Genomic DNA, 144,179 nt, shown 5'->3' on the forward strand with positions numbered 1-144,179 from the left:
CTGTCCCACCCGCTTTATATATGACAATAAAACCATATTGACTACGATATGATTAAATATAAGATTACTTTCAAAATCTTACATGTAACACAAATTTAAAAAACCCTTTAAGAACCTCTTGTTCCCATGACCAACAAAAGTGTGAACCTGCATCTGACCTAGATCTTGCAGTTCACTGAACTTGCTGTTTAAAATCAATAATTTGTATTTACCCTCTGCTATTTTTGGCATGGTTATTGAATCTGATGTTATTTTAGGAACTCAACTCGACCAATGCAATACAACAGCTATTACAGTGGTTTAGGCATCTACATCTTACTGCAACAGCCTTGTACAGTAAAAAAAAATCAATGCAAAGTAGAACTTTTCATGTTACAGGGTCAGAATTAACATGAGCAATATATTTTTACAGCATTTATTAATATTTGTTATTTTCAATTCAGTTTATTATTTGTTCATAGAACTTCTGCTGAAATGCAATAATAAATGCAGAAATTAATGTTAAGATTTAGTCCTGTATAAGTATTATTCATTGTTAGTCCACATTACCAAATTAAACAGTTCAGCTTCAACAAGTATATTTAAATATGTATTAAAGGGCACCTATGATGAAAATCCACTTTTGTAAGCTGTTTGAACAGAACTGTGTGTAGGTAGTGTGTCCACTGTCATATTGGAGTGATATAAACACAATAAGTCTCTTTTTAAAAATATCCTGAAGTTAAAATAGGATGACTTTGAGGCCCACCCCAACGCATCATAGGTGCGCGGTTTTCCCCGCTTAACAATTGATTGACAGGTGCCATGTTTCTATAATAACATGTATATACAGTACATGTCCACAGAACATTTTCTTTTGCTAATAAACTAGCATTAAAATATCTGTTCCAACTCTGTGAGTTTTAGAAATTTAAAACGTTTTTAAATCGTGGCATGTTTGTAAAGACAGTAAAATTGCTATGTAACTCTTAACCGATATAATCAACAGCCGCATGGTGTCAGTAAATGCTAGTGTGTGTGTGTGTGTGTGTGTGTGTACTGTAAACGGCATTTGTGTGATTCATCATTTCAGAAAGGCTTGAATAAACTCCAACACAAATACATGGAATACACTTACTTAATATTTTTTGTTTGTATTTCAGCTTCATCCGTGTCGGTCTCTATCACTGACCGCTAAGAAGAGAGAGACACACGTGGGAACGGTGGGTGGGGAGAAGCAGCTCATTTGCATTTAAAGCCACAGACTATGAAAACAGCTGCACTAAAGTCAGACACCAAAATGGGCAGATTCTGGAGGCTATAATAAATAATCTGATGGGTGTTTTGAGCTGAAACTTTACAGACACATTCTGGAGACATGTTGTATGGAGACGTACATCTTGTAAAATAGGTGTCCGTTAAGTATGTTATTTGCTGTTTTGACATTTGGGATATGTCTGTATATGAATTAAAATGTAGATTTTATTTTATAAAAATAAACTTTGATTCAAAATGTAATAAGCACTTATTTCATCAATAATTAATATAATTTATGTCTAATTCATAATAATGATAATGAAATTAAAATAAACTGCATTATCCATAAAATTATAAGTAATAAGTTTGTAAATTTTAGATTTAGTTTTATTAAAAATGGCTCTCTAGCATGCTATAAGCCTATACATGTTTCATTCTATGCATATAATAGCTAATAACATCATCGGTTTCTGTTCAAAGAGTGCAAACTATGTTTTATTCATTATTTAATTACTAATGTGAATGTTCAAATGATCAATAATTTGACTCTAACCGTCCACTAAAATGAAGGATCTGATAGCATGCTTTGGTAGTTGTGATGCTCACTGAATGATTCAGCAAAAGAGGTGAAGTGTTGAAACTGTTTGGTAGCTCAATCTGCTCTGTGTTTGCTGAAGGCCCCAGTTAATCTCTGTCTGTTACCAAAGAAACCGCATTAGCCGAGCGCCTGAGCCACATCTTAATCTTTCAACAATTTTTCAGCCCATAAACCTTTGCTGCTGTATTACAAATGCTTTTATGCTGTTTATTATCTTACCATTGCAGGCCTGATCTCATCTGGACTCTGACTGATCTTGTCAACTCTGTCCTGCTGAAAGCAGATAAGGCTGTACTTCAGTATTTCTCTCTCTTTTTTTTAACTACGGAAGTTTACATACTGAACTCTTTTTGATCTATTGTTTGGCCCGTGATTGTTTTAAGGTGTTTCTTCTGGTTGGAATGAATCCAAACAAGCTGCTAGGAGAGACTGGAGAGCTAAGGGGCCGAACGAGGCTTAGGCATTAATTATTTAGCCGTAAAAGGGGAGGGAAAAGCATGCACCGAACTGCTTAGTGGAACACAACCTCCAAAGAAAACTTGTCTCAGTCACACCAGAATCACTCCTGAGGAACTGGGAGGTCAAACAAATTAAGGGGAACGCATCTAAATCTGACTATTCGTTTAGTCTGACCTGCATTAGGGAGCCAAAATGTTCGCGGTTCATTTGTTGTCCTTTTACTTCTCAAAGCTGCAGGAGGATCAGATCAAGAAGGTAAGTGTTAATAAAGCACTACTGACTTGTTCAAACATTTGTTTTTGGTCAAACATTCTCTCGGTAAAAATGCTGGGTTGGGACAATTCAATTCACCTGTATTTCTATGGGGCTTTTGTAGATTTGTGTCAAAGCAGCTTCACATCGAAGATCATAGTAAATTGAAACAGTGTAGTTCATTTTTCAGTGTTTAAGTTCAGTTCAGTTTAGCTCAGTTCAGTGTGGTTTAATATTCACTACTGAGAGTCCAAACACTGAAGAGGAAATTCATTGATGCGCAGCTCTACAGATCCTGAACCATGCAAGCCAGTGGCGACAGCCAACATGAAGGAATTAAGTTAACTTATTAGTTTTTTTACAAATGTAAGTGAATTGAACATAAAAAGATAAATGGTTACACCCAAAACTCAAGAATTGTGTTGTTTTGGCTCATTTTAAATAAGTAATTGAAACAAGCATAACTTTTTGAGTGCAAGTCATTTATTTTAGATAAACGTTTTTAACTAAGCTGCTAGATCATCCATATTTAACTAGAATTTAGGTTAAAATAAGCCAGGGTTTATTTAGAGTGTATAGTATCTGACAGAAATCTCCTGTATGTCTTTGATGAATTAAACTTCATGTCAAAAAAGTCAAGACAAGAATTAATTTTTTGTTGCTTTAACATATTTTAATGAGTTTATCAGGTTTCGACTAAATGATTTAAGTTATACAGTTTAACTTAATATTTTTAGTCAGGTCGATTAAAGTGAGTTGAGATTACTAGACAAGTTTATTTGATTCAAGTCAAAAACTTAAAGCAGCAAGATTTAGTTTACAGTGTATCTTATTGACTTCTATCTGCTTCGTTTTCTGAGCGAACAGAAAGGCTTTGTTTAAGTCTATCAGTGTATTTTGGATTGTTCTTGATGAATGTGATTCACTGTGATTTGCCTGTGGAATCATTAACTCCTTCACACACGCTTTCGGTGAGCAGATTACTGACAGCGAGGGGAGAGGACCTTGACCTCCTCACCTGCATTCATGGATCTCTTATATTTTCCATGAAAGTTTCTTGTGTTGGCTTCAAGGTTTCAACAATGTCATTTTGTTGTTGATTATTTGTCATTGCAGGGCTCTTTTTTGAATGATTCATCTTGTATTTAATCCATCTTATCTTTACTATGACATTTTCTGTTATACATTACCAGTTACAGGTTGGACACACCTGCTCATATTTTATAATAATAGTTATGTCTTTAAAGTGATACAAGATCACAAATTGAAGGATGGGAATAATGTAGGGAGCAAAGGTGGAATGCTTTCTAGACTTCTGCTGGATAATGATTTGACCTGTTTTCAGTCAAACACAACCTAAAATGTTGAAGTTCCAGTTTGGGCTCCTAAAGTACCTTTCAGAGTACAAATCTTTATTTTTTTATCGTTGTTGATGTAAGGAATACTTTAATAATCTAAAAATCCTTGTTTATGCGCCTAGGCTTTTGGATCAAACATATGTCCACATATTGGACTGATAAACGAGACTGCTTAACTTTACAGCAGTATAGCTTTTATCTCCAGAAACACGCCTATATTATCTATCACTATGTCATATAATTGCATGTGTCACTGCTAGTATTAATATTACTTTTCTCTTGGTCATTTTTAATGAACCTACCCATATACCACATCCCTGACAGTGACCATAATCCCACCTCAGTACAAGTCATAAAAGTATTTTTAATGCAAGTACACAGGAGTTAAAATAAATTGTTTACACAAACATAACCATTATTTAATTAAGACATTATTTAATTTTCCAAAGCCCTTCTTTCTTTTTCAGACAACAAAAAGCAGAATTAAAAAAAAGAAAATAGAAAAAAAAAGCAGATTGTGCTACTGTATAAAATGCTACTGAATAGCAACCAGAATGTAACTTTTAAAAAGTCCCTCAGAATGTTCTCATGCAACATAACGCCATAAATTTCAAGCGAAATTTACCGCCAACTTATCCAGCATATGTTTTACACAGCGGACACCCTTCCAGCTGCAACCCAGTACTGGGAAACAGCCATACACTCTCACATTCACACACATACACTAAGGCCAATTTATAGTTTATTCAATTCACCTATACCGCATGTCTTTGGACAGTGGGGGAACCTGGAGCACCCGGAGGAAACTCACAAGAACACAGGGAGAACATGCAAACTCCACACAGATAATCCAACTGACCCAGCCAGGATTTGAACCAGCGACCTTCTTGCTGTGAGGCGACAGTGCTACCCACTGAGCCACCATGCCACCACAAAAAAATAAATAAAAGTGTAACTTTTTAATGAATTAATTGAATGAACATTGTCACCTTCACCAATTTTGCACACAACTTCATGTTTTAGTTCACACTAGCCGGGTCTCAATTCTTCTCAAGAAGCTTGCCAAAAAAAGGTTAAATCCAAAATACAGCTGAGGGTAGTATTGGTAATCTAGAAACCAACAGTAAACAAGCCAAGCATAATGACAACAGCTGACTGATAGCATGGGTTTAATGTCTGCTAAATCAGAGTTTATTCTGCAAATGCATTTCCATCTCTCATTATTTGCATTATTCTTCGCACAAGTCCAAAACCATGTCAAGCAAGTGTAAAAACCTTTTTGCAAGTTAAGGGATATTAAAAGATAATTTTTTTCTGTCCAATATTATCTATTTGGTGCATTAGTGTGAGGCTTTAAAATGCACACTAACACAGGGTGATGGAAACCCAGCTAATGATTCGTCACAAAAAAAACACAGAACTGTACTGTATGCCTAGATATTAAAAAAAGTTTCAATTGGTGAGCTGAACATCTCCAAACACAAGCTCCAGTTGTCAGATGTTAGTATGTTTACTTTAGGGAAGAAAGTACAAGGATGTTTCTATCTATCTTGAGTGTTTTTTACATTTATATTGTTCAGAATTTTGTCTTTTTGTATTGTTTTCAGCCAGGGAATTTAGTTTCTTTCAGAATATAAGAAAGAAGGAAGCATAAAGCCAGACGATGCAAGAGAGGACAAAGCATGTAGTGTCTTTAATAAATGTGTTTCTCGTCGGCGCCAGTGGTGTAGTGCAGTGTTTCCCAATCCTGTTCCTGGAGGCACACCAACAGTTCATGTTTTGGATGTCACCCTCATCTGACCCATTAACTTCAGGTTTTGTAGTCTCTTCTAATGCAGAGTTTCCCAACCCTGTTCCTGAAGGCACGCCAACAGTACACATTTTCATCCTCTCCCTAATCAAACACACCTGAAACAACTCATCAGAACATCAGAAGAGACTCCAACACCTGAAGTTAATGGGTCAGATGAGGGTGACATCCAAAACATGAACTGTTGGTGTGCCTCCAGGAACAGGGTTGGGAAACACTGGTGTAGTGGTTAGTGTGTCGACACATGCACTCCGGTGCTCACGGCGACCCGAGTTCGATTCCCGCCTCGCGGTCCTATGCTGATCCTTCCCCTCTCTCTGCTCCCTATGCTTTCCTGTCAATAATCTCTACTGTCCTATACATTAAAGGTGAAAACCTCATAAAAAACAAAAAATAATCATAAAAAAAAAATAAATGTGTTTCTCAACAGGTAGACAGATTTCTGTATGCGATGCGCCTATCAGAAGACCAGCTGAAGGACATATCAGCTCGCTTTCGGCTTGAGATGGAGAAGGGACTGTCAAGCGAGAGCAATGCTGCAGCTGCCGTGAAGATGCTCCCGACTCATGTTTATTCAACACCCGATGGCTCAGGTACAATGCCTACTCCATGCTTGTTGTGACCGTTTTTGCACCAGGCAAAGCTGCTGCCAATCAATATCTGTATTACTAAAATACTTTTTTTTAAATATATAATCTGGTTCAACCTTCAGAGAAGGGTGAGTTCCTGGCACTGGATCTGGGGGGCTCAAAATTTAAGGTACTCCAGGTGAAGGTTTCAGAAGATGGGAAGGGAAAAGTGGAGATGGAGAGTGAAACCTTTCCCATCCCTGAAGAGATTGCCAATGGCAGAGGAACAGAGGTGATTACTGGTTAAGATTTTGGTTTGCACTGTATTGTGATTGTGATGTTAATAAATTTTGAGGAACATTTATGTTAGTTCTTATATGAAATAAAGTTTGGAATTCTTACAAATGCAAACATTGTTTCTTAAATGCTTCTATTGTCATCATATTTAAGTCGCTTTAGATAAAAGCATCATTTAAATGAATAAATTGTAAATATAGACAATTTCAGCTGACCTTCCATATATATTTTAGTTAAATGACGACTACTTTTTGTTGCAGCTTTTTGAGCATGTGGCAGAATCTTTGAAGGCCTTTCTACAGAAACACCACATTAATCACACAAGAAAACCTCTCGGCTTCACTTTCTCCTTCCCATGTGCACAGTCCAAAATAGATGAGGTAGAGTTGAACCCTGACTTATATAAAATTTCACAAGAACTCAAGTCTGATTTTAATTCTATCAAGGTGCTCAAATCACTGAAATAACTGGATTTCCTTATCAATACGACAGTGAGATGGAAGAATAGACATTCATATCAGTTAATCTCCTCACTGACCCTTTTGGTTTGTGTTGACACAGGGTGTCCTGCTGTCATGGTCGAAGAATTTCAAGGTTAGAGGTGTTCAAGGGACCAATGTGGTGCAGTCATTGCGGAAGGCTATTCGTAAAGTTGGGGTATGTATTTCTTTTACTTTTTTTTAAAGTAGAAAGCAGCTGGTGCTACTCCAGGTGGGCGGACATCAGTATTGTGACTGATGTTCAGTACTGTTGATTGATCATGCTTTAAACAGCATTTACTACTGCACAAGTGTTACTGTTGCCATAAATAAGTGTTATGCAACCCACAGTGCTTCCTGCTGCCCTCACCTCCCCACATAATGGTGCACAAGTACATAGTATATTTGAGCAGATTCTTAAATGCTGCTGATTGGCCATTGTGTTCGCATGCTCAACAAATTTGGCTGTGATTGGGTGATCATCGCTTCATCACTTATCATCAAGAGCTTACGATGATAGATACAATGGAGCATTTGAAAGTCATGTCTATCAGAGGTTTGCAGATATATGAACCATCCACTGTGTTTAAACACTCCAGTGTCCATGTATCAGTGTAAAGTGATGACCATTGAAGCCAATCAGTGTCATATCTGTTGAGCATGCGAAAACAACACCAATCAGCGGTGTTTAGAAATGTAGTAATCAAATGTTGGTAATGGATGTTTTTAAAATTTTAGTAACTATTGGTGCCAAGTCGGTACATTTGTCAACATTATTACATTATCTTCTGCTGTAATACAAAGTAGGATTTTGTTAGAACGGAGTGATCTTATTCCAATGTTTCAAGATCCTGTTCTGATGCTTAGGTGCTTATTGTAAGCATATTCAATGGTTGATAAAAGATCGATATTGGCATATAGGCTATGCATCCATTATGCATCCTTTCAGTGGAGGCCAATGCACTGTGTGTTTTGACACGTTCCTCCCAAAATCCTTACAATTTGGTGTCTTGTGTTGAAGTAGACGCTCTGTTGGCTCAAACTAGAGAGGATAGCCTTAGTTGCCCTTGCGCACTGATGAGTATTGTTGGTATCAGTTGGTAAATTCCCCATTAGCAACCTAAGCCTTGTCATTTTAGGAAAACTCTGACCAGTTGTCTTGCTATAACTATCTAGCCTTGTCTAGTCACCCATAGCTATTATATTCTTATATATTCCTGCCCATTTCCTCCAAAATCACATTGAAACAATTGGTTTGCCTATGTCTATTCTATCCAAGTGTTAATATATGTCCTCCTTAGAAGATGAGCAATGTTATTGACTTTCTTTGTGAGTGGTCATAATGTATTGCCAAACTTTTCTGCTGTGTGTGTATGTGTGTGAAGGATGTTGATGTGGATGTCCTGGCGATGGTCAATGACACAGTGGGGGCCATGATGACCTGTGGATACGATGATCAGAACTGTGAAGTAGGGGTTATTGTAGGTACGATTTTTAGGCTGAACAATTTTACCTATACCTTCAATTAAATGTAATCATTAACAATGCATTACCTCTAATAGGAGAAGACATCTCAAAAATTAAAGGTTCTCTGTTTCCTCAGGTACTGGCACTAATGCGTGTTACATGGAGGAAATGAGGCACATTGACATGGTGGAGGGAGATGAAGGAAGAATGTGTATCAATACTGAATGGGGGGCATTTGGAGATGATGGTGTTCTTGATGATTTCATTACAAGCTTTGACCGTGAAATTGACGCCGCCTCTATTAATCCAGGAAAACAGCTGTAAGTCCTAAAACAAGGCCTGTGGGTCAAAGTTGATAACCTCTGATTAGGCCTGTAATACCAAATCACCAAAAGAGGAAAAATACGGAGCTCCAAGAAGTATGTCTTAATTTATCTTTCCAACTCTGGTTCCAGTTTTGAAAAGATGGTGAGTGGGATGTACATGGGAGAGCTTGTGAGACTCATCCTTCTAAGGATGGCCAAGAAGGGTCTACTCTTTCGTGGGCAAATCTCTGATGCTCTCCGAACCAAGGGAACTTTTCAGACCAACCATATCTGCTTGATTGAACAGTAAGTTTGCATGTTCAAAATTATAAACTGAAATTTCTATGAAAATAGTCAATTGTTTTTTAGCTCTGAGCTACAGTATGCCAGTGTATTACTGTTCCTATTACTCTTTAGGCATTGCATATTGATGTGTTGGGGATTATTTGAGATGGCTGAAATGATGTGCTAGGACCATTGTAAATTTCCACCTTGGTCAAGTCTGGTTTTCAATGAGTAACGCTGATTTAGATTAAGTTTAAGGGCTCTATTTTAACGATCCAGGTGCAAAGTCTAAAGCACATGGTGCAAAAGCATTAAGGGCGTGTCCTTAATGATTAATACGAAAAATTCGTTTGCACCCTGGTGCATGGTCAAACAGGGTTGTGCTTATTCTCTTAATGAGTTATGGATGTGTTTTGAGCACAACATGCATTAAACCAATCAGAGTCTTGTCTCCCATTCTTTTTAAGAGTCAGTTGCATCGCACCATGGTGCATTTGCTATTTATATGGCTGATTTTGTAAGTGGAACAATTGAATGCAGGACAACAGACCATCTACACAAGGATAAAGAATGAGTCTCCTCCATTCATCCTCTTTACTTTCTCCTTACTTTACTTTTACTCTTTACTTTACTCCTTTACTTTCGTGACTTGAGAAAACGGTGGAAACTCATTTCAATAAAGACATCCATTAGCCTACATATTTAATTTCATTTGTCTTTCTAAATTCAGTTCTAATTTCCAGCAAACAAATAAATGAACAATAATAACGAAGTGTGGACAAGAAACTGAGCAATATCCAAACACACGTCCTACTCTTATGCCCCATATGGTGATGCATACGTTTCCGATAACTGACAGATGGACAAATCCAAACTTGTTTTTATTAAAACAAATATAAATATAAATACTGCTAATAATAACATTATACAAATACTAATTGTCATAAATAAACTGAACAAAGCCCCCCGGACATGAAGAGGGCATGGAGGTAGTGGTTTTTAGATTATCCTTTATTTATTTTTTCCTATGTAAAAATATTAGTGTATTGCTGTGTGTTTTAAGCGTTTGAACCTGCAAAGGCGCATAACTAACACACTCTGCGCTGGACTTTAGACCAGCTTTTAGATGGTCAATGGAGCGGTCTATTTCAGTTTCTCAGACTATCAATGCACCAACAATGCACCTTAACACACCTCTTTTATAGACTGGAACACCTATGAGTCCACAAAGTAGCACAAATAGATTTGCTATTTAAACAACATGGCGCAAAACATGAAAATTAGGTTTACGCTGGTCTGAAAACTGCAACAAATTACGCAAAACACATCTTGGGCCTTTTTGAGCTGGGTGTATGATTCATTCATTCATTCATTTTCTTTTCAGCTTAGTCCCTTTATTAATCCAGCACATGTTTTACGCAGCGGATGCCCCTTCAGCCGCAAGCCATCTCTGGGAAACATCCATACACACTCATTTACACTCATACACTATGGACAATTTAACTTACTCAATTCATGGGTAAGTACTGTACTGCATGTCTTCGGACTGTGGGGGAAACCGGAGCACCCGGAGGATACCTACGCGAACGCAAACTCCACACAGAAATGCCAACCGACCCAGTCGAGGCTCGAACCGGCGACCTTCTTTTTGCGAGGCGACAGCGATACCTACTGCTCCACTGTGTCGCCTGGGTGTATGATAGGACCCTAAATGTGCATATTCTAACTAAGCATATTTACAGGTATAAAAACGGTTTGGAAAACACCAAAGAGATCCTGGAGGACCTAGGACTAAATCCCAGTGACGATGACTGTATTGCTGTCCAGCATGTCTGCACCATCGTGTCCTTCAGGTCAGCTAATCTAGTGGCTGCCGCTTTGGCTGCCATCCTGACACGGATCAGAGAAAACAAAAAGCTGAAGACCCTTCGGACTACTGTAGGAGTGGACGGGACTGTCTACAGAACACATCCACAGTACGTCAGTTCACCTCATGTGTAAAATCCAAGAAGATTTAGTTTAAAATCAGATTGAAGAAGTGGCTTAATGCTTTTATCTGATAATTAAAGGTATCCCAAGAGGCTCCACAAGGTGGTCCGCCATCTGGTGCCAGACTGCCATGTGCGTTTTGTGCTGTCTGAAAGTGGCAGTGCCAAAGGTGCAGCTATGGTGACCGCCGTGGCTCAGCGATTAGCTTCCCAGCGGAAAGAGATTGATGATACCCTTGCAGCTTTTGCTTTGACTTCCACACAGCTCCATGAAGTGAAGCAGAAGATGCATGTGGAGTTGGAACGAGGACTGAAGAAAGAAACCCATCCCACTGCTTCAGTCAAAATGCTGCCGACATATGTTTACAGGACTCCAGATGGCACAGGTTAGGGAAACTACCTACTTATAATTGTTTACATATTATTTATTTTACCCATGTTTTTTATTTGATTAGACTGAAGTCTAAGCATGATGATTATTCAGTAATTAGGATGTACATTTTAATTTCACAGAAAGAGGAAAGTACCTTGCCTTGGATCTCGGTGGAACCAATTTCCGCGTATTGGTGGTTAAGATTCGTACAGGCATGCGAAATTCAGTCCGGATGTACAACAAAATTTATGCCATCCCACTGGAGATCATGCAGGGAACAGGAGAGGAGGTAAAATACTATAAACAAATAAATACTTGCATGATTTTTGTACAAATATCGTATTACCATAATATACTTATGTTCATTTTAATACAATATATAGGTCCCAAAAACCTTAGCACAGCAATAACAAGAAAATAATCTGACCTATTTATTTATTTCTGTTTAATTTCAGTTGTTTGACCACATCGTTCAGTGTATCTCAGATTTCTTGGACTACATGGGAATGAAGAACACTCGTCTGCCACTTGGCTTCACCTTCTCTTTCCCATGCAATCAGACAGGTATTGATAAGGTAAAAAAGCATCTATCTCCAATTATCAGTCTCTTTAATTGTCTATAATAATAAAGGAATGTATACTCTAAATCAACCTGTTAAAGCACACAGATGAATGCTGTACTCAAACGATTCTAAAAGTCATTTATATTGTCCACTTGTTCAGGGAGATCTGGTCTGCTGGACAAAAGGCTTCAAAGCGACAGACTGTGAAGGGTATGATGTTGTGGACATGCTGAGAGAGGCCATCAAAAGACGAAATGTGAGCAGAAAGCAATCATAGTAATATAGTTAAGCAGATGACACACTCATACACTTCAAGCGAAGCAGCATTATCATCAATGTTAATTAATTGGATTTCATTTCCAAGCATTCGGATATTTTATTTAAAACAATAATAATGATTTAGCATATTTCTATGAACACTCAAAATATTTAGTATTTTTTAGCGAATAACCAACGTTACGTTTCAGCATGCTGCTCGCTTGAATTAGCATGTCATCATGTTTAGTAATGTTAGCATGAATTGAGTTTGCCAAGAAGTTTAGCAACAAAGATTCACTAACCAGTTTTAAACATTGTTTCAACGCACTGCTAGCATGTTTATAGCTTACTTTAGCACATTGTTAGCATGTCCAAATTGTTTCTTTAAGTGTTAGCATATACTGCGCTAGTTGCTAATCTTTGCTTATGATAGATAGCTACAGTAGAACTGTTTAAATACTGTAAGATGGACTGTTTGAACGTTTGAACAGTAAGACAATACATAGCATACAGAGTTAGGACGTCCTGAGGGTCTTGATTTTCTCATACCAACAAAATTATAATGTAGCTTGTAGTAGTCTTATTTGATGTTTGTATTGGTGTCAAAAGCTGAACCTATACTACATGAGCACTGTGCTACATCCTAAGTATGTAATAGTATGTACTGACATAGTATTTGTGTCTTGCTTTCTGTTATATATTGCTTTTAAACTACAAATTTCAGAATTTTTATCATATAATACATTTTAAAATCTTATTTAATTTATGTATTCATTTGTTTGTGGTTTTTAATTGTGTATTTATTAATGAAATGTTCTTGCCATTAAAATAGCCATTGTTGCTGACATGGCATATAATAGAATAAAAATACAGGATATGATATTCCTTTAAACTTAAATGTTAATTCATTTATAATCTGTTTAATCACTTAAATTCTTTGTTGTTTTTATTTCTTATATTTTTGTGTGTGATTAATTTATGATTCTTTAATCTTTCTTGTTCATTTAAAGAATTTTGAATTACAATTGTGTATGAAATGTGCTATATACGGTAAATAAACTTGCCTTGCATTGATAACAACATATCTTGTTTTTACAGGAGTTTGACCTCGATATTGTAGCTATAGTCAATGACACAGTTGGCACAATGATGACCTGTGCCTATGAGGATCCTAAATGTCAGATTGGTCTTATTGCTGGTATGTATCAATGCATTTCTGTGGTATTTTAGGCTACCTTACTCCAGGTTACAAACCAAAATATGTATAGAAAGAAATATAATTTTCACACATGCATGATTCTTACTCCAAAGGAACGGGAAGCAATGTGTGTTACATGGAGGAGATGAAGAACATTGAGATTGTTGAGGGTGATGAAGGCCAGATGTGTGTAAACACTGAGTGGGGAGGATTTGGAGAAAATGATAATATTGAGGACATCCGGACCAGATATGACAGAGAGGTGGACAGCGGCTCACTCAATGCTGGGAAACAAAGGTAATGATTACCATGTTTAGATTATGTTATTTATTATAACATTTTTAATATTATGTATTTATACAGTATAGTTTATATAGTATTATTTTTTCATGGTTATCTAAACAGTTGTGCGAGATAAGTGCAATGCAAGGTTTCTGCATTTGTCCACATGGAGGCAGCATACTATCATGATTCCCTCAAAGCATAGGAATGGTGTTAGCAACCTGTTGTAATACACAAAGCCTTATATGGGCAAAAAATGCCTTTAAATAGCAAGAAATATATATAAATTTTATTTTATGCTTTTTTGTTTTGTTATTTTTTGTTATTAAATACAAAATGTAATTTTATTAATGCTGTTAAAATCGATTAATTAAAATGTACCAAACATTAAAATATACAACATTTACTATAATTCATTCATTCACTTCTTTTCGGCTTAGTCCCTTTAATAATCTGCAGTCGCCACAGTGGAATGAACCGCCAACTTATCCAGCATATGTTTTACGCAGTATATGCCCTTCTAGCTGCAACCCAACACTGGGAAACATTCACACACTCATACACTACGGACAATTTAGCTTACCCAATTCACCTATACTGCATGTCTTTGGACTGTGGGGGAAACCGGAGCACCTGGAGGAAACCCACGCGATCACGGGGAGAACATGCACAACACAGAAATGCCAACTGACCCAGCCGAGGCTCGAACCAGCAATTTTCTTGCTGTGAGGCGATCGTGCTACCCACTGCGCCACCATGACACCATATATACTATAATATCAAATTAAATGAAAATAAAATAAACAAAATCATTAGGCCCTAATAATTATGTGGTGAAGTTTTTCAAATATAATCCATTGTGCTACTCTTTAATTTCCAGGTTTGAAAAGATGACCAGTGGCATGTATTTGGGAGAGATTGTAAGGCAGATCCTCATCGATCTCACAAAGCGTGGCTTCCTGTTTCGCGGTCGCATCACAGAGAGACTGAAGACCAAAGGAATCTTTGAAACCAAGTTTCTCTCACAGATTGAGAGGTAACACAACACACAATATAGTCCTCATATAAGTGACCTCACTGATATTTTGGCATGTACCTTAAACGAATGAGTAAATTAAGAGGAAACTTACAGTAAAGAACCACTTTTAAATGCAGTAACTAAATCTAAGTAAATCAAAGTAACTAATGCATGTACATGAAAAAATTGTATGTACACATTTAATAATATATATAGAATTCTGTCTATTTGAATAACAAGCATTTAAAGTCACCTTCCTATAATATTGGGATTGTGTTGACCACTATATTATTTTCAGACTCAAATATCATAACAAAGTGAAGAGTTGGGTTAAACAAAAGACACATCTGTTATAGCATGTCAAACTCTGACTTGTTATCTCAGGGATTTGAGATAGCAAAAAGGCAGAGGTTATTTATAGGCGTTTTCTGGACTCTGAATAGCAGTAGAGTCAGGGTCGACTCCAAAATAGGAATCAACCCTTGTTGGCTCCATTGTGTCTGAAATCACTCACTTGTTCACTGATTCTCTACCCCTTTACACTTGAGTGCACTATATCAGTGTAGAGTGAGCAAAATGAGGCAAGGAATTCAGACATAGTGCCTGGTGTCAGATGCAGGGTTTTTACATCTTTTTCAAAGTCAGATTTAAGGGCTTTTCAAAGGATCAGCTTAGTGTGTCCCGGGTTTTAAGGCAGTACCCAAACTTTGTAAGACAACAGGAGGGTTAAACTTCTCACTTTCTAACCTCTATATCACTGGATCTCAATCATACTCCTTGCTTGACCCATTTTTCTAAATATTTTGCATGTCTCTCTTATTTTACCTACCTGATTCAAATAAGCAGCTCACTGTGTTCTGATTGACAGGATCTCCACACAGTGATCATTGCTCACTACTCCCTGAGCACAGGGCATCTTCATTCAGAATGTTCTTTAGCAGATTTATGCAGCACCATAGCCTACAACGTCTAACACTTAGTTTGAAGTGACAATGTATCTCTAAAAATAAATACCATAAATGGCACAGGTGATTGGTTGCTGTTGCCTCATCAGCCAATGAGCTTGCTTCTCAGCATTTTAAATGCCCCAGTGTTGTTTTACGCTAGCATGTGCAGTGTTTTTCAGAGACCCTCCTCTACACCAGCTCCACCTGTGTTTATATTTGCTACAGGGGTTACATATAACTATATATATTACAGATATATTATGCTTGCAGCAGTAGTGTGTTATGTTCTCAGACTACATGTCTGTGAATATACTAGCAGTACCAAGTGTCTGTACTTGGTCTGCCTTAATAATCAAAGCAGCAGCAGCGTAGCAGTTCTATGCTACCAAGACCAAACACATCAACATTGCCATACACTGTTAATGAACCAATTTGAGAGCGCACAACATAAACTGCACTTGAGCAGCGTATATTTGAGGGCGCGCAAGAAGTTTCATGCACGAACAGAGGAAATCGGTGTGCAAGCAAAGAGATTTGTATGCTCTTATTACATAAATGTGCTTTCGACTTCTAATACTGCGCTCACAACATCTGTTATTGAAATAACGCCACAGGTAGTAGATCTGTGTAAAAGACCCAACAGACTCTGCCACCACAGCTGGAAAAAATCCTAGAGGAAACACTGATACAAAATGTGCGGAATGGCCGAGTGCAAGGACTAGAATCAAGAAACACTGCTCTAAATAAATAAATGCAACAGTTTATTCATGACTTGCGCTTCCACTTTTCCCATTTCCCATCTGTAAATATACTGTACTAGCAGTACCAAGTGTCTATACTTGCTCTGCAAACATAATCAAAGCCGCAGCAGCGCAGCAGTTCTATGCCGCCAAGACCAAACACATCAACATTGCCATACACTGTACATATTCACTGCCATACTAAATCTCTCCATCAGCTGTCATGAGAGAATACAGTTTAAATTGAGATATTGCGCACTACAGTGTCATTTGAATGAAACACAATGAACTGGAAACATACAAAATATGCAGAGTGGTGGAGAGGAAGGACTAGAATGGATAAATACTGCTCTTAATAAATAAATGCAACAGTTTATTCATGATTTGCGCTTCGGCTTTTCCCATTTAACTAGTGACCGTTTGGCACTATTGCAAGTGAGGTGCATATTGCAGAGTCTGGGTCTGGACAGCACATGCGACGACAGTATTATTGTGAAGGAGGTTTGTGGAGCTGTTTCTCGTCGAGCAGCTCAGCTCTGTGGTGCAGGAATGGCTGCGATTGTGGATAAAATAAGAGAGAACCGTGGACTGGATCATCTGGACATCACTGTTGGAGTGGATGGAACCCTGTATAAGCTCCATCCGCAGTAAGTAAACACTGCAGAACGCATTTACATTAACACATGATCAGTGTTGGCTTTATATACTAAACTTGACATGTCGTTTTTCATTGCAGCTTCTCCACGATCTTAAAGGACACCGTCAGAGAGCTGGCGCCCAATTGTAAAGTGGATTTCATCCTTTCAGAGGATGGCAGTGGCAAAGGAGCGGCGCTGATCACGGCTGTGGCTCGACAGCATCACATACAGAAACAAGAACAGAACTAGGCTGACTCCTAGAAGAGTGCTTTTGTTCATTTGAAAAGAATAGTTCACCCAAAAAACAAAAATCTGCTGTTAATTTACTCAAATTCAGGCCGCCTAAGAGGTATATTTTTAGCTAAAGCTGTAGTTCAGATATTCAGTTCATTCCAAACAGGATATATTGCACTCTGAAGGGCACTTCATTGTGAAGAAATCATGGCCACCATATTGAAGTGTCATTCCAATCCAAAGTGTTCAAAACTGGCTACTTTGAAGGTCCCTTGAAGTGAAGGATTTTTGACAAATACAACTGATTGACACTTCAAGCCATCATCTTTTGAATAGAGAAGTTGTTTTGTGTCACACACTGTTCATCCCTATACTCTGATACCTTCAAAGGGACCCAGCAAAGGAATTAGGGCATAGGGAAGAACCCTTCCGAATGGAAACCAGTGTTTGAGTAAAAAAACATGTACTAGAAAAAGTAATACCTTTGGTTCCTTGCAGTACATTGAGTTCTTATACACTAGGCATTACTTACAACATTAATTACCTTACAGTCAAAACAAACACATTAGCATCAGTAAATTAATTGCAAATTTTTATTTTTGGGTGAATAATCCATTTTAGACAGGGTTTCTATGAAGTAATTATACAGACTTATTGAAAGACGACTATCATGAAATCATTCTTACTTTGCTGCTTCCATTATCTATTTTTTATATAAAAATAAGTCCTTCAGGTGACATGGAAAGTGGATGGAAACGTGTTCATTTCTTACTTTTATTAGTGTTTTTTGTAATGTGTTAATTAGTGCAATAAAGATTGTTTCGAGTTCCAGCATGGTTTCACTGTACACTGGCTCTTTGATGGCCTTTTTTTCTCCTTGCTGTGCTTTTGTTCAGACGCAGTGAGTGTTTGCATGGGCAGTCAGAGTGAAAGGCTCTCAGAGGCCAAACTAAAGGGGGTGGTGGACAAGTGCAGTGGAATGTCATGACAGTATGTTGTCAGTCTGTTGATGTCTGAGAAGACTAACAATCAAACACTCATGAAAACTCACTAATTTTTGCTTTAGATGGGTTTTTTCCTCTCATATTGAATTGTACAAACTCTGTAAAGATTTTTGCCCCTCGCCATGTGAACATGCGCGCACACACACATACGCAAAAATATTAAGATAAAACAAAAAGAATATACAGTGCATCCGGAGAGTATTCATATCGCTTCACTTTTTTCACATTTTTGGATTCAGTTAATTTATTTCCTCAAGGCATTTCACTAGGCTAATACCAACCCTACAGTGAAGCATGGTGGTGGCAGCCTCATGCTGTGGGGATGTTTTTTAACAGTAGTAACTGGAAGACTAGTCAGGATAGAGGGAAAGATGAATGCAGCAATGTACAGAGACATTCTGAATGAAAACCTGCTTCAGAGTGCTCTTGACCTCAGACTAGGGCAACGGTTCATCTTCCAGCAGGACAATGACCTAAAGCACACCACCAAAATATCAATGGAGTTGCTTCACAACAATTTGGTAAATGTCCTTGAGTGGCCCAGCCAGAGCCCAGACCTAAATCCTATTGAACATCACTGCAGAGATCAGAAAATGGCTGTATGCTGTCGCTTCTAACCTGATAGAGCTTGAGAGGTACTGCAAAGAAGAATGGGCGAAAATTCCCAGACAGGTGTGCCAAGCTTGTGGCATCGTATTCAAAAAGACTCGAGGCTGTATTTGCTGCCAAAGGTGCATCAACAAAGTATTAAGCAAAGACTGAATACTTATGTACATGTGACTTTTCAGGTTTTTTATTTTTAATAAATTTGCAACAATTTAAAAAGGTTTTTTTTCACATTGTCATTATGGGGTATTGTGTGTAGAATTGTGAGGAAATAAATTAATTTAATCTATTTTGCAATAAGGATGTAACATTAAAAATTTGGAAAAAGTAAAGCGATATGAATACTTTCCGAATGCACTGTAGTACGTCACGGTGGCGCAGTAGGTAGCACGATTGCCTCACAGCAAGAAGGTTGCTGGTTCAAGCCCTGGCTGGGTCAGTTGGCATTTCTGTTAGGAGTTTGCATGTTCTCTCTGTGTTCGCATGGGTTTCTTCTGGGTGCTCCGGTTTACCCCTGTCCAAAGGCATGCACCAGGTGAACTGAATAAACGAAATTGGCCATAGTGTATGTGAGTGTCTGCAAGAGTGGGTGGTGTATCCCAGTATTGGTTTGTGGCTGGAAGGGCATCCGCTGCGTAAAACATATGCTGGATAAGTTGGCGATTCATTGCGCTGTGACGACCCCTGATTAATAAAGAAACGAAACGAAAATGAATGAATGAAAAAGAATGCTATTTTTTTTTCGGACCATTTCTGAATCCAGAAAAACAAATAACTAGCTGATTTGTTTATAATGCTTCCAAACGAAATTTGGGGATATGACGCATATATTAAAACTTAAAACATGAAATTTGTGGCTTAAATTTTTGTTATTTATTTATTTATATTTGTGGTATTGATTTTTATATTTCTTTAAACGTATTGGGAAAATATTCAATATTTATATATATAAATTAGAATTTTTGTGCATTTTTCATAACACCAAACTTTTTTGTATTTCACTAATTAGTAATTGTCTGCCAAGGTTTTTTATAAAAAAAATTTTTTAAGTGACCAAACTGCTCCAATGCATTCATGATGGAGTTTTCGTCAGCATTGGAGAATCTTCTAAAAAAAAAAAAATCATGAAAAACATCTTACCGACTCATCCCAATAATTTCTCCTTTTCTGCTTTATGAATTATCTCAATTTATTTAAACAAACTTTCTGTATGTCTACCACTGCAAAGTTGCAAAATTACAACAAATTCAATGCTAACATTGTTTATGATTACTCATAATTACTTTCTTTTGAAACCTCTGGTATCTCAGTATTTCGCTTTCAAACATACGTGACAGCTTTTCAAAAGCTGATTTAATAGATCAATGGTGGATAAAGTTAACACATTTCCCTTTTGTCTTTGCTAATTTAAGCTTCTAAGGGATTTAACAAAGCAGTTAAACCAGGCCAGCTCCTGCTCACAAATCCTCATGGAGAAGGGAGGGAAAAGTTTACTCATCATAATCCTTCCCGCTAATGCTAACTAGCCTCAATGCTGAACAATAGTGCGCTGAAGCTAGTAGGCATGAACACCAGCACGTCACCGTACCTGGACATATTAGCACACGTGCGCTTGTTAGCTTAGAATAGCTAAGTAGGCTAACTCCGATCAAATAAGTGTAATAATCGAAAATAGACATTTGTGCGATAACTTTACTTGCAGAATTGATACAATTCTTTTGTTCTGTGACATTGTCTCCCAATAAAAATGCAAGATTGACTTCTGTCAGTTGACTGCATTGCTAAAATATACTTAGCATTGTTTGTTTGTTGTATACCAATTAAACGGAAGTTCAGTATCAGTTTTTTGATTCATTGCAGTGGCATTGTAGGGTTATGTAAGAGTACTTATTTAATCCGACTTGATCTCAAAGAGCCAACAAGGTCAGCTGACGGTGAGATTCTCAATCCAGTTTTTTAGGGTAACTTCCTGACTCTTGTGTACTTTTATAGAACAGCATGACCAATTCATATGGTTTGATTACTTAAAAATATTCTCCTCAGCCTTGTATATTTCAGTAAAAGCCCTGTGTTAATACAGGATTGAGTTATGCATAATATAAATTAGGTTTATTTGTCCTTTCTGCCATATATTTGTATGCAGTAAAATGACAAATCATTCAATCAGGTTCACAGTTTAAATTCCAGATGGATTAGGGATAATTATAGCAGGCCTAACACACTTTTTAGCTTGTGTAAATCATGAGCATTGAATTACTCTTGGCAGAGCATGTGTTTTGGTTTGCTTTAGCAAGCTACAGACTTGTTGGATCAAGTTTATTCCTGTTCTTCTACATTTTCTATTGAGGACAATGTATAACTGTCCTACTTATGAGAGCATTGTAACAGCAAGTGTTAAACAGAGATGATCTTTTTTTTTTAAATGATACATCTCACTTCAAGTCCACTGGACTGTCTAAATAACCTGATTATTTAAAGTCCCCTTCAACCGGAGGGTGCGATAATTTTTAATTTTTTTCATATTGTGACACAGTTCCTAGAGAAACGGAATTTTAAATGAGAAAACAGTGGGTGTGGCTTGTTTTTCTACCGCGAGCTGATTGGATGCAGTAAAGTAGGCATTTCATTCAGAAAGATCAGAAAAGGGGTTTTGGAAGAGTTATTACAACCCAACAGACACCTCCTCCTCACCATTTCTGTTTGTTGTCAAAACTGACAGTTGGAGGGGTGTGCTTAAATATGTTAGCCACGCCCAATCCCTAAGATATACGCAATATGACAATTTAACAAAAAAAAAAAACAAAACAGGAAGTGCATTTTGAGATTTCAATTAAAGATTAGACCGGCAAACTATTTTTTTCTTCTTAATGACATGCACAGATGAATTGTTCACCACAAAACTGGCAATGTGAGCTAAATTATCATATGGTAAGTTTTGATTTCTTGGGGACTTTTTAAAAAATTCACTGTACTGTAACTACTTTTAAATACTTCAATGTCATATCTTACAATATATAATGAAAAAATGATGTTGATGATAATTAAGAGTCATTGGTGTCACTACAACTAGGCTTTCTGAACTGTAAATGGCTCATTTAAATATATATATTTTTTTAATCTGGAAAATGAGCTGAACTGACTAACACAAGAAACACAACAAACTCACTGCTTTCACAGATCTGGACCAATCATTCCACCTTATGAGATACTCTTCTGATTGCTTTCTTCCTAAAATAAAAAGATCTAACATTGTATACAGTTGAAAACAAACTGATTAACCCTCTTGTAAAATTTGTAATTCCTTTTCAAATATTTCCCAAGTGTAGTGTAATGGAACAAAGTTTATTTTTCAACACATTTTTAAACACAGCAGTTTTAATAACTAATGCCTAACAACTCATTTATTGGGTCTTTGCCATGATAACAGTACATCATATGTACTAGATATTTTCCAAGATACTAGTACACTGTTTCCGTATTTTGTTATTCATAAGTGTTTTTCGCTTATTCAAGGTTGTGAATTGCATTATGGGACCTTGATCTCTGCAGGTTAATAAAGTGACTTTCATTGACATTTTAGTATAGTTTGAAAAATTGCAATGTATAAAAAATAAATTTAGATAAATAAGTCTATAAAATAACCGAAAATGTACTGGCAGTTTATTGCAAGGGGTCTGTACTGTAATATACAACACCAACCCACAATATATCAATTTAAACTATTAAAAATGTTAATAAAAGTCAAATTTTCAAGGTTAAAAGAAAGGTCAAGCTTCCATTATGCTTCCCATTATCCCATTAAAAGCATAAATAAACAGTTAAAAATAAAAACATGAATCACAAAATACAGAAAACTGCAAGTTTACAGAATTTTTTACACTTATTTTAGTTTAAAGTGCAATAAAAAGGCATATTTAGGTTAGTTAGGATACTAGGCAGGTTATTTTGCAGTAATTAGACAAGTCATTGGACAACAGTGGTTTGTCCTGTTACAAATTGAAATACAATCTTAATTGAAAAACATTAATTTAATTGAAAAAAAAAGAAAAAAAAAATTTGTTTATTTCAGCCAAACTAAAAGACATTCTTCAGAAGGAAAAAAAATACATACATACATATATATGTATATATATATATATACTGTGAAAAATGTCCTTCTTTGTTAACATTCACAGGAAATGTTTATTTTTTTTAATTCACATAAGTGCTTTTAATTTTGTCTTCAACTGTGATCGACAATTGGTTAAGAGCAGGCCCATGTCCTTGAAAAAACTGACCTCTGTCATGGTCTCTGTCGGTATGACTTTGCTCATTCATGCATGTAGATTCAAGATCCTCTAATGGCACATATAGTTCCATGAAAAACCTTTAACATCAATGTAAACTTTTCATTCTACAGAAGGATCTTTACAATGGAAAAAGTTTCTTTAGACTATGAAATTGTTCTTCAGACTAAGACAAAAAAAATCATTCTTTAAAAAACTGTTCAATAAAATGTTTAATACATTTTTTGAGGAACCAAATTGGGATTACTTTAATAACTATTATTCATTCATTCATTTTCTTTTCGACTTAGTCGCTTTATTAATCAGGGGTCGCCACTGCAGAATGAACCGCTAACTTATCCAGCATATGTTTTACGCAGCGGATGCCCTTCCAGCTGCAACCTATTCACTGGGAAAATAATAACTATTACTATAGGCTAAAACTATGGGATTACTGTAATATTGGGATCACCGTATAACCCATTTTGGTTTTTCCTGGTACCTTTATTTTGAAGATTGCTTTATTTTTTGTTGCACCTTCTCAAATGAGTTGGTCATTTGTGTGTATATTATATATTTCCGCTTTTACAGACAAAGTATACACAAACACTCCCAATGAGAAACTCTGCCAGGAAGTGATGTCACTACTCAGCTATGCAAAGTATAGTTGGACATTGTTCCATTGCAGGAATGTAGGATATTTGAACGTGTGCCATACGGTGCCATTGTTCTGCCTGTACAAGTGAATACAAACAGCTTCTCTCAGTTTGAGTCACCATCAAAAATCACAGTTATGAAGGACTTTGATGTCTTTCATGTGACGCAAATGTTTCTGCATTTCTACCTACATTCTAAAAAAAAAAAAATTAATTAATTAATTATAGGGAAATCAATTTAAATGATCCTCAAACAGAAATAAAACTACTGCTCTATAACACAATTAGATTTCAGCCGGCTAATGGATGAATGTGTGCTGTATGTGTGTTGTATTCTGTGAATGAATGAAATGAGGAGCATCTCGGTTGTGACGTGTCTGAGCTCAGGAAGAGGAAACTAAGCTCTGTGGTCATGTGCTTTAGAGAGGGGGAGGACGACCGCATGCCTCCAAGCACGACCCGCTGTAAGCTCATCTGACTGTTACCATCACCCGCTCGCTTACATGGATTTGTCAATTACTGTACCTCCTATGTTTTCCCTCCAGTGACGTTCCCCTAAGATTCTGGAAAATGAGCCATATATGTAGCAGTGTTTGCCAAGTTCACCAAAACATCACTTTTAAATCTAGTTCCCTACCACATTTACATTAACATCCATCCATCCTTTCATTCCTTCACATTTAATGGGTTAAATGTATAAATCAATGAGTATTTTCAGTTTTTAGTTTTTCATGCGCATTTAATTTCAAGCATCTAGCAATTTCTTATCATTTTATTTTATTGTTAATATTTTTTATGTACAGCAAACAAATGTTAAATACTTTATGTATGTGATCATTACTGTAGCATTTAAAGACACAGTTTTATTGTACATTAAAGGTGTTTTCAGTCTATACATGTAGGTTACCGCTTGTTTTATTTATTCATGTTTTAATACAAAGCATTTAATATAGAGCATATAGCAACCTTTATCAATTGTTTTATTATTGATACAAAAGAATTTCATATTCAGAGGAGCTAATTTGTAATTTATTTTAGTACTTAAAACATTTAATGTCCAGCACATGTCAAAATATATTATATTAGTATATACTTATTACATCAGAATTTAATGAGTCCATTTTGTATTAAGGGGCATATTTTCTATTTCTTCAATTTTTCTATTAAATTTTTCTATTATTTTATTAATATAATAATAGAATTTATTATGTCCAGTCCATTGGGTTGTATTTGTAGATATAAAATGTAAAAACAACTGTTTTAGTATTTTCTGAACATTTAATAAAATACTTCAACTTCAACTGGACTGACAGTTTCAATTTACTACACTGTAAATCATAAAAAGTTGAGTTAACTTAAAATTTTAAGGCAACCGGTTGCCTTAAAATTTTAAGTTAACTCACCTTTTTATTTTTGACAGTGTAGAGCCTCTATGTTAAGCTGCTTTGACACTAGGGCTGCACAATATTGGAAAAATCTAATATTGCATATTTTATTTTTCGGCGATAAATATTGCGATATACATACAGTTTCACAAGACCGTTTGAATAGTAAGTAAGTAAGTAATGTGTATTTATATAGCGCATTTATTGTGTATGGTCATACACCCACATCGCTTCACACTCATGAGGGGTGGGGAGTGTCTCTCCACACCACCACCAGTGTGCAGCATCCACTTGGATGACGCAGCGGCAGCCACAGGACAACGGCACCAGTGCGCTCACCCCACGCCAGCTATAGGGAGTGAGTCAAAAATGCAAGAGATGCTTTTCTTTGTTTGCTTTGTCTAGTTTCTAATCCAAATATCAAAACAATTCTTCGATCAAGTAAAAATATTGTTCTGTTTTCACCTTCAGATGAATTAAGATAAAAATGAAAAGTTTTTCTTTAAAACAAGCTAAATTATCTGCCAGTGGGTTAAGTTAAATAATTTTTTTTTGCCCTGAAATGGAGATATTTGGACTAGAAAGAAAAAACAAGGGAAAAAAAATCATTTTTGCATCAATCGTATACATTTAGTATACATTAATTAATAAAATTATGTGGCTCCTGCTCAACTCTAATCCAGACTCAACATTGCATATCTTGCGATGTAACTATTGCAGACGTGCACATTGTGATATCGAGGGTGAAACTATTTATTGTGCAGCCCTATTTGACACAATCTACATCGTAAAAGCGCTATATAAATAAACATGAATTGAAATGACTTGTATTCATAGAGAGTATGTAGATAAATATATATATAGAGAGAAAGAGCATCATCATTCAATAAGTTATTCAATATGCCAAACCATTCATTCATCCATTTTCTTTTCGGCTTAGTCCCTTTATTAATCTGGGGTTGCCACAACGGAATGAATCGCCAACTTATCCAGCATCTGTTTTATGCAGCGGATGCCCTTCTAGCTGCAACCCATCACTGGGAAACACATACACACCCATTCACACACACATACACTACGGACAATTTAGCCTACCCAATTCACCTGTACCGCATGACTTTGGACTGTGGGGGAAACCGGAGCACCTGGAGGAAACCCACGCAAACGCAGGGAGAACATGCAAACTCTACACAGAAGCGCCAACTGACCCAACCGAGGCTCGAACCAGCGACCTTCTTGCTGTGAGGCAACAGCACTTCCTACTGCGCCACTGCGTCGCCTATGCCAGACCATTTTTATTCATTTAATTTTGATTGAAACAATAATGTTTGCACCCAAAACCATTTTTTATTGTAAGTGTAAGTGTTCTTTTCAAGAAATGAACTAATAACTGCAAGACTTTGTGAAGAAAACTCATTCCTTACTCGTTCTAATTAGTATTTTAAACGACAATTACATCCCATAATGACATGGAAATGAACAAGGACTTCATTACCATTGCATTGTGTGTGTGGCTGTGAATTTTAACATCAACCCTCTCTGTCCTCATCAATACTCAATCATCCACAGCTGTTCGCCCATTTGTAGAGCAAACTCTTTTAGAGCAAACCTCCTGGTGTCTTTTTTTTGTTACCATCCTTTTGACCATTCCACCTTGCCGACAACCCCCGAAATGACACCAAAAACCTCCAGCATTACACACTGATAACGGTCCTGCCACTTCTAGTAAGAAAGCATACATCGCTTTGCTCAAACACCCTACCCTATACCATTACTCAGCACTTTTGCTTCTCCACCCAAATCCACCAACCCTGCTTTTAAAGAGCTCAGACAGTACAAAGCAAAGCATTGAGAACGTGCTCTACGTGCCTCTCAGGTGAAGAGTGCCAAAAATGAGGAAGAAGAATTACTGAAAAAAAGGACTGAAGGGTTAGAACTGAAGTAGGAGGGAGAAGAAGTGCCCTAGGAAGGGGCCGGTCGAACTGCTCTGCCTCACAAGCCTGCTCACAAAGCTCGGCCAATAGGAGGAGAGTGAGTGGGTGGGGCTTGAGCTCTTCCCCATCCTAGCCTCTGTGCTGCATCTCATGCAAGCGCATTATGTGCAGCTTGACTTCCTAGGCCGAGGAGAGACAGACATTGCCGTAGCATTGGGAGGGAACACCCCTAAGTGCCGGCTCGCCATTTTACAGTAACCCACGCTGCTTCTGGGGCCCAGACTGCTTTTTTCTGCCTCACCGGAAAGGATTGTAAGGCTTTGCTCTTCTTTTCTTCTCTTTGCTTTTTCACCAAAGAGGTGAAGCAGGATGATAGCGGCACAGCTTCTGGCCTACTACTTCACTGAACTGAAGGATGACCAGGTCAAAAAGGTGAGTGTTTCATTAATTCCTCTTCTCGTATTCGTCTTTAGCAGCATTTCCGACGCATGACAACAGGTGACACAGGCCTGCGTTTTAGAGGCGAGAGTCATGAGTCGTGAGATGCGCCTGGTATCACGTCTCACTCTGGCTGCAGCTTCTATACGTCACACAGAGCGCGACAGTCAGGATGAGAGGTTTACCCTTGCCAGTGACGACACACTGGCCGTCGGGTTTGTGCTGCAATGTCCTTGAAAGGAGGATGTGGGGCGTCAGGGAGCTGCCATGAAGAGAGGAACGTTTTTTTTTGTGTGTGCCTCTGTGTGAACGTGCTTATTGGAGAGTATAGCTCTGTGTGGGGGAAGGTGGTCGTGAGCATCTGAAAGCTCCCCTCCCCCGGAGAAAGAGGGTCGGGTTACAACAGCTGACTGACGACATGCTTTTGCCAGAGAGTTTTGACAGGGTTTGAACGTATTGTGGAGGGAGGAAGAGATGTGCAAACAGAGAAGGAATGCATGTGCGCACATGTCTGTGGGTCTGGGTTTGAAGACGTGCAGTGTTTATGTTAATGGCATGCTAGTAATAAAAAACAGAAAAACTTGAAGTATGTTTTACTGGATCTAAAAAATAAAGGTCTCAGCAGAATGTAAAGTTTCAAGAAGAACATCTTAGTCAATAATTCTTAAAAGAAACATTTTTTTAGATCTAAATAATCTTTTGTGGACTAAAAATGTTCTCTGGAGGTTAAAGGTTCTGCATGGATCAGTCAATGCCATTAAATAATGCTCTATTTTCATGACTGTCATTCTTTTACTGAACTTTACTGAAGAAATAAAATATATTCTAGTCAGAAATCAAAACATAGAATTGTATTTTAATACATGGCTACATAATACATTATATAAAGTATTAACATTTGCTGAAAATATTCAAATATCTCACTGTATTGGTACTGATACTATTTTTTTAAAGTAAGCCTTGCAATTTGTTATAAAAACAAGTGACCTATATTTAATAAAGGTATTACAATATTCTGTGCTGAATTTCTTATACGGTACAATTTTCAAGATACTGTACCCATTTTAACCCCTTAAAGTCAAGTGCTATTTTGGGGTTTTCGCCTGGATTTTGCCTACCCAAATTTAAAAGCATTAAAAGACCAAATTTAAAAGACCAAATCCACATGCAGAGCTGTAAATGCAAAGGTTTGGTATCATTTTAAAGAAATAAAAAAAAAAAACCCTTGATTTATCATAAAATATTGTTGAAAGTGATTAAAATAATTTTATATGTTGCCTGTTTTATAATAAACCCTTACAAAAAAGATGCCATTTTTTGTATACTCAAATTTGAAAGAGTACCTTTTAGGTTCTGTGTGGTCTAGGTTGCTGTAATTAATTTTGGTAGTTCCTGCACGTCAGTAATCATAGGAAAAAAGAAAAATGTCTCAATCATAATCTATGCAATTTTTTTTTATTCCAACTGATGAGAGAATGGAACCACTTATGGGGGTATTTGGGTCAGTACGTTAAAGGGAATTAATAGCATAATTCGCCCAATATGAATATTCTGTCATCATTTACTCACCCTTCATTTCATCCAAACCTGTTTGAGTTTCTTTCTTCTGTTGAACACAAATGAAAACATACTTAAGGACTCTGTAGCCATTGACTACCGTAGTATTTTTTTGTTCCTATATAGATGTCAATTGCTGCAATTGCTGAAGAATGAAATTCATGAAAGTTTTGAACATGAGTGGGAGAGAATCGTGAGGAAATTTTGAACTCTCCTGTTAACTATATTTCATGAAATGATCCTGGTTTGAATTAGATATGTCCTAGGCCTCCTTATGAACTTCCGTATCTGCATTATTACTATTAACATGCTACTGTAGGATGTTTTCAATATTTTGAATCACCTTTTATTTTTTTGTCAAAATTTGAAGTGGAGCAAAATCGTACATTAAAGTTGTCCTAAATCTACTGAATACCCATTCTGGTCTTAGAACAATTTTAACTATTTCCACTTTAAATGTTGACGATTGTGTATTTTAAATATATTTGATTAGCCTGTTTTAAACATCTCGATTTTAATCATCAGTACAGCTTGCTTTCATTGGTTTTCTGTTTTAAGTAAATTCTCATTTATGTTTTACTTCATAAACTACTAATAACATGCCTTCACATTTTTTAAATAATATGATAATTTAGAGCATTTATGCGCAAAAAAATGGCAATATGTCAATTTAAAGTACATGTTGAAGTATGATAGGGTTTCTGCAGGTTTCAACAAGTCAAATTTAAGACCTTTTAAAGACCATTATGAATGAAATTTTAGATTTATACAAAGCTAAATGCTAAGGACTTTTTTGAATATGCAAGTTGGAAAAGATTTTTACTTGCCCTATCAAAAAATTATTATAATTTAATACATGTAATAATACAATAATAATAGTTTAATAATAAAAAATATAGGTCAAGTCAGTATCCTCAGCAGTAATTAAATGGAGAACTTTTAAACAAATATTAGGTATTAACAAATAGTCAGGAAAGTAATTAAAACATTATGGTAAAAATGTTATTTTTAAATAAAATGTTTTATTATTGGTGATTGCATGAGTGTTAATGGCCATATTGAGTAGCAATACATGAACAATGGTAAATTAAGACCTGTTAAAAATAATTTAACACCTACAACACAATATTTCAGTAGATTTAAGACTATTTAAGGTCTAAAATTTAGCTTTTGAGATTTAAGACATTTTAAGACTTTAAGACCCCACAGATATCCTGGTATGAAGTTTGTCCCATTTTTTTCAAAGTTGTATTTTACTTTAAATTTATTTTTGATTTATTTCAATTAAGTAAAATGTTTTTAATATAGTTTCAGTCAACAATAACACAGAAGCACAAGAGGTGACAGTCGTGTTGTGTAACATGGTTACTATAACAACAAGTAAGGCATGACCAGCCAAAACGAAATCCATATCCTGTGACTCAGCTGTGCACCTGGGTCCTGCTCTCACTTGATAACACCTTTATGACCCTGGATGTCATACATTTAATTTGATTATAATGCCTATTCTTGTCACTAATGTGGTTACTAGGAAGTTGGTGAATAAACTCTTACAGTACAGATGAAGCCATCGTTCCCCTCACCCTCATTTAGACTGTTTGTTTTGGCAGCTTCACAACTACTCTGATGTTTTTATGAGGAAGCTGGATGTTACTTATGGCAGTTACGCAATGACCCATTTTACACACTCTACTAGAACTGTGGTAACAAACTAAATTCAAGAGAATGTGGTCATCTGACTGTAAATGTATTAACGTTATAAATAAGGGGATAAAATATAGGGATTGTTTACCCAAACATTACAATTTACTCACCATTTAATGGCACAATTAACACGAAAGACATTATAAAAAATGTAGAAAAACTAAATAATTGCCAGAAGACATTGACTAAAGCTGAATTTACACAAGTGCATTTTAATTTTGATACATATAAGTTTTGTTGCGGTTATGCCGGGCATATACTCCTGTATCTTCAACCCATGAAAAGGGAAAACTGAAAACACTAAAGACCTTGTTTTAGATTGGAAATTCAGGTGTTCAGTTTCAGTATAGACAGACTGAACAGCAAACTTTGTAATCTTTTGTGTTCAACAAAAAAAAAGCAATTGGGAAACAGGTCTGAAACAAGTGGAGGTTGAGTAAATAACAACAGAACTTAAACTTTTCCTTTAAATGTTAACATATCCCTTTAAATAAACATTTGCTTATAATTTGAAAGATTAAGTTAAACAATATATCCAACAAAAAATATTTAGCACTAAATTACATGAAATAAATATATACAATGAAATAAAATAAATTAAATGAATGAAATAAAAATGTAGACTTAAATGCTTAATTACACAAAATGGTAGGCTAGATTGTGTATAATCAATAATATCACACTATACTTATCATCAGCACCAGCAGTGTCAAAAGTACTAAAACTACTATTTAGGAAATTACATAGACAGGGCGTCACGGTGGGACAGTGGGTAGCACAATCGCCTCACAGCAAGAAAGTTGCTGATTCGAGCCTGGGCTGGGTCAGTTGGCATTTCTGTGCGGAGTTTGCATGTTCTCCCTGTGTTCGTGTGGGTGTGCTCCGGTTTAACTTTTTGATGTAGTGGCTAAATTGTATAAATTCATACAATGTTATTTGTACAATGTAGTGCGATTTGCTTATCCCCCAATGATGATTGGGTTTAGAGGCGGGGTTAGGTGCCACACCTCCTTTTTAAAATTGTACATTTTCGTACAGCAAAACTTGTGCAAATTTGTACGAATCAGCCACTAAACTGACAAAACATAAAGTAGTTAAGTTTTCTTGTGAGATCAGGCTTCCTATTAAAGTACAATCTCTTCCAGTAGGCTAGATTAATAATCAATATACAATACATCTTCATCATACCTAAAAGCAACAAATGCAGACCAATGAACAACATGTTGCATGCTTATGTAAATAAGTATTCCAGCAACTCAGTCAGACCCCAGACTCAACTGAACACACACGCTAAAAGACTTCACCATGAGTCAGCATATGCAGAAACAGGTGCATATGTTTACACATTTAATTCACTCTCGTTCCATTAGACTTGATTGAAACATCTTCCACTAACCGTTTTCTTGATGAATATTGTCTGTGTTTATAAGTGATGCTGCCCATAGGTTTCTGTCTGTATATTTACGGCCATATATTTCAAGGACTCACTGACCTAGCCAGCTTGACCACATTCATCACGTTCATCGATATTGATTACCCAAAATCACCTGGGAGCTTTGAGTGCAGAAAAGCAAAGGCCGAAGGTCATTTTCTACAATGCCATTCAAAAATGTGGGGTCAGTATAAATGAAAGAAGTCTTTCATTCTCACCAAGGCTTTATTTATTTTGATTAAAATGTGTAATGCTCCATCAGAAATCATTTTAATATGCTCATTTGCTGCTTAAGAAACATTTCTTATCATTGTTAAGCAAAATAAGTCACTTTTTATCAGTTGAATACATCTTTGAGAAATATCAACATTTACTGGCCCCAAAATGTTGAATGGTAGAATAAACAATGTCTTATAAAGTTACAGTGTTTATATCTGAAATTCAACAGCATTTTTCTGACTACAATGTCATTTTGTGTCCATTTGTGTAGATTGACAAATACTTGTACGCCATGCGGTTCTCTGATGAGACGCTGCGTGATATTATGGCTCGTTTCCGAAGGGAAATGGAGAACGGATTGGCACGAGACACCAACCCGACAGCCACTGTCAAGATGCTGCCCACCTTTGTAAGGTCCATTCCTGATGGATCAGGTAAGCTCTATTTCCACAAAGTGTACATAAATGCACACAAAGCACACTCATGTAGCAACAGTTTATAAAATAATTCCAAATGCTTGCTTTATAAGTCACTCTGACAGGAAAATGGCATCTATAGTATCAAATAACAGTAAATATATACTAAAATAATGATAACGAGCATGCACAATATTGATATCATGGGCACTTCAAAATACAACCAATCATTTTTTCCTTTTAAGAATGTTCAGATTGTTATATTTGCAGTGGTGTTCATCTTAAAAACCAATGCTTGAAGACCTGATAGGCATTTTATTTTTAAGCATTAACATTTTCATGTTTATCTGGCTTACAACACTGAAAATTCTGTACCTATTTAATAGGCCATTTGTTTGTTAGCTTTGTTCAGTAAACTTACATTCGTTAACATCAGTTAATGTATCGTTTTAACATCAAGAATTACAACTTTTGATTTTAATATAATATTAAGCATTAATTTCTTAGTTAAGGCCTAATATTGTATTAAAATCTAAAGTCATAATCATTTGAAGTGGAGATAATAACTAATAAAATTCAGCTGTATTTTTATTAACTGTGGATTTTACTAGTTAGAATTTATTGTAAAGTGTTACCTGTTGTTCTTTATCATCATTTAATTTGTTTAAAACATTTATTTACACTGAATGTGTATATCCAATAAAGCAATACACATTTATGGGTTATTTACTTGTTAAAATAATCTTTTTTGCAGCTTAGGTCTATATTGTGATAATGTATAGTGAGAAAAGCTTCAGCAATTAATCACAACAAGAAAATTTGATACAGACTGAAGCCTAAATAAGAGACTAATAAGAATCAGCCCGGGCTTCCCTCACAAGTTAATGTCAACCAAATAGTGGAGTCTGCAGTTCTGTCTGTCAGGGCGAATCAGTCTCAAAAAGAAATGTCAGCTTTCTTCATTGTGATTCTTTTAAATGCTTTCACAAAAAAAGGACAATAAGTTTGACCAACATGCTGGTTTTAAATCCTAAAAGGACACTAACATTTGAAATAAAGGTGTAAAGGTGTCACCCCCTTAAAATGTCTGTCATTTATTTAACCTCCACTTGTTCCAAACGTGTTTGAGTTTGTTTCGTCTGTTGATCACAAAATAAGGAGAATAGTAGAAATTAGTAGTACCCATTAACACACATTATATCATTTTTTCCTACCATGGATGTCAATTGCTGCTTTTTTCCAACATTCTTCAGAATATCTTGTTTAGTGATCAACAGAAACTCAAACAGGTTTGGAACCACTTGAGGGTGACTAAATGTTTAGTAAATACCTTTTTGGGGGGTGAACTATCCCTTTAATGCTTTAACTGAAATGAGTGTACTCTTTAAAGATCTCACAAGTGAATTTGGGGTAAATTACAACCTCAGAAGTTTTTTTTGACAAAGGCTATGCTGTATGCAAGCTGTTACAAAAAAAAAAAAAAACTTGTTTAACCAGTATTGCAACAAATGTAGTTTTTTTTCTTACTACAAAGAGCTGTAAGTTCAACAGTCATGTAACTGATTTTTAACAAAAAAAAAGAAAGAAAAACCTTTTAAAACAAACCTGTTGTGTTTCAAGGCTGATGGTCAACTTTTGTTGAAACTATCTTTGAAACAATTCAACTTGTTAAAAGGTTTTACATTTGTTTTCAAGAGTTTTTATTTGCAACAGAACATCTTCATGCACATGCAGCGTTTCTAAAAACAGAATAAACTAAATAAAAATAATAAACTAAATAGGTCTGCCCTAGATATTTTTCACTTAAGTTAGAAATAAAGACTACAAAACAAAAACACTGACTGAATTCTTTTTAAGAACTGGCATAGGCTGTTTTTTCAATCATATGTTGTTTTCTTCCATCAAATAAAAATAGCAGGCTTAAATCGATCGTTTGTTTGCAAAGCAGTGGACATTTCAGAAAGTTTGCAGCTTCCTTCTCCACTTGTGCAAAGACACAGCTGATCCAAGAAAGAGAGGCCATCAGCGCTGATTTGGCATCAACTCATGTGTCAAACTGTGACCAGCAATGGCTTTCTTTTTACTCCTTTTATTTTGCTTATTTGTCAAAATGCATCTGTAGTTGCATGTGTTAGTGCCCGGCGAGTTATCAAATGTGTTGCACATTTATACAACAAAACTTAAAAAAATTAAAAAATAATAATTTTAAAACGTTAAACTGATACCATTAATTAGTTAAAAATGCATGCTTTCTTTGGAGAGAGGTGCATGAACATCTTGTAAAGATATTGCAGACCCAGTATGACTTTTTCCCAAGCTTATACACACTTGGTGACCCCTGTCCCTTAAGCCACATGAATAAAGCTGAATCACAGTGGATACAGAGCTGTATAATGCTATAGGGTGATTGTTAAAAACTGAAAATCTTTCAGTAGACCTCCAATCTTCGAGTGGATCTCAGAATTAGGACGAGTTGCAGCTTTTGAAAGCCTCTCCTACAGTTTACGTGGAAAAATTGAAATTTATTTAGATAAATGGGGGAAATTTCTAAATTCCTGCGACCCACAATTTAACCAAACATGTAACGAGACAAAATAATAATTAAGGCCATGATATTAGCACCCCCCCCCCCCCTTTTTCCCCCTTGTATGTATTTTGGTTAGGTTTACTTACACAATTTATATGATGTTATTTATTAATAGTATTTATTTATTTTCTATTGTTCTGCTTTTATGTTAATGCGCTGTATTTGATATTCATGTGCATTACTTGAAATAAGAAAAATCAATAAATAGTTCAAATCATAACAAAATGCATCCTTACGGTTAACGGTTAATCTGTTAATGAGAGCATCCCTAGGCAAAGCACTTCCAAAACTAGAACTACTGAAAAGTGGACAGGCTATAATGACTCTTTCAAATAACATCTGAATGAATAATATATGGCCTCCTCCAAATGCATTTACAATGCAAACTGAAATATAGCATAGCACATGGAATCTATTGCCAAATGGCCCCAATATTGAACCGATTTCCCCCATGTCACAACACATTCAGAGCTGCATCGACATGTGCTCCTGCCTTTCTACGTGCCCCGCAGCATCCAACCAAAAGCATGTAGAGTTACATCACGGATTATATGAGCTGTAATCCCAGTCCGATTGGCATGTGAGAGTTGACTTCAGTGCAATTCCTCAGCAATCATACCATTTATTAAGGATGGAAGATTCTCTGCTGTATCAACTAATTAAAAGTGATTAAACAACACGACGTACAGTAATGGGTTTGATTGATTTTGCATCTGTATCAATAATACATCCATCACTGCTGTGTAGGATTTATTATTTTAAACAGCATACATATATCAAGGCTTGTCAAGAGCAGATCCTCAGTCCTAAGGTACTGGACACTCTAGTATAAGCAATGCTAAAAATAGATTCTGACCACTTAACATCACAATGATAAAATGCCAGAGTGTTTACAGCAGGTCTGCACACTCCTGTATATGAAAATGTTCACCAGTAAACAGTCACCTGAATTTAAAAGAAATGGCTTTGATTTTTTTGTGCCTTGCAACAATTATAAATGTCCTAAAACAAATCGTATCTGAGATTTTTAGTATTCTAGAAAAAATGCAATCTTATATTCTATTAAAGAATGCCAGCATTTTTCCAACTTAGTCTTTCTTGTGAAGCGACTAACGATGTATCTTTTTCATCAAGACTTGAGCCTGTATTCTGTTTTCTACTCTATATATAAAACTTGCTGTCTCTAATCATAATCTCTTTATACAGTTAAAGTCAAAATTATTAGCCCCCCTTTGAATTTTGTTTTCTTTTTAAATTATTTCCCAAATTATGTTTAACGGAGCAAGGAATTTTTCACAGTATGTCTGATAATATTTTTTCTTCCGGAGAAAGTCTTATTTGTTTTATTTCAGCTAGAATAAAAGTAGTTTTAATTTTTTAAAAACCATTTTAAGCTATATATATATTTTCGATAGTCTACAGAACAAACCATTGTATACAATAACTTGCCTATAACTACCCTAACCTGCCTCGTAACCTAATTAACTCAATTAAGCCTTTAAATGTCACTTTAAGCTGTATAGAAGTGTCTTGAAAAATATCTAGTCAAATATTATTTACTGTCATCATGGCAAAGATAAAATAAATCAGTTATTAGAAATGAGTTATTAAAACTATTATGTTTAGAAATGTGCTGAAAAAAATCTCTCTGTTAGACAGAAATTGGGGGAAAACCGAGAGGGGGCAAATAATTCTGACTTCAACTGTATATATTTAAATTTAAAAAATATGTTGCTCTTCTAACACAATCCCTTTTTTCTTTTTTATTTTGTTTTTCTTAAAAAATCTGTAACAAATAACAAAATAATAAATAAATTAATAAAAAACTTAATCTGACAGTCTAACAATGACACTCTCTAATTTGTTTTGTAAAATGCTTTAGATTAAATGCCAGATAATTAAATGTTTAGTGTAGTGCATCTTTAATATCTGTAATTATCTGTCATTTAAACAACAAAGCTTTCCAGGATGGTTAAATATTATTATTATTTTAAATGTGATAACATTTAAATACAGATATTTTACTGCTTTTTAACCATTTATCTGGCTTCATTGGAAATAATTTCAATACTTTTTTAAGCCATAAAAGTTTGATAGCCCTCAGTAACACTCCAGGGTTTTTTCCTATAAAACTTTGCCTTATTAAAAGTTAATACCTAGTAACATAGTTTTGGGGGTTAATTTTAGGTATGGGATATGATTAACGTAGAATAGACTCATGCACAATAAGACATTAATACATGCTTTACAAGGACTAATACAGCAAGTAAACAACTAGTTAAAAGCAGGAAATGGTCTCCTTATGAAAGTGTGACCTTAAATGACATATTAATGTATCACAAAAGTAGAATAAACTTAGTTTGCTGAATCAGTTTCGCAATGTCAGCTTTACAGTACATTCAATGACTGTTGCAGTGCAATTTCAGTTAACTGACCTTTCCAGACGCTGCTGAGTTTACAATATTAAAAATCTCCACACTGGCAGACAGCTTATTTCCAACCTAGAAACAGAAGACGACAAGAAAAAAAGGCATTTGATTTTCAGTGTTGCTTGGCAACAAGCACTGCACATAATATCGACAATCTGGACACGTCGAGGAGCTTTGAAAACCAAGAAAGACGTTTATAGAGAGCATTTCTGACCTAGTGCAAACATCCCTTAGCATTGCTCTTGCTGTTTATTCTAATGTATAAACAGACATGTAAATCAGTATTCTGCTACACACATTTGCTGAATCTGTTGTTCAGGATTCATGGGTTTTCTCGCTGTAAGAAAGCTACTTGTGTTGATTTGTCTTCGTTTTTGGCCAGCTCTGTTAAGCATTCCTGATTAATCCCCCTTGGTGACAACCAAAATAAATGCTGATTCACTGTCTCACCATCACATGAATGGTACACTATAACCAGTTACCTTTTTGCCATGGTGTCATATGCTTAACAGCATCTGTGCCCTTTAGGAAGCTTAAGCAATTCCCAGAAGTGGAAAGTTATCAATGGGTTATTATTATATACAGTTAAAGGGATAGTTCACCCAAAAAAATTTATTCTGTCATCATTTACTCTCCCTTCAGAACCGGTTTGAGTTTCTTTCTTCTGTTAAACATAAAAGAAGATATTTTGAAGAAATCTGAAATCCTGTAACCATTGACTTCCAAAGTAGACAAAAACAAATACTGTGGAAGTCAATAGTTACAGGTTTTCAGATTTAATCAAAACATTTAAACAAGATAAAGAAACTCCTTTACTGAGTTACAGTAAATTGTGAGTAAATTTTCATTTTTGAGGGAACTATCCATCATTTACTCATTTAAAGTACTGAACAAATGTCTGCACACTGATGTGTATGTATGCTCCGTTAAAAATTATTTAAAGCAAGCTTTCGACCATAAGGTCTTTGCCAGGCATAAAAAATTAATTAAGGGTGGCATGGTGGCTCAGTGGTTAGCACTGTCATCTCACAGCAAGAAGGTCACTGGTTTGAGTCTCAGCTGGGTCAGTTGGCGTTTCTGTGTGGAGTTTGCATGTTCTCCCCATGTTCACATTCTTTTTAAGGTTTCCCCCACAGTCCAAAGACATGTGCTATAGGTGAATTGGTAAACCAAATTGACCAATTATAGGTAAACCAAATTGACCATAGTGTATGGGTGTGTGTGAATGAATGAGTGTGTATGGGTGTTTCCCAGTGCTGGGTTGCGGCTGGAAGGGCATTCACTGCATAAAATATATGCTGGAATAGTTGGCGGTTCATTCCGCTGTGGAGACCCCTGATAAATAAAGGACTAAACCGAAGGAGAATGAATGAATGAATGAATGAATGAATGAATGAATGAATGAATGAATGAAAATTCATTAAGGCAACGTTTCAACTGTCAGGTTTTTATGATCATAAAGATTTTTTTATGATGCAGACATATTAGTATGCAGACATTGTTTGTTTTGTACTTTGTTTTGATTGAGTTTACAGATTTCTAGTATGTGAGCCCCTCTTTGGCATTTTTTGAGCAATTTTGATCATTATCATGTCCTTTTAGCTTAACTCTCCATCCCTTCAACATGAATGATTTCTTTAATTCACCTACAGAGAAAGGAGATTTCATCGCACTGGATCTGGGTGGCTCTAATTTCCGTATTCTGCGGGTAAAAGTGTCTCACGAGAAGAAACAGACAGTGCAGATGGAAAGTCAAATATACGAGACTCCAGAAGACATCATCCACGGCAGCGGATCACGGGTACATGACCACTGCTCCATCCACCTGAAACCAAAATAAAACATTACTTGGACTATAGCAAATGTTAAAAATGGGAAACTAGGCATATAAGTTACGACTGAACAACTTTAGTATTTAAAACAACATTTTGTTGAATATCATACAGTTTATTTTAAGTTGAATAGTGTTCTGAATTTCAGAGCAAGCCATTAAGATTTTCTGTAAAATATTCTCATCTCCATTCAGTAAATCTCATTATCATTAATGTTATTCTTGCAGTTGTTTGACCATGTTGCAGAATGTCTTGGAGACTTCATGGAGAAGCAAAAAATTAAAGACAAGAAGCTTCCTGTGGGCTTCACGTTCTCATTCCCTTGTTCACAAAGCAAACTGGACGAGGTAAACAGAGAATCATATTCCATAACATTAATTGTTCTACTACTGTATGTCACTTATCAAATTTACACTACTCCAATTTATATTTGATTGAATGCTTTTAAACACTTTTTTTGTATTTTTACAGGCTGTTTTGCTGACATGGACGAAACGCTTCAAAGTCAACGGAGTAGAGGGAATGGATGTAGTAAAGCTTCTCAATAAAGCTATTAAAAAACGTGGAGTGAGTATTATCAAGTCATTCTTTCTATTTAGCATCTGGTTGATGTACAGGTGGATAATATTAATGTATTTTTAAAAAAGGAATTCAAAGGTTAAATGATGTACTTACAGGACTACGATGCAGATATAATGGCTGTTGTCAATGACACTGTTGGAACTATGATGACCTGCGGATTTGATGACCAGCGCTGTGAAGTTGGCATTATCATAGGTAAATAACAATAATAATATCTCCTAGTTCCAAGTTTATCTATATTTGTGTCTACACTGAATGGCCACTTTTTTAGGTACACCTTACTAGTACCGTGTTGGACCCCTTTTTGCCTTCAGTACTGCCCTAATCCTTTGTGGCTTAGATTCAACAAGGTACTGGAAATATTCCTGAGATTTTAGTCCATATTGACATGAGAGCATCACGCAGATGCAGCAGATTTGTCGGCTGCACATCCATGATGCGAATCTCCCATTCCACCACATCCCAAAGGTGCTCTATTGGATTAGAATCTGGTGACTGTTGAGGCCATTTGAGTACAGTGAACTCATTGTCATGTTCATGAAACCAGTCTGAGATGATTTGCGCTGACATGGTGCGTTATGCTGCTGAAAGTAGTCATCAGAAAATAAAGACATAAAGGTATGGACATAGTCAGCAACAATACTCAGGTAGGTTGTGGTGTTGACCCAATGCTTAATTGGTACTAATGGGCCCAAAGTATACCAAGAAAATACACACCACACCACCACCACCAGCCTAAACCGTTGATACAAGGCAGGATGGATCCATGCATTCAGAGATGCTCTTCTGCGTACCTCGGTTGTAACGAGTGGTTATTTGAGTTACTGTTGCCTTTCCATCAGCTCGAACCAGTCTGGCCATTCTCCTGTGACCTCTGGCATCAACAGGGCATTTGCGCACAGAGAACTGCCCCTCACTAGATATTTTCTCGTTTTCGGTTCATTCTCTGTAAACACTAGAGATGGTTGTGCGTGAAAATCCCAGTAGATGGACAACCATGTCACATTCAAAATCACCTTTCTTCCCCATTCTGATGCTCGGTTTGAACTGCAGCAGATCGTCTTGACCATGTCTACACGCCTAAATGTATTGAGTTGCAACCATGTGATTGGGTGATTAGAAATTTGCGTTAATTTGCAGTTAGAGAGGTGTACCTATAAAAGTGGCCGGTAAGTGTATATATCCAGTATATATGCTTTAATTACTATACTTGATTAGTCCTCTGCTTTTAACCCACCTAAGTGCACACACACATTTTGAGTGAAGAGTAAGAACACACAGTGAGGATACACCTAGACAGTTATTGCTTCCAGCACCAGGGAAGCAATTAGGGTTTAGGGGCTTTGCTCAAGAGCACCACACCTGGGTATCAAAGATGGAGATTCATTCTCTCCCTGTTTCAATTCCGTATGTCTGTTGTAATATAGCTTTTTGTGAATGTGTAAGTGGGCAAATTTTCAAAAACTACATGATAATTAAAGTTATTAAATCACAAACAAATTCTAAACTGATAAAAATGAGTGGCAATAATTCCAGTCTCACTTCCTGCTCCCAAGTAACACATTAAATAATAACAATCTTGATTGTTTGCCAGTGAACAAAGTCTCTCAAACACAGTAGGTTTATTTGAGAGGCCTGGAAGAGTTTGTTTTGTGTTGCTGACATTCAGGGAAGATAGTGTTTTCTGTGCTGTGACATCAATTCTACTTTCCAAAGAACAAGGAGTCAATCTCAAATGTATACAGCAAAACAGATGCCATTGTTAATGTTCTTATCACTGTGTTAAGTCTCTTTAGTGAGTTGAAATTCATAAATGGTCATTTGCATTTAGTTTCTGACACGCACTGAAATAACTAGACCGATCACAAAATTCTGGTCAATTTGACCAATCAGAACACAGCAAGCGATCAGAAAGGTGGGGCTTAGAGAGACTGAATACTTGAACTAACCATTTCAGACACTGAGCAAAAAGGGATGTTGCAATGTTTATTATAAGAAAATTAAACCGTTTTTTATTTATTTTTTTAGTTTGTCCTTGGATGGATGTAAATCAGTTGAAGGACACTTTCAAAATAAGATGAGAGCCCTTTAAAATGGCATAATAGGGTTAAATGAGGATAATTCTAGGATTTTAGAGTTCAGTTTAGCTTTTTGCTCTCAGTAATTCATTCATTTTCCTTTGATTTAGTCTCTTTATTTATCAGGGGTCTCCACAGCGGAATGAACCACCAACTTATCCAGCATATGTTTTATGCAGTGGATTCCCTTCCTGCCCATACACTCTCATATTCACACACATAGACTATGGCCAATTTAGTTTATTCAACTCACCTATAGCACATGTCTTTGGATTGTGGGAGAAACCGGAGCACCCAGAGGAAACCCACGCAAACACAGGGAGAACACTCCACACAGAAAGGCCAACTGACCCAGCTGGGGCTCAAACCAGTGACCTTCTTGCTGTGAGGCTACAGTGCTAACCACTGAGCCACCACACCACCAGCTCTCAGTAATATTAAAGAATAATATCTTCCCTCAATGTTCAGATGAAGATAGAAAACTAGAAATATTCCTAATATTCTAAATATACTCAATCAAAGCTTTTGGATTCTTGAACATCTGCGATGACATATGCTGCTGTGATCCCTCAGGTACCGGCACTAATGCATGCTACATGGAGGAGCTCAGACACATGGACATGGTGGAGGGAGACGAAGGCAGGATGTGTATTAATACTGAATGGGGGGCGTTTGGAGACGACGGCACATTGGAGGACATCCGGACTGAGTTTGACAGGGAGATTGACCGAGGATCCCTCAACCCTGGCAAGCAACTGTAAGCATCCAGAACTTTAAAAGCTTGGAGAAAACTCATTTAATAGGAACTTTTCAGAAGGTAATAGTGAGTGTTGGCTGTTTGTCAGGTTTGAGAAGATGGTGAGTGGGATGTACATGGGTGAGCTGGTGAGGCTGATCCTGGTCAAAATGGCTAAAGAAGGCCTGCTGTTTGAAGGCCGCATCACACCAGAGCTGCTTACAAAAGGAAAAATCGAAACCAAGCACGTTTCTGCAATTGAGAAGTAAGTTTGTTTCATTACCATTCCCATTTTTTTCTCTGGGTTTATGTTACAAGGTATACGGGTATAAAATGGAAGCAAACATATAGTTTGTCGGATATGCCAAAAGGATAGAATGTGTTCATGTGAAAGGAAGAGATAAGTAAAGGAAGAAATAAGTTTAAGTAATAGACGAATGATGTATGTGGTAATGGGGTGGGAAAATAATAAGCTTGTGCTTCATCCCACTCCATTTTCGACCATGTTGAAATGTATTCTTTTGTTAATGATATTTTATGTATGATACTTTGTTCGAAAATAAATAAATCAAATCAAATCAAATCAATTTTAATTTATTCAATAATGACACTATATACAGTACTGTGCAAAAGTTTTAGGCCTGTATTAAATTTGTTGTTTTACTGATGGTATGAAAGATTTATGTAGCCCTTTGAATAAATTATCTTTCAGTTGATGTATGGTTTGTTAGGATAGGAGTTAGGTTAGGTTAGAGTTCGAATTATTTTGGTGTAATTGTTTAAGATGTGAAAGACAATATTGGAGAGAGGCTGTTTGTCCTAGTTTGAGCTGCAATTTTACCAGTGTTGTTAGCAATATTGTCTGAATTGATGGATTTGTAAATGTTGAAATGTCTAACATTCAACATAATCCATTATGCCATTCCTTCTGGAAAGGTCTTCAGTTATAATAGTTTTCATTTTCAGCATGATAATGATCCGCTAACTGCAGTAAAATCCTATTTGGAGAAAGAAGCTGATAAAACACAGACAGCATGAAATGGCCTCCACAGAGTCCAGAGCTGAATATTATTAAGACTGTACGAAATCACTTGGAAATAAAAAGAAAGATATGACACTCTAGACCTAAAGAAAAACTCTGGAAAGTGCTAGAAGAAGCCTGATACTACACAGCACATTATTTCAGAAAATGTCAGGACAATTAGAACAAAATAGTTCAGGCTGTGCTTGGTGCCAAGGGTAGCCACATTAAACATAGACTTTTGCTTGAAGAGGAAATGTGCTGTTGTTGTTTTTATTAAATAATTAAACCTCCTTTGAATTTTTTTTTCTTTTTTAAAATATTTTACAAATTATGTTTATCAGAGCAAGTAAAATTTCACTGTATGTCTGATAATATTTTTTCTTCCAGAGAAAGTCTTATTTGTTTTATTATGGCTAAAATATAAGCAGTTTTTAATTTTTTAAAACCATTTTAAGGTCAATACTGTTAAACCCTTTAAGATATATTTATTTTCGATAGTCTACAGAACAAACCATCGTTATACAATAACTTGCCTAATTACACTAACCCGCCTAGTTAACCTAATTAACCTAGTTAAGCCTTTAAATGTCACTTTAAGCTGCATAGAAGTGTCTTGAAAAATATCTAGTAAAATATTATTTACTGTCATCATGGCCAAGATAAAATAAATCAGTTATTAGAAATGAGTTATTAAAACTATTATGTTTAGAAATGTGTTGAAGAAAAACTAATAATTCAGGGGGGTTAATAATTGTGACTTCAACTATATATAATCAACATAAAAGCAATGTAATATAATCAATATAAAAATATATATTAAAATAATTTATAAAATAAAAAACATTTTGTCATTAACTGCTTTTCTAAAATGTTTTAAAGTATAATATGTTCTAAATATTTTGTTCATTTAAAAATTCAATTTTTCATTTTTATGAAAATTTATTCAAAATTCTTATTATAAAACTTGATGCAATCTTCAGTGGATCAACATTCAAACCAATACAAATGGTTCTTTGCGACTTCAAAAATCATGATATTTCCAGTCTTTCCAAAATAAATGCAGAAAGCAGTGATCTGCACTCATGAATATTCTCGTTTTGACATTTTTTTTCAATTTACAATTATCAGGAGACAAAAACAAAACTACCATTTTTCTTCTAGGAGCAAAGAAGGACTAACCAAAGCCAAGGAGATTTTGACACGCTTGGGTGTAGAGCCATCTGAGGATGACTGCATTGCTGTGCAGCATGTTTGCGCCATTGTCTCTTTTCGCTCTGCTAATCTAATTGCTGCCACTTTGGGTGCAATCCTGACACGTCTGAAGGACAACAAGAACACCCCGCGTCTCCGCACCACCGTGGGCATTGATGGCTCCCTATACAAGATGCACCCACAGTGAGTATCGCATTCATCATTTTTAAAAATCAGACTCCAACATGACTTATGACTAGTAACTCCATGTAACAAGCAAGTCATTAAAGAGGGATTTAAGAATACATTCGCAGGTGCGTGTGACACTCTGGAGAGCACTGAACCCGCTAAAGGGCTTTTGAGACAAAGGCGAGCTCTATTAATATACACTGAGTAGGTTTCCATAGGAGCAGCTGTGCCTCAGTTTGATGAGACATACTCAGTGACCTTCTCTGGACACTAAACTAGACATTAAAAGGTCACAGAGATCAGTTCAAAGATACACGATTGAACTAGAGCTTATATCACATGAATTCTATCCCTTCCATGTCACGTATTCACAACAATTCACAGGCCTCTTCGAATGTCAGGATAGACAGTAAGTCTTTAAATAGAAAACCTTTAGACTCAGTGAAACATGAGAGAGAGGTTTAGGAGAATGAGACAGGGCTATAAGACAACACATCATGACATTAACACTGACCTTCAAATGCCTTTAACAACGATGGTTATCAACTAAATTGTCCTTCAAACTAAAGCTTATATATATACACAGATCAATTTATGGTTTACTTGACAATTATTTCTATTACACAACACTTTCAAACTCTGAATTGTGTTTGGTGAATGTCTGCATTATAATTGCTCTATCAAACAGAACATGTTTTTCTATTCCACTGTGCTACTTTCCTGTAGGTTTATTTATAAACACAAGCTAGATGTGTTTGATCATTGCTTTTTGGTTCTAAAAACGTAACGTTTAAAGGGATAGCTGGTCCAAAAGTGAAAATGTACCCACGTTTAACACCCTTAGTTGGTTCCAAACCATCATGAGATTTCTTTCTTCTGTTGAATCCAAAAAAAGATATTTTGAAGAATGTAAGAAACTGGTAATCATTGACATCCAGAGTACAAATACTATGAATGTCAATGGGATTTTTCGAACATTTTTCTGAATATCTTGTTTTGTGTTTAACTGAAGTAACTACCTAAATGTGAGTAAATGGAGAGAAATTTTTCAATTTTGCATGAACTATCCCTTTAAGTAAAAAGGAGTTAACCTTTTCAAAAGCTTGTCTCACAACCTTGTGTTTTTTTTTCCAATTACACTGCCCAGTTTTTTCCAAAATCTCATCTTCTCAAAATGACACTCAAGCTCACATTTTAAACATGTTAGGCTACGTTCACACTGTGAGGCTTAGTGCTCAAATCAGATTTTTTTCTCAGATCTGATTTTTTTAGCATAGCTGTTCACATGGTTGTTATCACTGTGGCCAATATCAGATTTGCAGTGTGAACAGATCATGGTCCTAAAATGACCCGTATGCACCAAAGTAATTGTACGGACAGCACAAAACGTTCACACTGCGAGGCATGGTGGTCAAATCAGATTTTTTCTATGAATCAGATTTTTTTTTGTATGGCTGTTCACACTGTTGTTATAAATGTGGCCAATATTAGATTTGCAGTGTAAACAGATTATGGTCCTAAACTGACCTGCATGCACAAATGTGCAGTTACGGACAGCACAAAATGTCTAATTATGCACACAACGTGTTTACTATATGAAGTAAGCATGTTGTCAGATTATACTTAATATGATAAATGCCCTTTTCACAGACAATCATGGTGTATTTCATGAACTGTAAAGTGTTGTTCTGCTACTACTAATGTGTATTTCACCATGTGAAACCTAAAATAACTCTCTCGTGATTGAAAACACTGATCATTTGTGATTTATGACAACCGCCTTGCGTGTCTTTCTGACCACCGGTGTAGTCAACCAATCAAGGGTTAATGAGCAGCTGCAGACTGAACTGTGAAGCAGAGATGTTTTATCTCCGTTTGCAAAGTTTTACTTTGTTATAAACAACAGGCACGTGCAGAAGGGGTTTTGGGTGTTTGAGCACCTGCCCTTTTTTTTCTCAGAGAGAAACTTCATCCTTAAATAAAAGTACCTCTCCTTTGCGCTTTGATCCCCTATCTACAACACCCCCCGATGCTCTTAAGCTTTGCGATCAACTCGTGCCCCAATGATTAACCAGATTGGTTAACAAACACCAGTTTTGTCTTTAATTTTTTTTTCAAAATGAACAACTAACATTCTGTGGTAAAGTAATCGCACTGTGTGTCATTCTACGATGCTGCTGAGGAGTAGATGATGTTCGCAGCACAGAATTATGACACATGTCGCTCAAAGATTATGTAAAAGTCACATGAAATCCTACATAACCGTTCACACTGTGCACTGAAAAAAATTATTCAAAGATGATTCCTTGGATATACTCAATTTTTTTACGTTAAGTGGTTGTAAACAATTTATTTGGGCTGAATTTAAACAAACAAATTAATATGAACATTGCTCAATTTAATTTGTTTATTTAAATTCAACACAAACACTTTTTTCAGTGTGGTTGCATTGCAAAACATCAGATCTGTGTCTGATTTAATACTACATATGAAAGTGGCACAAATCTGAATTAAAAAGGTCAGATTCCATGCAGTTTGGACTGTTCACACTGTCAAGACAAAAACAGATCTGAGTCACATGTGGGCGAAAAAATCAGATTTGGGCTACATTTGTGTGCAGTGTGAACGTAGCAGAATGTGTTTTTGCTTCTGCTTTTTCTTTATGCAAAACATAAAGATTTCCTAAACAAAATGAAAGTTGAAAGAGATGAAAATGAAAAGAGTGCAGCATAACCTAGCTAACAGAAAGATTCACTCAGCCTGTCTGGAATGAGCAATGGTACCTCATGTAAACCCACTGAATTTGTTTCTGCCAGGTATGCCCGTCGGTTGCACAAAACAGTGCGTCGTCTGGTGCCAGAGTCTGATGTTCGCTTCTTGCTGTCTGAGAGTGGAAGTGGAAAGGGAGCTGCACTGGTGACAGCCTGGGCTTACCGTTTGGCGGACCAAGAGCGTCAGATTGCAGAAACGCTGGAGGAGTTCAGGTTGACCAAAGACCAGCTGCTGGAAGTGAAAAAGAGGATGAGAACTGAGATTCAGAATGGACTGAGCAAGAGCACCCAAAACACAGCCACCGTCAAAATGCTGCCCACATATGTGCGGAGTACCCCTGATGGATCAGGTAAGAAAAGACATACAGTACAGTGTATTTTCCTAAAAAAAATAAGGCACCCAATCCACAGGAATCCTAGAAATGCAATGATCTCTCGTATATAATCAGATTTCTTTGCAGAACAAAAAATTATATAATTACACTGGACAAAATCCATTCATGCATCATGTTTAAAAACCACCTGCTGAATCCCTGTTGAATTGCATCATAGTATAATCCCATGCTTAGTCCACTCCATACAGGTTTATAGCGTGTTTTTTATCCCTAATAGTAAATTAAGATGAAAGTTTTTAAGGTCCTGTGAAATTAAAATAAAGTTTTAATGTGTTAGTATCGTTATGCTAGTTTTATGGATATCTGTAAGCTAATGCGCTCCAAAACAGTGACACAATTTGCAATTAAAAGATACAAACCTGACATAAACATCCAAAGCTTGCAGTTTGTCACTTCACTTAGTTTGTCACTACACCTAAATAATCAATGATTTATTTTCACATCGCCTTATACTTCATTTTCTCTTCAAATCCAATCAAATGCTCTCTAGTATCTGACATGTTCCGCCCCCTTTAAGAGATTTCTCATATGCATTTCATTTGATGCGCTTGAGCTCAACTGCTCTTTCTGGCAGAGCTGTAATAATAAAAAACACTATTGGCTGTTTATTTAAAAAGTGGGGGAGCTACCCTCTCTCTCTCCCACTCTCACTTTGTGTTTACATTGAAATAACGTAAATACATCAAATAAAAATGCACAATTCAAAGCACTTCAAGAGGCCTTTAAAATCTAGCTGAGTTAAGAATAGAGGATGCAGATGTGGTCTTACAATCAGACAAATGCGCAGAGAACACACAGCTGTCAAAATTCACAACTATGGCAATAAAGTACATTGTTGTGTACAGCAAGATTGATGGTATTTTCTTTTTTTATACAGAAAATGGTGACTTTTTGGCTCTGGACCTTGGAGGTACTAACTTCAGAGTCCTTTTGGTAAAGATTCGCAGTGGAAAGAGGCGAACTGTGGAGATGCATAATAAAATTTATGCCATTCCCATAGAAGTAATGCAAGGAACCGGAGAGGAGGTGTGTAGTCATTATGGCATATTTACAAAGTGTTACATTCAATATTTACACTTAAAAATAAAAAATATCTATAAAAAACTGGAATCAGTAACATGTTATTTTTGGAAAGGAAATAATTCTTATACTCAGCTAGCATGCGCTGATCATAAATGTAAATATAAATGTAAATATAAATATATATATATATATATATATATATATATATATTAATAAATGCTGCCTACTATTAGTCAAAGAATACTGAAAGTGTCTGCAAAATACTTTACAAGACTTACAATAATAAGAAATGTTACACCAGCACCAAATTAACATACTGTACTAGACTGATTTCTGAAGAATCGTGACACTGAAAACTGGGTAAATGATGTTGACAATTCAGCTGTGCCATCACCAAAACGGATGCTTCCATCAGAATTTTTGCAGCCGATACCAAGTAACGATTCCTTGTCATGAGTATCGGCCGATACTGAGAACCGTTTCAAGCTTTATAATGCTTCAAGCTTAATAATGCATATTTATAAGCACATTTTCTCTTTAAGTATGACACTTAAGTTGAGATCTCTCCTTACAAAAGAGAATAAATTAAGCATGTTGCATATAATCCCTTAAACCGCTCTCTTATAACCATTTAATGTAGTCATGTCATGATCAAAATCAGCTTTACAGAAAATAATAAATAAAACAGATAAAAAATGGTTGCAAATGATGGAAGAAGAATTCAACATGAAAAAGTTTGGAGTGCATATTTGATGCTTGCAGCCATTAGTAAACCATTTAAAAGATGCACCTCTTAATGCAAAAAGTGCATTCGGTGCACTGAAAAAAATGTCTGCAAAATTGTTACAAACAATTTATGTGTTGAATTTAAACAAACATTAAATTTAGTAATGTTCAACTTAATTTGTTTAAATTCAGCCCAAATAAATTGTTTACACCCACTTAATAAAAAAAATAGTAAATCCTTTCAATCATCATTGGTTCATGAGATCGGCCAGATTAGCGAGTACCAATCGAGGTGATTATTGGCAGATACCGATCTCCAGCCGATCGATCGGATCATTTCTAACAAGTGAAGTTTATTTATAAACTAATTTCGAGAGGAGCATGTGCTTATGATTGATAGCAGCTGGTCCTCATTAGCTAACGCATGATTCACCAATCAGACGATTCCTAAACCACTATAAATAACCAGAGTATCTTTCCTTAGCCATCTTTGTCTTGAAGAATCCGCCCTTCCACCCCTACTCCTCCCATTTCCTTGTCAGGGCAGCATGAAGAAATAATGGTTAGCATCATTGTGAAATGATTGAAATAATGGTTGGGGGCGGGGGAGCCCCGGGCTCGAGGATCTCACAGGCTCAGGGCTCTCTCCCGGGACAGCATGCCAAACACGCTTTATAATCATCAGCTAAGGGCGAACTCTTGAAATACATTTAAAAAATGATGTTTTAAATTTCACAATACTGTAGTTACAATCAAACAAATACAGCCTTGTAACTGGTAAACATAAAGTCTGCTCATTTAATATGCATTCTTTAATGGTCAGTGACTCTAAACTAATGTGCATCTTTCTATAAAGATACTTTGCAAAAAATCATTGATGCTATTTCTGTTCCCATCTGCAGCTCTTTGATCACATTGTGTACTGCATATCTGACTTCCTGGACTACATGGGGATGAAGAATGCCCGTCTGCCACTGGGCTTCACCTTTTCTTTCCCCTGCAGACAAACTAGTCTTGATGCGGTGAGCTGCCATTTTGCTTCCTTTTTAATTTAATTTGCCAATCCCACTGAATAAAATCTGAATGAATTGTTTTTATTATGAATTATTTTCTGAAATCCTGATTATTTTCATGCTTTGATGATTACAGGGGCTCTTGGTAAATTGGACGAAGGGCTTTAAAGCCACAGACTGTGAAGGTGAAGATGTTGTCGGCCTTCTGAGAGAGGGGATCAAGAGGAGAGAGGCGAGTTTTAAGATGACACATTAGTTGAATTTTAAATCTAGACTTTGTTACTTTGCCTGTGAATTACAGATTGTTCGTGCACAGTTAATGTTTTGTGTGCTTTTTTGTGCACAGGAGTTTGATTTGGATGTTGTAGCCATAGTAAACGACACAGTGGGCACAATGATGACCTGTGCATATGAAGAGCCCACGTGTGAGGTTGGGCTAATCGCAGGTAAAAAGATCCATACTATTCTATTCATTATTACACAATCTTATACATTGCTGTACATCCATAGTTTGGCTATTTATAACTATCATTTTTATAAGGGAAGACACAGCAGGCAAAAAGTTCTTCATGCATCTGTCAATTTAGAGATTTTTGCCTTTTCAAAAACCCAAAATGCACGTTTAAAGTTTATTTCATTGTACTTTATCAATTTGTGTCTGTGGATTTCAATATTTCTAAAGGTTGTTTTCTCAGAAAGAGATTTTTTCTACTGCACTGAGCCCTAATTCTCCACTCCATCACCACTTACATACACCCAACTCTACAGTTGTATTCATATCTATATTCTGAATGATTTCATGATGTTTAATTTGCCTGATTATATTCATTTTATTCTACGAAAATAATAATTACATTTTTGAAATTAAAATATTTATATAATAAAATATTACCCCCAAAAACTGATGAAAGTATGGTGAGAACTATTAGTTACTTTTTACCTTGTACATCAGCAGCATCTTCCCTTAAAGACTGTTATTATTTTCATTGATTAATGATAGGCTTAAATGTTCAAATGATCATATGTGTGATTTTTAGGAACGGGCAGCAATGCCTGCTACATGGAGGAATTGCGAAACATCGAGACAGTAAATGGAGATGAGGGCAGGATGTGTGTGAATATGGAGTGGGGAGCGTTTGGAGATAATGGCTGTCTGGATGACATCCGGACGAAGTATGATGATGCTGTGGATGACCTCTCCCTCAATGCAGGCAAACAAAAGTGAGCAGTTTTACTCAGTCAAGTGTTGGGGAAAATGAAGTGAAGCAGATGTAGCAGGTGCACATGGTTTAATGTAAGGAAGCGAATCTTGTGATGAGGTTCTTACACTTTGTAGTGTTATGCACACAAGAGAGCTGGAATTGGTTATTGGGAATGTATTTTTATGCACTTATAATAATTGTATGTTTATTTACTATTCAAAAAGGGTCTGTAAGATTTTTAAGAAATAATTGTGACAGTATAAGACACTAAAACTCAGTTTCTATTCTGAAATAAATAATAATTAATATTAAGATAATATTTAAAACGTAATGAAACAAAACTATTTGAAACACAAAAATATTAATCAGAAAAATAGCTTTTTAGTTGTCATTTTTATTCATTTTAGTTTATAATAATAAATTATTTTAATGGTATTTGCATTTTTTATTAATAAATTTTTTATTGGTGTGCAATGACACGCTTTTAAATATGAAGAAGGATATATAAAGTTCAGGTAACAGTCGTGTTTTTTGGCAGAAAATGACAATTGGTGAGGATGAATGTTTTCATTGATGTGATTAAAAATCAGAGATAATCCACATTGGTAGCCTGTATTGTGTAAAAAAGAATATAAACATGTCTTAATGTCATTGTAGCCTACTGACATCAATTTTTATTTTTAATTAAATGTCATCAGTATGCAAAACAATTAGGATTAATTTTCAAGTCATTAACAAAACTTACCAAACCCAAACCATTGAACAGCAGTGTATAATATATACATCTGTGATATTTTCGCATATTTGAGATCTAAATAAGAAATATTTGTTTGTATTGTCCACTTGTAGGTATGAGAAGATGTGCAGTGGCATGTACCTGGGTGAGATTGTACGAAACATCTTGATCGACTTGACGAAGCGAGGCTTCCTCTTCAGAGGACAGATCTCCGAAACACTGAAGACCAGAGGCATCTTCGAAACCAAGTTCCTGTCCCAAATTGAGAGGTACTGAAGCATTTTCATTACGAAAAACAGACACATTGAAACCCAAAATATATCCTGTCAGGAAGATGTTAGGTTCGCGGGCTAAAATGTGTTTGCTCTCTCTAGTGACCGTTTGGCGCTACTGCAGGTCAGGTCTATTCTCCAGCATCTTGGTCTGGACAGCACATGCGATGACAGTATCATCGTCAAGGAGGTTTGTGGAGCTGTTTCTCGTCGAGCAGCTCAGCTCTGTGGAGCAGGAATGGCTGCTGTTGTGGATAAAATCCGGGAGAACCGTGGACTGGATCATCTGGACATCACTGTTGGAGTGGATGGCACCCTGTATAAGCTCCATCCACAGTAAGTACATGCACAATCAGTGGATGCATATGATTGCTTTTGTATTGTAGGTAGGCCTACTACATATTTACAAGTGGAATGAATCCCCATGACTAGAAACTGTGTTTACCATAATTATGGATTTTTTATTTATTTTTGTTTGTTTGTTTTGTTTGTTTGTTTGTTTGTAAGATTCACATTAAAAATATGAGGGAGATAAAGATGCAATCGAACACCTATCTAAAAATGTTTTACAGAACAAATACCCACCCGATTGGTGATTTCTAAAAATCACATATATGTTATTAAACTATTAGAATTACCATATTTTATCCATAACCTACAGAAGATAAAAATGTTTTTTAACTTATAATTTATTTCATATATATTTAATATTTAAAAGTTACATAAAAAGGAACATGCAAATAAAAAGCCATCAGCCTTTCAGTTTTTTTCCATTGGATTGCGACCCCTGGGGTTATTATGCTAGATTTACCTCACAGCAATAGTGTTAGTTGCAGCAGACTGATTTTACGGCATAATGTTAAACTTTGTCACCTTTATGGGACTCACATACATTAAAATAAAGCCCAGGACTGAACATGGATTATGATGTTAAAGTAGCGGTATTCAAAATTATACCAAGGATAGTCTTGTGCTGTAAAAATTGTGCCGACCATTCTAAGTATGTGAGGTTAATATTAAACAAATTATTAATGATTATTAAAAAAAATTGTATGATTGTTAGACTGTTGCACTTTTTTGTGTTGTCAATATACTCATGTTCATACAGTTCCTATTGGTGTGGGTGCACCATTGTGTGCAATATTTGTATGTTTATAACTACCTCCAAGCATAGTGGGGGTCGTGAGTCACTGTAATTATTATTTTAGGGGACGCGGACGGAAAAGTTTGAGAACCCCCTGCATTAGATGATAACCCAAGCACTTGATATAAATATCCAGCTTGTCCAGCCTAGACAGGCTGGGAAACCAGCCAAAAACAGCTATGCCCAGCTGGTCAAGCTGGTTTTAGCTGGACATTTCAGCTGGTCTCCCAGCCTGACCATCTAAGACCAGCTGGGAAGTGACTAAAACCCCTCTAAAACAAGGTCATGGTCAACTAACTAAAACCAGCCAACTAGCTTAAGTTTGTAAAAGCTGTTTTTTCAGCAGAGTATTAAAGTTCTGTGGAAAGTGTAACAGTGCCATGTTTCCACTTTAAACATGCAGAACCCATATTAATAGACATATTTGTTGTAAGTGTAAAGAAAGCATGAAATGGAAGTTGTGACACTCTTTTTTCCATGTTGTGACATATTAAATTACAAGACCTTCTTGAACAAGAAAATATATATGGCGGAACTTGACTTTGTCCATCTGAAAATTGTGTGTGACAGTTTGTCCTGCCCTTGTGCTAGTAAATGCATCAAAAAAAGAGAATTCATTGGACGTTATTTTGATTAAAGCTCATGAGGACCTAATCATTTAAAATTTGTGATTGGAATAAATACTGCAATATTCCACAAAAAGTAAGAATTTGAAAGTGACTTTACTATTAAGCAAAGATTTTACATATTAAGCCAAATTTAGGCAAGTGGAGCTTTTTGTCCTCACACACCTAAATACATTTTACAGTTTGCACGCTAAAATTTTCAGCTACAGATATGAGTATAAATCTCCTGCTGACATCCGCCTCTCTGCATCTTCTCAGTTTCTCCAGGATAATGCATCAGACGGTAAAGGAGCTCGCTCCCAAATGCAACGTCACTTTCCTTCTCTCAGAAGACGGAAGCGGTAAAGGTGCTGCCTTGATCACCGCCGTTGGGTGTCGCCTCCGCCAGCAAGAACAGAAGAGCTGAACCCTGCGATGAACAAGCCCTCTGCCTCTTTTCCAGCTCTCCAAGAGCTCATACATTTCCACTCACAGTTGTGACTCGGCTCTCAAAAACCACGACCCGGCACATCCTTCTGCTCATTCCCAGAGCTGTGATCTGACCCCTTGGCTTTGTATTTCACTCCTACATGTTCCTGTATGTCTATGTGTGTTATTAGGGGTTGGTCCATCAGCGTCCACCCAAATTATATTAAGATGTTCTTTAAGATGTTAAATTGTTGTTAAAGTATTTATGGATGTATATTGGAAAAAGGGAAGAAATGTAAACACAGTACAACCATTAAAGTAAAGATATTTGACCAAGTATATCAAGATATTATTTATTTTATTTTTCTATCTGCCAGTAGACATAACAGGAATGGATACCTGAGGGAAAGAAGGTATTTTGTTGCGATTATGCCAAGCTAACTCCAAAACGCTGCGTATTGTCATTTGTCTGTGTGGCAGCTTGTGGTGATGAATACTGCGAAACATTCACTAACCCGAATGGCCTCTGTGTGTTGGTCAAGGTCAAAGTGAGGAAGACGTGCAAATTCAGTTTTGCAGTCACAGCTGCCTTCCTGTGTAATTCAAACCACTACTCATACAAATGAACAAGGACAAGAAAACCTATTGCCTTTGCATATCCAACCTTTCTGAAATAGTCTTACCTTCTCATACCCGAAGTGGGTTGTATCGTGCGTATTGCTTTTGTCAGCTTTTTGCTGTGTGTGTATATGCAGATATGCGGGTTGTCGGTACTGATTCCCAGTAAATGTTCTTCTGTGTGCCCCAGCTGGTTATTTGTGAGTGATTGTGTGTAGTTCATGTGAGTGAATCTGTGTAGTGGCTCAGAGACTTACTGATGAATGCATGCCTTATTTGGTAACTGAAGTTAGCATCCACTGATTTTGTACTATTTCATAGTTGCACTATATAAATAGATGTTCCTGGAAAAATAACCTATATGAGAAAAACCATAAAAATATTTTGATCAACTACTGAATTTGTGTTCTGTGGTTTCCTTTGCAGTTGCCCAAATTATGTAGCATTGTTTTGTTTTCCGTATTTACATCCTGTGTGATAATTGTTTGTGCAATAAAAGAAATTCCACTTTTTCTATCTACCTTGAATGAATATGCTGGCTCATGTCCAGTTAGTTGGCTGTTTACCGTCATAAAAGGGTTTTCCACCATTTAAAGCCTTCCACAGTGCCATCTACTTGTGAAGGGCTGTAATTTATCCTAATAACCTCTTGAGCTGTATGGCTAAAATGACAACACTGGTCTCTTTCGATTCATTGAGCTATACTGATTCACCAACAGTTACTATGACAGACATTTTGGGCATCTGCCATTTTTATTTTTGTGTAGCGTTACAAAACGTTATACATGTTTTTGACACCGATCCCTCTGTCAGTCTGTTTTATTGTGGAATGTCTCCACCAACTGTTCAAAATTAATGCTTGAAGGGTTTGTGAATTTGATCAGATTGCTGTTAATCTCTCAAATTCTCTTTTCTTAGGTTATATGTTTTTAAACAGTCAGCCATTTTGTCTGTTTGCCGTTTTGATTTAAGTAAAACAAACAAGTAACGTATATGTTCACACTGATCATAGACCATTTATTCAGTCTTCACAAAAATCAAATGAATTCATCTTAAACTCTTCTTCTATAACTTTCAATAAAGGTTTATGGTGTGATGCCAAGATGGATCTAAGGCTTTATTTCAGCATTTGATTGGCATATCTAAGTCAAACTTTGTGTCTGTCACACCTTGTGAAATTGGCAGTATCACATCAATTTAGGAGCAACTGCACCAGCTAATAATCACAAATAATATTCATTCATTAATTTTCCTTTGGTTTAGTCCCTTTATTTATCAGGGGAACTTATCCAGCAAGTGTTTTACGCAGCGGATGACCTTCCAGCTGCAACCCAGTACTGGGAAACATCCATACACAGCCGATTTACTTTATTCAATTCACCTATATCGCATGTCTTTGGACTGTGGGGGAAACCGGAGCACCTGGAAGAAACCCACGCGGACACGGGGAGAACATGCAAACTCCACACAGAAAAGCCAACTGACCTAGCTGGGACTCAAACCAGCAACCTTCTTGCTGTGAGGCGACAGTACTAACCATTGAGCCACCGTGTTGCCCCCTCAAAAATAATACAATTATTAAATAATTACACATCTCATTTTAATTGAATGTTTAGATTACTTGCTTTAAATTTAGTGGACACTTTATTTGTATTCTAGTTGACAGCCTTCTTCATTTTCAACACAATGTCTTATTCAAGATGTTCAAATCCCTTTTTTATTAAATTTACTATTTGATAACCCATTAGAAAACGTTATAGGAAACAGTAACTGTAGAATTTCCTTTACTTTTCCTTTAAGACTGAACAATCATACAAGGAGTATATTCAAATGATAAAAAAACCCACTGGCAAATACACTTTGCGTGACAACATAAACACATTCATTGAATTTAATTTTATATGGAAAAAGTTACATTGTGAACCATATTTCAGAATCTACATAATCTGGATGCTGTGGCCAAAAGGAAAAAGTACACACTATTTCCATTTAAATAAATGTAAATATATCTCTGTCTTGGGTCTATAATTCTCCAGCTAAGTCTATAGTTGCACATGCAATTGTATACTATAGATAATACATGCTGAAAACATTGAGTACCTCTGAATTGTGAGCTTTCATGTCTATGTACAGTACATATTCAACGTGGGAATGTTTGTTTAGCTTCATTTATATATTAGCTTCCTCTCTTTGACCATAAATAACTATTACACATCTTTCCTCCATTTGTCTTTCCTTTTTTCCAGCACTGTCAATATAATCCAACAGTCATCATCCTATTTAATTGTCATAATAAATTTGTCGAGAAATTAGATGCTTTAAACATATTAATATTGTTGTTGCAGTTCTGAAATGTATTATGTTTTTATTATTATTATCTTTTTTTTTTACATTTAGAGCTGCCTCATAACATTGAACTCAGTATTTACATCTGAAACATTCACTGCACTAAATAGCCACGCATGAAACAACAAGGTCCAGCACTGTTCAAAAATTTGGCATAAGTAATATATGTATACACTATATTTTTAATTTTGTTACTTCATATTTTGGTGACAAAGTTGAATTTTCAGCATTAGTATATGGTCTTCAGTTTCACATGAACCATCATAAACAGTTGTGCTGCTTAATATTTTAGTAATTACCACAGGATGGGATACTCTGCTGAATAAGACATTTAAAAGAGCAGCAGTAACTTAAAATAGAAGTCTTTTGTAACATTATAAATGTGTTTATGCTTAATTAAATGGCTGATACTGAACTTTTAAATGGTAGTGAATGTAGTATATACACAACAGATATATCTATCTAGGCTACTTATATTAAGACCAGTACTTTAAGCAGCAACACGGACACAATAAGGCTTAGTGCTTATGCCATAAGAGTACAAGAGTACTCCATCTGTAAAGAATCCACCACAGAGCACAGTAGGATGGGAGACTCAATTTTGTTTTGAGGTATCAAGTGCTACATGTGTCTGTTTTTCCCATCATTAAATTATTGTAGACTCAGGCTTTGATTAGTTTGGATGTGGTGTCTTCTGGCTCGTTGGCGTGATTACGGACCACCACGCTGGTGGTCTCAGTGCGATAACTGCGTCTCATGTGAAAGGTCCTCATATGCTGCAGTTCCATATTGTCCTCCTCTGAAATCTTGACGAAGGGGCACCACTGGAACGCCTTGCGAAAACCTGAGCGGAATCTATAAAGGTAGAGCAGATGCTAAACGCTTTCTGTGCATTAGTCCTGCATGCACAATGTAATCGGGTGAATATATGATTGAATACCTTAAATTATCATTCTTTTTGTGTACTGTACATATAACTCCAGTTCTTCACACACTATTCCAATTGGTATTCATATTAGGAAGCAGGTACTCTAACAAGGACACTAATGATTACATCCTACTAGAGGAACATACTGTGCGACTTCGTGATGTCCGCAAAATGTTTAACCATTTAAAAAATGCTTTATCATGATCATCATGTATGCAATTGCAAACAAAAGAAACAAGCTCAAAACTACTGCCTTCTAAAAATGCATGATCAAGTTTCATGCAATTAATTTGATGAGTTTTGTCCCCCATAGCCTTCCATATATTATTGACTTGTGTTTAATATGTGTTAATATTCCATAAAATTAATTTTAAAAACATCATGGACAATTAGTTGTTCAGGTCAATGCTGTAACATTGTGTAAAATGTTTCACGAGTTCACACTTGCAATAGTTTCAGAATAAAGCGTATTTGGCGTGCTGTCCGGGGAGAGGGCTCTGAGCTCGGGGAAGACACCCAAACTCGAGTTATTTCTCTTATCAGGAAACAGAGAGGAATAGGGATTCGAGCGAAGTATCTAGCCCGGCCCCAGAACGCTCCCCCCGGGATTGTAATGCTTAAGAGGTGAGATGACGGGGTGGTGGAGGGATGCTAAAGTCGTGAGATGCTGCAGGTAAGACATCTTTGGTATATATAGGGGTTTGGTCAAGAACTGATTGGATAATAGAATAATTGTCAATGACGTATTTGATACTGAAACTTCTGCGCGTGCTCCTCCCAATATTTGTTTATAAAACATCACTTGTAAGTCACATATTTTTTGTCACTGTTGAATGCGGCTGTTTCTTCTATAAAACTGTGTGTGTACAGTACAGAGCAAAACTAAGCACATTGAAATGAAAAACTAATTTTACTGCAGTGTCTACATGGCCTAAAATGGAACTTTAAAAGCAAATGCTGATGTTTGCATGGCTATAAACCTTGCTAAATCAGTGCAAACTCTGTAATAAATACCAAGGTTAAAGTGTTTAAATCTACAGTTAATCATTTCTTTCTTCTACATTAGATGTAATGTGTGTTTACCTTTGGTTTAGACAGCAGTAGATGATGGGGTTGTACATTGTGGAGCTCATGGCCAGCCAGAAGATGGCCAAATAGACCTGCTGGATGTAGTGCTGCTTGTAAATGTCCCGGTTGAAGCTGCCCAGAATGAAGTAGATGTGGTAGGGAAGCCAGCATATTGCAAAGGTTGTCACCACCACTATCATCATCTTCACAACCTTTATAAAAATGCAAAAATTGCATGAATCCTTTTTACTTTTTACACAAAGAACTATAATTTAATATGAATAGTAACCGGAGTGCCTTACAATTAAGGTCAAAACATAAAAAAATGAAAAAAGAACGATAGCTTTCTGTTCACTGGAAAGGCTTTTACTATTGATTCTTTTATTTTATTGTAACCAACTACATTTGATTATGATCATATCTTCATATGCAGTTATCACATAAAAACCTGCCATATTTTAACTTGATGTGCTAAAATGAAATGAAAGTACCACTCAAACAAAAATAAATCCAACTCTATAGATGAAGAATTTAGATGCAAAAGCCTCCAAGTGCCATCTAAAATTTTCGAATCCATGCACCTTGGTTTATGTTTAGATGTTTTGTATTTATATTAAGAATATAGATTCATTTTATGAATAGGTTTTGTTAAGCAATAAAAAAAAAACCTATTCATTGGAATAAAAGGGAATTATTGAACCTATACCATAGTCTGTAAATAAAAACAAAACCTCTAGACAGAAGCTTTAGAAAATGCTCCTTTTTGAAAAAAAAAAAAGGTTCAGATGGCATTTACAGGTTTTTGTGCCTGACCTTTTATAGTTATTGAAGAACTAAATTTGAAATGACGTTTTATGAGTAAGTATTAGCATCGCTGACCTTGCGTTTAGCCTGCATCTGGTTCTGGTAGTGGTCTGAAGCTTCTCCAGGGATCTCGCTGCCCCAAAGCCTCTGTCCCACCAGACTGTAGGTCACCAACATCACCAGCAGAGGGAGCAAGTAGATCAGGATAATCACAGCAATCTGATAGCTGAAGAAATCGAGTATCAATTTATGAGTCACATTTCTGTTCGAATATACAGCTGTCTGAATGCATTACTGGACTTGATCTCTGCTATGGCACGTAATGTTAAAAACATTATCATTATCATTAAGTTTGAAATGATAAATTGTCTGGGTTGGTCATGTAAATTGCAGCACAAGGTCTGGATAATGAGCTTCATTGTCAAGTGTTATTGTTAACAGAATTAAATTGTAGACAATACACTCGCTGTGTCATAATTATGAACATCTTGCTAGTTTCAGGTTGGATCACATTATTATTATTTTTCTTTAGATCTGCCTTATTTCTTTGTGGTGTAGATTTAAGAAGATATCATATTGAAGTGAACTGATCTTTGTGATACAGCACATTATTCTGCTGGATTCATCTCACAAGATGAGTACACAGTGGTCATAAAGAGACGGACATGATCCACAACAATAATCTGGAACTGTAGGCTTAGCAATTTAAATAAATTCTTAAGGACCCCAAAATGTTCCTACATTCTCACATTACACCACAACCATCCTAAACTGCCAATGCCGATTCAAGGAATAACGGCAGAAACCGAGACTCATCATCCAAACTTTATTGAGCATATTTTGTGAAACCATGTAATTTGTAACCTCACTTTGCTGTTCTTATTTTACCTGAGGAAATCGATAATCATAAACTGACAATCAATCGATAAACTGACAATAATCAATAAACTGACAGTCATTGGTGTGATTTTCTGCTGCTGTAGCTCATCTGCTTCAAGGTGTTAATAGTGTTGTCGTGCATTCAGAGAAGCTCTTCTTCAGCCATTGGTTTTAACAAGTGTTTGAGTTTCTGTTGCCTTTAATCAGTCTGTTTATTCTCCTCTGACCTCAACAAGACACCTTTGCTAACAAAACTACTGCTAACTGGACATTTTCTCTTTTTCAGAGCATTCTCTTTAAATCTCTGAGAGTGAACATCTGAAACCCCCAGACCAGATCATCTGTCATGCCATGTTCAAAGTCACTTATAAAAGAACCTTCTTTCCTCAATCTGATGATCTGCTGGAACTTCATCAGATTGTCTTTACCACATCTACTACATGCATTCCTCAGATATGGGAACAAACAGTTCAACAGATGTACAGTGTGTGCATAAATATGTAAAATGTGAAAACTGCACAAATCACACCACAACATGCAAAGTCATTTCTTACGAGAGCTGATGTTTCCCTCCATAATCGTCAGGCCATTCCACCATGCAAACAGTCCTCGGGAAGTAAAACTTAGTGCTGGCATAATAACACTGAGGAAATGCCAGAGAAAAAGCCACAGTCCAGATGACCCCGATCAGAACTTTAGTAGTGGTGGAGGACAGTCTGGGCTTCAGAGGGTGGATAATGGCCATATATCTGTGGATTTCAGCCAACAACATCTTAATGAAAGTGACTATATACCTTTAACTGATGTCCCACAATAAATTTGATATGTATATAAAAAACGAAATAGGCTCAATGTCATTTTGGTGATTCTGACTTCTAAAGACATCCAATGCATTACAGGGCAGTTTTTGAACATGAATTACTGCATGCATAATTTTTAACTGGAGCCCACCCAGAAAGAGCGGATTGATTTGGTTGGGTTACTTTTTTTCCCATGCTTTATTACTATCATCTTCTTGTTGGTCTTTAAATCAGACTATTGTCATCAGAATACAATGTAGAAAGTGATCTACACTCAGTGCTGAGCCTATTTTGCACATGAGTCACCAAGTCATGATTTTTCTCTTCTCGAGACATGAAAATTTAGGCTACGTACAGGAAATTAGATATTTGACACATTTAGGGACACATTTATAATCTATGTGCACAAAGATTCTCATTTAGACCCATTGATATTTGAAGTGTCAGTCCTAATCACTTCACCATTTTGCATGAGTATAATAACTCTTTCAAGTAACCATGACAATCGTTATGTGCCAGTTATAACATGGCATAAAAATATGATTTATAATTGCTGGGGGATAACATTATTTATGGGAAATTTATTCTTTTTATTAATTGTATAATTTTTAAAACATTTAAGGTAGATCAATTATTTTATTTCAAACATTTAGTGGCATTTTCCATACTTTCTATGGTACTAAAATTCTGCATTCCTATTGGGAAAAAAGAGCTATATAACAAGCTGGTCGTCTGACCACCTGATCAATCACATAAATAGATTTGATAACCAGACTCTAACCATATTTGTCCAGCAAGAAACCATAAAAAGTAGCTGAAATCAGAACTTCATATAATCTCATGTAGCTTAAGTGTTTTGTCACTGCTATTTTTAGGAACGTGCAGTCTTTATAATACATGATTTATAACATATAATCTCATTGTAGTACAATAAATAACTATTATTACCAAGCTGTGGGAACAAGTTAAGGTGTAAAAGCACTATTACAATTATTATTAGCATTTGGAATAGAAAATGTATATATAAATTTGTAACAGACTATATATATATATATATATATATATATATATATATATATATATATATATATATATATATATATATATATATATATATATATATATACACTCTCACACACACACACACACACACACACACACACACACACATTAACACAAACCTTATAACACAAAATTATTTGTTTAGTCTTCTTACCTGTCAACTGCAATAGCGGCCATTGAATAAATGCTTGAGAACATTGCTGTTATTGGAAAGAAGTTTTGAAATTTACAGTATCCTAAACCAAAATACCAGTCATTGTGCAAAGCATAAACGAAATTGAAGACGGTGTTAAAAGTTGCCATAGACGCATCAGAGAAGGCGAGGTTGACAATGAAGTAGTTGGTCACTGTCCTCATGCGTTTATGTGCTAGAATGATCCAAATAACGGTGACATTGCCAATGATGGAGATAATTACGATCAAAGTATATGCAATCGCCCATAATGCCACCTGCCAGTCCGGCTGCTCGAACAGATTTGTGGAGGTTTCGTTTCCATCTTCATCGTAATAAAGAAGAGATGATGAAAGGGGGTCCAAAGTGGTATCCATTGTAATTGTCTATAAAACCTCAAGACATAAATCTGTCTTTTTGCTTATTCCATTGAGTGACACTCTTCTGGTGCTATGGCATGGTAAAACTGTTTTTTAGGCATTTGCAGCAATTCATTCTCCAGTGAGTGGTCAGTGCGCCTTGTGCCGCTTTAAGTCCAAACTGCCGGCTGAAGTGCGCCTGCAGGGATGGTGGAAAACTGAAGGAATGTGTGCCAAGAATTGGAGGTGTGTCGGGTCCAATGCAGTGACGTTGAGTAAAGCATCTTTGCCAGCGCGCAATGACGCGCACCTTCAATCCTGCGCTCTTTCTAAAATCTGCCAATAATCCAAATATTTAATTGGCATGCACTTGACGCGCTAACCGTGGACAGCTTGCGGTCATTAATTATTGCAAACTCTCTTCAGCGCACGCTAATGGAAATATGTCAAATTTTAAGAGCATGTGTGGGGTCTACTCTGCTCTACTTGTTTCACTGAGATCTTATCAGACTCTATATTTCTTCAGTTGCATGAGGTGATGTTTGATCATTTTGTTCGAGCAGTGAGACAGGGGTTTGGGCTGCAGCTGGAGGAAGTGGATAGTAAATTACTGCACATTACTTTTATTCGGACACCACTGGCTGAAATTATAGGCTGGTTTCTCAGATCTGTAGTTTTGAAGGGATAGTTCACCCAATTTTTAAGGGATAGTTCACCCAAAAATTAACTCACTATTTACTCATCCTCAAGTGGTTCTAAACCTTTATAAGTTTTTTCTTTTTTTCAACACAACAGAAGATATTTTGAAGAAAGCTGAAAACCTGTAACCATCGACTTCCATAGTAGGAAAAAACAAATATGGAAGTCAGTGATTACAGGTTTTCATTATTTTTCTAAATATGTTATTTTGTGTTCAACAAAAGAAAGAAATTCATAAAGGTTTGGAAGCGCTTCAGGGTGTATAAATAGTGATCGAATTTTAATTTTTGAGTAAACTCTCCCTTAATGTGCTAATTATAGACTTTTCATAGGAATTTATTTTTTAATTATTATTATCATCAATCATTTGTTATTTAAATTATTATTTCATATTATTTAAAGTGCACCTCACAGCAAGAAGTTCGCTGGTTCGAGCCTCATTTGGGTTTGCATGTTTTCCCCGAGTTCGTGTGGGTTTCCTCCGGGTGCTCCGGTTTCCCCCACAAGTCCAGTAACATGTGATACAGGTGAATTGGGTAATTTAAATTGTTTATAGAGTATGTGTCTGAATGGGAGTGTATGGGTGTGTTCAGTGCTGTGTTGCAGCTGGAAGGGCATCCGTTGTTCATTTCGCTGTAGCGACCACTGAAATAGAGATAAGCCAAAGGAAAATGAATGAATGAATGAATGAATGAATGAATGAACGATTTAAAGTGTTCTGTTATGTGCAAAAGTATATTATGTTTATATTAAAGACAAAAAAGTACCAACAGACTGTGCACAGCAGCATGTTGCAATAAAAATACTCATTCTCTAATAAGGAAGTGATAGTTGGACACAGCACTCATTGACACTTACAAAGTCAATGGCTGTTGCTTTCCAACAATTTTTTTAATAATAATTTTATTATATCCAGAATATTTTATTATAAAGCACAATGACTATAGATCATCACAGTGGCGGCGCAGTGGGTAGCACGATCACCTGTTCAAGCCCCGGCTGGGTCAGTTGTCACTTCTGTGTGGAGTTTGCATGTTCTCCCATGTTCATGTGGGTTTCTCCCGGGTGCTCCGGTTTCCCCCACAAGTCCAAACACATGCGCTCTAGGTGAATTGAATAAACTAAATTGGCCGTAGTGTATGAGTGTGTGTGAATACAAGTGTATATAGGTGTTTCCCATTGTTGGGTTGCGGCTGAAAGGGGCATCTGCTGTGAAAAACATATGCTGGATAAGTTGGCGGTTCATTTTGCTGTGGCGACCCCTGATTAATAAAGGGACTAAGCCAAAAAGAAAATGAATGAATGAACAATGATTATATGGTTATGGTCGAATGGTTCATTTTTATGAGAGTTTGAATAGGGTTTGAATAGGAGAGGGGCCTGGATGCAGACCTGGTGCAGTGCAATCTGTGCTGCATCCAACGCTTTTTAATGGGCTCACCTAACCCCATCCCTAACCCTATCCCTCACAGTGACGTCACTCGCTTCATTGAGCGCATTGTGTCTGACGTTGCATCGCTGAGTGATGCAATCTCAGCTTGCATCATAAAGGCTGCATCCAGATAATATTGTTAAATAGGGTCATTTTGTGTGTCAATCACTTGTATCAAACAAACAGTAAGAGTGGCGTGGTTAAGAATATTGTGTGGCTGAAGCTGTCAAACTGATGTCAAGAAGGAACATGCTTCAAATGCCCAAGGAAATGGTCAGACTTTGAATGAAGGTTACCAAAACTTACTTTTTTGTGGGTAATTTACATGGATAAGTTGTTCATTCATTCATTTTCTTTTCGGCTAAGTCCCTTTATTAATCAGGGGTCACCAGAACAGAATGAACCACCGCCAACTTATCCAGTATATGTTTATGCAGCGGATGCCCTTCCAGTTGCAACCCAACACTGGTAAACACCCATACCCTCTTGGATTCAATCACAAACACTAGGGCCAATTTAGCTTACCCAATTCACCTATACTGCATGTCTTTGGACTTGTGGGGTAAACCGGAGCACCCGGAGGAAACACACTCGAACACATGGAGAACATGCAAACTCCGCACAGAAATGCCAACTAACCCAGCCCACCAGGGATCTTCTTGCTGTGAGGCGATCGTGCTACCCACTGTGCCACCATGACCCCCCTATAAGTTGTTCATCTAAAGAATAACAATGTATGCTATCAATATAGCATGTTATAGTACAGTATGTCTGGAATTTGTTGTTTTAGCTTTCAGAAAGGTGCTCACGAGTTAAGTGCCATTAAGTCACAAAATTATGGACTCAGAGAAAAAACGCAAGCGATGAAAGGATTCCATTTAAACAGTGCCATTTGGGACTGGGCCAGTAGTGGACAACAGGACCATATGTGTGCAGGTTCATAGGGCGTCTTTACAGCACAGGTTTATTGGGGTTAAATCTAAACTGTGCAGAGCTGCGGCCCTCCAGAAACTGGATTTGGTACCTGTGATTTACATCGCCATCCACTGGTTTGGCATGCACACTAGAGCATTTAAAAAAACTTTTTAGGATATTGCCATTTAGATTTTTTTCTCAAAGCCAAAACTTGCAACTTTGACAAACTCAGAATTACTCATGATACAAAACTGATTATATATGTATAGACCACTGACAATTTACATTCTCAAAAACATGCTTATATGAAGAAATCATATTAATGTGTTGGTGTTTTTAGTGTATTTTGTTCATACACAGTTTTTTATTAAGTTCTACTTGACTATGTCTATTTTAGTGCGTCTTAATTGTGCTTAATTGATTGTATAATTTTTGTATTGTTTTACTATGACAATTTTAACATCTGTCTAGGGACAACCCTACTGAAAAATCCATCTTAAACCAGCCTAGGCTGGTTGGCTGGTTTTAGCTGGTCAACCAGGCTGATTTTAGAGGGGTTTTGGCCATTTCCAGGCTGGTTTCCAGCCATTTTCGGCCTGGTCCTAGCTGGTCAGGCTGGGAGATGACCAGCTAAAACCAGCTTGACCAGCTCGGCCAGGCTGGGAGCCCAGACAAAACCAGCAATGTCCAGCTTAAACCAGGCTGGTCAAGCTGGATTAAGATGGTTTTAGCTGGTCATTTTCCAGCCTGACCAGCTAGGACCAGGCTGGAAATGGCTGGAAACCAGCCTAGAAATGGCCAAAACCCCCCTTAACCCAGGCTGGTCAACCAGCTAAAACCAGCCAACCAGCCTAGGCTGGTTTAAGATGGATTTTTCAGCAGGGAATGGATGAAAAATAGCCTTCTGACTAATCCCAATACATTTGCAGCAATGCTAATTAATGTACACTGTCCCTGCCAAATAAACAAACAAACAAATAAATAAATAAATAGAAAGACAAAGAAAAAGGAAGAACATTAGCTACATTGTTGACAGTCAGATAGGTTAAACTCTTAAACTGCATATTTATTTGATACATTTATAAATTTAATTAAAATGTAGTGTTTAATGTGCTTTATATGAATTATGGAATTGAATTATTGAAGGAATATTAATAATTAATTAATATTTAATTAAAAAATGTGATGTGCTGAAATTTAATGATTTTGTTTATCATTTAGTAGGCATTTATTGTTTTGTTCATGTTAATTTTAGTGTTAAATGAACATTAGGAATGTCCTTTAAAAATCTGCGAAATCCCGCTCTCTCATTGGTCAAACCCCCCATCAATCAAACCGTTGTCATTCATGTGGGCGCTGGAGTGATAATGGATCTCTGCTCTCTCAGGTAGACGATACGAAACAAACCAGGAAGTGTTTACATGAACACAGTCCGTGCCTTATATTAGTTTTAAACATGACCAGTGAAGTCCGATATTGCGAGAAGTGCTCGTACTTCTTCCTCAAGTTCTCCTTAATCGGATATGCAACAATTTTCTGGGTGAGTTTGATTGTTTTTATCCTTTCCTATGCAATAATCGATGTGACAGGTCCATGAAGCGAACGTTACGTCAACAAACAAATGCGAGGCAGGGGGAAAAAAAGAGAAAGAACAGCGCAGAATTTCAAAAGTATTTTAGCAATAACATTTATGTTTGTTTATATAGTTTACTATCGATACTGACTGTATATCATTGCTTTTTAAATAGCCTGTTCCAGTGCTCTTGACCCCACCCTCCTGCAGTCAAACTGTTGTACTGTGCTATTATGAGTTATTTTTGAATCATCGATATATTTAGTAGAGTAGTTATTTGTTTGAGCACATCAGATATTATAAACGAGGATGCATGTTCGATTTATTCATAAAATATGAAGTGTCGCTGTTAAAAATACTAAGCGAAAATCTAAAATTATGCAATGAAAATACAGAAATGACACTTGTTATGATGTGGAAATATTTGTGCATAAAGTAATAAATACATCATTAGGATTTCCATTGAAAAGGGATAGATAGAAAGTAAAACTGACTCATTTTAGAAGTTGTTGATTATTTAGCTTTGCTAATCAGATGACCAAAATACTGAGTAGTCATGTTCTAAAAAGCCATATCCTTTAACAAACATGGTTTGTGACCTCAGACCATTTCATTTAGAGTCATTAATCTATTCAAATCAAAGACCAGTCATTATATTCCACAATTTACCAAATGATGATCCCCCCCCCCCACCACCACCCTTATCAGTATTGTAAGTTTGTTAGCTGTATTTGTTTTGCCAACTTAATTGTTCTTGTTTTGAATGAAGGATTATGATAAATTTATAAGTAGAGTGTATAGATTTTCTATGCCATAAAATTTAATTGTATATTAATCCTCTTGATTTTTTTTCTTATAGGATTTTTATTATATCAATATGTGGTGATATTATGTAGACCGTATATACAATTGAAGAGTTGAGATGCAAAAACCTCTAAGTGCCGTCTGAAATTTCTTTTGAAAATGAACTTTTTCTCAGCCTCCTTTGTTTATGTTGAGATATTTTACTTTCAAGACCTGGAAAATGACTTGTTCTTCGCCATAAAAGTGATATTACTGAACATACACACAGGAGACTGATAAAAATAGTCAAAATAGAAAATTTCAGATGGCATTTAGAGGTTTTCTAAACTCTTCAATTGTACACTACATTTTCTTGTGAGTCCTTTACTCATATTACTTTACAGAAACGTTCAAATATATTTCATGAATTGATTTATACATTTAACAGAATTTTTTTTCTAGATTACAAGGAAATATTTCTGCAACATTACCTAGATCTACAGTATGTCCTAAATTCTAGGACATCTCTTTTTTTTAAATGCAGTGCTCAGCATATATATGTACACCCCTCACAAACCTATCTTTTAAATTAATAGGAATTTAGTTAAATTCATTAGGAATCTAGTTTAATAGGAAGCTATACAATATTATATTTGTGCATATACATTAGATTAGTCAGCACTGAAGCCAAATCTGGAGCTTATCTAACAAAATAACTTACGATAATGATCCAAAAACTAGTGCACTCACATTTATATGTTATAGAAAACACATTTAAAAAGAGGTAAAATCAAGAGAAGCAAAAAAAAAAGAAACATGTAATTGAAATTTTGTAGGTTGTAGATTTTTTTTGAAATATTTTGCTTGAATTTATTGTAATTTCTAAATATATTTGGTGACTAAAATATTATTTTAATGAATATATCTGTTTAATAAATCTGTTTTGTTTAAAAGTACCAAAAACACATTGCCTAGATTCACTGAGAAATCAGTACAAATATTCGTTTTCAAAATGGGGTGTACTCAATTATGCCGAGCACTGTATATTATCTATTATATATAATATGTTTTGTACATTATTGTACTGTTAGTCATTAGTAAACATTCCCAGACGTTTAATTCAAAACTTGTGTTATTTTACATCTCAAGTTGTCTCATGCTCTTTATTTAGTAACTGCTGTCAACCTGTGACTGACTAAAAATAAACCAGAGAGTCATTCGGGGTTATATAAGTCTTGATGTTTGTAGTTTTAATGTCTGTTCCTAATGTTCGCTTTTATTTTCAGTCACCAATAATGACTCTTTTTCCACATTTAATATTCTTTACAAGCTGGCCTGAGTTTCGCATTGCATAGTTGAGCCATTAATGTATCATGTTTGCTTCTTTTAAATGCAAATCAAAAATTTTTGCCACTGTCATAGCGTACTGACTTTGACATTCTGCTATCTTTATTCTCATCCATTATTGACATTTAAAATAGATTATTGTGTGCTAAAGCCTGGTATCAACGCAGCTCTAGTGGACGCAGAGGTTTGAAATGCTGTGGGCTTCACCATTGTGCTTCTCTCCCTGTTTTCTGTCAAGAGCAGGTCTGCACACGTTGAACCCATCATCACGCTGACAGCGTAAACAAAAGGCCCCACAGGACCCTATTTCAGACCATTATACCACCAGCCGTGGCTCTTGGTGGCCTATTGGCAGCAGTATAACAGTGCTGGCTGACCCAACCACCATGCACTTTTTGTCGCTCTCATCAGAGCTTATGTCACAAGAGACCCGGTGCTCGTGCCTCAAACAATGCTGCTAGGGTGAATTATTATGTGTGGATGGATATTCTGTTCACGGTCTGCTCTGATCATCTCTGTTGATTAATGTGCACTTGTGTTGATTGGTAAAAGGCATTCTAAAGTGAGCTGTCTCTTATCTTTCATTGCTTGACTTGAAGAGGGTGAATGTGCTAACTTTTCTGATTTGATGAATGGCAGGTTTGGAGGTTTAGAATTGTTTTAAATGTAATGGATCTTTTAGATATATTTTTAGGGATGTAACGAGTCACATGACTCACGATTCGATACAAACTGACGATCCTAATTTCACGATTCACGATTTAGTCACAATTTTTTTAACAAAATCATTTGTTATAAATTTAAGATGAAATGCACTTTTACCAAAATAATATATATATTTCAGCCATAACTAAAATCCATTTTAAAAAACAAATAAATTCTGCACAAAAAAAACAAACTAAAACTTTTAAACTAAAACAGACTGTGCTGGGATTTTACATTTTTAAAAAAGAAATATCAGCATATCCGTGAGCAATTTCAGTGTTATGGATGTGACATTTGCAGTAAAAACTTAAAAATTCACAAAGGAAGTATATTTTAACATTATATACAAACATCTATTTATATTTTATATATATTATATTTATTATATATTATTTTTCAAAACAGCTAACCACAGAGTTATAGGATCATAAAAATATCAATCTGTAAACATTTTTAATATTTTGAATGAGTAAAATAAACATGCATTATGGATGTGACGAAAAAAGTAAGCGAGTTTACAGTACACAACATACTTTGTAGAAATTCTGTGAATTAAATTGTACAATAATCTAATTGCATCTGTAACAGCACAACTTTCTCTTTCAGTCTGAAAAACGTCTTCACACTTTCGCTATGAAAACACTGATGCACCGTGTGATCTCTGTAGCGCTCGCCAGAGCAAGCTGTGCTGCAAATCTGGTCTGCTTGGTTTGGCTTATTAATAGTTTTTTTTAATATAGACGTCTGTGATAGTAGTGGTTCACTGTGTTGACGATTTATGTGCATCATATTCGTTGTTCTGTTAGTGTAATAAACGTCTTTTTGCAGTATTTGCACACAATTTGTGTTTTGTGTGGCACACTTGATCGCTGTCATTTTACTCTGCCAGTCCACCTCTTGCTCGCCGCTGATGTGCAGGTAAAGCAAGTTTGCACCTATTAAAAACAGCACCCCCTCTGTTAAAAAAATGTCTTGCGTTTCGATTAACATTTCTACCAGTTTGAATCGTCACATATTTGAATCAATTTCAACCTGCTCACGGTGAATCGTTACATTCCTACATATTTTTTTTATATCAACTAATAAAAATGTAATAAAAAATAAATAACAATAAATAAATATATATAAATAAATAAATATAAATAAATAAATAAATACCAATAAAAATGTTAAAAAAAAAGATACAGTTTACATTAAATGGAAAATTCTGTCGTCATTTACTCAGCTTTTTTTTGTAATTTTTTTAATATATATATATATATATATATATATATATATATATATATATATATATATATATATATATATATATATATATATATATATATATATATATATATATATATATATATATATATTTTTTTTTTTATTTTTTTTATTTTTTTTTATCAGATAAAAGAAACTCATAAAAGTCTGGAACCACTTGAGGATGAGTAAATGGTGAGGTTTTCATTTATTGAGGTGAACCAAGCCTTTAAGCAATATGGTTTGACAAATAAATATAGGTTGTAAGGTAGTTTTGATCACTCAAATCAACAAGCAAGCTTCAGCTCAGGAGAATCAGATGCTAAAATGAGGTTGTGTTGGTCCCGAACCACATCAGCCTTTATGGTTTTAGACTTTATAGTCAGCCAAAAGTCATAACTCGTGTTGAGGCTTTCCAACCAATTTCCCAGAAGGCTTTAGAAATCTTATTGAGGGATTTACGTAAACATAAAGGCGTTTGTTTCTGTTTTTCTTCCAGTCTATTATTGTATCTCCCTCTAGGATACAGTTGATAACACGTTTTCGGTGATAACATTAATTTAGCACCTTCTCTAGCTGGGGTTGTTAAGCGTGAATAGGATAATGGACAGCAGCTATAACTGTAAGTATAATCTTACCAGGGGCATGTGATGTTTTTTTTTATAGATTATTTCACGTCTTACGAAGAAATTAGAGGCTTATGCTTACGCTTTACTATGCAGTTCTTGGTTGCTTGTTCAACTGATCAACGGATACAGTACAGGAAACATTCCGTTCAGTTAAAATCACAAAATTACTATGACAATTACATTACTATGACAATCATGCATCCAATGGAATATAGAATCACTCCACTAATCTTTATATGCAATGTTCATTTTTAAGAATGCATAAAAAAGTGAAAAGTTTAGTTTCCAATGTATCCAACTATTACCACCATGCAAGCATTAGAGATTTTTATGTAAAATAAACCATTCCAAAAAAAAAAAAAAATTATATATATATATATATATATATATATATATATATATATATATATATAAGACTATAGATAGATAGATATAGTAATCAATGTGGTTTTCTTTTAAACATGCTTTTGTTGTTGTATTGTATGTATTACTGAAGCTTTGAGTCAAATATGAATTTCCTTAAAAAAAGGATGAAAAACCCTGTGTTAACTAATGACAGCAGAAACTAAGTGGTCTGTCTCTAAAAACAGATCATTTCATGTGTCAAGTTTGTTTTAATCTCGATGAGACTAAATGGGACACTCGATGGTCTGAGTAGGAGTCATTTACTCTGTAATTAGTCTATTCCTTTCCACCATTCTGACCTGTTTACACCCACTCATGTTCACTGTACAATTTAGCTGCCTACGACTGAAACTGAACACACCAATGCCATTAAATAAACTGAAGTGCCATTTAGGAAAAAAAGCTATTTGCACTTTATTTGAGTTTATCAATGTTCATGCACTGTTAGTTACTGGTTCATTGGAAATATGTACTTTAGCCTACATTGATGTGAAACTGTAAAAAACGCACTTAAACATATGTTTGACTGCAGTTTCTAGTTAAAATGAATGCTATGGGACAGTTTGATGCCAACAATGTTTGTTCCTTTCCACACTAATGATATTTACAGAAATATATTAGTAAAAGAATAAGTTTGCGTGTCCACCAAAGCATTTTTGCACTGCAGAAATGTGTGTGCTGTTCTAAAAATGCTTAGTTTGCACCAAAAAAATGCAATGGTTTCTAAGATTTGAAATTGAATATGTTTGTTCAGTGTTGGACTGTGACACAGAGTGCTTGGGTTCAAGTCCAGGGAAGCACAGTTTCAAAAAAGATTAAAGCAATGTAAAATCAAGGCAAAACTATGAGGTTACGCTATTTTTTGGTTTAGGGAAGAGTTTACATCAGCAGTTCGCTAGGTGATATGTACTACAATTTATGCCTTCTCCTAAAGGTGTATAAGAAGGACGTGTATCTGAAACATACAACAAAGCGTACCCTAGGGCCATATTTCTGATTCATAACGATGTATACAGCGCCCTCTAGTGGTTTTGTAATTCGAAACGTCCAACGAAATGCAAATAGTCCTTGCTGCGGCCTGTAGCACAATGACGTCATGTATACACTACATCAGTGTTTCCCAACCCTGTTCCTGAAGGCACACCAACAGTCCACATTTTCAACCTCTCCCTAATCAAACACACCTGAATCAACTTATCAGAACATCAGAAGAGACTCTAACACCTGAAGTTAATGGGTCAGAAAAGGGAGACATCCAGAATATGTACTGTTGGTGTGCCTCCAGGAACAGGGTTGGGAAACACTGCACTACATCAAGCACGCTGAAGTGCGCATGCACAACATGATGCGTCCAAAATGAAATACTTCCATACTGTCATGTAGTAAATGAAAAAATTCAAATGTAGTACATGCTCATAACATGTCCATTACTTTAGTCTGTAAATTCACACCCCAGAGCTGAAGGTGGCAGTAATGAACCAAAATGATGGATGCCAACCACTGTAAAAATACAAGAAGAAATAAGATGGTCACTTGCTACCATAGACCTCTATTATAATGTCTATGGTTGTAACCCACATACTTACTGTGATGGTTGGGATAGGTGTAGACATTAATCACATGTAACGCTATTAATGTGTCATTTAATAAATAATATGAATAATTATGGTTTCTTGTAACAACATGCACGTCGATGTAATGGACGAAATGGTTGTGACCGTTCACATGCATTCATTCATGAAATCAAAATACCGCTAGCACATATGTAAAGCATAGCCCGCTAACACATACTTGATGAAGACATGCATGACACATTTCGTCACAGGCTGCAGCGAGGGATGTCTGACGAAATGAGCAAGATAATTTTCGTTTTGCAAAAAAATGTAAGCTGAGGCACATTTTATCAAATAAGCCTTGGCTGATCCTGTCCATTTCACAAAATATTGTATATGGTGGAAAAACGCTAACAGTAAAATGGCTCCTTTTAGAATTGTTCATGGAAAGATTTTTTGGGAACCCAAAATGTTTTTTCTATCAAATCACTGTGAAAATGTCTTTTGGAGTGTGCAGGAGAAACACCCCTGATAGATGCCGTTTATGCCTCTGCTCATTTTAGGAAATGTATTACACCTTATCCATCCTGACAACATTCTGCTATGGTGTGAATGAGAAAGCAAGTCTAGGAACAGAAGGAAAGCATTAGCACAACTAATGTGTTGCAAAGCCTATATGCACACAGACCTGTTCACACACACACACAGGGATTTAACAGGCGAAGAGTGGTTTTACTCCAATTACCAGGGCAGCGTTTTGATGGTTATTATTTGATTATGCCATTAAGCCATGTCACTGGAGCACAGTGTTTATTTCTCTGGGTTACAGAGCTGCATTTGGTGTGCGTTTCTGTGTGCCGTACATATCTGACGTCCAATTCTTCCGCTTTTACTTTCTTCTACTCCTCAATTGTGAAACAGAAATGCTTTGGGGTTCACACCACATACTTAAACGTTTTAATTAGACAAGTACAGCTCCATTCGGTAGAGTATGATAATCATGTAGAATATTTGCAAATGGAAATTACACTCGGCACAGAAGGGAGCCATTAAGATTCAAGGTTAGATTCCATTATTTTAGGAGGTCACAGTAGCTTTTCTTAGCTTTATGTATTAAAATATTATGAAGAATATACTCTTAAATTCAATAATGTCCATCCTTCTTAAGCCTTTTGAGACTCTTAAACATAATTCACATGCCTTATGTTGTTGATCTTTTCATATGCAATCTAATTTGTCATTGAATGCAAATGGTCTGATGTATGTCGTTTTGTTTTAGTTGATTGGGGGCTTTATATTGGCCATCGGTATTTATGCAGAGGTGGAGAGGCAACGATACAAAACGTTGGAAGGAGTGTTTCTGGCTCCTGCCATCATCCTCATTGTGCTCGGTGTCATCATGTTTATTGTTTCCTTCATCGGGGTTCTGGCATCTCTCAGAGACAACTTGTGCCTTCTCAAAGTGGTAAGTTTTCATTTCCATCAGACTCTTGCACAGTAGTATCCTCTACATAACAAATGCTCTACTTCAGTACATTATTTATTATATAAACAGTATTGTGTTTTTCTGCAAATACACATGTATAGTTTTGTTAAAATTATACTCTTTGGAATTAGACTCTTTGCACACCTAACGAAACGGACCAGGCTTTTATACCTGCTGGGTTTGCCGTTGTGATATTCTTTAAAACTACAGGTGGCGGTCAAAAGAAACTGACCATAAAATCAGACGGATAAACGGAGAAGTAGAAAGTTTCCGGAACTACGTCATATCATTAATATCATTAAAGTTTATTTTAAAGTAATTATTTTTATTATTTTTATCAATTATTTTAATGATTATAAGGATTTTTATAACTATTCAAGATTTTTTTTTTTTTTATCAAACTTTGCTGCATCACTTGCTTTTGTTTACTGTATATCTCGGACAGTTTTACCAAGTTTATTAAAATGTAAATGACAACAGAACATGGGTTGCTTTACAAATATATTTTTTTATTATGGCAACAATAAAAGCAAAATAAAAGTACACTTACTAAAAAATAAAATAGCTTTTTTTTTTTTGATTTAGCCCGCTCCACAATTCACACTTTACTCTCTGGCTAGTTTCTGTCCTCTTCTATTGCTAAAAAGGCAATACTGGTCCAACATTCCTGAATATTATCACCAATAAAGTCTATTAAAACAGGGCATCAGTATATTGTAAACTGATATGTTCAAATATTCCTTTCCAGTTATCAACGAAATAATATGTTGCTTAATTATAGTTTATTAACTAATAAATTGTTTTAGATTCAAAATTGTAATATATAGATCAGTGTAAAACCTATGACTGGTGGAAAAACATATTCTGTAATTGTGTACCTGGGTCTCCTTCTGCCATGGCCTCTTTTGGCTTTAACAAATTATTCTTCGGGTTTTTCCCAAATCTTTTAACAAAAACTTTTCTCCTTTCCTACGGCTCTTGCAATTTCTAGCCAAGAATTACTGATCATCTGGTTATCTCTATGTTCACGGATCATAAAGGTGTCTGTACAGTCGTACCTGTTTCAGACAAAATCTCTTCAAAGTGATTCATATTCAACTCAAATCAAATGCGGCGCCGCGCACACTGTTCGCTCAAGTCTAAAAAAAAATCCATGCGCTCCGCCAGCTGAAATCATGTCGCAGGCACCCAAAGCGAACCTCCACAAACACAGTGATGTCGTCACATTCGGTGCGTGCACTCAAGCGAACTAGCAGACGCGTCCAGCATAAACCAGGCTTAAAGGAGACTTGGATGATGTGATGATTCATTGGAATGGGCGGAGCTAACTAATTATTCTGGAATGCCTTACTCAACGTGACTCTGATTGGTGGAGGTTTCTGTACAGCATCACTGGTGGTTTTTAGACTCCAATTCTGCAAGTTAATTGATTAATTAATAATAAATTATTGTTAAAAAGTCTGTTTCCCTATTAAAAAATATTTGAAGTAATAACTTCTTCATCCATTGGAATAACTGAACCTTTAATGTGGATATCAGCACATGCAGCCACAGCACACTATAAATCATTTAATAAGCATTAGCAAATAGTTAAGTTTGTTAAGCATTAACTCTACGTTAATAAACGTTAGTGAGCAGTTCATAACTACAGCTACAAATGCTGTATTCTTGACTTATAAACACATGTATAATGTGCTTAATGATTGTATTTTCATACTTTATTAATGATTTATTTTTCATTACTTAATTAAATATTGCATTATTTACAAACCAGTTATTTAAGAATATTTTTTGGTTTTAAAAGATCATCAGAATGAGTTAGTGAATGATTAATAAACTATTCAAATTAACATTTATAATTCTTATTATTCAGGCATATGCTAACAGTTCATTTGTATGTTAATAAATGCTTTATTAACTCAACTTCATCCAGTTTTGTGACTTGATATAAAGTGAGGACTATTTATGCTTTAGAAATCCCTTATAAATGACTATTAAAGACTCAGTTATATTCTAAACAGGAAAAAAAGAAAGCAAACGACTTTATTCATTTCTATTAATTTGAAGATCCACAAATGAAACCGTATCAAATGAAAAGTAAATCTTTGCAATCTTATGTAAAATAAAATGACTGTACAGTTTGAACATCGCTAAATAACTTCGAAATGTTGTGTTATATTATATTATTAAATTATTATATTGTTGTTTTATCCAATTTTTACAGTAATTTTACAGTAATTTTGTTTTTTTAAGTAGGATTGCAAAGATGTTTTGTTCATTGGTAAGCCTTTAATTGTCATTTATAAGAGATTTACAAAGCATAAATAGTCCTCACTTTAGATTAGGTCACAAAACTGGATGAAGTTAATAAAGCATTTATTAACATGGATAGTAACCATTACTATACACCTGAATAATAAGATATATAAACGTTGATTTCAATAGTTTGTTAATCATTTACTTACTTATTCTAAATGAACCATCGACTATTCTTAAATACAAATGGTTTGTAAATACTGCAATATTTAATTTAGTAATGAAAAATAAATCACTCAAAATTATGAAAATACAATTATTAAGCTCATTATAAATGTGTTTATAAGTCAAGTATACAGCATTTGTAGCTGTAGTTATAAACTGCTTACTAATGTTTATTAATGTAGACTTAATGCTTAAATAATGAATTCACTATATGCTAATGCTTATTAAATGTGTGTAGTCATTAAAAAGTGTTACCAAAAGTTCTTATATTGTACAGTCAAATGTTTTAAGAGAAGTGTGTTTGTAATTAAGAGGAAAGATTTCAGTAGTTCTGTAGTTTCCTGTTGACATTGTGCTTTACCTTGTAGTTTTGAAAGCTTTGTTTAACATCATAACTCACACACTGTAAATAGAATACTCAGGGTCAGAAACGCATGACTACTGTTTAACTTCCCTACAGTGGAATAATCCAGTTAAATAATAAATTATTGCTAACATATTTTTTGTGTTCCCATTGTGTATTTGGTATGCATGTGTTATCACGCTCAGTGAGTCAAACACCAGATCACCTGATGCAGAATTAACAGGAGCTTCGCAGCAATTTTCTGGAATACCAATCAGACTCAATATGAAAATAATTGCTTCTCGTTTGCATATATGGATCACCTAGTGAAAGCAAGGCTAGCACCAGAAAGCAGGATTGTTAGTCAAGTTGAGCTTTATTGCCATTCCGCTACATATGTGGATGTGGACAAATGTCATGTCTCACAGGACTGCAGTGCTACATAAATAAACATAATCATAATTATGAACACAAAACTGGACGTAAGAGCTATGTAAAACCTATACATAACTAACTTACCGGAGTGGTATACTAACCAGGGCTGCACAATATTGGAAAAATCTGATATTGTGATATTTTGTTTTGTTGCAATATATATTGCGATATGAATAAAATTTTACCAGATGATTTGAACAGCTCTAATTGGAAATATTTCATTGATTTAGAACAACTGGGATGATGAAGTCTTCTATGCCAGTGTTTCCCAACCCTGTTCCTGAAGGCACACCAACAGTACACATTTTCAACTTCTCCCTAATCAAACACACCTGAATCAACTTATCATAACATCAGAAGAGACTCTAACACCTGAAGTTAATGGGTCAGAAAAGGGAGACATCCAAAATATGTACTGTTGGTGTGCCTCCAGGAACAGGGTTGGGAAACACTGTTTTATGCGGTACTATGCGGTATAATATAATAACTTTAAAAGCATATAAACACGACAGAGCAAAAATAAAAGTTAAATAAACGGTTTTCTGGGGAGTCAAACAGTATAATGACATGTTTAATAATATCTTTATCTTTTAATCTTTAATAAATAATCCTGCGATTGTATATATTGTGGATACAGACATTGCGATATCAATGCTCTAACCATTTATTGTTCATCCCTAAATCTAACTACACAAATATAATATATACTTTACTATACACATGGCCTAAGCCAGCCTATGCAAGTACTTTTACATGAAACATAACAATATTAAGCAAGATATTGTGCAAAAGAGGTATTTAAGGGTGATGAAAACAAGTAGTCCAACATGATTTGTGGTACATTCACAAGCAAACATAGTTTTCCTTATTGAGTCCTTGTAATGTGGAGTTTAAGGTAAATGTCCATTGCATATGAAGAGAGTGTTTCTACGGGTGGTTTATCAAGCCCACTCATCTGTGTTAGGCACACTCGGAAATGTACAATGCTTTTTTTAGAAATATTGAGTGTCTGGTGCAAGTGTCTTCACACACACTTACTTTACTATTCAAAATAGCTGAAATAGCAAAATAGCTTCAAAATCTTTAAGAGTACATCCTGTTTCAAAAAGAAAGTGAAAAGTTTGTCTCATAGAGAAAAGCTCTTGTTTTTTAATCTCACCTCCCAAAACCGCACACTAGCAAGAAAACAAGATGATAGGAATTGAATCATATTATGAGCTATTTGTATTCAGTGGTTCGTCTGCCTTTGTGAAAATGTCAGCGAGTGCTATACACACACAGATGGACTCACTGCCCATGTAGGGCAGAAATGGAGGTGTGCGACTGTTGTGTTTCATTAATGTGTCTCTGTTTCATTTGAGATCCTCTGTTTACTCTTTCCTTGCAGTTTCTTTACATGCTGGCTCTCTGTCTCATTTTGGAGCTCATCGGTGGGATTGTTGCTCTGATTTTTAAGAACCAGGTACAATCATTTTGCTTCTTTGTTTCATTTTATTTCACTTTCTAAAATACCTCATTTTCTTTGATTGTTTGATTGTTTCCAATTAAGTGGCTGGTGCTAAAAAATCCATTTACACCGTAATCTCAGTCTTTTATGATTATTAGCTGTGAAATGCGAGAATAATTGTTGTCGGTTTCTTTGTGATGTCAGTTAGTTAATGTGTGATCCATGCTAATGTAAAAAGGATAATTGGGTGAGCGGTGTTATATGATTTGGGTCAAGATTATTTTCTGATTAAATGAGGCTGTGTCTAGTCGTCTGCTGGAAGTGGCAATTTGTTTGGCTTCTTGACACTTCAGCAATCATTAACAAAGTAATTTTGATGCCAGAGCATAATTAGCATCATCATTGTGAACTTCGTTATAATAATATTTTTTTGAGAACCTGATTGTACCATTGCTTAGACATTGCAGTTTTATTGCAAAGGCAGAACAAAAGGAATAAAAGCTCCACATCCCATCTTGAGAAATTGTACATATGATGTTTTGTTGCAAAAAGATCTTCCTGTAATCATACTGACATCCCTTTGTCTAACAGACAGTGGACATTCTCAACAAAAACATCCGTAAAGGCATGGTGAATTACTATGATGACCTTGATTTCAAAAACATCATGGACTTTGTTCAGAAAACGGTAAGAGATTTCTATCAGGGTGCACATGAAAGTTGCAGAATTCATATGCTGTCCTTTGAAGATTATTCTGAAGGCATCTGAGATTTTGATCTGTCTACGTAGTTTTCACAGAAACTAAGTGAAGCTAAATGAAATGTTTTTTCTCTGTATTCCATTTTTATTTGTTCATAATTTTTCCTGAATTAATTCAATCAGTCTTCTGAAAACAAAAACTTATTATTTCCTTTTTAACAAAACCAAGTAATAAATTAATTAAATGAATAAAGGGCTTTGGTTTTTATTAGTTTTTTTGTTTGTAATAAATGATGCTATGCTGTTATTTTGCAAGTTTGCCATAAATTTTGTTAGATTTTATCAAATGTAATCTAATTTTAAGATATTATTGTATAATATGCAGACACTGATTTTTTAAAAATGAATGCGTTTAGTTCATCATATAGATCAATTTTTGATTTCTTAAATCAAAATCTGTAAACTTTTATTTATAATTTATATTTAATATATATATAATTTAAAATCCAACTCCAATGTAGTGACAATTTCTACAGTAATGTCCCTTCATGCCATAGATTAAATAAACAAAGACCAGTAACCATATGGGGCTAATTTTTATGACAATAAATTATACAATAACAATACTAGAATGCATTCACATATGCAGTTCAAGATAAAATTATTAGCCTACCTATAAAATTTAATTCTTTGAAGCATTGTGTTAAGTGCTGTTTAACACTTCTTTTTTTTCAACTTTTCTAAACATAATAGTTTTAATAACTAATTTCTAATAACTGATAACTCTCTAAAGTCTTTTTTTAGAGTGTCTGCAGTGTATGAGCTCTTAAAATATTCTAAAAAGGTTTTGAAAAAGTCCTAAAAAGGTATTGAAATTACCTTTAGGACTCCTGCATATACCATGTTTTTAGTTTGACTGGAATTAAACAAAATTAACAAATATTAATGTTAAAGTCCCAATGAGCTGGAAGCTGCAATTGTTTTTTTTTATTTTTTTCGTATTGTGACGCAGTACCAAGAGAAACGAGATTTTAAATGAGCAAATAGTTGGGCGTGGCTTGTTTAATTTACCACAGGCTGAATGGATGAAAGATCAGGAAAAGGGTTTGAGGAGAGTTATTACAACCTATTAGACTCCTCCTGCTCACCATTTCTGTTGGTTGTCAAAACTGATAGTTGAACCAGCCTCGTAAGTATGTTAGCCACACCCATTACCTCAATATCATGTAATCTGATAATTTAACTGTAAAAAAAAACAACAACAGAAAGTGCATTTTCAGATTTCAATTTAAGATTGGAAGGGCAAACTATTATTTTTTTCCTAATGACATGCACAGGTGAACTGTTCACCACAAAACTGGCTATGTGAGCTAACAAAGTCATATGGATAGTTTAGATTTCTTGGGGACTTTAAGGTCAATATTATTAGCCACCTTTTGTTTTTTTGACTGACTACAGAGCAAACCACTGTTGTCCACTTGGTTTACTGGTTAACCTAATTATCCTGTCTTTAAATTGCACTATTAGATACTGTGAAACATTTCCAGTCTCTGTTAAACATCTCTTGGCAAAAATAAAAATGATAATTTTACTGGAGGACTAATAAATTTTCTTCAACTTTAAAGCGCACTAAAACCATCCATTTGCTTAGAAATATTTTAAGGTTTATAATGCTTTTGGGTTTTTATTAAGTGAAGTGAATGATATAAAGACCCTCATTGAATAGTCTGTTCCACCACTTACAATACAGTGATGCTTAAAAAGCTCCTCCGGTGTTGAGGATGTAGGCACTGTAGGAAGAATCATACAGCTTGTGATTTATTTGTTTGGCACCCAGCAGGCACGTTTCAATGCACAGACATTTCATTGGCAACTCACTCTGTGAACCCAGTGTCTCCAAGCTGCATTGAAGCGCATGAGAATGAGATTCCGCATGCACCTGTGTAGAGCGAGTAATTACAGCACACAGTATAAGCAGTGCTCAATTAAATGCAGAAATATTACAGCAATTTTCATTTTTATCAACAAACTTCTGTTGGACTTTGATGAAGCAAACTAGAACTGTGCCTGCAAGACCAGTCAGTTTCTAGTAATCATTTCTCACCTGGTGGTGGTCGAATGGAAAAGCTTTAGCGCATTCTGTTTGTTCCATTGTTAAAGTAAAGGGATTATTTTCTCTTTAAACCACCTTCAGTGCCAGTCTTTCACTGTCGTTTGAATGATTTTTGTTTTTGTTCTCTTTTTTTAGCATTCGATTTTTTTATTTATTTTTTTGTGTTTGTGCACATGCTGCTGTTAAACAAGAAAGCCAATAAACTCAACATGACACTGCGGATGTTTATTTGAGCTTCACAGGATATTTGTGAGATTTTAAAGCATTGGGGGGTGTATGTGCTCTTTCTGAAGGCAGTAAACAGGATGGGGGTAAGTCTACAGTGAAATATCAATTTACAAGTTTTAGAAAGAAAAAGACAACCACTGATCATTTTGCACCCCGGCAGGGCTGTCTACTTTTTAATGTTTCAAATAACCTAAATGGAAAAAAATGTCAAAATATAGATGAAATACTGTTTCATCACTATTCAGTGTAACATATACTGTAGCAATCAGAATTATTAGCCCCCTGAATTATTAGCCCCCTGCTTGTCTTCTCTCATATTTCTGTTTAACAAAGAGATTTTTTTTCAACACATTTATAAACATAATAGTTTTAATAACTGATGTATTTTATCTTTGCCATAATGACATTAAATAATATTTGACTAGATATTTTAAAAGACACTTAAAGACATTTAAAGGCTTAACTAGGTTAATTAATTTAACTAGGCAGGTTAGGGTAATTAGGGTATTGTATAATGATGTTTTTTTTCTGTAGACTATCGGAAAAAATTAGCTTAAAGGGGCTAATAATTTTGACCTTAAAATGTTTGTTTTAATTATTAAAAGCTGCTTTTATTCTATCTGAAATAAAGCAAATAAGATTTTCTCCAAAATAAAAAATATTATCAGACATACTATGAAAATGTCCTTGCTCGGTTAAACGCAACTGCAACTGCATTTTTGTAAAAATGAAACCAAAATGAAATTATAACCAGTGGTTATTCTAATATTTAAAAGAATATTTGATCAGATCATATTTTAAATTATTAAAAACACTTGCTGGTTGATGTTAGTTAACATTATTTATACAACAGTTCTGTCTGGTTCTTGAATCTGATTGGCTGATAGCCATGCAATATTCTGCAATATCAGAACTCGTACAGCCTCTTTGCCCTTCTGCATTACTCCGCCTACATAAAGTGACAGCAGATCAATAAACTCATTACGGTTTGACTAATAGCCAGCACGGTGACACAGGGGGTAGCACAATTGCCTCACTGCAAGAAGGTCGCTGGTTTGGTTGCTGGTTTGGCTGAGTCAGTTGCAATTTTCTGTGTGGAGTTTGCATGTGTTCCCCGGGTTTGCGTGGGTTTCCCCCGGGTGCTCCAGTTTCCCCTACAGTCCAAAGATGTGAATTGGGTAAGCTAAATTGTCCATAGTGTATGAGTGTGTATGGGTGTTTCCCAGTGATGGATCGCAACTGGAAGGGCATCCGCAGCATACATATGCTGGAAAAGTTGGTGGTTCATTCATTCATGTGGGGACCCCAGATTAATAAAGGGACTAAGCCAAAAAAAGAATAGGAATGAATGAATGAATTTGTTGAATATTGCAGCTGTTGGACAACATAATGTACTTTTGAGGCTTTTTACGTGAGAATGTAATTGTTTCGATTGCAACAATGCAGATTATTTATAAGGATAGTGTCTATTTAAAATATTTGTCATTTCAGAGATAGCCTACAGCGCGTCGGCGGCCATTAGCCTGTCATTGAGCAAAGAAAAGACTGTTGAGGTTGTCCATCCACAAGATGGCAACAAACACCGCATAATAAGCCCTTAGAGTAGAAAAACTGGTCATTTCTAACTACAATTTTACTAAACTAAATTTCTAACTTAATCATCATTAAACTGCTAAGTGACTTTCTGAGTCGATCTCTCTCTTTTGTATGTTGTAGTTCTGTAGTGCCACTGTGTAAATGCGCAGTATTGTTATGATCTTATTGCCACATTAGATCGGTATGATAATATATTCCTTCAGTGATTTACTCAAGATAAATACCAAAAAATAACCAAACTGGAATAACTACAGCAGTCATGATCATCTGATCTCATATGAAGCCAGAGATCACGATGACAAATGACGATGTGTGCAGGTGCTGTAGTGCTGCCCCATTTCTTAGGGGTAAATTTTGAAGCCCTTCCCCTTCACACTCGGTTTTAGGGACCAAGGGGACGGGGAATAGAATTGGGATTGGGCCTTAAGATGATTGAAAATGAGGCTCGTTGTCTATATTTGACTGTATTGGAATCAGGGTTAACATTTTAAGGGTGGGTTTGACTCCTTTCCCCAATTAATGCGTTTAACTATTAAATTGCCATCATACTTTCCTGGCAAATATACCAAAAATATTAAAATAAGAAAATAGTTTGCATTTATCCTAAATAATTAATAAAATTTATAATAATAATAATGAAAATAATAATAAATAAGACCCCCGACCACTTTTCCATAATGCTTCAAACATTGTGTGAATGCATGATTGTAAAGTCTGAAGTCTGAAACTGGCAGATCTAGCCTACCAATAGACACTATTTGTTAATAAAAACTTTTTCTTTACATATAGCCTAAGAGTTAAATCAAATTGGGCTCATGGTGAGCATTTTATTAGATGCCTATGCTTGCACTTGAAAGTTGAGCAGTTAGCGTGATCGGTTATAATCATTCATTTATCAGTGCACAAAATACTGGAACTATTACTAAAAGCCGACCCCAAATGTTGATGTATCGTTGGGACATTGATTGGAATGCATTCTAAATAAGCAAGCCTTGTCAAGTGATGACAATTTCTACTGATGTCCCCTTCCCAGTGTTGTAGGGAGCAGTGACAACTGTGCAGGAAGCCGTGAATCGGAACCCAGTCAGTGTTTTCTGTCAGGCTGCTGTTGTGAAAAGTGGCTTCATTCCCAGAGGCGTCCTGATCATCATCCTTTTATTTGTTGTGTGACCATCACACTGCATTCTTATTTATCTACCTTCTGCATTTGTTCTCAAACTAATATGCTCTTGTTTTCCTTAAGCTGATTGTCATATAATACTTGCAATACAAACGCATGAGATATGTTTCTTTTGAATCAACCAGTTGCTTAAGTAATTACCCTCAAATGTTATTCACAGCCCCTGAAATGAGCTAAGGGGCTGGAATATGAATTGTGCCATTCAGTGAAGGAAGACAGAAGTCTAATATTTATTCATGCTCGTCCTCTGAAAGCTTTTGGCTCGATAAATGAATACAAAGCAGCTTGGATTATTCATATCACCTCTCATGCTTCATGCCCTGTCAAACTAGGTGCAGTTTAGCACAGGACTTGGTAATAAATTCAACCCGTTGCATGTTACCCAAATTATGTAAAAGTACATTGTGCAAATATTCTTCCAGTAGACTTGTACATCTACTTTTGTGCAGGCAGATGAGAAAACAAGCAGCATTAGCATGGTCTTCTTCTGAAACTGTGCCAGTATTTCCATTGATAATTTGTGCTTCTTGTTTTTCCAGTTCAAATGTTGTGGAGGAACCGAGTACAAGGACTGGGAGGTGAACATGTATCATAACTGTTCTGCTCCTGGTCCACTGGCCTGTGCAGCTCCTTACACCTGCTGTATCATCACGGTTTGTTCATGATTTTTTTGTTCATTTTTGTAACATGAAAGACTAACTCATTATGTTCTGTTTACTGTTAAACACAAGAGTTACGCTTGTATGACTCCAGTTTATCAGAAAAATTTAAAGTATACCAGAGGTTTTCAAATAGTGGACACTGGTTTGAATCAAACCAAACGTAATGACACCTTTTTTAGCACCATTTTAGTTTTTCTGCAGTTTGAAGTGAGCCGTGAGTCACAAGCATCCAGGGTCATTTATGGTAACAATCTAGTGGCACTATATCTGCTAATATTTTTATCTAGAGCCAAACGTGCTTCATTCAGATACTTTTAGCTCAGTGTTTTTTTTTTCTCTCTGTCCTGCTAAAAACGCTAAAGCTACAAGAATTGCAGATTCACTCCAGCCATTCAAATGAACAATTTTTGGGTTGCCTTTTATTTAGCAGTATGTGCATTTATTGTGTACTTACAGTGTACTTATCTAAGAAATTGCTGGGTAACATAAGGTGACTACATGGATTAAGGTAAGGTTCAGGGGTATATTTTGGTACCTCTTTGTTACTTTATGTAATGCCAATACATACATAGCACATGAATGGGAAACAAGATGGTAAAAATAAAGCATTTTAACACACATCATAATGTTAAGAGCATTCCATAATAAGCAATGTTATAGTTTTAGAAAGCAAGGAGAGACTGCTTGAATATTGAAATGATTAGTTAACTTTGTTTTCTGTTTCTGATGAGTGCTTTTTGGTTATTTTGCACATTTTTGTTGTTAATAGATACTTATTTTAAGCAAAATATAAGAATAGTCAAATTTTAAGAGGAAAATAATAAAGACTGGAGTAATAATGCTCAAAAGTCAGCTTTAAAAGGGTGGTCCAGAGTGTATTTTAAGGCTCGGTTTTGTTTATAAGATGTAAAACAATGTGTGCTCATGATTCATCTGTAAAAAATCTTACTTTAATTATATACAGCTACTCAGCTAACATGAAAACGACATATTCCTAGTTCCTCTGAAAGACCGCCATCAAGAGGCTCTGATTGGTCAGCTAACTGTGTAAAAGTGCTGTGTTAGCCGTTTGGCTCCACGTCACCAGGAAAAGTGTCACACCTCTAGCACTCGCTGTGCCACTGCTCTGTAAATATTGTCAGTCAGAGTAGCTGTTTTCAGTTTGAGCCTGAATCAGACAGAAAATGAAAAGGACACAGCTGAACCTCACGCTCTCTAAAATAAAATCTGACAAATGTCTTTCACATATATTCGGAATAAACATGTACGTTTTATGCTGCGTTCACACCAGACACGGAAGAAGCCTCAAGCACGAGTGATATACATGTCATACATGCGCGATTGAATTGCTTCACTTGAATCACTCAAGTTGGAAAATCTGAACTTCAGTGGACATTCGCTCTGTGTTAACCAATCAGGAGCTTTCTCTTGTAGGGACGTAATTATGATGTAACGGCTGCTGTTGGTGTGCCAGGGGAAAAATCCTCCTGCTGACACCTGACAACAGTTCATCAAACTGGGCTCGGCTCAGTCTGAAGCAATGCTGAAAGCTTCCATCATCCAGGTATAATTTCTGGAGGAGTTTATGAGCTCACAGAGCTAGGTGCACCTCTGAATAGGTCTAGTGGATTCAGACACTACTCTAAACGAATCAACGCTATTTTTCAACCTTCATAAAGCACATAAACACAGCTAGTCTCTCAATAAAATCCATGTTAGCTATTTAGCAAGGAAGCTAGAGTCACCAGGCAGACAGAAACCCTGCCCATGCATTGATGCACGAATGAAGCGAGAAAACTCAAAATGTTCACGTGCCTATTTATGCGCAAATAGCGTGGTTTATTTGCGCGTTCAGCGTCTGGTGTGAACACGGCATTGTGAAACATTCACATATCCTTTGCAAGTTTGTTATTTGAGATTTAGAGTGCAGGGAAACCGTCTGCATCGAGAGACACTGCTCACGCGGGTGAAGAATTTGGCTGTTTATAGCGTTTAACAGATAAATATGAATTTGTAGCTAAACTGTTGATGGTGGCAAACTAGCCTGGATGTATTTTTTTGTAGTTCCCAAACTTCGTCTGCTGTAGGCTTTACTAACCTATCTCTCTAAAAGCCAACGTCTCCCTTTGCATTGCACTTTGAGGGTATTACATTCAGAGATGTTGGTTATGGTCACACAGCTACTGAACATTACACATCAACTGGTAAAAAGCCTTGGATTAACGATTGATGACCAACTAAACTTCTCTGACCACATTTCTAGAACTGCTCGATCTTGCAGATTCGCACTCTATAACATCAGAAAGGTCCGACCCTTCCTATCTGAACATACAGCTCAACTCATTGTTCAAGCTCTTGTTCTCTCCAAACTGGACTATTGCAACTCTCTACTAGCCGGGCTTCAAGCTAATTCTATCAAACCTCTTCAGCTGCTTCAGAACGCAGCAGCACGAGTGGTCTTTGATGAACCCAAAAGAGCACATGTCACTCCGCTACTCACCCGTTTGCACTGGCTGCCAGTTGCTGCTCGGATCAAATTCAAAGCTCTGATGTTTGCTTCCTAAGCGACCTCTGGCTTTGCTCCTTCTTATCTGCTCTCACTTCTGCAGATTTATGTGCCCTCCAGAAACTTGTGTTCTGTGAATGAACGTCGCCTCGTGGTTCCATCCCGAAGAGGGAAGAAATCACTTTCCCGAACTCTCACATTCAATCTGCCCAGTTGGTGGAATGAACTCCCTAACTACATCAGAACAGCAGAGTCACTTGCTGTCTTCAAGAAACGACTAAAATCTCAACTATTTAGTCTCCACTTTCCTTCCTAATCTTAACTGCCTCTCTGGCTATACCACTAACTGTACTCTCTCTCTCTCTCTAAAAAAAAAAAAACATTACTAATGCTTTGCTTAGACTTTACACAACTGAAACTTGTCTATAGCACTTGTTCACTGCTGCTCTTATAGTTGTGTAAATTGCTTCCTTGTCCTCATTTGTAAGTCGCTTTGGATAAAAGCATCTGCTAAATGACTAAATGTAAATGTAAATGTAACTAAAGTTTCAAATATGATTTCGTAGTGGACCACCCCTTTAAGGGGCTGTTTACACCTGATCACTTCATTTATTTTTTCTGCTCGGTTAGCTATTCGACCATGAAATGGGAAAGTGTAAATTCCCTTATTTGTTTTATTAATGTTGTCCAGGAAATGCAAAAAATTCGATCAGGGCGTTGTGATCAGGTGATCAGAATCTCCATGGTCTTTCTGTGAATGTTTCAGAAACATATACAATATACAGCTGTATGTTATACATCTGTGAACTTTGGCATTGTTGTTACCATCAACTGCGGTAGTTTATCAAACAACTACAAATCTTCTGATAAATAAGAAATACGATCCTGGGCTTAAAATGAAGCCAAAAGAATGTATTGCTTTTATGATTGAGTCTTTTATGAAGTTACTGTTTGCTCAACTGAAAGGAGGCATAAAGGGAGAAATGTGTGCAGATAATGCACAAATGAACACAAATAGTCTCTTTGTGTTTTTCAGCATTCCTGGGCTAGTTTTGTTCTGTCCTTGTTAAGTGCTCGCAGCTGCTTTCAGTTTCAAAATGAACTGGCACAAGCCGCATGTTACAGGTGCAAAAATAATGACACTACACCCAGTAAACTGGCAAAGAACGCTGTCCACATGCTTTAGAAATATTGAGGAATATGAAATGTTTTCAGCTCAGGTTTTCATAATAGGCATTTGCTTTTGTTGATTTATGGAAACGTCAAGCTCATAATGATCCTGTGTTATCTGGTTCACTCCTGCTTTGTGTCTTTAGAAATCTGTATCAGCTAAAAGTGAATATTTTTGGGTTGTTTTTAAAGATGTATTTCTATAAAAGGCTAAAAGGCTGTGTAAAAAGTGCTTCAAAGCATTGATTGATAGATTGATTATTTATAGAGTGGCAAGAGCATGAACATACTTTCTAAAAGAATGGAAATAAAGAGCTAGAGTTCGCTATTGTTCACTGAGTGAATGAGAGGTCGCTTACATTAGAGGCAATTTAGAGTGAGATGTTTAGGCTGCTGCTGTGGTGCCAAAAATGATGTCACTTCCTGGTGAATAAGAGCTGATTTTCTTAATTAAAGGAATGGTTCATCTAATAATGTTGCTCATTCGGCCATAATTACAATGCTTTCAAATCTTTATCACTTTCTTCTGTTAAACAAAAAAACATCAGAAAAACAAAAAACATTATTAAATCACTTTCATTATTTATTTATATATATATATATATATATATATATATATATATATATATATATATATATATATATATATATATATATATATATATATATATATATATATATAAAATAGAAAAAATACACTTTATTTTGATTAGACTGTTTGTTTACTATTACACTCACTATCACTATTATGCTATTGCTTTTCATACTAAAATGAGCTGAAACAACACAATTTTTAAGATTTTTTTGGCACGACTTAATTGTTTTATGTTCAATTAACTTAAATTTGTTAAGTTAACTTAATCGATTTGTGTTGGGACAACGGGAATCAATTGTGTGGAACTTCATCTCTATTTTTGTCTGAAATTGACATGCTTTCACTGATCTGATCACCAGAGGTCGTCAAAAAAAGTCACGTGATGATAAAGATAGCATCTGTTTTTGTTCATTTGTGTCTTGCAGGTTTATTTTCTTGTCTGGCGCTCTAAGCACAAGCCTGCGCATTCATAGCACAGCCCCAGACGGCTGAATACTAAAAGAGCTTATTTTTGAAGACGCATATACCAGTTGAAAAATAGATCCTCTGAAGTACGATACCAAAGCAGGTCTTACCGTCAAAAGGTCATTCATTTTTCATTGGTTTTGGAACAAACAAAGAGCCTGCCAACATCCAGCTGTGTGCAGATTACCTGTGACGTTACCTCATCATTATTTTAGTCTAAAGACAAAACATTGCCCTAAACGGCTTTCTATATGTGAAGATTACATCAGAATGAAGTTGAAATTTAATCTGATGACATGAACTTGAATCTTCTGAATCCATCTCCATTATGCCTGATGGAGATCAGTTTGTACCTTTGCTTGTAAACCAGATTACAAGATATGAAACCATATACCACTAGCAACTTAATTCAATGTTTATAAAGAAATATACAGAACTACCATATGAACAACGTTATGAAGATAGATTTACAGAACAAAAAAATTTATGCTAATCTTAATCTATTACTAAAGTAATACCTGCATTTTCTTATTTTTGCATTTTATTGATTTCAAATATTACAGTGTAGAACTTTCACAAAATATTCATGTACTGCTATCTAACAGAAAGCAATAATACAGTATTAGTTATATTTGTATGCTCACTGGCCACTTTATTAGGTACACTTCACTAGTAGGGGGTTGGACCCCCTTTTCATTCAGAACTTCCTTAATCCTTCGTGGCATAGATTCAACAAGGTATACTGGAAACATTCCTCAGAGATTTATCGATATTGACATGATAGCATCACGCAGATGCTGCAGGTTTGTCAGCTGCACATCCATAATGCGAATCTTCTGTTCCACCACATCCCAAAGGTGCTCTATTGGGTTGAGATCTGGTGACTTGAGGCCATTTTAGTACAGTGAAGTCATTGTCATGTTCATGAAGCCAGTCTGAGATGATTCGCGCTTTCTGACATGGTGCGTTGCCCTGCTGGAAGTAGCTATTTCATGATGGGCACACTGTGGTCAAAAAGAGATGGATATGGTCAACAACAATACTCAACAATAGACTGTGGCATTGACAGAATTCTCAATTGGTACTAATGGGCCAAAAGTGTACCAAGAAAATAACCCCCACACCATTACACCACCAGCACAAGCCTGAACTGTTCATACAAGGCAGGATGGATCCATGCTTTCATGTTGTTGATGCCAAATTCTGACCCTATCATCCGAAAGATGCAGCAGAAATTGAGACTCATCAGACCAGGCAACGTTTTTTTCCGATCTTCTATTGTTCAATTTTGATGAGCCTGTGCAAATTGTAGCCTCAGTTTCCTGTTCTTAGCTGACAGGAGTGGTGCCCGGTGTGGTTTTCTGCTGCTATAGCCCATCCGCCTCAAGGATACCTCGGTTGTAACAAGTGGTTATTTGAGTTACTGTTGCCTTTCTATCGGCTCAAACCAGTCCTGCAATCCTCCTCTGACCTCTGGCATCAACAAGACATTTGCGCCCACAGAACTGCCGCTCACTGGATATTTTCTATTTTTCTGACCATTCTCTGTAAACCCTAGAGATGGTTGTGCATGAAAATCGCAGCAGCATTTTCTGAAATACTCAGACCAGCCTGTCTGGCACAAACAACCATGCCACGTTCGAAGTCACTTAAATAACCTTTCTTCCCCATTCTGATGCTCGGTTTGAACTGCAGTAGATCATCTTGACCATGTCTACATGTCTGAATAGAATTGCTGCCATGTGATTGGCTAATCAGAAATTTTCGTTAACAAGCAGTTGGACAGGTGTACCTAATAAAGTGGCCGGTGAGTGTAGCTTATTATCTCCAGGCACGGTTACCTACTAGGACTTGATATCACACACTTTAGAATTTCTTCAAGGCAAGAACCTATCTTTTTAAATGGACAGTTGTTAAACATTTTTAAAAAGTGCTTATAATGGTTTATGGAATTGAATATTTAACTTGTTTCCCAGCTTTTTGCATTCCCCTTGGGTGAATTAGTCTAGATCAAAAGTCAAATGACATCCTCAAATTCTCAGTCTACTTATCAGTTTGTCTTTTTGGGTTGTCTGCTGATAGGCTTGTCACTTTAAATGTAAATTGGTCCAATCATCAGCTTGTCCTGTGTGGTAATCGGGCAAATCTATTTCATTTTGATGCCATCTGAAAAATCTGTGCCCACGTATACACTGTGACGTTTCAGAGGCAACAAAAGCAAGAGTGAATGCCATAAAATATCCTTCTGTGTGTGTATGGAATGTGATTTTTCTTGTAAAATTGCCTTGATTGACACTGATATCTGTAGCATTTGATATTAGAACACCCAGAGATTTATTACTGTTGCGATAATTTATCCACTGTGTTTTGTTTTTTTTAAGGAAAGCTCCATCACTGAGTGTTGCTCTGGAAGTGTTGCTATGGCCACTTATTTTAAGCAGTGCTTATTTTCCAGTCTTTAGTTTTAGTGGCAGAATTTATGCAGTTACAAAGTAGGCAGGTTGCAATATTTTGATCTGAACCACAAAACCATAAGTGTCATTTATTTCAAATTAAAATTTATACATCAACTAAAAGCTGAATAAATACACTTCCATACTGTTAAAATATATGGAATTTGAGAGAATCATCTTTTGCATAAATGAAGTTCTTAGCAATGCTTATTATTTATAACTTATTACTAACTAATAACTAGTTTTAAATATATTTACAGTGCAAAATTTACAAAATTTCTCCATGGAACATGATCTATACTTAATATGATAATAATTTTGCTATTAAAGAATATACAATAGTCTATACAATGTATTTTTGACTAGTTTTGTGGTTTGGGGTCAAATATTTGGTTTATTTTCATGATAAAGAGTATAATGTGAGCTTCTTCTTCTTCTTCTTCTTCTTCCTCTTCTTCCTCTTCTTCTTCTTCTTCTTCTTCTTCTTCTTCTTCTTATTATTATTATTATTATTATTATTATTATTATTATTATTATTATCATTATTATTATTAAGAAAGATCTGGTAGACTCACTTCTCGTGGAGAACTTGCCAAGTTTTCTCCAAACAATGAACACAGAAGGTCACAACAACAGAGAATGCATTCTGTAAGAAATGAAACGCTGCATTCTCACTGACGGTCACATGACCTTCATGTGTTTTACCAGAAAATAATTTAAACGTTAAAACATTCAAACAATGATGTATTTATTATATAAATATATATATATATATATATATATATATATATATATATATATATATATATATATATAGCCTTACATAGATTTTTGCACAAATAAAAATAACAAATATTTTTATATGAATTTCAGCAAATAAACACCCTTAACCCTTTAAGGTGCACTCCTTGAAAATATATATTTTTTTGCTCACGCTTGCCTTTAATAATATACCGACACAACTCTGCTAAATAATAATAAGCAATTAAAATATTAATGATGTATAAAAGGTCAACAAGGTGGTTATGATGCTTGTCAAAGCATTAATGCGTTTATGCCTTTATTAAGTCTGCATTCTATGCATTTTCTATGTCAAGAACACATCAAGTTTTTTCCACACATCCTCTGTTTTTGTGGTCTCTCTTAATTATTGGAACTGAACTTCGGCGGTTGATGATGATGTTACATGAGAAACGCAAGCTTGCAAGATTGATGAAGAACGCATATTAAGAAACAACTAAGATGTACCTCCTTTCCTTTGATTTCTCTTTCTAGTTCTGAAAAAAAAATTTGCTTTTTGTTCAAGCTACTTTAAAATGAGCTGAAACAACACAACTATTGAGTATTTTTTTGCAACAACTTAATTTTTTGATGTTCAATCCACTTGAATTTGTAAAAAAATAAACGTAGTTCCTTCATGTTGTGTCAACACAAATCGATTGTGTGGAACCCATCGTTTTTTACAGTGTATGCACTAACTTTATCACTCCCTGCATACTTCATTAAGGTTATGGGTCTCAAACTCAATTCCTGGAGTGCCGCAGCACTGCACAGTTTTGCTCCAACCCTAATAAGACACACCTGATACAAGTATTCAAGGTGTTCAAAAGAGTCTTCAACATCTTGATTAGTTGAATCAGCTGTGCTTGATTAGGGTTCGAGCAAAACTGTGCAGAGCTGCGGCACTCCAGGAATCCAGTTTGAGACCTATGATTTAGGTTATTTGGTTGTAAAATGCAATTGTCTCTCTTGTAAATTACTGAACTGTGTGTGTACAGGATTAAGCACTTAAATGTGTACTGACAACCAGTTTGAGCTGTGTTATGTGGCCTATATACAGTATGGAACTATAATGAGGTCGTGCTTCTTCATAATACTGGTTTGAATTGAGTTTCTCACAGAATGATTTCAGCTTCGTTTCTAAAGCTTAGTATTCTTACAACTGACTGAAGGCTAAAACCACAAGCTAGAATGATCAAAACTAGCGTAATGGAAACCTGTTATGAAGAGAATGGCCCAGTCATTAATCAGCACAGAGTGTAATTTCATACGTATGATCCAAAGGGTTGAGAATGTCTTTTTTTCCCCTAGAGGTTTTGCTGTTTGCTAAACAAGTACTCTAACACAATCTCACAGCCAATGTGATCTTTCTTTTTTTTTATGGGAAATGAGGAATAGAAACTGTTTTCACCTATACGAAAATGTTCATTTGTTGTGTATTACAGCCTGGTGAAGTTGTTAATACGATGTGCGGATACAAGACCCTGCATAAGGAGGTACGTTCCCTCATCACCTCTATTTATGACTCTGTTTTGTTGCGTTGCCTCTGGTCTTGTGAACAAAAAAGAAAGAGAGTAGCTACAGTCTTGTGTAATTCAAAAGTCTTGAGTCGATCCTGTCTTTTTGAAGGGTCAAAGGTCTAATCTTTAATCAGGTCTTCATTGAAAAGCAGCGAGAATCAATTCTGAATGTTAACAGGCTGTGAGAATACGCAGCTTGCCCAGATGAATGATGATAACAGCATCCAATTATCTCCCAATATAGTTGCAATCAATCAGTGCATCTGAAAATCACATCCTGTTTGAGCTGGAGCTGCTGCGTGTGAATTTAAATGTACTTCATAAATGTTATAAAAGCATGTTCTGAATTGTTTCTGACAGGTTATCAATGACTACGTTCACATGGACACCAATAATTCGATTTTAATGCGATTTAAGACAATACTCTGATTAAGAGTCTACCATGTAAACTGTGTTTTTTTTGTTTTGTTTTTCTTAATTTTTTAAAATTTATTTATTTATTATTTTTTTATTAATTTAATCAGATTATGGTCATAATCGAACTAAAGAGAAATCGAATTAAGACATGTTGAATATGTCGATTTTAGTCGCATTATTAAAGTGCAGTACAGGCATGTACACACGGCTGTTTGACACTCTTTGCACCTACCCAGGAGGAAACGTAGATAGCGCGGTGACGTAATGACGTTAATCATATTATGTGGTATAACATGAAAAACATGAGGAATCATGAAAGTAACACTCATGTAAACACCTTAGGCTTATTATTATCTTAATTAGATTAAAGCAAATAATTCGATTACTGATGTCCATGTAAACGTAGTCACTGTCTCATGACCTAGCAGTATCAGTTGTATCACCTCACTGCTTTTTCATAAATCATCTGTCATGACCACATGAAATAGTAAAAAGTCTGGCAGATGCATGTTTAAGGACCTCAGTTTCCTAATTTGTTTTAAATACTATCAATTTTTTATTGTATAATATAAAGGGAAAGTGTTCTTTTTCAGACACAGCTTATGACTTTGCAGTATTGATTGCTAATTAGCCATTCAGCGAGGGCATTTTTTAAAAATTCTGACAATATGATAATGAATATTGAACTTTGAATATGACCTGACCTTTGCCTGCAGAGAATTGACAATGCAGACATTATCTACACTCGTGGCTGCACCGACGCTGTCTTCATTTGGTTAATAGACAACTACAAAACAATGGCTGGACTTCTTCTAGGCATCTTTCTTCCGCAGGTAAGACTCATCAGAGATAAGGTGATGTAGATTGTCAGCGCAAGTCATTTTTAATGATGCAAATGGTACACTTTAAATAAAATATACTTTGACTTATCTTTTAATTACAAGTCTGCGAGACTGCTAAGAACAAAACGTACATTTTCTTTGACTCTAAGAACCTCATAAAGTTTTTGAAGTGTTAGAGATAAGAGTTGTGAGAACAATTATTGTCTTTTTAAATGGATTTCAAAGAGCCGTGGAGGGGAATATGTAAAAAACACTTAATCATAGGTGATTTGTAAGATTGGCTTCTTGTAATTTTTCACAAATCAGACATCCCTTTTTTAAGTTTTACTATGAACATCACAAAATCAATACATCCATCATGCTTTGCAGTATAAGAGCTCAATTTATTGATGCAAATAATATATATATATATATATATATATATATATATATATATATATATATATATATATATATATATATATATATATATATATTCAATTTTCACACAATCTTCTGCTGATTCTTCTAATTGGACAGACTACGACAACAGTAGTTTCTGTAGACTGAACAAAAAAACTTTCCTGCATTTATCCATCAGTTGGATAATCACATTCTCTGTTGTGAGAATGTTATTTCCATTATGCCTGTTTTGAATAAAACTACACAGTGCTTATTGTGAGCCATAATTTTGGCACTCCTGCCAAACCACGTTTCACATTCGCATGTATTTTAATAATAATAATACATCAATGATGTATTATTGGCCTGTTTTTTATATTCAAACAATGCAGTTGCTACATTTTTGTTGCTACAAAAAAATTTTACATTTTTTTTCATACAAGTCCTATTCCTGTTTATAAGTTATTACAGCACAACGCAGCTACAAGCGTTCGTCTTCAAGATCTAGACTCGCTGCCTACGCTTATTTAATCCCACAGTCATTCTAAGCCTATAATCATAGCAAACAAATATCAAGCTTTCATCTGGCCAGTGATTTAAAAAGGATTACACATATTCGAGCTACACAAGTGTGTACACATATAAATTATATCATTTTATATTTCATAGACGTGAACTAAGATGATGAGGTGCAAACTAAAGTCTTAAAAATAAGAAATTAGCCAAGTTAACATTCACATTCAAACATTTAAAAATGGTAACCTTAATCAGGTAGATTTAACTCTTTAAAAGTGTTTTTTTTCACCCCAAAATGAAAAGATGCTATTACATTTACATTTACATTTAGTCATTTAGCAGACGCTTTTATCCAAAGCGACTTACAAATGAGGACAAGGAAGCAATTTACACAACTATACGAGCAGCAGTGAACAAGCGCTATAGACAAGTTTCAGGCGTGTAAAAGTCTAAGAAGCAAAACATTAGTAGAAATTTTTTTTTTTTTTTTTTTTTTATTTTTTATTTTTTTTTTAGAGAGAGAGAGAGAGAAAGAGGGCTCAGTTAGTGGTATAGCCAGAGAGGCAATTGCAGATTAGGAGGAAAAGTGGAGACTAAACAGTTGCGTTTTTAGTCGTTTCTTGAAGACAGCAAGTGACTCTGCAGTTCTGATGTAGTTAGGGAGTTCATTCCACCAACTGGGCAGATTGAATGTGAGAGTTCGGGAAAGTGATTTCTTCCCTCTTTGGGATGGAACAACGAGGCGACGTTCATTCACAGAACGCAAGTTTCTGGAGGGCACATATATCTGCAGAAGTGAGAGCAGATACGAAGGAGCAAAGCCAGAGGTCACTTTGTAAGCAAACATCAGAGCTTTGAATTTGATGCGGGCAGCAACTGGAAGCCAGTGCAAACGGGTGAGTAGCGGAGTGACATGTGCTCTTTTGGGTTCATCAAAGACCACTCGAGCTGCTGCGTTCTGAAGCAGCTGAAGAGGTTTGATAGAACTAGCTGGTAGCCCGGCTAGCAGAGAGTTGCAATAGTCCAGTTTGGAGAGGACAAGAGCTTGAACAATGAGTTGAGCTGTATGTTCAGATAGGAAGGGTCGGACCTTTCTGATGTTGTAGAGTGCGAATCTGCAAGATCGGGCAGTTCTAGAAATGTGGTCAGAGAAGTTCAGTTGGTCATCAATCGTAACTCCAAGGCTTTTTACCATTTTGGATGCAGTGATGGTTGCTCCGTCCATCTGGATTGAAAAGTTATGGTGAAGAGTCGGGTTGGCAGAAACTTCAAGCATTTCCGTTTTCATGGGGTTAAGCTGGAGATGATGATCTTTCATCCAGAGTGAAATGTCTGACAGGCAGGCTGAAATGCGAGCTGGAACCGAGGGATCATCAGGGTGGAAAGAGAGGTATAGCTGGGTGTCATCAGCATAGCAGTGGTAGGAAAAACCATGTTTCTGGATGACTGTTCCTAAAGATGCCGTGTAGATAGAGAAGAGAAGTGGTCCAAGCACAGAGCCCTGAGGTACCCCAGTGTATAGATGCTGTAGGTTGGACACCTCTCCCCTCCATGACACCCTGAATGACCTGTCCGAGAGGTAGGAACTGAACCATTGAATAACAGTGCCTGTGACGCCCAGTGACTCAAGCGTAGATAGCAGGATCTGGTGGTTTACAGTGTCAAAAGCAGCTGATAAATCCAGCAAGATGAGGACAGATGATTTAGAGTCTGCTTTAGCCAGTCTGAGGTCCTCCACGACCGAGAGCAGGGCAGTCTCAGTTGAGTGGCCTTTCTTAAAGCCAGATTGCTTGATGTCCATGAGGTTGTTTTGAGTAAGAAAGTCTAGGACTTGATTGAACACTACTTTCTCCAAAATCTTGGCCATGAATGGAAGCAGGGATACCGGTCGGTAGTTTTCAAGTAGCGTTTGATCCAGGTTGGGTTTCTTTAGCAGAGGGGTTACCCTAGCCTGCTTAAATGAAGTAGGGAATAGACCAGAGTCGAGAGATGTGTTAATTATGTGAGTCAGTGTTGGTATGACTGCAGGAGAAATGGCTTGCAGGAGATGAGAGGGAATGGGATCTAGCGGACAGGTGGTTGCATGGCTTGATAGCACGAGATTGGACACCTCAGACTCAGAGAGCTGGGAGAAAGAGGTGAGTGTGTGTGGTGTTGGTGGTGTATCTTGCGTGTTTGTTGTAGGTGCAGCAAATTGAGCACTGATTTTTGCAGTTTTGGTGCAAAAGAATGTAGCAAAGTCATCAGTAGTGAGTGTGGAGGATGCGGGTGGAGGAGGAGGGTGAAGGAGGGAGGAAAATGTTTTAAAAAGCAAGCGAGGATTGGTGGCACTGTTGACTTTCTGACGGAAGTATGTCTGCTTTGCAGAAGTAACCTCGGTCGAGAAAGAAGACAGAAGAGTTTGGTATGTTATGAGCTGTTCAGGATTTTTTGTTTTTCGCCAGCTTCTCTCAGCAGCCCGAAGTTTTGAGCGATGCTCACGGAGAACATCAGAGAGCCAGGGTGCAGGAGGACTGGCTCGGGTTGGTCTGGATGTCAGAGGGCATAGTCTGTCTAGACATGATGTTAGCGTGGAGCAGAGTGTATCAGTTGCACTGTTCGTATCAAGTGCAGAGAGTTTGGAAGATGGAGGAAGAGAGTTAGAAACAATGGTGGATAGTCTGTTGGGTGAGAGAGAGCGTAGGTTTCTGCGAAAGGCAACTAGAGTAGGAGTGTGTGGCGGCTCAGGAGTAATGTGGATGTTGAGAGAGAGAAGGAAATGATCCGATGTTTGTAGTGGAGTTACTAGTGTTTGGTCAGCGAGGCAATGTCGAGTGTAAATAAGGTCTAGTTGATTACCTGATTTGTGAGTAGCAGAGGTAGGTGCTCTTTTGAGGTCGAAAGATGCAAGCAGAGTCTGGAAGTCAGCAGCTTGAGGTCTTTCTATGTGGATGTTGAAGTCACCTAGCACCAACAAGGGAGTGTCATAATCAGAAAAAGATGAGAGAAGAACATCCAGTTCATCCAAGAAGTGACCTAATGTACCCGGTGGGCGGTAGATGACAACCACATTTATGCGAAAGGGGTGGATAATGGTGACTGCATGGAGTTCAAAAGAGCTGATTTTTGGCAGGGACGGTCTCTGAGTGAATTTCCATTCTTTGGAAATCAGTAGTCCAGTCCCACCCCTATTAAAGGGTCTACTCAACCAAAAATGAAAATTCTCTTATTAATTACTCAACCTTGTGTCATTCCAAACCCCCAAGATCTTTGTTAATCGTTGGAACACAAATTAAGACATTGTAGATGAAATATAAGAGCTCCCTAATCCTCCATAGAAACCAATGGTTCTGACTCAGTCAATTTCAGGAACCTATATGCCTTCAGTGGTTCATTTGGAGTATTGTCAAGCCACGAGAATTTTTTTTTGTGCACAAAAATAACAAATAATAATAACAACTTTATTGAAGGGTTTGTTCTCCTCAGGGTCAGTATAATATGTGCAATCATGAGCGCTTCACAGTGGCGTATACTGTACTTTATACTGTACGTCCCCCACCCCACCCCGCACAGATGCCAACATATCTATTTGAAAGAAATCAAAGGTGCATCGATGGATTTGCTTTTCAGTGTTTGGACTTTCAGCAGTGAAATTTTAAGATACTCTGAAAACTGGACTGACTTTCACTTTACTAGAACTTCTATGTTAAGCTGCTTTGACACAATCTACATTGTAAAAGCGCTTTAGAAATAAACATGAATTGAATTGAATCTGAATCTGAGATATTATGTCAGAGGCGTGACCAAGTCCGACACATGACCTGATGTACATCCTATACTGACACTGAGGAGAAGAAACTGTTGAATGTTAGTTTTTGATTTATGGGTGCAAAAATATCTTCCTGTAGCTTAAAAATATTTCGATTGCACCACCATTGGGACACGATTGACAAATGGAGTATTTGAGGATTTTTTTATATAAGATTCTAGACTTTATACGAGTCTGAAACCTTGCTGTCAATGGAGGATAAGGGAACTCCTACATTCTCAGATCTATATAATACCTTAATGTGTGTTCTGAAGATGAACAAAGGTCTCAGGGGTTTTGAATGATTTGAAGGTAATTTTTGGGTGAACTAACACTTTCATTTACTTACCTAAAGAAAACATACACTTTAGGGCTGCACGATATTGGAAAAATTTAACATTGTGATAGTTATTTATTTTAATATAAATTTTGCGACACGAATACAATTTGACCAGATTACTTCATATGTCTATTTGGAAAGTATTTATAATGTTAGATGGATTTGGATGATTCTGCAGATTCTCCATAAAATCTAATAAACAATCTTTAAAATTTTTGGGGTCCCCTGAAATATTTTCGCTGTTGTCTGTGCTATTTGCAGTGCATTTCTGTATTTGAATGTGTTGTGTTGTTACTGTAGTATTTTCATGCATAACAATCTATAAATACAGTCAAGAAAAAGATACAATTGAAATATAGTGTTTTATCGTTTCCCGAGTCTAACAGTATTAAGTACAGTAACTGAATGATAAAAATAATTCAATAAAATGAATCCTAGTTAAGGTCACAAATGGTACAATTTCTTATACCTGAAAGCTTTTAAAATCATTATACAATCACAGGCATCAAAAACACAAGCAAATGATAAGTGAAGTTTAGTTATAAACTAATTTCGAGAGGATCACGTGCTTACGATTGCTAGCGGCTGGATCCGCATTATCAAATTATCAATGCACCAATCAGACGACTCCTAAGCTACTCCAAATACCCTGGGTTACGTACCACCGCTATCTTCGTTTTGAAGAATCCCCCCATCCACCCCTACTCCTCCTTCTTCCTAGATGGGTGACACGGTGGCCCAGTGCTTAGCACTGTTGCCTCACAGCAAGAATGTCTCTGGTTCTAGGCTTTACCAAACCAGCAGACATTTCTGTGCGGAGTTTGCATTTTTTTCCCATGCTCACATGGGTTTCCCCAGGGTTCCCCGGTTTCCTCCCACCATCCAAAAAACATGCAACATAAGTTAATTCACTAATCCAAACCGGCACTATAGACATGCTCCTAGTAAATGGTTATCTCTCAAGAGCAATCTCTGGCTGTTCATTGGTTATTACAGCGGGGGAGTTCTCGAGATCAACCTGAGCTCAAACTCCCCTCTCGCCTTGCAACGGGAGGGAGCCCCGGGCTCGAGGATCTTATGAGCTCAGGGCTCTCTCCGGGGACAGCATGCCAAACAAGCTTATAATTAATCATCAGCTAAGTGTGAACTCTTGAAATTATAATACAAACTCAACATATATCCTGCGATGTGACTATTGTGAATGATCTCATTGCGATATCGATGCTGGAACGATGTGTTGTGCGGCCCTAATACACAGAGAAAAAACAAACAAAAAACTTGCTCTAAATTAAGGCCTTAGAAAGTGAATCCATCAGTCTGGGCAAGTGCAAGAAATTGAATATTATTTAATATATCACGGAGACACTTGGTTCTGGATACTGGGTTTCATTAATATCTATGCCCATTCGTATGTTCAGAGTAATTAAGAAAATATCCCTTCATTAAGTGTTTTCCATACTGATGAAGTGGTGAGTGGTGTTTGAGACGTGGTATGAATACATTTAAAATTTTTCACAAAAAAAAAAGTACCACGAGTAGAACGGTTTTCAACAAATTAGCAGCTCAGAAACCTCTTTCACTTTGGAAAGCATCCCCTAATGTGCAGCTGCTGCTGTGTGTCCCCTCGTTTAACCACTTTTAAATAGTTGCTCTGATGTTCTGAATACAGCACAGTCGCAGATGTGGATTATCATAATCACGTAAATTTTGAATCCATTATATAGTCATTTTAACACTGCTGATCAACTTCAACCAGCACTCGGAACAATGCACGCACACAAGATGCAATTTAATTCTTATAAAGGAGCTGCTGGAGACAAGTTTCTGTTAGGTCAGACAGTCCCTGTCTGTAGGCTGTTACAGAGGAAATGATGCCAGAATATGTGAGGCGTTATCTGTCACAGATAAGCTCAAATATTATAGAGAGAGACCTGGATCTAGGATTTCCATTCCAACATTGGATTGCAATGTTTCCATCTGAACATTTTTCAATCTGATGTAGCGTGCAAGTATGTTTATGCATATGGGAGGAAGGGGGGTGCTGGGACTTTTTATGAGAAAATTGAGAAGCTTTTATAATTACTTTCAAAGTTCTTTCCGTAAATGGCGATTCACAGTTGGGAAAAGTCATTAGTCAGTCTGCCCACACTGTGATCCATCCACGTTGTTTATTATGAGATTTATGTAACTGCACAAATTGTATAGCCGCAGCATGAAATGTGCAGATTAACACAGGCTCTTCGGGAACATGGTGCTGTGAAAAAGTTAATCCACCAGCAGAAAGGAGTAATTTAGGAGTAAATTAGGTGATTTTCACACTGGGCATGTTTGCTGCTGTCCGAATCCAAATGAGATTGTTCCTGTCCACCCCCTACAGAGTTGGCCATTTACAAAACACACCAGTGCATTTGTGTTCATCTCTTGTCATCATAAACATGCTTGGCCAAAAAAAAAAAAAACCCAGAAGAGATCTGTGTATCGTTATTTGGTGGAATCGTTCATGGCACAGTGAACAACAGTTGTGCCACATGAAGACGGCTTTCTACTGCTTGTATAATGATACATTGGAAGATATGGTTGATTTATGGGCTGTTCATTTGCTGCTCGGATTACACTCAACATATACAGTTACTACACACTCACTCTTGTTCAAATGCAGGGTAGATGATACAATAAATTAACAAAACAAACATCACCGCTCTCGTGTGGAAACTGCAAATAGGCAGCAAACAGGACATGAGAAATCAAACAGAACAGAGGATGCTTTATTGATTTATTGTGACCAATAAACGCTCTGAAATCAACTCACAGAAGAATTTCAGAGTTTAGATCTCAAATATCTGAATGTTTATTTCCATCAAGAGTTGGATGAGAGTATGTTTTGATAATGAGAGCATCCTCATTGCCACAGGCGTCCACTGTCTAGCAGAGTGCATCTCAAAGACTTTCAATGAAGTTCAATAAAATGTAAACATTTTTGAAGTCAAATTCAAGAAAAACGTCGTTTTGAACAGTTTAAAGTCTTTCACATTTGAGCATGATGCATCTTTGTGTTTTCATCATGGAATATGGCCATGGGAAATACACTCACCGGCCACTTTATTAGGTACACCTGTCCAACTGCTCGTTAACAATTTCTAATCAGCCAATCACGTGGCAGCAACTCAGTGCATTTAGGCGTGTAGACATGGTCAAGACGATCTGCTGCTGTTCAAACCGAGCATCAGAATGGGAAAGAAAGGTGATTTAAGTGACTTTGAACATGGCATGGTTGTTGGTGCCAGATGGACTGGTCTGAGTATTTCAGAAACAGCTGATCTACTGGGATTTTCACACAGAACCATATCTTAAAATAACTGGGAGTTCTGTGGGCGCAAATGCCTTGTTGATGCCAGAGGTAAGAGGAGAATGGCCAGACTGGTTCGAGCTGATAGAAAGGCAACAGTATCTCAAATAACCACCAGTGTGCCATTTTCTTGGCACACTTTGGGCCCATTAGTACCATTTGAGCATCATGTCAACGCCTCAGCATGAGTATTGTTGCTGACCATATCTATCCCTTTATGACCACAGTGTACCCATCTTCTGATAGCTACTTCCAGCAGGATAACGCACCATATCATAAAGCGTGAATCATCTCAGACTGGTTACTTGAACATAACAATGAGTTCACTGTACTCAAATGGCCTCCACAGTCACCAGATATCAATCCAATAGAGCATCTTTGGGATGTTGTGAAAAGAAAGATTCGCATTATGGATGTGCAGCCGACAAATCTGCAGCAACTGCATGATGCTATCATGTCAATATGAACCAAAATCTAGAATATCCAGAATATTTACAGTACCTTGTTGAATCTATGCCACAAAGGATTAAGGCAGTTCTGAAGGCAAAAGGTGGTCCAACCCGGTACTAGTAAGGTGTACCTAATAAAGTGGCCAGTGAGTGTAGTCTTTTAACATACAAGTATATTTTTAAAATAACTGACACCAACCCTCTAACATGCCAGAAACATAATAACTACTGGAATAAAGATCAATTCAAAGACCCATGTGTTTTCATACTTAAATCCAAACAGTGACTTTTTGTTGTTGGTAGTGAGGTTCGTGGAAAATTGAGCTCTTCGCACTTTATTTAGACCTTTTATTAAAAATGTATTGGATATTTCATATGCATGATGTGATGTAGAGCCTGGACTGTAAAAATAATTTACTGAATGCTTAGTAAAGAATTTAAATAGAGTGTGAAGAAAGTTTATTCATTCTTATTCTATTATATCTGTTAATTTTCAATTATTTCCCAAAGGTTCATGAAAATCTTTTCAAAATGGTCTGATTGGAAATGTCCACAAAAAATGCTGTGATAGCAATGCATGCAAAAAAAAAAGGCATTTCTCTCAGATTTATTATTATTATGATTTATTTTTTTTGTTAGTTCTTTGGCGTGATCTTCACCTGGCTTTATATTACTCGTGTGGAAGATGCCATCGAGGAGTATGGACACTATATGGATAGTCTGCTGACGTCTGATGGCAACCCCCAGGAAACCAAACGCCAAAGCAAGCTGGCCAAATGCTGCAAATGCATGCCTTTGATGGACTGAGTACAAACTCTTAAAAAAAAAAAAAAGGAAAGCCTTATATCCACTTCTAAAAAAAGGGATTTTTACACTTTATCCTGCTGTGGATGAAATGAACTGTTTGTAGCTCTGCAAAACACAACTGTGCTGTTACTGTCGAAATTTCAGCCTCGGGTACACTGTGCCAAGCAAGTCATTTTTTTACTGTCAATACGTTTTTCACAGTTACACTCGGTGTTCATCATTTCATCTGTCAGCTGAAAATGGACTAGTTATTTTGTGTCAAAATGTCCTGATGCTATAGGACTGACCTTCTGAATGAGGATCATGGTAAATCACACCTGAAGCGCACACCAAAGATCACATATATTTACATCCTACTGACCCAGTCAGAACAGCTTTTTCACAGTTTAGCTTTGTTTAACAGGGAAACTAACGTGACATTTGGCGCCCTGTCAGTCTCGGGTTATAAAATGTCTTTTTATATTTCCAGTATATACACGACAACTTCTGCTGTGTGAAATGTGGTGCATTCATCATAATACGGGTGCTGTCTCTTTTGTTTGAACGTTATCTCAAAAAGATGGGTTTATATTGTAAATGCTGATCATTTCTATACTTATAACTTTTTTAAACGCAATATCTTGGTTGCATCGCCATATTTCCTGTAATTGCTTTTACTAATATTTAATTTTTGTAAATATAATGTCCATTATTACATAAGATTGAGGCTTTACCTAAAGCAGGGTTTCTTTTTTTCAATAATACAGCTTATTATGAGATTATTGTGTAATCTTTGAATCAGGGATTTTTTTAAATGATCAGTTGTTTTGTTGTGGTTCTAGTGATATTTTAAACATGCATACATACTGTACATACATACATACATAAATACATACATTAACTGTAAAAAAAATCTGTTATTTTACTTTCTTTTTCTGGCTGCTATGGTGCCGGAAAAAAACCCCCATAAAAATAACGGCCGTTAAATTACAGAAATTTACCCTAAAATATCAGACATTAAATTACAGAAATTTACCGTAAAATATCAGACATTAAATTACAGATATTTACCCTAAAATATCAGACATTAAATGACAGAAATTTACCGTAAATATCAGACATTAAATGACAGAAATTTACCCTAAATTATCAGACATTAAATTATAGAAATTTACCCTAAAATATCAGACATTAAATTACAGAAATTTACCCTAAATTATCAGACATTAAATTATAGAAATTTACCCTAAAATATCAGACATTAAATTACAGAAATTTACCCTAAATTATCAGACATTAAATTACAGAAATTTACCGTAAAACATCAGACATTAAATTACAGAAATTTACCCTAAAATATCAGACATTAAATTACAGAAATTTACCCTAAAGTAGCAGACATTAAATTACAGAAATTTACCCTAAAATATCAGACATTAAATTACAGAAATTTACCCTAAATTATCAGACATTAAATTACAGAAATTTACCGTAAAACATCAGACATTAAATTACAGAAATTTACCCTAAAATATCAGACATTAAATGACAGAAATTTACCGTAAATATCAGACATTAAATGACAGAAATTTACCCTAAATTATCAGACATTAAATTATAGAAATTTACCCTAAAATATCAGACATTAAATTACAGAAATTTACCCTAAATTATCAGACATTAAATTATAGAAATTTACCCTAAAATATCAGACATTAAATTACAGAAATTTACCCTAAATTATCAGACATTAAATTACAGAAATTTACCGTAAAACATCAGACATTAAATTACAGAAATTTACCCTAAAATATCAGACATTAAATTACAGAAATTTACCCTAAAGTAGCAGACATTAAATTACAGAAATTTACCGTAAAACATCAGACATTAAATTACAGAAATGTACCGTAATATAACACATTAAATTACAGAAATTTACCCTAAAATATCAGACATTAAATTACAGAAATTTACCGTAAAACATCAGACATTAAATTGCAGAAATTTACCGTAATATAACACATTAAATTACAGTAATTTACCCTAAAATATCAGACATTAAATTACAGAAATTTACCGTAAAATATCAGACATTAAATTACAGAAATTTACCCTAAAGTAGCAGACATTAAATTACAGAAATTTACCGTAAAACATCAGACATTAAATTACAGAAATTTACCGTAATATAACACATTAAATTACAGAAATTTACCGTAAAATATCAGTTATTAAATTACAGAAATTTACCGTAAAATATCAGACATTAAATTACAGAAATTTACCGTAATATAACACATTAAATTACAGAAATTTACCCTAAAATATCAGACATTAAATTACAGAAATTTACCGTAAAACATCAGACATTAAATTGCAGAAATTTACCGTAATATAACACATTAAATTACAGTAATTTACCCTAAAATATCAGACATTAAATTACAGAAATTTACCGTAAAATATCAGACATTAAATTACAGAAATTTACCGTAAAACATCAGACATTAAATTACAGAAATTTACCGTAATATAACACATTAAATTACAGAAATTTACCGTAAAATATCAGTTATTAAATTACAGAAATTTACCGTAAAATATCAGACATTAAATTACAGAAATTTACCGTAATATAACACATTAAATTACAGAAATTTACCCTAAAATATCAGACATTAAATTACAGAAATTTACCGTAAAATATCAGACATTAAATTACAGAAATTTACTGTAAAACATCAGACATTAAATTACGGAAATTTACCGTAATATAACACATTAAATTACAGAAATTTACCCTAAAGTAGCAGACAATAAATTACAGAAATTTACCATAAAACATCAGACATTAAATTACAGAAATTTACCGTAATATAACACATTAAATTACAGAAATTTACCCTAAAATATCAGACATTAAATTACAGAAATTTGCCGTAAAATATCAGACATTAAATTACAGAAATTTACTGTAAAACATCAGACATTAAATTACGGAAATTTACCGTAATATAACACATTAAATTACAGAAATTTACCGTAAAATAATAGACATTAAATGACAGAAATTTACCGTAAAATATCAGACATTAAAATACTGAAATTTACCGTAAAATATCAGACATCAAATTACAGAAATTTACCGTAATATAACACATTAAATTACAGAAATATGCGGTAAATTTCTGTAATTTAACGTCTGTTATTTCACTGTAAGTTTCTGTAATTTAACGTCTGTTATTTCACTGTAAATTTCTGTAATTTAACGTCTGTTATTTCACTGTAAGTTTCTGTAATTTAACGTCTGTTATTTCACTGTAAATTTCTGTAATTTAACGTCTGTTATTTCATTTTTTTTTTCTGGGACCTCAGCTGCCAGAAAAAAAACATAGAATAAGAGATTTTATTTGACATTGTACGTTTGGCTTTTATATTTATTCTTCCTTCATGTTTGTTTGGCACAAACATGAAAAAATCCAACTAAACTGTATGTTTTTTATAATAAGGCTTTTTCTTCTGTATCGTCCAGCATGTGATGTTTCTTGGCATTAAATAAAAGCAAAGTAATCATATGGCATATTTATTTACATTTAGTCACAGTTTAGATGTAAAATGCACTACATGTTATATTACTCTGTGCCATTACTCAATAAAACAAACACATTGCAAGAAGTGAATATAAAGCCTTAACATTTTAACATTTTTTTTTTGCAATTTTTTTGAAGTCTTTTATAGGATTTGTGTGTTTATGTATTGACTTGACTGTTAAAGCTTGAGTATTGCCCTGAACACAGCGAGCGTCCTGCTGAATGAATGAATAAAAGATGTTTACAGAGCTGTTCTGCTGCTTCACTGCTCGTTCTTTTCTCTTCTCGTCATGCTGCTTTGACATTGCAAGGGGACTCTGTCACTCTCAATATTGTACTTTAGACATGGACTAGACATAGGTTGTGTTTTATCTGCTCGTCTCTTCCATTTTCATTGTTTAAAAGTGCAGCTTTGAGTACTGATTAAAAAAAGCCATCAAAATCTGACAGCAATTTGCAACTTTTTTGCTTTACTGACTAATTTGTATGATCTCATTCATGCATTTTATGCCTCATCTCCAATTAAGTTTGGGCGCATACCTCCTTTTAAAAATATATACGTTTTTGTATGAAGTAGTTTTTAGACAAAGCATAAAATAGCTTATTTCCGATTCAGAAGTTTGAGTTTCTCTTTAATGCCTGGCATCCATTCCTGATAACATTTACATAACATTCATATGCAAAGCATCATTATTTTTGGTCTTGTTGTAATGAAGTGTTTTAACTTGCACAACATCTCATTTGGAAGTTTAGATTATAGCTGTGTTGATCATTTCTCCCCAATATTCAGGGAAAACCATATTTATTTTAATGTGGGTCATTTCCCAGCAGTGATCTCAACACTGTAACAAATAAAATGTGGCTAAAAGTAAAAGCCATGAACATTTTTTTGCTGTAATCATGAGCCATTGTAGAAAAAGTTCTGAGCTGATCAATGAAAATCAGTCTGGTTTTTGTACATTTCACCAGAAAGTGCTTTGTGATGCTACAGTATGTTCTGATTCTATATTGTAAGTGAATGAATCTGAAGTTCACAGTCTCAGTATTCAATATATATTCATTGTGATTTTATCTTTAATTGTTTGAATTATTGAAAGGGTTGTATTGCATAATGAGGCAAGACAAATGTGTGCTAATACAGTTGTTATGAAACATTTTGACAACTTTTTTTACATGGAAAAATATAACTGATGAGACCAAAACATGTAAGAGCAGCATGTTTAGAAAGTTAATATACTTGATATCATGTCCACTTTTGTTCTTCTGTACTCTCCAAATATAGAGGTTATACAGTATAAAAGGTAAATACATGGTGTTGCGATTGATGTTCTTTCAAATGGAAATCTTTATTCTCTCGAAGGTTCTTTAGGGAAGCACAGATTGTTTTTCTGGCATCACTGCCAAAAAAATCATTATTGAACTTTTGCTTTAGAACTTTTAAAAGTCTTTTATAAAGTGGTGCAAAACTTGACCACAGCCTCAAAACTTTGGCTCATATTTCTTTTATAGTGAGGGCTAAAAGAGAATTTCATAAGAAATTAGACATTTATGAAGTCCAGTCTGCTCCAGGACACAAGTGACCTTCAGTCACTGTATTGAAAGCATGAAAGATATTTGTTTTTTGTGTCTGTCATTCCATGAATAATTCAACAAATCACACTTCAATCTTTATATACTGGAATGCCTTTATATTTTATTTTTGTTTATTAGATATATTTTATTTTTCTGCATCTTTTATATTTTTATATTCATATGCTAAAATTAATATGCTTAAAAAATTTAGTAAAAACCGAGTAAAAATATAGTTTAAAGAGGAGAAAAACTGTGAATGACAATCAAATTACAAAATATTAATTTGTTGGTAAAATTGTTGGTTTTATCTAACAATATCTTTAAAATGCATATATATATACACACAGTATAATATTCAAGTAGCTGGGGTTTACACTTTATATTAGTGTCTCTTTTAGTCTGTAACTATATTGTACAGTAGGGCTGTGCAATTAATCAAAAATCCGATTTCGATTTTGGCTTCTAACGATTATGAAAAACCATTAATCGAGATAAACGATTATTGCATCATATACCGCCCCTTTCCAGTTGTACACATTTGTTGCTCTGCAAAGCTCAGTTCCACGTGAAAATGACTAAAAGCATGTACTGTAATGTAACGTTTGCAGCACGGGATGCGCATCATTCATTGATGTACGTTCGAATCATTCATGTTTTTAAAAGCACGAAAGAGCGCATGCATGGGAGACGAGCAGAGCACACACATCTAACGCCATCTTAATGTGAGCCCTTTAATGGTCAAATACTTGCACGTTTGTGTCAGAGCGCAGTATTTAGTGATTATTCATATTAACCTTCATTTGTGTAATAAACAAACAAGTTGAGAATCAAAAGACACGTGAAAGAGAAACCATATCAGAGCCGCACTATTCTTAAAGTGATATTCCTGCTGCCGCCTGTTTTTATTACTAATCAAACAACAAAAGGAGAAAATCCCTCACTGCTCTTGACTGAAGAACTTTTGTAGCTAGAGTTTTTTCTAACAGTGAAGATGCTTAAAGCACATTTTAAACATAATAGTTTTAATAGCTCATTTCTAATAACTGATTTCTTTTATCTTTGCTATGATGACAGTAAATAATACTTGACTAGATATTTTTCAAGATACTAGTATTCAGCTTAAAGTGACATTCAAAGGCTTAATTAGTGTATTTAGGCAAGTCATTGTATAACAGTAGTTTCTTCTGCAGACAATCAAATATATATATATTGCTTAAAGGGGCTCAGAATATTTAAACCTGCTTTTATTCTAGATGAAATAAAAAAAAGAAGCCTTTCTCCAGAAGAAAAATTATTATAGGAAATAATGTGAAAAATTCCTCTGTTAAACATCATTTGGGAAATATTTATATATTAAAAAAATCACAGAAGGGCAAATAATTTTGACTTAATCGATAATCGATTTGAATAATCGTGATTACAATTATGACCAAAATATTCGTGATTATGATATTTCCCATAACTGAGCAGCCCTATTGTACTGTACTGAGTAATATTAATGAAGTACATTTTCTTATAATGGATAAGGGTTATGGTGTAGTTGCACAGTTATGTACTATTTATTGTTATTTTAACAAGGACACTGTAAAATGTAGAGTTACAGAATGGATTAGCAGAAGCATAAACAATTGATTAACAAAAAATAGAGAGAAATATCCTAATAATCAGATAATATTAATACCTTTATTAAAAAAACTGAATGGAGGTTTTACTTCAAACCATTATTAGGCTGCATTTAGATCTTTTTTTCTCACACATAATTGCTTTCATTTGACACAATGGCAGAAACATGAACGGGGTGATAACCTCTTCCAGAAGAACATTTCACCAGGTGCCACTTCTTAACAAGAACATCTTAACAGTTTTAAGGAGAGCCTACATTCATCAACTCAGTATGCAATTTCTGAGCATTATTAAGTGTTTGTATGTTTGCCTTACAAAATAACATGCTATGCAATTCATGCTTACAAAAACTGTGATCACGGGACTCTTTATGAGAGTACTGTCAACTTTACACATCACCCCATTAAATTGAAGACATCATATTGACAAGGTGCTCATTCATCTTCAGCTGTTTACTAGTATATAATTAAGCCTCCACTCAAGGATGGAGGAAATATGAATCAACCCCCCTGAGTTTAATGGTGCTACGTCTAAATTAAGCAGCTGTTTGCCCAGCAGATCTGAAAGATGTAAGATTAAAATTAAAGAACAATTTATAAAACTATATGAAATATATATATATATATATATATATATATATATATATATATATATATATATATATATATATATATATAGGGTGTCACTGTGGGTAGAACAATCGCCTCACAGCAAGAAGGTCACTGGTTCGAGCCCCGGCTGGGTCAATTGGCATTTCTGTGTGGAGATTGCATCCTCTCCCTGTGTTCGCGTGGGTTTCCTCCGGGTGCTCCTGATTTCCCCTGAAGTCCAAAAGATATGTGCTATAGCTGAATTGAATAAGCTAAATTGGCTGTTGTGCCTGTGTGTGAATGCAATAGTGCGTGGGTGTTTCCCAGTGTTGGGATGCGGCTGGAAAGGCATCCGCTGCGTAAAACATATGCTGGATAAGTTGGCGGTTGATTCCGCTGTAGCGACTGAACCAAAAAGAAAATGAGTGAAGGATATATTTCCTAATGAAGGCTTGGCTGAGCCTGGTTAGTACTTAAATGGGAGACTGTATCGGAAAATTGTTTGCTCACCCTTTGGCCTGTGTGGGTCCTAATGCCCCTGTATAGTTACGGGACTCTACTGCATTAAGCACCATGCTCCAGATGAGACGTTAGGTTTATATATTACATCATTAATTCAATTATATCAAATTTATATATCAAATGTACTTTTTTATGTGTTTTGATGGATATTGAGTGTATTCTGACCTACAGTAACCTCTGATTGGCTATTTTAACAGATGTGTGATTCTTAAAGATTATCTGTTTTTGATATAAAACAAATGTTGACAAGTTTGCGTTTGATAAATGAATGTCCATGACAGATTACACTTATTCTTTTAATGTTTAACTTCCATGTCTATTAAGATACAAAATACAGTTAGTCAGAATTATTAGCCCCCCTGAATTATTAGACCCTTGTTTATTTTCCCCCCAATTTCTGTTTAAAAGAGAGATTTTTTTAACACATTTCTAAACATAATAGTTTTAATAACCCATCTCTAATAACTGATTTATTTAATCTTTTCCATGATGACAGTAAATAATATTTGACTAGATATTCTTCAAGACATTTCTATACAGCTTAAAGTGACATTTAAAGGTTTAACTAGGTTAATTAGGTTAAGTAGGCAGGTTAGGGTAATTAGGCAAGTTATTGTATAATGATGGTTTGTTCTGTAGACTATCGAAAAAATGTATAGCTTAAAGGGGCTAATAATTCTGACCTTAAAATGGTCTTTAAAAATTAAATAAAACAATATAGACTTTCTCCAGAAGAAAAAATATTATCAGACATACTGTGAAAATTTCATTGCTCTGTTTAACATCATTTGGAAAATATTTAAAGAAGAAAATAAAATGTAAAGAGGACTAATAATTCTGACTTCAACTGTGTGTCTACTTTTACTGTTATGCTATATGTAGATACAAACACCTATTTCAAAGTAAAAGTGTCTTGTAAACACTTGCAGCGTCTATTGTTGCTTTAGATCAGTCAGTTTCAGAGTACTGAAGGAATATTTTTTTCACAGACGGCTTGGCACAATTATGCATTTACATTGGTATGTACTGTTATAGAGGTGGTCAAATGTACATATATATTATGTATTATTATTGTTATTATTATTATCATCATCATTATTATTATTATTATATGAGATAGGGAGCAGAACTAAATATTTCCCAATATTTAACGGGTTGACCAACATACATATCATTTTGACATCCTTCAGGTGGGAACAAGCGTTAATTCGGGGGTCAAACCCCACTGTAAGTCACCTTGAACTGTTCTGGCTCTCTGCATTCATTAAAAATCCCAGGATGTCCTGTGAAAAGACTAGGGGTGTGACCCCGGCATACTGGCCAAACTTGCCCACTGGCTTCCGTCCATCATGGCCTCCTAACCATCCCCATATCATCTAATTGGCTTCATCACTTCTCTGCACCAATTAGCTAGTGTGCATACTGGCAAAGAAAGGCTGTCGCATCATGCAGGAGATTGTGCCCACAAATCTGTAAAGTGCAATTTAAATGTCACTAAATATTATTATTAATTATAGAAACAATATATTTCAAGCTTATTGCAAAATTATGCCTAGATGCAAGTATTTTAGTCATTTGCAGCGCTTCATGGGAGTGAGTGGAGCTAAAAATCTCTGTTGTCTATACAGCTTCATGGATAATGAAATTTTCTGAACTGATTCAATTGTAAAACTAAGAATTAGTTGAATTAATGCAGATAAATGGGTTCAGTGAAGTAAAGTCAATTGATTACCATCCTCAGCTCTGTAATTAAAAGTGCATCAGTTATTGTTAATCAACAATCTGCTTCCTACTGGAGAAAATGAGGGGAGTTTTTACCTCCACAACCTGACTATTTTCTGATTAGTAGAAATATCTCTGCAGAAATTCTCACCAAAAATTCTCTTGTAGAGAGATTTTGACTCGCGCTGTGGGAGTTTGATTGACAGGTGACCTGACCAATTATGATCATTCCAATCATTGTGTTATTATTACCCACTGTTTAGTCCAGGGGTGTCCAAACTTGGTCTTTGAGGGCCAGTGTCCTGCAAAGTTTAGCTCCAGCTTCCTTTGACACACCTGCCTGGAAGTTTATAGTACATTAGAAAGAGCTTGATTCGCTGTTCAGGTGTGATTAAATGGATTTGGAACTAAAATATGCAGGACACCAGCCCTGCAGGACTGAGTCTGGACACCCCTGGTTTAGTCGAACAAACAAACCATACATTGAAGTTAGTAGAACATCAGTGGACTTGGAAAAAAAGGGGTGTTCATATGGGGCAAAACAGACAGCAGGTGCCGAGGAGCTTCAGAAGTTCATGGACACAATAACAACACAAAGTCCACCTTTTATTTATTTTTACAGAATATGTTTTATTATTATTACTGAACCACAAATGACAGTATTTAAAGTTTTACTAATGTAACACACCATTAAACAGAGGAAAAAGAAAAGAAAAGGTGTGACATGCCATTTTTTGATGTCTGTGTTTATGGTGACGATTTCATGGTTCTACTGCGAATGTCTTTTGTGTTCATGGTTAACATACTATGGGTTGACTGAACTTACTGCCAAAAAGGGTTTTGGAAACAACATATCTCAAGTAAGCAGAGGTAATTAACCCAGAGTTCCAGATTGATGCGAAGGTAAGTTAAACTTGCTATCTGGAATACACTTTATGTCCACATAATTATCATCTAGTGAGTAGCAGTAATGGAATAATGCACAGTCAGCCCATAATTATTGCAAAACAACCCCCTTCAAATGAACTGACCAAGATAAGCAATTGACAGAAGCAATGGTGTGATAGTACGTATTTTGCACTCTTGTCTACTTGCACACTGCAAAAAATCCTGGTTGCTTTAAGTTATTAAGCTAAATCAAATTAGTCTTATGAGTCCATTGAACTTATATTACGTTTTATATTATGTTTAACTGACTTAAAACTCACGTGGGTTTCCTCCGGGTGCTCTGGTTTTCCCCACAGTCCAAAGACATGCACTATAGGTTAATTGAATAAGCTAGATTGGCCGTAGTGTGTGAAAGAGTGTGTATGGGTGTTTCCCAGTGTTGGGTTGCAGCTGGAAGGGCATCCGCTGCGTAAAAAAAATGCTGGATAAGTTAGTGGTTCATTCCACTGTGGCGACCCCTGATTAATAAAGGGACCAAGCCAGATAAGAATGAATGAATGCTGCTTAAAACTGCTTGCATAACTTATAAAATTAAGTTAGAACATGATTAACTTAGTTTAATAGGTTCCAATGAACTAAAACATGCTGTCATGACTAATTGTTCATATAATTTTTTACAATGCTGTAATTCCAGTAATTGCAACACACAGTGTTTGCACTCTGTACATCACTATGATGAGAACCTGTCTGCCAATGCAAGTACATGTGCTAATTATGCTTGCTGGATGACAGAGAGTGATGGATAAACACACCTCATCATTTCCTTTATACGGCTTAAGGTCATGACAGATAAACAGTGACAGGGAACCATCAGTCATAAATCAGTGGACAGCCACACTGTGCATCTTTATCTGCAGTATGATAATTCATGTTTAGACACTGGAGTGACTCTGAAAGATAAGGACTAACTAAACGTTTCAGAAGGATAGCTTGAACAATATGACAGTGTATTTGAAACTTTTGTCAGGATACAGTGGGTGACACTTTAAAAGAAGCATTACCGCTGCGGCATGTATCGCCGCCGCACTAAAAGTGTAAGAACATGTTTTAAGGTATAATCGCAGTTTGCAGACCGCAACAGATGATAAATAATGTAGTGTGTGCTGTACCGCAGTTTTCATATCTTGCAGTGTGCGCACGTTTAAGAGTTGAGGTAATATCATCGTCATGATGGTCAAAGATATCGAAACATTCTTTTCACCCCAACACAATTTAATAGGGCACTATATAAAGGCTAAAGAACTTAATTCTTTAATTTTGCTTAATTTTTGCAGCCTAGGGCTATGCTTCTCACCATATATTGTATCGTTTCTAAAACACACAGTATAGTGTAAAAGCATGTTTATTACTAAGGAAACCAAAACAACCAAACAAAATTATATTTGAATTGAACACATCACATAAGGTACACATACAGCACCATCCTATCTAGTATTGTGAAGGCAAAGCTGAAAATCTATGATTAAAGCACCACCCAGCGGTCAAAAGCTGCAGGCATGGCGGTAGAGGGAACATATTGAAGTGGTGACATCTGTATTTCATCTACAGTTGCAATCAGAATTATTCAAGCCCTTGAATTATTAGCCCCCCTGTTTATTTTTTTCCCCAGATTTTTTCAACACATTTCTAAACATAATAGTTTTAATAACTCATCTCTAATAACTGATTTATTTGATCTTTCCATGATGACAGTAAGTAATATTTTACTAGATATTTTTCAAGACACTTTTATACAGCTTAAAGTGACATTTAAAGGCTTAACTAGGTTAATTAGGTTAACTAGGCAGGTTAGGGTAATTAGGCAAGTTATTATATGACGATTGTTTGTTCTGTAGACTATCGAAAAGAAATATAGCTTAAATATGCTGATAATATTGACCTTAAAATGCTTCCTAAAAATTTAAAAACTGCTGAAATAAAGCAAATTAGGCTTTCTCCAGAAGAAAAAATATTATCAGACATACTGTGAAAATTTCCTTGCTCTGTTAAACATCATTTGGAAAATATTTAAAAAAGAAAAAAAATCAAAGGGGGGCTAATAATTCTGACTTCAACTGTATGTCTGTGTTTTTATGAGTTTTCTCTCTTGATGACATGGTTAAACATGATGTGTGTATGTGCAATTTCAGAGTAGAATGTTACATTTTTCTTTTTCAGTAACCTCTTATACTCAGGTGTACATCTTAATATAGAAAGAAACATCTGTTGCTGCTTGATCATTCTATGTATAAAGCTGAATAAGACTTCATGCTTTTGATCTGTGCTGCTAAAAAAGGCATGTTTGAGTGTGTGCAGCGTCTACAACTCAAAATCCAATTAACAACCTAATCAACAAGCTTTTTATTCATTATCTTCAAAAATCTGTTACACTCAGATGTGCGTCATAATATAGAAGAAAACAACATTTCTTATTGATCAACTTGTGCATGAAACTGAACATTATTATTATTTTTATTATTTTTTCAGGATTAATTAGAACAGGATTCATTTGAAATAGAAATCTTTTCCAATGTCTTTACTGTTCCTTTTGAATAATGGGTTTACACTAATCCTGGTTGCCTTAATTTTTTTAAGCTGAATCAAATTAACCTTATGAGTCCATAGAATTTATACTATGTTAAACTGACTTAAAACAGCTTGCATAACTTATATGCAACTTATAACACATGCGGTCATGACTGATTGATCATATAATTTTTTTACAGTGTGGAAATAAAAGTTGCAAAAGCTGTCAGTGGTGGTTAAACTGAACATTATTGCTTTTTCAAGGTTTTTGAAAATACTGTATATGATCAATAATAATGTTTTGCCACATAAAACACCAGCAATTACAAATTAGAATCTTGTTTTATCACATTGTCACCTTATAAGTGTAACACGGGGAGTGACAGAGACAACTGAGGTTTGGATCCATGTGCAGGTTTATTCAAAGTCAGGCAAGCAAAGGTCAACACAGGTGCAAACAGATGTATAAAGGCAGTCCAGAATCGTAGTCAAATGTATCAGGCGAGAGGTCGGAAGACAGGCGGCAGACAAGGAGAAAGGTAAAGGCAAAGATCAAAACACGGAGAAACAAGACGAAGGAAACCGCGTTGAATTATCACTTACAAGTAAACAAGACTCGGTACAGTGAATGCTGCTTAAGTAGTGTGGAAATGAGTCCAGAAGTAGTATCAGCTGTGTGAGTCCAATCAGTGGAGTCTTTGAGCAGGTGTGTGTGTGGCATGACTGAATATGTAGTCCATAAGTTGTACTCCATGTGAATGCTTGTGAGATCCAGCGATCTTGGGAGTATGTTCGCTGGTGAACGTGACAATAAGGTTCTATCTGACATTTTTGTTAAAATTGAGTTATTTACATTCTTATTCAATGACAACATATTTACATTATGTGATGCTTTTTTTTATAAGTTGTTTACATTTTAATACTTTTTATTTAAAAACAAAAGTTACACACATATTGTTTGTTATTTGGAATGCAAAAACTTCGAAGCTCGATATCTCAAAATCATTTAGAATGCTGATAGAACCTTATAATTCTAAGGTGAAAACATTTCCTAATTTTATTCCTGCATGTATGGAATACATTTCTTTAATGGTTCTTATGGTATTCCTAACCTGAATCATCTGAATAACAGTGTGTGAAGACCAAAAGACAATAGGCATTAGTAGGCCAGCCCACGTTCTCCAGTAGGAAGCCTTTATTTATTTAATAAGCTGAGGTTCTTCCTCATTCAAGCGCATTCTTTAAATAGACACGATCGTAATTACCTCCTTGGGCTCAGTTAATAATGAAGTAGAAGAGGACTGTAGGTCTTGCCATCTACACCCTTCACTGATCTAAAGAGGCTTTTTTTTGACTCATTTATATCCTATGACAGGCAAATTAAACTATTAGTCGGTATCTGCACACAAGTCATTTAATGTGGTGTCTAAAATCAAAAGTTAAAGGAACATCTTGCTTTTATTTGGAAATATGTGATTATCCGATTCAATGATCTATGCTAAGCATAGCTAAAAGTGCTCCCTCTAGACCTGGAGGTCAGCTGAGTGGATATCATAAATTGTAAAGCTCAACTGTTTAACTCTAGGTGACTTATAAAATGAGAATACTTCCAAAAATGGCGTGTTTCTTTAACGTTTGCAGGTCTGTAGCCAGGGGGGTTTCAGGTGGCTCGAAAAAATTTGTCCCATACATAAGCTCTTTCTTCTATTTTGACTGCTACATCAAAATAACGCACAGAAAAAGTCTTTAAGACCAAGTCGAATCATCTGTTGACCTTAACCTTGATACTACATCGGTGTGACTTCAGCTAATTGGTTTTGGCCAATGCTAACTATTATTTTTCATGAGTCCAACATCCAGCTGTGCAAGAAAACATACAATGGGAAGTAAGTGAAGTCATCTTTCACTACTGTATTGTTCTTTATTTTTTAACAACTTTTATTCTAAATCTTGGACCTTATTCTTGAAACAAAAAAATGACTGATTAAAAAGGTGTGAAGTACCAAAAGTGGCCCATATTAAAATTAATTTGAATACTAATTTGACTATTGTGTTATCCAATGATTTTTTTAAATAAAATTTACTTTTTTACAAAGAGATTCTGTGCAAATCATGAAGCTCTTTTATTATTATTATGTTTTCATAGATTTTTTATTATTCAAATAAACAAATTCTGACTGAAACCTGTTGAATGTGCTGGCCAGTTTGTTATTTGCCTAATAAATGACAATATATTAGGCTGGAGTTTTTATTTTTAAACTTTAACAGATTACTATTCTTTTCAAATGATAATAATATATTTTATGCAAAGCTCTTTTTGAGGAATGGAAAAATCCATAAATTTAATGGAGATTTGCACCAATAGAATATTTTCACAGTTCCTGGAACTACTAAGGGAAGTATCCTATAGTACCCTGCACTTCTTGACACGTTTCCACCATAACTGTTAATGATTTTAGTTTTTGCAACTCATTTTTAAGAACTAAACCCTAACACTAACCTAACCTCAGCCTGATCCAATCCTAACCATAACCCTAATCCAGCACAGGATTTGCAGTGATTTAAGTGTGTGAATATATGCCATCAAAACACCAGCACAGTGTTAATTTGGCTATTGGGTTATCCATGAATTTTCAATCAAATGTACTTTTTTTTTACAAGAGAGGCTAGACAAATCATGAAGCTATTTTATTATTATTATCATCATCATTTCTTTATTGTTTAAATAGCCACATTGTGACTGAGGAAAGTTGAATGTGCTGGCCAGTTTGTTATTTGCCTAATAAATGACAATAGGCTACATTTATTTACTTAAAACTTTCACAGATTACTATTTTTTCTTATGATATATGATGTAATAAATATGTATTTTAAAAATAAGTATTTATTCATGTTTCTTTATTCTAAATCTTTAGGAAATATTTTGGTACATCGAAAAGTGTGGTTATGATGACCAACTGACAAGCAAATCCAGTGCTTGAAATGTCCCTACTATACAGTATTTAAATCTCATAAATAAATAGAAAATTAGGTAAATAACTGCAAAAAGGTCGACATTTTGAGAAAAAAGAACCAGCCCATACACCAGGCTGGCTACGGGCCTGAGATTGATGTTACACCAGCCTGTCATCATGAAGTTTGTAAAACAAACTATGAATATTAAACAAGACAACCTTTAAACTTCCACCATGCATGCCAGAGCTTCAGCGTGATGGTGGAGTGCCTCTGTCCATGGCAAATATCGCCTTCCCATGGGTGAGGAAATGAAGAGACAAAATATGCACTCATTATACTGATGGTTCCTTTTTGTGAAAGATCATTGCTATTTATATCCACCCAAAATCCTTTAGCGGGAGTCATCTGAAGAGAGCACAGAAGAGCCAGCAGTTAATCAAATGTTGTTGCCTGGATTAATATCTGAAGAACCCTTCAAACTCAATCAGACGTGATTTCCTATTCATGGGGCTGCCGATGACTCTTGGTATCTTGCCTGTGGCATCTTTTGAGTCACTGTGTGGCTCTGCACTGACGTTGTGAAGGATGCTCCCAATATCCATTGGGTATCTGTTCAACGGCAGAATTGCACAGTTTGATGATTCTTGCGATTTCTGCACCAACGCTGCAGGCTTGTTTGATAACAAAAACTCTCCTCATCCCTAATTATGTCTGTGACGACCACTTTTATACAACGCAGATTTATTTCTGCTATGTTGTGTAAAAAAAACTAAAACTCAAATGTGTGATTACATGTACATTTTGTACTTTAATGGTTAAAATGAAAGGTGCTGAATGTCCCGAAAGAATTAAGGTTTAAAAAGGTTCGCAACAATACTTTAGAAGGTCCACTTTGGTTCCCTGAAGAACCCTTCAATTGAACAGTGAATCATTATTAATAATACTATAAAGCACCTTTTATACAAAGATCCTTTTGTGGAATGGAAAAATCCATGGATTTAATAAGGATTTGGACCAATGGAATATTTTCACAGTTCCTGGAATTACTAGGGGATGTACCCTAGTACCCTGCACTTTTTGACACGTTTCCACCATAGTAACTGTTAATTTTTAGTTTTTGGAACCCATTTTTAATAACTAAACCCTAACTTAGCCTGACCTAAACCTTTGTAGTGATCTTAGTGTATGTGAATACAGTACATGCCAATAAAACACCAGCACAGTATTTTAAAGTGTTTAGCATTTACAAAATTCAGGTTAGTGTTATTTACCTGTTGCTTTTGTATCTATCTCCATTATATCAAAACATACATTAACAGTTTTGAGCGCATCATCCTCTAACCAGTTGTTGATTTTGTTAAAAACAGCTTTTCATGCCACTGTTGGCTGGCTTACGTCACCTTAGACTTTATAGTGCTGATGGTGCCCATGCGAACAGGAAAATAACTACACTCTTAGAAAGAACACAATGAACCAAATGGGGGTTTCACAGCGATGCTCTATAAGAATTTTTTTGATTCTTCATAGAACCTTTTACCAAATGGTTCCTCTTTGTTTCGTGTAATAAAGAACCTTTTTTGGTACTGCAAAGAACCATTTTTAATTATTATAATGGACCAAGAGAACCAACTTTTGAACTTCACACCTTGAACATTGTCACCAAAAGATTTTGATCGCCTCTTTGTGGCAAGATCCAGTTAAAGTAATATTTTTTTTCCTACTAATTAATCAAAAATAAACAATATTATCGAACTTGTTTTTTAAAAGCTGTTTTTGAATACTTGTCATTGAGATAGTTGTCAACAATGGCCTTTACTTGTCTAGATGCCATCATTTCTAACAATGTAACACACCCTATGATTACTGCATATAAAATATAACATTTTTTGTTTGTTCTTATGAACCATGAGTATAACCCTGGATTATTTTTATACAATGAACAAGCAGTATCTCAGCTGCCACATCTCAGCATAAGCTTTGAGGTGAATAATTATTTTGTTTGCATGAAAAGCACAGGACAGGTTCATTCAATTCACCTTGATGAAATCTTCAAAATCAGATGAAAGCTTGCCCTCTCATCACAACCTACTACTTTAGCTTCATTCTTCAAAGAAGATGACAATTAAAATCACCCGTTAAGACTTCAAACAAATCTCAGGTGCATGTTATTTTAATTTGAAGATTGAAGTAGTAAAGAAGGAATGATGCGAATTATAATTAATGATTTTTAATCACTCTATAATCACTCTACAACAAATCACTTTTTAATCACTCTACAACATCAGAAAGGTCCGACCCTTCCTATCTGAACATACAGCTCAACTCATTGTTCAAGCTCTTGTCCTCTCCAAACTGGACTATTGCAACTCTCTGCTAGCCGGGCTACCAGCTAGTTCTATCAAACCTCTTCAGCTGCTTCAGAACGCAGCAGCACGAGTGGTCTTTGATGAACCCAAAAGAGCACATGTCACTCCGCTACTCACCCGTTTGCACTGGCTTCCAGTTGCTGCCCGCATCAAATTCAAAGCTCTGATGTTTGCTTACAAAGTGACCTCTGGCTTTGCTCCTTCGTATCTGCTCTCACTTCTGCAGATATATGTGCCCTCCAGAAACTTGCGTTCTGTGAATGAACGTCGCCTCATTGTTCCATCCCAAAGAGGGAAGAAATCACTTTCCCGAACTCTCACATTCAATCTGCCCAGTTGGTGGAATGAGCTTCCTAACTACATCAGAACAGCAGAGTCACTTGCTGTCTTCAAGAAACGACTAAAAACGCAACTGTTTAGTCTCCACTTTTCCTCCTAATCTGCAATTGCCTCTCTGGCTATACCACTAACTGAGCCCTCTTTCTCTCTCTCTCCCTCTCTCTCTCTCTATTAAAAAAAAAAAAAAAAAAAAAAATTTCTACTAATGTTTTGCTTCTTAGACTTTTACACGCCTGAAACTTGTCTATAGCGCTTGTTCACTGCTGCTCTTATAGTTGTGTAAATTGCTTCCTTGTCCTCATTTGTAAGTCGCTTTGGATAAAAGCGTCTGCTAAATGACTAAATGTAAATTTTTGTGAACATTAATACATAAGATTGACCCAGTGAGTCATACCATCTGACCTTTCCTACTTCAAGGTCAGAATAGTTCAAATGAAAACAGTGTACTCACCATTTATTTACCCTTACATGGTTCTTTATGTGCATTCTTTTTTCTGTTGAACACAAAATGAGATATTTTGATAAATGTTAGAATCTTGTAACCATTGACTTGCATATAAGAAAAGCAAATAGGCCTACCATGTATATTAACATTTACAACATTTTCCAAAATAATTTGTTGCATTCAACAAAGCTCAAACAGGTTTGGGACAAGTGAAGGATGAGTAAATGATGACAGAATCTTCAGTTTTTGAAATATAATATTGCAAAATCCACTTTTTGGAGAACAGCGCCACCTCCTGGTTAAAGATACAGCATAAACAGAGGGTGTTTTAGTACTCAATTTCAATTAAGTCACTGATTGGTATTTTTTTCTAAACAGAGCCTATTAAGCTTATTCTGCAAAGTAAAATTAAGCTTATCAACACTGAATTTATTCAATCGAAAGTAAAAACAGTAATGTAGACTAATACAATAGGCTAATAAAATATAATAATATATTAAAATGAAATTATTTCGAATATAAAAATAAAGAAAACACGTTTATAATAATAATAAAATTTGTAATTATTGCAAAGATGACATTTCAATATGATTAATCCATCCTCAGTGCCACGTCATCCTTCAGAAATAATTATAATATGCTGATTGTAAACTCAATAAACATGTTCTGCTTGATAATTTTGAGGACACCATAATTCATCATTTAGAACTCTTTTTATCCATATAGCCTATTCAAAACATCAGAATCTACTTGAAATACATTTAAATGCCATTTCAGTGGAAGATATTTAACATTAACTTTGCTATTATTATTTTATTTTGAAGTGCACTTCCACAAAAGCATCACGCAAAATGCATCTGCTAAAAAAGATTATGCCTATAAATATTAGTCAAATCCCGGCATCCCTTCCTCATTCCTAGCAGCGAATGCAGTTTCATTCAGAATCCCACTTCCTCATCAGCCTGCAGCTCGTCTCTCATTGGCTAACCGCTGTGTCCAAACGCCCCGCCTCCTCTGTGGCTCCGCGTCCTCTACCCTGCACCCAGTGCACTCAGCTGTTCCATCGAGAGACATCTCCTCCCCACTGGCTGCTAATGCAGCAAATGGAGCTGCTCAACTAACAGACATTGGTCAGCTCTCTACACCCAGAAGTACCAGAACAACATCAGCACAGGGTGTGGGTTTAACTGTGGGTAAGTGTATATTATATTACATTGCTCAATATCATTCAGAGATTTATATTTTAAAGCTGAAGTGATTGGTTGCTTAACTAAGAGGACATAAGCATTGATGTTTGTGCTGTGGTTAGAAGATCTAGATGTTTACTTTACTGCACTGAAGTCTCAGGGAGTGTTGAGTCTACACAGACTAAATGTGTATGTGCAAATCCTTCCATGTGAGGCGGGACAGTGGTGCAGGAAATCAGAGTCATATGATAGCCAGACATTGAGAGCAGATCAGCAGAAAAACAACAGAAACATGTTGAGGTTGTGACTGAGTTCAACTTAGTGCTGGATTTAGGTCAGCGATTTTAAGCAGCCGTGTGACTTTTATTTTATATCAGAATATGAATGTTTATGCTGATTATTAGTTATGTTAAACAGAAAGGATTGCATTCGATGTGAATTATTCATTGGGTATAAAGTGTTGTATGTATGTGTGTTGACTGAAAAACAGGTACATTCATTTAGACCCTGAAGGGGGATTTGGAGTGGCAGTCATGTATTCCCCTCAGAGTCTTCACCGATGGGGCATCACACATAGCGAAAGTATGGAGCGTTTGGCCTACAGTCAAGGTAAGCTTTCACAAATCTAAAATATTATGTTAAAATACACAATGTGGAACTGTAGACCTACACTTTTTTAGCTAGAACAGTGTGGTGGTGACACCCATAGTCTATGAGGAGAATAATGAGGACTCAGCACTATTGAGCTGGTTGTGAGTTGAGGCTGTTGGTGTTTGGATTCCTACTGTTTGTTTTTAATCTTGCACTAATGCTTTGCGTCGTTATTACTCACACTGAAGTTGTCTTCTTTATCTTTCTGTGCTACAAATGAAGAAGGTTGCATACATTCATGATCAGCATGCTTTAAGAAATGCTTTATGCAAAATAATGCACATTCTGTGTTAGGCCCAAGTGATGCGCACACCGTAGGGGTTAGGAAAAATCGGTCAGCATTCCTGATTTAATACTTTAATATTGCGTTAACAAAAAGGTGGCTGGTTTTCGATGGTTTGAGTCCCAGCTGGGCCAGGAGGCATTTCTGTGGGTAAACAAAATTGGCTGTATACTTATATACTATAGTGGATAAGTATGTGTGAATGCAAGAGTCTATGGGTGTTTCCCAGTACTGGGAAGGGCATCCGCTGCATAAAAAAATATCCCAGTAATTGGCGGTTAGTTCTGCTGTGGTGACTTGATAAATCAGGGATTAAGCTGAAGGATAGTGAGTGAGTGATCTCCACTATTGGTCTTTGGTTAAGGCGTTAATAAAACAATTAATTAGTGCAACCACAGAACCTGTGAGAAAACAATATAAGAAGAAATGTGAGGTAAATATACCTGTTGTGTACATTAGAAAAGCAAGTTATCAGATTCATATTATTGTCACTGTCATCTGGAGATAAACTTATCAACTGATTTAAACAGCAACATTATACAAATTAGTGTGCATTGTCTGGGCAAAGCAGAGTGAACTGTAATACTGAGGAGTCATACACAAACACAGAGAGTGTTTTCCACCAAACTCGGTTGTATATCCTTGAACATGGGACCATTCTGTGATACGGTTGCTTCTTTTTTCAAAAGCTTAATGCTATTCTATTATAGACTAGAGTGATAAGATTTGCAAAATTTGTTTTGTGGTAAGAAAATGACAAAAAGGCATGCAGTACAGCAAGAAAACACACTTGCGAGTAATTAATGACTGAAATTATTTTTTTCTCTTTAAGGTTCAGACACATTTACTTTTGTTTGGTTATTCAATCGATTTTTGTTAATTGTTTGATTGACAAAATGCAGTCGTTTCAGTTGGAATCCCTATGACTGGGAGTTTAGTGTTAGGGTGAAAAGTTGGTTATGCTTGTCATATGTAACAGAAAGTAGTTTATTTTGAAGGTTGCCTTTCTGTCCTATTCAACACCTCTTCACTGTTGACACATTTGTTTATACCTGTGACCGCACCATTTGGCTAGTTGATGGTGACAAGCAGGTTTGGCTTCACTAAACAGTTAATCTGTCGCTTAATCTTTCACTTTGTTAAAAAGAGATGAGTTGTTCAAAAGTGAAAAATATATAATTTATTTAAATTTGCAAGCTAACAAAATTAAAAAACTTAATTTCCAACACCATAGCGTTAAATTTGTTAGCATGCAAATTTGTTTTCAAGTGTTTTTCAAATATTATCCATGAGCATCCACACAGAAAATGTCTGTGTAATCCACTGGAGAACAAGTATTAGTAAACATTTTTCATCTTGTGTAGCCCTTGCATAACTTGACACAGTATGACAAATCTAGCAAACTGCAGATCACCCAAACAATGGGGGTAAAACAGTCATCCACCATCTTAAGACTGAATTTTTCATATCTCAGTGGTTTTTAAAGGCTGCATTTTTTTTCATAATTCACACTACAACTATAAAAAACGTGTTTCTAGATCAACTTTGGAAAGTTAAAACTAAAACTCAAGCATGGAAGGCCTTAGATAATTAATTTGATGAAAGCAGTCACTTGCTTCATGTTAGTGAATATAAATCAGTGCATGAGTGGTGAACAAAAAAGATTTGTTTAGAATTTTCTTAATGTCCCTCATAAGTCCAGTAATAGTTTGTATCAACAGTGATATTGCTGGTTATGTCATAATTGTGTAAATGAAATACTTCATCATAGTTCAGGACAATGTTCCATACAGGCGGTAGAGGGTAGTATATCCATACTCTCCCCCTGAATTACGTCTTTTTTTAATCGTTATGACACCACCCCTTTGCTGCAGACGGATCGTGCAGGAGTGCTCGGGTGTAAACAAATCTACAATCTATCCATTTGTTCTCCAAAGATATCATGATCATATGAATGGAAAACACACGTCGCCTCTGGGGCGTTGACAAGGAGCATCACAAGGGAAAGCGCTCGAGCTGCGGCCGTCCAGCGTTTATCAATGCCGCTCAACACATCACCGCCCTGGCTGTTAGGTGAAGCGTTATCTTAAATTGTGTGAGATTCACTTTCACGATGGCGACACCTGCAGAACAGGACCTTGTGTTGGCGGAAGCAGAGGGCAACAAAGAGAGAGCGCAAGTGTTCGGGATCCTCAGATTGCAGGAGGATAAATCGGCCGGCGAGAAAGCGAGCAGCCCTGCCATGAAATCTGGAGACGGGAGATGGCAGGCGCCCATATTCGCGCTAGCCAGAAAGGCTTCAGAAACCTTCTCTGGTGGCATTCACGTCCTTCCCAAAGTGACAGAGCCTAAAACGTCGCCTTTTACCGAAGAATGGGGTGCCAGGGGTAGGTTGTGGGCGACATTAATGTCTGAGGCTGCTGTCGGGATTCAGTTATTCAGATGCGGTCTGTGTGTATGGCAAGCCGTATTATCATTTATAGCCTACTTTAAACCTTACTAGAATATTTTTGCCAGCTCAGTGAGTCAGTTGCCATTATTACTATTATTCATTAGCATTCAAACAGCTAGACAGCTATCTACAAACAACTCTTTTCCATTTAGTTATTTGTAAGCTGTTTATGAGTGAAAAGGCTATTGAAATTGTTGCTAATATGCTTACCAATTGTGCTAGTAGCATTTATGAGATACTGTATCATTGCTACACACGTTATTTAATTATTTCTGAAAAAAAAGCTTACAATGACTCAATAATAAATACTGAAATAACGCCTATTGTGATAAAAAAACAAGCAGAATTAATGATTTGTAGTAAAATTGAAGATAGTTGTTGTGTGGTAATCATTATCTGCTTAAGTCATGACGTATAGAATAACAGTTATCATTACTGTTTCTGGTCCAAGCCGCTATTCGCTTGTATCGAGAAAATATTAGTTTTTGACCACTTTTTAGTCATATCAGACATTAAAGTGAATTTTAGATCAAATCATGGTGTAAACATCAATCTCTGGACATGCTGCATCACGTACACCAATATTTTAATAATATATAAAAAATTAATTACTTTCTGGCCATCTGATATGGGTTTCTATCTAGCTATCTGTCTGTCTGTCTGTCTGTCTGTCTGTCTATCTATCTATTTATATATCCATCCATCTATCTATCTATCCATCCATCTATCCATCAATCTATCCATCTATCCGTCCGTCCGTCCATTTGGCTATCATTCTATCTATCTAATGAAAGGGATTTTGGAAAATATTACAGTGCTTTGTAAACATTTATTATTACCAATTGTTGAGCCTCTACATACAGTTTGATAGATCACTTAGACCCGGTAGCTGCTTTGCGCGACATCACACTTAACAAGCAAACTACTCAGTTGGCTCACACAGAATCTGCACCCGCAGAAATCTGGAGAGACTCCACAGATTTTATGTTACTTTCAGTAATATTATTCATCATTAATATTTTGATGATTTCTGTACAATATAATTTAAGTAATATTTTCTGTCTATTAGTGGATGTATTACATTAGAGACTTTAGCGGGTCGCAGACCTCCTTTATTTTCACAATCCTTTACTTGCAAATATCTGCAGATTTTTTTTACAAAGTTCTGTGCAGAAATAGCAAAAATTGTCAACGGATTCTGTCTGGCCATACTTATCAGTCATTTATAAATCACTAAACCCCAAATTAAACCATTGTATGTTAATGCACACTAACAGTCAAATCCACAGCCATTCAAAGTATAAGTTACAAAGTATACATAAGAATATTGTAATACTTTGGGATTAACAGTATCAAAAATAGTTACTAGGTAGTTTTTAGCAACATGTTAAAATGGCTTGCCATACAACATTTTCTGACTGATGTCATAATGGCATGATGTCATGGAGAGTGCCTTGTTGGTTTGTTTTCATATGGGCATTTAGTAAATCCTACATCTGTAAATGTTCTAAGGGAATAAAACATAATTTACTTAATAGGAACTGACCGACATAAAAAGGAAGTATATATTAGCACAGCGCCAGTGTGCTTGTTAGACAGAGACAGTTTGAATATGTTTGCATAAGAAGTATTGATTAGCCTGATGGGTAAAACTGGGTCCAATGTATCACAGATAAGTCGAAACTGATACGTACTTCAATTTGTGAAGTATCTGTCGTTGAAGCAGGAAATATAAAAAGTGAAATGTCCTGTGAAGCACTGATGAAATACACACTACAGTCAAAGGGTTTTAAAGGGGTAGTTCACCTAAAACATGTCAATTTACTTACCCTTCACTTGGGTTTATTTTGCATTCACTTGGGTTTATTTTGTCTGTAAACAAATACTATGGAAATCAATGGTTGCATGTTTTCTTTTTGTAATTTAAAAATCATCTTGTGTTTAATGGAAGAAAGATACTCAATTAGGTTTGGAACACGTGAAGGGAGAGTAAATTATGGCAGAATTTCAGTTTTGGGTGAACTATCCCTTTAAGGATTTGTTAAAATTTAATCTCATCCATGCAAAGGGTGGTCACATGCTAGTCTTAAGGAAACAGCCAGAGGTTGAAGTGCTGGGATGAGTTTTCAGTGTGTTCTTCTTTAGGTTATGTAATGTTTTGCTATGACACATTTGTCTGTGCGCTGTGTCTTCCAGCCTTTCGGGATCCCATGGCAATGGAGCGAGCAAACTTGCTCAATATGGCTAAACTCAGCATCAAAGGCCTGATCGAGTCAGCTCTGAGCTTCGGACGAACTCTGGACTCTGACTATCCGCCTCTGCAACAGTTCTTTGTTGTCATGGAGCATTGCCTGAAACATGGCCTCAAGGGTATGTTCAACCATCATCACACAGCCAACAACCAGGAACCATCTGCTAAGTAGTTAGACACAACATTACAATCATTTCATTCTTTTATGATTTCTAATTGGTATTTTAGCTACTGTGTTTTTTGGAGTCTCCTATTCCAAAGTAACTTGTATAATGGAATTAACATCCAGTAAGCAAAACAAGCGTAAAGCATGCATAAAGATGCGTTCAAATGAGAGACGTTTGAGTATTTTTTATTTACTTTTATAAGTATGGGTATTTCCCACATACAAGTTTCAGTTTCACTTTTAACACTTATTCAAATGTAACCTTAATATCAATGTTGTTGCTAGTGAATGCCACTTCCCTTTCTGTTTGTTTTACATTAACATTTATATAAACTTTTATCCTAAGCAGCTAACATATATACATAATAGAAGTAGGCAAAACAAAAAAGAACATTATGTCAGGACTATGACAATTCTCAGTTGAGTCTAATGCAGAATATAAAGTTAGATGGATAAAAAAAGATGTAGTAGAGTTAGTATAGAAGGTCGACATTAAAAAGATCTTTAGCTGATTTTTGAGAGTGGCTAGAGATTCAGACAACCCAAACTATTACAAAACCTAGCAGTTGGTCTACTGCATTACACAGAGCAAGTTTTTTTGGAAGATTTGTTTTTATCCATTTTTATGACGGGACAGCAGCTAGAGAGAAAGCAAATTTTGGAGAGGAAGTGATGTGATTTGGAAAGGTTCATGAGCTGGGACTCTTAATTCAGGATCTCCAAAGCACAATGATGCTATAAGTTGGCGCTCCATTTAGCAAGTTTTTTTTTAAGTACATTAAAAAATATTATTATTATTATTATTTTATTTATTATTATTTTTTTTTAATAATAATAGAACATATTAGATGAAAACAAAAGAGAGTGATAGTGTTAGATTAAATGCAGGCAGAACCAGGGTGCAAATTCCAGGGATTGACCTTCCGTAATTAATGCTTGATCCCCCTCTCGAAGGGCTCCAAAACAACATGTTTAGGGGTGGGGGGGGTGGGGTTATGTCCTCTAAATAGTGAGAAATAGTTTGCTTGATATGTATCTTAAATAATAATATTAATAATTAAAATAATAGATAATATAAACACATTTGACCACCCCTATATTAGTCCATACCGTTGTGAATGCATAATCACACCAATCTCCACCACACCAAGATCTGCAGCACTGATGGACATCATACGTGTTCATGGGACACTTTTCTTGTAAAACAGTAGTTTGTTTCTATGTACAACCTAAAAGTAAAGTAAAATGAGCCACATAGTTTGTAGAGTTTGACTTATGGTAACTTCTGAAATAGCTAATCAGAGGATACTGTAGGTCAGAATGCTGTAAATATCCAAGAAACAATGAAAACTTAAATGAAAAAATATACGATTGTCAATGTATATTTCACACCCTGGGCAGAACTATGGCTTTATCTTTTTGTTGTTAAACCTGTTTAACTTATGGATTACATTTCATTTAGGACTACTGGTAGCCTATTAGATGTATTATTTCTAATTAAATTCTTGGATTTTATCTATTTTATTAGCTTTTTTTAAACAACAATGCACACTCATGTGACAAATGTTTCATAAAAACTGTTAACTTGCTGTTAAGTATATTTTCCATAAATGTATGCTAGTGCTATTATTAGGAACAAGACAGATAGCAGTAAGTGTTATGCCATGTTTATTTATAATAGGAAAAGAAAATAAGGAGATGCGTGTTTTATTCATTCTCAGATGACAGATCATCTGACGTTCTTGTCCACTGAGCCAGCGCTGCACTAAACTTGAATATTTCCTTAAGTGATGTTTCTTCAAAGCACTGTGTGCCAGATTTTGACATGGAGCTGTTTAACAAACATATTTGTCTCTATTTCTCAGTGAAGAAATCGTTTCTTGGATACAACAAGTCATTGTGGGGGCCTCTGGAGATGGTGGAGAAGCTTTGCCCAGAAGCAGGAGAAATCGCAGCCAGTGTACGAGACCTTCCTGGCCTGAAGTATGTGCAGCACTAAACACCATTATTGGCCTTAAAGTTACACTGATTATTGTGCTTGCAAATCTGGAGGACTTCATTTGGTCTAAATGAACCATCCAAAGACTCCAATACAAAGTGGAGTTCACTATTAAAAACATTTATTTAAAAACGCTTGTTTTCTCACACCCAATCCTCAGCATACCAAGAGACGTGCTATTTAAAATAGGGAAGTGCAAATTTCAGTTCTAGTTCCCTGACAAAACTGAAACTTGCAACTGTAAGTAAAGCCTATTTCCAAACTCATGCATATCACTGTTAGTCTATGCCTGTCTGTCTGTCTCTCTGCCTGTTTGTCTGTCTCTCTGAGTGACTACGTTTACATGGACATCAGTAATCAAATTATCTGCCCTAATCTAATTAAGACAATAATAAGATTAAGGCGTTTACATTTTTAATACACATACACATACAGGCAGTTGCATTTTTAATGTTTCTTTCATGATCCCGTTTTACATGTTATAGCACCTACTTAGATGAACGTCATTGTGTCACCGCGCTATCTGCATTTCCTCCGGAGTTTAATGTAATTTCGGGTGTTTCATTATTAATTTGTTGACTGTAACTGCAGTTTGGCACTTTGATTTTCATTCGGGCATGCCCCCTGTGACAAACGAGATATTGGATGCAACTATAAACTGCTGTAAGACTGTTGTTTTAATGGAAGTTCACACCGCATGCTGAATGGAAGAAAAAAAAAACTATTTCACGATGCAGGTGTCTCTCTCGGTAGGCGCAAAGAGTGTCAAACAGCCGTGTGTGTGTGTGTGTGTGGGTGTGTGTGTGGACTATCCTGTCGCAAAACACATCGAAAAGCCCTACATGATGTTAATAGTTCGATTAAGGTGTTTACATGTCTGTGCTGCACTTCAATAATGTGACTAAAATCAGCATACAGTACTTCATGTCTTAATTCGATTTCTCTTTAGTTCGATTATGACCTTAATCAGATTAAATTAATTAAAAATCACTGTTTACATTGTAGACTCTTTATCAGAGTTTTGTCTTAATCGCATTAAATTCGAATTATTGGTGTCCATGTAAACGTAGTCAGTGTCTGTATGTCTGTTTTTCTGTCTGTCAGTTTATTGACTTGACTGTAAAAATACAACATTGCCAAAGCTTGCAATAAATATGGAAAACATAATAACAACAAAAGATGAAAGTAATGTAATAGAAAATAAAGAGAGGGAAAAACTTCATAACAATTTAAACTTAAACAAACAGTTCAACACATAAGAACGTGTGAACTATTCATACCACAATGTTTCACATATAAACACACACAGCCTAAAGGTCACTGTGGTAGACAGGTGGGAAACACAATGAGGTCAGACATTACACGCACATTCACCTGCTGTCTCTCACTGGCATATCCACTATTTAGATGTTCCTCTTTTGTTATGCCTATAAAATTCTTTATAATGTTTTTTATTTGTTGATGTATACGTAGGTCTGATTGATTTTAAAGAGTTGATCTATTGCTGTTTCATTCATTCAGAGTTATTTGCACTGCTCAAGCATGGGTCAAGGTTAAAATAAAATAAAAGATTTAGAGGTAACAGATTTTCCAAAAAATCTACTTCCATGAACTAGTTTTTCAAAGAAAATAATTTTTTTTTCTTTCGAGTCTGACTATTGGTTACATCACTAATACCTTGTTTACACTAGTACGTTTTAGATTAAAACGGGTGTTTTAGAATGAAAACGATCCGCGTTCACACTAGCGTTTCACCCAGCGTTTCTGAACAACTCTCCCTCCACAATACACCGCTGGAAACGCACATCACGTAACCACACACACAATCTCTGGCATGCACTGCAGCATGCTTTGAGCACATATGAGAGCTGTGCACGTCGGACTGTTCATCAAGGATCTACCGCTGGATCTAATCTCACTATATTTGTTAAACGTGATATTTAATTCGTCTGGTTGTCTCTATCTAACGACATATTCCCCGACTTTGGTCTTTTAAATCTGTTACTTGTTCTCAAGTAACGTGTTCTGACTGAGCGCAAAGATGAGGTAGGATAATATATTCATTAATGTAACCGCGTGCACTGATTCCGCACATTTGACTGATTTGCTCGCCTTTATTTTCTCTATTGTATAAACTTACTGTACGTTATACTTTTATAATGATCATTATTGATTATTAAAACTGATATTCAATGAAAGAGAGGGTGTTTCATATTTTCAATGAAAATAAAAGGAGGCAGTAATGTTATCAGCTCCGTTTTGTTATAAATATGCATGAAGATGAGGATCATATTATGCAGCACGATGCCTCAACATTTCTGCTGTCTGTTAAGTTGATATCAAAATGAAAGTAGTCAGTTCCTCACATCATGTTTTCATTTTATTGTAAAGATAACAACATAGCCAGGGTGATGTGAATGACTTTATAAAGTACACACTTGGGAGTTTGTTTTCCATATCAAACGTAGGAGAGGATGCAGGACTGAACTGTGTGTAGGCTACTTAATATTGAGGAAAAGCCCCAATCAGAGAGGCGAATGTCTGCAGCCCCGCCTCCGTTTTCAGATGTCTCCGTTTTCCCCCATCCACACTGAGACGGAGCAGCAGCGTTTTAGAATGAAAACAGCCTCTCCAGCGTTTTCAGGGCTCGAAAACTCTGGCGTAGTGTGGACGGATGGCGTAACTGTAGCAAAACTTATGCGTTTTAAAACGAAAACCCATTAGTGCTACAGAGGATTTGGCTTAGAATGAGTCAAAAAAGTGTGCTTTTGGATGCAAGGCAAAGCTGATCTTGTTTAGCCATACTTAATTTAACCCTTTAACATGTAGGTTGTTCAAAAACATTCAAAAACTTTTCAGAGACAATATGGACGCAGGGCATGATAATTCCCCTTTAAATTGGTTACAGTGACGAGGAAAGTGCACTTCTTTCTGTCTATCTCTCTGTTTGTCTGTCCAATGCTGAACTTGTTTGTGTTTTTCAGGACTCCTCTGGGCAGAGCCAGAGCGTGGCTGAGACTGGCACTGATGCAGAAGAAATTAGCCGATTACCTTCGCCTCCTCATCACCAGGAAAGACATACTCAGGTTAGTATTTTCCCCTTCCTGTACCTGTCTTGGGTAACCTTCCGTTGTCACAATAGTTGTGGTGGAGCGTTAGTGATTAGAGAAGTGATAAGAGCAGCCTCAGACAAACTAGTCTTGCGTTTCCTCCTCAGTGACCTGTGTTTACTAGGGGCGTCTTCATCACATGTAGCCCTCTAATAAAAGCACTTCTGCTGCTGCTGACAGTTGACAAATAGTATGTAATGTATGTTACCATTGAAAAGTGGTCAGTAAGACTTTTTAAAAGTCTTGTATACTCACCAAGTATTTATAAATAATCATTTATAAATAATGATTTGTTTGACGGCAAAGATAATGTATCATCTTTATTACTTCAGTCTTCAGTGGAGCTTTTAGAAATCGTCCTAATATGATGATTTGGCATTTAAGAAACATTTTTTATTATTATTGTATTTATCTATTGCTTTATTGCTTTATTTTTGAAAGCATGTGTTCTGCTTAGATTTTTTTTGGTGGAAACAGTAATTTGTTGTTTCTGTATTATTACAAATACCACATTTTATTAATTTAATGCATCCTTGTGAAATTAAATAAATGCTAAATCATTTGAATGGAATTAGATGTTATTCTTTTCGTTTTTTTTTTATCATTTACTTTTTTGTATTTATATTATTATTATTATTAATAATAATTTGCTCATTATGTCTACTTTAAAAAAATGAATATTACTAAATAAAATCTTAGTAAAACAGTACTGAATTCTCACATTTATATAAATGTAATCAATACTTAACTTGATGAAAAATGAGTTCTTGGTACACTGTAAAAAATGCTGGGTTCCACACAATCGGTTTGTGTTTTGACAACATGAAGGAATTAAGTTTCTACTAAATTAAGTGGATTGAACATAAAACAATTTAGTTGTCCCAAAAAACCCTGCAATAGTTGTGTTGTTTCAGCTCATTTTAAATAAGTATTATAAGTAATACGTATTCAATTTTATTGTGCATCAGACAGGCAATTTTAATATATTAGAAACTCAAAAGATTCTACATAATACAATTCTTTGCAATGAAACAAATCAGCACATTGGATTTTCAGTTTTATCGATATGAGGCAAAGATATTTAAGATTAACTAGATCATTCTATAGTTAATTTTTTAGAGAAATTCGACAGTTTTTAAAAGTGGTCATATCATCATAACTGAGTCAAAGTTATGCTCAACTGCAGTATCTGTATGTTTGCTTTAAAGGGCACTCTTTTGTAAGCTGTTTGGACAGAACTGTCTTTATGTAGTGTATCCACTGTCATATTAGAGTGATATAAACCCAATAAGTCTCTTTTTAAATTCCTGACGTTTTCTCACCCACTGAATTGATTGACAAATAACATGTATACACATGTCCACAGAACTTTTTATTTTTGCAGAGAAACTGTGATTAAAATATTTGTTTCAACTATCAGTGAGTTTTATAAGTGTAAAACGTTTTTAAATCAGAGCATCTTTGTAATAAAGACAGTAAAATTGTTATGTAATTCTTAACCGCTATAATCACTACGGCCGCATGGTGTCAGTAAATGCTAATATGTGTGTGTACTGCAAACAGCATTTGTGTGAGACTCATTGTTTCAGAAAGGCTTGAATAAACTCCAACACAAATACACGAAATTGACTTACTTGATATTTTTGACAAATGAGCTGCATTTCAGCTTCATCCATGTCTGTCTCTGTCACTGTGCTGTTTATCTGGTGTAACCCATGATGAGAAGCAGACATGCATGTGGGAACGGTGGGTGGGGTGAAGCAGTTCATTTGCATTTAAAGCCACAGGCTACAAAAACAGCTACGCTGTATTCAGACACCAAAATGGGCCGATTCTGGAGGCTATAATAAATTATCTGATGGGTATTTTAAGCTGAAACTTTACAGACACATTCTGGAGACACCAAAGGCTTATCTTACATCCTATAAAAGGGGTAAAATAGGTGCCCTTTAATACTTAAATGAGTATTTGTGTGTATTTGCAGTGAGTTTTATGAGAGCTCAGCGGTGATGCTGGAGGAGGAAGGCGCTGTCATTGTTGGGCTCCTGGTGGGACTCAACGTCATTGATGCAAACTTGTGTGTGAAGGGTGAAGACCTCGATACGCAAGTATGAACATTGTGCATTGACCATTTTTAACACCCCGACATTTGCTTCTGTTTGAGAAATGCTAATGTCAAGCACTGGAATCCGCAGGTTGGCGTAATAGACTTCTCCATGTACTTGAAGAATGACATTGATGACTACAGAAGTGAAGAAAGGTAGAAAGTATACTTGGTAGACAGCATATTTTAAATTAAACGGACAGTTAGTGAATAATTTTTATCACATTAACTTGTTATAATTACTTTATAGTATTCTTTATAAATAACCATTGGAAATATGTTTTAAATAGGAATGGACAGATTGCAGCTATTTTGGATCAGAAGAACTATGTTGAAGAATTAAATAGGCAGCTGAAGTAAGTTCATCCTCTTTAAAATAAAAAAGGATAGGTGATGAATAGTATTTTGTGAATGCTTGTTTCCCCCACTATATAATAAATCAAAGATAATTGTGACTTAATCTCAATTTCTTGTAATTGTGAAATTAAATACGCAAATGCATGCTACAATTGGAATTGTGAGGCAACTTTTTTTCTCACAATTACGAGTGTCTTTTTTTTGTCTTAACTAAAATTGTGAGACTTAGCAGTTTCATAATAAAAGTCAGTATTATGAGAAAGTCACAATTACCTTTACTTATTTTGTTATTCAGTAGGAGAATCAGGTTATATTTTGTAGTACTAATGACTGGCATATAAAAACAGGTGAAATTATTTTACCCAAAATATCTTTACATTTTGTTCAAAGTTCTACAGTGCAAGGCTTGCAGGGACGTGTGGAGTCATTAGAAAAAAACAACTCCAAACTCATAGAAGAGGTACTGTTTAAATTTACAAGTCATCACTTTTAAATAGAAATATTCAGTACTAACTTTACCATCTTTTTATTTACAGTTGGCAATAGCAAAAAACAACATAATCAAACTGCAGGAAGAAAACCACCAACTCCGAACAGAAAATTCTGTCATTCTAATGAAAGCACAACAACGGCTTGCGGTATTCTCATTTCTTTTAGATGTTTGTGTGTGTGTATACAATACTACGCTCTTCACAAATGCATTCATTAACATGCAAAAACATTTAAAAATGTTTAAATTATTATTCTAAAAACTACATTTAATTCTTTGACCTTTGGCAGTTTCAGGTTTGCAAAATTCCCCATACTAATATATAATATATACATATATGAGCAATATCACATTCGTAGCATGGCTGTATATTGGCACTGGTGGGAGGCATGCGTTGCCTTTGTGAGGCATGTTTTAGTGTCCCAGCAGTGACGATATACAGCCTTATCTCACTGCTACGAGTGTGGAATTGCGTTTATTCAACAGTTCGACGGCGTAATCGTGTATATAAAAATAAAATTAAACAAGTAGAATCTAAAAATCCTTTTGTATGAGAAACTACTTTCTTCCGCCATTCCTTCACATATACAGCTGATGTCAGAACAGCAGAAACCGTTGCTCAGTTTATAAATGTCACTTTATAGCTAGTGTTTGAAGGATTCTCTAGTGT

The 144,179-nt window shown here is 35.7% G+C and overlaps 5 protein-coding genes across 8 annotated transcripts in view; 4 read left to right on the forward strand and 1 right to left on the reverse strand.

Annotated features, from left to right (window-relative positions):
* Positions 1 to 2,170: 2,170 nt before the first annotated feature.
* Positions 2,171 to 18,190, forward strand: hkdc1 (hexokinase domain containing 1). The gene is made up of 18 exons (XM_056470740.1): positions 2,171 to 2,548; positions 6,144 to 6,306; positions 6,426 to 6,574; positions 6,840 to 6,959; positions 7,141 to 7,236; positions 8,444 to 8,543; positions 8,662 to 8,845; positions 8,981 to 9,136; positions 10,858 to 11,091; positions 11,185 to 11,489; positions 11,617 to 11,765; positions 11,932 to 12,051; positions 12,200 to 12,295; positions 13,396 to 13,495; positions 13,609 to 13,792; positions 14,658 to 14,813; positions 16,896 to 17,129; positions 17,219 to 18,190. Exons 1-18 carry the CDS (start codon positions 2,486 to 2,488, stop codon positions 17,367 to 17,369), a joined length of 2,760 nt encoding a protein of 919 aa, XP_056326715.1. The 5' UTR covers positions 2,171 to 2,485; the 3' UTR covers positions 17,370 to 18,190.
* Positions 18,191 to 27,350: 9,160 nt separating this feature from the next.
* hk1 (hexokinase 1) lies at positions 27,351 to 56,952 on the forward strand. Its single transcript, XM_056470742.1, has 18 exons — positions 27,351 to 27,636; positions 32,826 to 32,988; positions 39,639 to 39,787; positions 40,046 to 40,165; positions 40,290 to 40,385; positions 40,496 to 40,595; positions 43,052 to 43,235; positions 43,324 to 43,479; positions 45,400 to 45,633; positions 48,435 to 48,739; positions 49,662 to 49,810; positions 51,436 to 51,555; positions 51,683 to 51,778; positions 51,893 to 51,992; positions 52,584 to 52,767; positions 53,598 to 53,753; positions 53,859 to 54,092; positions 55,785 to 56,952. Exons 1-18 carry the CDS (start codon positions 27,574 to 27,576, stop codon positions 55,930 to 55,932), a joined length of 2,757 nt encoding a protein of 918 aa, XP_056326717.1. The 5' UTR covers positions 27,351 to 27,573; the 3' UTR covers positions 55,933 to 56,952.
* A 2,383-nt stretch (positions 56,953 to 59,335) lies between these two features.
* tacr2 (tachykinin receptor 2) lies at positions 59,336 to 65,133 on the reverse strand. Its single transcript, XM_056470743.1, has 5 exons — positions 64,594 to 65,133; positions 63,132 to 63,326; positions 61,774 to 61,924; positions 60,910 to 61,106; positions 59,336 to 59,753 (listed from the first exon to the last, which is right to left on the reverse strand). Exons 1-5 carry the CDS (start codon positions 64,986 to 64,988, stop codon positions 59,561 to 59,563), a joined length of 1,131 nt encoding a protein of 376 aa, XP_056326718.1. The 5' UTR covers positions 64,989 to 65,133; the 3' UTR covers positions 59,336 to 59,560.
* Positions 65,134 to 69,383: 4,250 nt separating this feature from the next.
* On the forward strand, positions 69,384 to 110,379 carry tspan15 (tetraspanin 15). The gene is made up of 8 exons (XM_056471546.1): positions 69,384 to 69,556; positions 77,536 to 77,721; positions 82,389 to 82,463; positions 83,040 to 83,135; positions 88,804 to 88,917; positions 98,341 to 98,391; positions 99,549 to 99,665; positions 109,133 to 110,379. The coding sequence occupies exons 1-8, from the start codon at positions 69,473 to 69,475 to the stop codon at positions 109,298 to 109,300; spliced, it is 891 nt and encodes a 296-aa protein (XP_056327521.1). The 5' UTR covers positions 69,384 to 69,472; the 3' UTR covers positions 109,301 to 110,379.
* Positions 110,380 to 129,539: 19,160 nt separating this feature from the next.
* rufy2 (RUN and FYVE domain containing 2) overlaps positions 129,540 to 144,179 on the forward strand; it is a 27,126-nt gene continuing 12,486 nt past the window's right edge. For 2 of the 4 annotated variants that reach the window (XM_056470645.1, XM_056470648.1), the window contains exons 1-9: positions 132,442 to 132,967; positions 135,229 to 135,402; positions 137,315 to 137,432; positions 140,433 to 140,534; positions 142,543 to 142,666; positions 142,754 to 142,818; positions 142,953 to 143,018; positions 143,410 to 143,479; positions 143,556 to 143,657. In XM_056470645.1, the coding sequence (XP_056326620.1) occupies positions 132,694 to 132,967; positions 135,229 to 135,402; positions 137,315 to 137,432; positions 140,433 to 140,534; positions 142,543 to 142,666; positions 142,754 to 142,818; positions 142,953 to 143,018; positions 143,410 to 143,479; positions 143,556 to 143,657 (1,095 nt within the window). In that variant the 5' untranslated portion in view covers positions 132,442 to 132,693. Of the gene's footprint in view, positions 129,653 to 129,965; positions 129,981 to 130,136; positions 130,256 to 132,441; positions 132,968 to 135,228; positions 135,403 to 137,314; positions 137,433 to 140,432; positions 140,535 to 142,542; positions 142,667 to 142,753; positions 142,819 to 142,952; positions 143,019 to 143,409; positions 143,480 to 143,555; positions 143,658 to 144,179 lie in introns of those variants that run through there. The other 2 variants (XM_056470646.1, XM_056470647.1) reach the window with 2 other exon arrangements.

Source organism: Danio aesculapii, chromosome 13 (genome assembly GCF_903798145.1).
Source record: "Danio aesculapii chromosome 13, fDanAes4.1, whole genome shotgun sequence".
NCBI lineage: Eukaryota > Metazoa > Chordata > Actinopteri > Cypriniformes > Danionidae > Danio > Danio aesculapii.

Excerpts from the sequence above, each read along its gene's own strand:
- hk1 (XM_056470742.1), top strand. The coding sequence starts at position 27,574 with ATGATAGCGGCACAGCTTCTGGCCTACTACTTCACTGAACTGAAGGAT. Across the intron at positions 27,637-32,825 it reads AGGATGACCAGGTCAAAAAG|ATTGACAAATACTTGTACGC; the intron begins GTGAGTGTTTCA and ends CCATTTGTGTAG. Across the intron at positions 52,768-53,597 it reads CTCAATGCAGGCAAACAAAA|GTATGAGAAGATGTGCAGTG; the intron begins GTGAGCAGTTTT and ends GTCCACTTGTAG.
- tacr2 (XM_056470743.1), bottom strand. The coding sequence starts at position 64,988 with ATGGATACCACTTTGGACCCCCTTTCATCATCTCTTCTTTATTACGAT. Across the intron at positions 61,925-63,131 it reads GGAGGGAAACATCAGCTCTC|CTATCAGATTGCTGTGATTA; the intron begins GTAAGAAATGAC and ends CGATTTCTTCAG. Across the intron at positions 61,107-61,773 it reads AGATGCAGGCTAAACGCAAG|GTTGTGAAGATGATGATAGT; the intron begins GTCAGCGATGCT and ends ATTTTTATAAAG.
- hkdc1 (XM_056470740.1), top strand. The coding sequence starts at position 2,486 with ATGTTCGCGGTTCATTTGTTGTCCTTTTACTTCTCAAAGCTGCAGGAG. Across the intron at positions 6,575-6,839 it reads CCAATGGCAGAGGAACAGAG|CTTTTTGAGCATGTGGCAGA; the intron begins GTGATTACTGGT and ends TTTTTGTTGCAG. Across the intron at positions 14,814-16,895 it reads TTTCTCTCACAGATTGAGAG|TGACCGTTTGGCACTATTGC; the intron begins GTAACACAACAC and ends CCATTTAACTAG.
- tspan15 (XM_056471546.1), top strand. The coding sequence starts at position 69,473 with ATGACCAGTGAAGTCCGATATTGCGAGAAGTGCTCGTACTTCTTCCTC. Across the intron at positions 83,136-88,803 it reads TGGACTTTGTTCAGAAAACG|TTCAAATGTTGTGGAGGAAC; the intron begins GTAAGAGATTTC and ends TTGTTTTTCCAG. Across the intron at positions 88,918-98,340 it reads ACACCTGCTGTATCATCACG|CCTGGTGAAGTTGTTAATAC; the intron begins GTTTGTTCATGA and ends TGTGTATTACAG.